This window comes from Sinohyriopsis cumingii, chromosome 11 (assembly GCF_028554795.1).
Source record: "Sinohyriopsis cumingii isolate HCF-2022 chromosome 11, ASM2855479v2, whole genome shotgun sequence".
In the NCBI taxonomy this organism is placed as follows: domain Eukaryota; kingdom Metazoa; phylum Mollusca; class Bivalvia; order Unionida; family Unionidae; genus Sinohyriopsis; species Sinohyriopsis cumingii.
Window position 1 is genome coordinate 15585615 of NC_142971.1, and position 144179 is coordinate 15729793.

General features: G+C 36.8%; 3 protein-coding genes across 5 annotated transcripts; 2 read left to right on the top strand and 1 right to left on the bottom strand.

Annotated features, from left to right (window-relative positions):
- Positions 1–5284: 5284 nt before the first annotated feature.
- On the bottom strand, positions 5285–60049 carry LOC149787652 (branched-chain-amino-acid aminotransferase, cytosolic-like). Of its 2 annotated transcripts, XR_016424082.1 has the most exons (12): positions 59933–60049; positions 53927–54013; positions 52230–52430; positions 37154–37264; positions 35474–35593; positions 33739–33899; positions 33169–33311; positions 28370–28455; positions 26078–26146; positions 21451–21597; positions 6159–16719; positions 5285–5891 (listed from the first exon to the last, which is right to left on the bottom strand). XR_016424082.1 is itself a non-coding variant. In XM_089973843.1 (11 exons), the coding sequence occupies exons 1-11, from the start codon at positions 59966–59968 to the stop codon at positions 16675–16677; spliced, it is 1206 nt and encodes a 401-aa protein (XP_089829969.1). In that variant the 5' UTR covers positions 59969–60049; the 3' UTR covers positions 5285–16674. The 2 variants fall into 2 exon arrangements, 1 of the variants encoding a protein (XP_089829969.1); XM_089973843.1 differs by having other exon boundaries at positions 5285–16719.
- Positions 60050–123598: 63549 nt separating this feature from the next.
- LOC149787653 (uncharacterized) lies at positions 123599–123973 on the top strand. Its single transcript, XM_089975583.1, has one exon. The coding sequence runs from the start codon at positions 123599–123601 to the stop codon at positions 123971–123973; it is 375 nt and encodes a 124-aa protein (XP_089831709.1).
- A 3804-nt stretch (positions 123974–127777) lies between these two features.
- Positions 127778–143683, top strand: LOC149787654 (uncharacterized). 2 transcript variants are annotated; one of them, XM_089973846.1, is made up of 2 exons: positions 127778–127857; positions 132271–143683. In XM_089973846.1, exon 2 carries the CDS (start codon positions 132394–132396, stop codon positions 135610–135612), a length of 3219 nt encoding a protein of 1072 aa, XP_089829972.1. In that variant the 5' UTR covers positions 127778–127857; positions 132271–132393; the 3' UTR covers positions 135613–143683. The 2 variants fall into 2 exon arrangements, with proteins under 2 accessions (XP_089829972.1, XP_089829971.1); XM_089973845.1 differs by having other exon boundaries at positions 127844–127929.
- The last annotated feature ends 496 nt before the right edge of the window (positions 143684–144179 follow it).

The window sequence follows — 144179 nt, forward strand, 5'->3', positions numbered from 1 at the left end:
TCAAGTTGGACATTATACTGTAATGGGATAAAGTCAGGATAGGATTGGATTTAGCAAAGACACTGTCAATTTGGACATACTGTAATGGGATAAAGTCAGGATAGGATTGGATTTAGTAAAGACATTGTCAAGTTGGACATTATACTGTAATGGGATAAAGTCAGGATGGGATTGGATTTAGCAAGGACATTGTCAAGTTAAAAGCATGGACATACTGTAATGGGATAAAGTCAGGATGGGATTGGATTTAGCAAAGACACTGTCAAGTTGGACATTATACTGTAATGGGATAAAGTCAGGATAGGATTGGATCTAGCAAAGACTCTGTCAAGTTGGACATACTGTAATGGGATAAAGTTAGGATAGGATTGGATTTAGCAAAGACACTGACAAGTTGGACATACTATAATGGGATAAAGTCAGGATGGGATTGGATTTAGCAAAGACACTGTCAAGTTAAAAGCATGGACATACTGTAACAGGATAAAGTCAGGATGGGATTGGATTTAGCAAAGACAGTCAAGTTGGACATACTGTAATGGGACAAAGTCAGGATGGGATTGGATTTAGCAAAGACATTGTGAAGTTAAAAGCATGGACATACTGTAACGGGATAAAGTCAGGATAGGATTGGATTTAGCAAAGACACTGTCAAGTTGGACATTATACTGTAATGGGATAAAGTCAGGATGGGATTGGATTTAGCAAAGACACTGTCAAGTTGGACATACTGTAATGGGATAAAGTCAGGTAGGGATTGGATTTAGCAAAGACACTGTCAAGTTGGACATACTGTAATGGGATAAAGTCAGGATAGGATTGGATTTAGCAAAGTCACTGTCAAGTTGGACATTATACTGTAATGGGATAAAGTCAGGATGGGATTGGATTTAGCAAGGACATTGTCAAGTTAAAAGCATGGACATACTGTACTGGGATAAAGTCAGGATAGGATTAGATTTAGCAAAGACACTGTCAAGTTGGACATTATACTGTAATGGGATAAAGTCAGGATAGGATTGGATTTAGCAAAGACACTGTCAATTTGGACATACTGTAATGGGATAAAGTCAGGATAGGATTGGATTTAGTAAAGACACTGTCAAGTTGGACATTATACTGTAATGGGATAAAGTCAGGATGGGATTGGATTTAGCAAGGACATTGTCAAGTTAAAAGCATGGACATACTGTAATGGGATAAAGTCAGGATGGGATTGGATTTAGCAAAGACACTGTCAAGTTGGACATTATACTGTAATGCGATAAAGTCAGGATAGGATTGGATTTAGCAAAGACACTGTCAAGTTGGACATACTGTAATGGGATAAAGTCAGGACGGGATTGGATTTAGCAAAGACATTGTCAAGTTAAAAGCATGGACATACTGTAACGGGATAAAGGCAGGATGGGATTGGATTTAGCAAAGACACTGTCAAGTTGGACATTATACTGTAATGGGATAAAGTCAGGATGCGATTGGATTTAGCAAAGACACTGTCAGGTTGGACATACTGTAATGGGATAAAGTCAGGATAGGAATGGATTTAGCAAAGACACTGTCAGGTTGGACATACTGTAATGGGATAAAGTCAGGATAGGAATGGATTTAGCAAAGACACTGTCAGGTTGGACATACTGTAATGGGATAAAGTCAGGATAGGAATGGATTTAGCAAAGACACTGTCAGGTTGGACATACTGTAATGGGATAAAGTCAGGATAGGAATGGATTTAGCAAAGACACTGTCAGGTTGGACATACTGTAATGGGATAAAGTCAGGATGGGATTGGATTTAGCAAAGACACTGTCAAGTTGAACATTATACTGTAATGGGATAAAGTCAGGATAGGAATGGATTTAGCAATGACACTGTCAAGTTGGACATTATACTGTAACGGGATAAAGTCAGGATAGGAATGGATTTAGCAAAGACAGTCAGGTTGGACATACTGTAATGGGATAAAGTCAGGATAGGATTGGATTTAGCAAAGACACTGTCAAGTTGGACATTATACTGTAATGAGATAAAGTCAGGATGTAATTGGATTTAGCAAAGACACTGTCAGGTTAAAAGCAATTCCATGAATGAGATATTTATTTGGAATGTAGTTGAAGGATGAATGAATCTGACACCACACTGATGGACATGAAGTCCAGCAATGTATTTAACATTGGAACATGCAACTTCAATGAATAATGTAAAAAAATTCAACATATGGAACATATAAACAAATATAATTGGTATGTGGTTCTATCACTGCTGATGATCAATGAATCAAATTTATACACAAATATGAATACTGTATGATTTTATCACCAAGGGTGATCCAAGTATGGTATAGAAGTTGTACAAAATATAAAATGTATATTTCATCCACAAGTAAGATGTATGTATTTTTTACTTTCACTTAAACAGTGATATTGAATTCTTGATTTCACTCATATATTGATATTGTTAATAAATTTAAAAAAATTGAACAATGTATCTGGTTGATGATCACAACATATTTCTGGTTCCACAAGTCTTTGAATTGTTGAGGAGCCACCTCCTCCAGGTCTGCCAAAGGATCATTCAATAGTCTCCTTATTCCCAGCAGACCTGCTGGCCCCGAACTCTTGGTCCCTCACTGTAAGTAAACCAATTCCATCCTCTGAGCCAACATCACCACTGACAGCAGGATATGGGTTACAAGAAACCCCCAGAGTTCTATGACTCCCAATCCCAAACAACAGCTCTACAGCTGAATATTGCTCCAGTATAGTGGACAGCTTCCTGACAAAACTTGTATTAAAATAACAGCAGTTGGCTGTTAGTAACCCTGTTTTCACTGAAAATCCAGACAGAAAACTTTTAAGGTAATTGGGTTTATCATTGCATGCACTGAATTGAAGTTGGTGTTTTGAAATAGCTAAAGAAAATAAACCATCCTCAGGTAATGCTATACATGGTAACCCCATCCAGTACATGTTGTTTATTTACATATAATGCAGACATTAAGAAGTATACTGTACACATATTGACTACATGTATAACAGTGTAATATGATGCTTAGTATATCAAAATTTCTTTTACAACTACATTAAATAAGTTTGTCATATTTTTTGAGCATTTACGTCCAGTTACAATATTTGATTACTATTGGTTTGTCCATTCTAAATAACATTTCCTCTTAAGATCTATTAAAATTTAAAACAAAATGTATTTTTGGGATGTCATAGTTATAAAAAGTCACAATGACACAAACTCTTCTATTCTTGGTCGGGGTCTCGAGTGGCCAAGTGGTCTAAAGCGCCCTCCATTACGGACCACTGCCATCTCACTTCTGTCTGCGTGGGTTCAAGTCTTGGATTTGGCCAATGTGGGTATGTGAGAAAGCTTGCCAGTAGCTTCTCGTGGGTCAGTGGTTCTTTCTGGGGTTTTCCCAGGTTTTTCCTCCACCATTAATACTGGCCGCCATGTATAGCCTATCATGTGCTGAAAAATGGCATTAAACCCTACAATAACAACAACAATATTCTTGGTCAATTGTTCTAATCTGTTTCGTGGTTGATAATTTTTCTATTGCTGTTTGTAATTCAAGAACATTGAGTACAACAAAGTAAATATTATATGCTGTGGTAATTAGTATTATAATACTTCTTCTTTGCAAAACCCTCTTTTACTGGTAGAATGCTCATGTACAAAAAGATATGATACCCATTTATTGTATGAATCATATCACTGTCATTTACCTTGACCTTTGAACTTTTTACCTCAAAATCGATATGTGCTTTTCACATCTTAAAAGCAAGCTAACCAATCTGTGGTTATGGTCTGTGGCACAGACCTTAGTTAGTTGTTGAAACTGTCTTCCTTCTGGAGTCCTTATCACCATGAACTATGACCTTTTAACCCCCAAATCTGTGAAGTACAGTCCTTGTATCAAATACAAGCCATTAACAAAATTTAGTTAAAGCAGTCTGTAAAATCATTTTTCCTTTTTAAACCCCTGTGATCTTAACCATATCATCCAAAACATTTTTATCTTTTTGGAATCTGTGACCTTGATTTCAACCTTTTGACTCCAAAATCAGTACATCTTTCTTATCTGAAATGCAAACCATTTATACAACTTGGTCAAGAAACTTGCCATGCAAGTAAAGTTTGTGTGTACAAACTGTGTTATTTTACAATATCCATGACCTTTACCCTCAATAGATTTAAATAGCCTCAATAGATTTCTTCCTTGCCCAAAATGCAAGCATTTTTTGTAATGGTCATGATGGTGGGTATCTGAAGCTTCTGAACTAATGCAAAATTGGCAAGCTAATAGAGGAATGAATGGACATGATGGCAGGTACTTAAAAAACCATCTTTTAGCCTAACAAATTTAATTGAATTAATGCAATTTAAGATCCTAAGGAGTTAAGCAGATTTTACACCAGGCATGTGTTCAGTCCTTTTAATTTTTTGCTACTTTTGAAGAAGAAAAAGCAATTATGACATGGATGACCCAATTAATACAATCAAATTTAAGTGCAGAGTCAGAGGAGCGTAAATTCATACTTTTGTATGAAAATGATGAAAATATAACTGTGTCTTAATAAAAAGTCTGATTTCACTTTTGGTTTCAATCAATGCAGTTCCTCTATAGTCACTAAGCAGACACAGCTTTGCCACAGATGGGAAGGTACAGAATGGGACCAGACAGGACAAAACAGACAGTCACTGGCAACATATGTTCCCTCCATCAATATGGTAGGGTGATATAATTTCATACATTTTCCATCTTCTGATGTGTACATTTATAAATAATACTACTAATATGTATAACTACTAGCATTCTGATGTTATGATCTGTGTAACTATGAGTGGTCCCATGTTACTGATCTGTGTAAGTACTTGTGTTCTCATGTTAATGAGCTGTGTAACTATGAGTGGTCCCATGTTACTGATCTTTGTAAGTACTTGTGTTCTCATGTTATTGATCTGTGTAACTACTAGAGCTCTCATGTTAATGAGCTGTGTAACTGCTTCCATTATCCCAGTCTGCATATTTACATGTGTATTTGATTTCACAATTCATTTCTATTTAGGATTTAAACTAAGAAAAAGTATTAGAAAATAATAGAATAAAAATGTTTCTACTCCAAATATAACTGTGTTACTATAGTTAGTACACATGGGCAACTCCAAAAAATAAATGTAATGAACAGAATGCAGTTATAAAGTGAAATACAATGTATGCAAGTGTGTATTCACGTACTTCTGTAAAGGGTGGGGAAAAAAAATAGAAAACAGATTTTATCAGTAATGTTGCAAAATCAATTCATGTCTTTATTTCTGTCTCTAAAACACACTTATCACACAATTTAAACTGCTCATTATAAAACACACTTATCACACAATTTAAACTGCTCAATATTTGCACAACATTAACGAAGTAGATTTCTGCCTAAAGAACCACATGTAAAAAAAATATAACAAGCAAAACAAATTTGTGTTGCAGTGACCATTAATTCACACTGTGAAATGAATTGGTTGTTTAATTAATCCCTGTGCAAAGGATTGGTCTGGTTTGGGGCATTTGATGTCCCTTTTCAGCACATGATAGATTATACATGGCAGCAAGTATAAAGAATGTATGTTGAAAAAAGATCAGAAGAACCACTAACCCATGGAAAGTTATTGGCAAGCTTTGTCACATACCCATGTTGGCAAAGTCCAGACTCCAACCCATGTGGACAGAGATGATTGATATGTGAATGATCTGTAAAGGCAAGTGCCTTCGACCACTTGGCCACTCACTCAGGACTCCAACCTTTGCACAGAGGATTTGACCACTTGGTGACTCAGGACTCCAACCTTTGCACAGAGGCTTCAACCACTTGGCCATTCAGGACTCCAACCTTTGTTGTTGGTATTGTTGGTATAGGGTTTAACGCCATTTTTCAGCACAAGATAGGTTATACATGGCGGCCAGTTTTAATGGTGGAGGAAGAACTCGGGGAAAACCCCGGAAAGAACCACCGACCCACGAGAAGCTACCGGCAAGCTTTCTCACATATCCACATTGGCCGAGCCCGAGACTCGAACCCACGCAGACAGAGGTGAGATGGCAGTGATCCGTGACGGAGAGCGCTTTAGACCACTCGGCCACTCGGGGCCCCTCCAACCTTTGTAAAGAGTTGACTAAACTTGCTGCTATGTGTGAAATTACTTTCTAATATAAAAACTCACCTTTTTATAATGCAAAAGAGATGGAAATTTAAAGAAACAAAAATATCAATAATCATTTATTTCATAAAATAAAACAAGCAACTCTTCCATAGAAGGATATAGAGCACAAATTTGAGAAAATATCTAACTGTCAAAACAATTTAGATATGCTGGGTTATAAGTTCTCTTTAATTTAAAAGTTTTTTTCCAATTAATGTGTGTTAAAATGAAATTATATTGAACAATAGTGCCAAATACAATTACACTGAGAACATACGCAATAGAAATCATACACCACATTTTATCTTTTAAATGATTTTGTCAGAAACAACTGTAATTTGCAAAGTTTTCTTACCCATGTAGTTTTTGGCAAAGAAAATGGCATTCTGAAAATATTTGTAATGGTGAAAACTATTTTGTCAGGCTTAGTAAAGATTTCATTAATAAATCCTGCACTTTATAAATTTTTTAAATAGGATTTATAACACACCAATCAAAATGAAATCTACTACCTAAGAAGTCTAGAATGGCTCAATCCAAATTTCTACTCTATAATTCCAAGAACTAAATAATGTTTTCATGAAACATGGCTGAAGATGATGACAGTAAGAAATAAAAACTGATCAACAGTTTTGTTTAGCTGTGTTTATAGTTATGAATATAAACAAGTATTCAACTTTCAGAAGAAATTATGCTTCTTGTGCAAAAATTAAATAAGGAATCGGAGGTTATTAAATTATTCTTAAACAGTCACAAAATTCTCTTCTCAGTTACTGGTAAACAGATTACTAGTTAATACGACTGAAAAACAATTATTGTATAAAATGTAAACCCATCTTTGCCAGCCAAGGTTCCAATATATTAACCCTATCTACACCTTGGTAGATCCAGCAGGTATTTTAATGCTTCATCCTAGCAAAACATATTGGATTTCATGAGTTGCTTCCCTTGGTATGTAATGTCAACTAACCAAAAGCATTTAACAGTGGTGCATTGTACATTGGCTGAAAATGGTGCAGGCAATTGACTTAAAAAGGATACTTTGTAGGTTTGACATTGAAAGTATGACTACATACCAGATGGAAGTGATTACAGGTGTATTTGAGTGAACAGTATTTGTACAAACATGGACCAGCAGTGGAAGTTTGCTTATTTAAAAGTCCTTTAAAGTTATGTGCTCCCCTTGTCTCAATCATGTAGGAACCATGTTCAAATTTGAACTTAAGTTTAATTGGATGTGGTGGCTAGCCATCACAGCCTATTAAATTCACAAAGCACAGGAATATCTGCTCGATCCAACAAAGTGTAGATAGGGTTAACATATCATAACCTTGGCTAGCGAACATGTGGCAAACTATGCAAACCCAGAACTCTGAGAAATGAATGCCTTAGTTTTATACTTGAAATTTTCAGGTGGGCGAACATTATCTACCCTAGATGCTGTCTTGCATATAATGGCATGTACACTGGATCTGTACTGTCTGGATGATGTATAAAATCAAACACAGCACCACTGAAAAATGTATATCTATCTCAAAGCAACACATAGTTTCATTTCATTTCAAGGCAAATCTATTCCAGTTTACAATGAACAAAACTTTATATGCTCTATCTAATGAGATAAAAACAAACCCATATCAAAAATTCTATTATTTCCACAGTATTCAAATGAAATTTTTCTATGCAACAGAGATTTATGCACATTTGAAATTTTTCACTTCAAGAAAAGAATGGGAAACAATAAACGATTGAGATTTTTTGACGAATGAATAAAACATACAAGCATATCGCATACAAATATTGGATACTTTAAAAAAGTTACCATTATATATTATTCCAAAACAAACTTTGTGCAAGTTTTAAAAGATATACAGTAACAAACTGGACATATTTTAAAAGATATATAATATTTTTATGACACCCTGAAAATGAGACATGCCAGTATGTCCGATTCTGTCCAGTTTTCAAATCATAGGGAAGATCAAAGAAAGAATTTAGCATTTAGAATAAACGAACCCGAAGAAAAAAAGTATTCTAGAAACAAAGAGATTCTTGAGAGAGAGATCTTTCTAAAGGAAACATCAACAAAAAGCAGACTTGGAGGGTAACTAGATCTAATTCAAGTATACAGTGGGGGGCACCAGATACAAAACTTCAAATCATCATAGCTATCCTTATAAAGAAAGATTACAAATTATTTCAACAATGGAAAACACTCTTATGAATGTAAATTCAAAAACAATTTTCCTCTTAGCAAATAAAAATGTAAAATTTTTATATAAAGATTAGGTAAATAAAATAAAAACTATGGAAAAGACAAAGACTTGGTCCAGAAAATTAAGATGCCATAAAAGCTATCAAAACTGGAGAAAAAAAAAATCAATTCTTGGTCAAGAAGTGCACCAAAGATACAAATTTAACAGCCTTTCATGGTCAATTAATTCACCAAATTATTGTAATAAATAAATTTTTGAAAACATAAATTTGCTCAAAGATGATACTTGTAAACAAGCAGTCTAAAGCATAAAATGCTTATTATATAAATATAAACATATATATATATATATATATATATATATATATATATATATATATATATATATATATATATATATATATATATATATATATACTTAAGATTTCTGGAAACCGTGTGTATTAAGATTTATATACCAAAAGTTGGGCAATACAATTAAATTCTTTATTTTGATTGCAAAACATGAAATACAGAGCTCATGCTATGCTTAGAAAACACCAAGTTTTAAAAGCATATTTTTATACTGCAAAATACTTTCAGAAAAATATTTAACATAGTTGCATAATAAAATATTTACCTTCAAGAAAGGTCGACTCATTTTTAAAACTTTAACAGCTAAACATGTATCTACTACCACATATCACTTCCCAATATAACACAAAATTTTTCTTGATGCATGTATATTCTTCTTTTGCGTGCTTGAGTGTTAGTGAGTTTGCATGTGAAGTCTATTTGTATATTTATATTAATACAGACTATGCAAATGATTTAAGTTGGTGATCAGATAAGCACATCATAGATCAATGTACTTTCAAAAAAATTAGTACAAATTATGAATGGTTTGCTTTTGCAACCAAATGCATGGCTTTATTACTTCTCTCTACTAATCTATTGGAAATGGAACAATCTATGATCTCTGACACTATATGACTTTGGTTTTAGTCTCCAACATGCATCTTTATTCTTGTTGGTAATATTAACACCTGATCAGAGATTCTGCCAGGATTTTATCTAAAGGGAAGAGCCACCCTCATAAAAAAAATAATGGTGGGGGGGGTAGAACAAAAAGGAGGGGGAGGAAGAAACAATCATAGTTCAATATTTACATAATACTTCAATATACATCTCTCTTTCTTCCTGCTCTACTCTGTAAAAGCTCTATTAAAACAATTTTTTAAAAAAGATGTTGCCTTTAGCTGTATCAATATTAATCTGTTGATTGTTTCTGAGCTTAATTTTATTCCTAACCTAAATATGAATAATGTTCTGTGCTGAGAACCCCTTTTCAGTCTGCAGTCTGAACGGCAAATACACAGCTAGCTTAGCCAGGTGGAACAAGTTTGAAAACTTGTCTTTATGGTTGTTATGTACTATTTTCCACAGCTCACAGGTATTGGATACTTCTGCTCCCAAACAAAATGTTTCACTAACATAAGCTCTGCCAAAGATTCACTTTCTTTACTGACTACCATACTAAATTTACTATTCCATAATGCTGTATTAGGATTCAAAGCCCATTAATTCCATAGTGTACTTGTTCAGACAGAGGTATTTTGATCAAGTAAATGTTTACTTCTTAATTTCATTTTTAGATTCTTATTTATTAAATTTATCTCAACCCTTTCACTAGGGCTATATGATTTTGTAGTACACGATCTCACACGGCTAAAATGTGATGAGAACAGAAATGAAAACTGCACTCTACTTTAAAATGTCTGTATTTTCATTCAGCTTGTCAGTCTGCCTTTCTACATTTAATTCTGAAATACTTGTTGACCAGCCTGCCATCTGTTTTGGTCTAACTGGCATGTACATTAGACCAGTATTTAACACCATTTTGGTGTTCAACATCACTACAAGGTTATTTCCATTAATACTTTCTCATCTCCAATAACTGATATACTTCTAAGTTTAAAAATAAATTGCCTTCATCACTCTCATACACCAGTATTTGCCAAACAAAAATGTCCTCTGAAGATAAACCACACCTGGAATTATCCGTTGGAAGTTTTTGGGTAGCCTGTATTACAAATGTGCATTTGTAAAACTTTCTTGATGCAATGTTCAAACTATGACAGATAACTTCTTCCAGGGCCCAAAATGCCAATCAAATTTAGTTTAACAACCATTCATATCAAGCTGAAGAAACCATAATGTAAACAGTTACAAAAAGAGACGTGTCACATCAAGCACTTTTTAGGGTAAAAGCTGAATAAAAAGTTTTTACTACACAGAGTATATTTTCATATGTGGGACTTTAAACACTCAGCACTTGTCTCCAAGTGTGAAATTCGTGCAAATTTTGCATAATTCATGCAACAGCGTGCCCCGGCAGCATCTCTGCTTGATTCACTATTAAAAAAACACAGCAATCAGAACAAAATATCTTGTGCTTTTCAATATTTCTCAGATAAACCAATCTTCTTCTAATAGGGTCCCTCAAATAAGAACACAAAACAGTATGTGATGTTCAAGCAAGCAAAATCTTGTCTTGGCTTTCTAACAAATCTTTCTTATAAGAAATTAATTCAACAGACTAGGACACTTTACATTAATTTATTCCACATGATGTATTAGGCATGGTTTTATTTATATCAAATGCCCAAAACTTTTATAGTATCAGTGACACAAGTTCGCATAATGTGAACTTTTCTCCGTACTTGGCAGTAAATGCAAACAAATTTTTATCTTCTACACACAATACTACCTCAATCACTTTTTCATATGAAAAAGTAAGCAAATTTTTTTATCAGTACATTTCCTGTGCAGAGCAATGCAGTGAACATTGTTGAATGGGCGGCAGCATAATCACAGAGTGGTCAGATTCAAGAGCCGTCAAAGCATAATATCTATATATAAAAGCGTTTAATGATTTGAGTTTACATATTAAGATTTTGCTTATTTACTTATTTTTACTTCTGCAGTCATACATGAATTCTGTTGCCACTGGCAAGCTTGTAGTTATGTCCAATAACAGGTATCTACTCTCAAATTTCAATCAACTCTTTAATTTTGGTCTGCAATAACAACTTCCAATTTCTTTATTGTTTGCAAATATAGTTATGAGTTTAACAGGAGTTATAATTGCTAAGAAAACAATTTTTAGTATTATATTTAGTCCTGAGGCCTGCCCTAAAACCGATACTTAATGTCATAGCAAGGAGCATGTATGGGTGACACTGAACATAAAATAGAAACTTTCTAAGTTCAGTTAAGTTGAAGACAATTTGGAAAACTTTAAAATAACTTACTTCTGGTTGTTAGTAATTTGTTTTTAGATATTGTATGCATCCCTGAATGCCTATTTAATGTACAGTATTGGCAGATCTGTTCACTCGGATAAAAAGAGTGAGAAAGTGTACCAAAAAAAAAAAAATTAAGCTTAAACATTTAAGTATCACATTAACAGCAGATATATTTCCTAACTGACCAAAGACAAAACATTAGTTGCTGAGGTGATGTCACCACTGGCATTACAATTTTCATCACCATTTTGATGATATGATTTTTTCCCCCACAATGATACATTTCAATACCTATAGTATTTGCCTAAATCACAAGCAGTTTGTATCTAGTATTGATCTCGACTCTTTAATCACTCCAGACTACATTCAGTGTCACTGGCCTTGCCAAGGTCAAAGTATGCTTATACTGTACAAGACAACTGGTGATGGGAGTGGAGCTGTACCTTAACTACCAAAACCTGAAGTTTGAGTTTAGTTTTTAAGCTCCATGTCCAAAGTTATTCTGAATTAACCAATTTAAAGTGTTTTTATCAAAGGAAAATGTTAGCAGTCCATAATAAAAAGCATGCATATATTTCACAGCTTAATTCAGTATACAAATATTTCACAGTAAACTATAATACCATGAAAACATTAACCACAGCCAACACTTAACCACTAAAAACAAGTTTTTATGAATGCTTCATTACTCAAATACACTCGTTTCACTTTAAATCAACAAATGTGACTTTCAAACACCTGAAGCAAAACTTTGTTATTGTTGACGCTGTTTTCAGTGGCAGAAAAGTGATTCTCTATACCACAATGCTTAAAAAATGAAGACAAAAAAAAGGATTCAACCCAATAAATGGAATCCATTACCTGACTATATGAGGAAGCACTGTAAGTTAAGGATGTTGGCACAATTGTTGTCATAAAAATGGAAATAAATGAACTTGTTACTTTATGTCATTGAATTAGTGCTGTTCTATTTTAAATATACATTGTACACAGGGAAGGCCCTTTTAAAAAAATATGTGTTAGGGTATTCTGGTTACGCACATAAGAAACCCATACAAAATTGTAAAGTGCGTCTACAGGTGATTACTCCATATATAAAGTGCTCTCCCTGGGTCCCAATTACATATTACAGGAATGGCCAGAGGCATTAAAACTTCTGGATATCATGAAATTCAATTATCTGTGTTGTGGATTTTGATAAATTTTATTCAGGTACAAAATCTCAGTAGACAGTATCATGGCATAAGTATTTCATTTTGTTTTTGTTGTTTTTACTTATTACCATAATTGCTGTGAACATCTGTTAGCTGTAACAAAATGCATTAAGTTTTATCATTCTATAAATTTACACAGAAAAATATTCATATTGTATAGTAATCACATTTTTATTCTGACAGGTGCAAACTAAATACAAATTTTTATCTCCTACACATGATAATACCTCTATCACTTTTCATAGGAAAAATTAAGCAAACGTTTTATCACTGCATTTCATGTGCAGAGCAATGCAGAGGACATTGTTGAAAAGGTTGTGGCATAATCACAGAGTGACATAAGCTTGTGACATAAGTTTGATAAAACATGTGGAACTCTAACGAGTGCAAAATTGAACATAAATAGTATATCATAATAATGCCAACTGATATAATAAAATTATGAAAAAAAATTGACAAAATTTGGCAGCAAATAAATAAAACCACTCTACAGTCCCAAACATATTAATATACAGCAACATATATGCTTCCATATAATGATTACCACATATAATCACTTTATGTTCGATCCAATTGCAAACTGCACAGACCCAGATCTGTCATCCAATAATGCACTGGCAGATATGGATATATGTAGCTTGTTAGGACTAATCAGTAAAACAAACAACACAGACCTTGATATGCCAGCAAATTATGCATTGGCAGATCTGAATCTATGCAGCTTGTTACAACTAATCAGTAAAACTAACAACATAGACCTTGATATGCCAGTACATTATGCAATGGCAGATCTGGCTCCATGCAGCTTGCAGTAGGATCGAACTTATAAGCAAGTATACTTGCTAACCTGCTGCTGAAAAGTTACATGACCCTCAGGTCAGATCTATATTATCAGTTAGAAATGTAAATGCTGTAAAAAGGCTCTTAAAAGTTGAAAATTCTAAAAGAACTAGATTCATTTTTTGTAAAACACATCCCCACAACTCCACTGCAAACACCAAAGAGTCAAAGCAAATGAAATTCCTAAATTTAAAAAGATACGTCTCCACAGTCCCACTGTACATCAAGAAGTCAAATAATTTAACATGAATGTGAAAATATTACTGCAAAGGCATGAAAATCTATCCAGGTCATCAGTATATGTATAAAAAAATGCCTACCTAATTTAATTGATCTTTGGTGGTTTAGCCTATTGCTAACAAGGTTTAGTTAAAAGGTGTCTATGACTGGGTCATCAACATATGAATTAAAATAACCCCATTATCTACTTTAGGTGGGATTTGCATAATTGTGTGAACAGGGTTTCTGTCAAGTCCAGGTCCAGTTTTAAAAATAACAAACAAGTGTACAAATTCAAATACTTCTTTAAAAACCTAAAAATCTAAAGAGGTCAGATCCATATGAATACAAATAACCCTATACAATTCATCTGCACGTCGTGTATCTTTTTCACAATATTGCTAACAAGCATCTCTTGATGGCTGGACATGAATAAATAAAGATGCCTCTCAGTGAAAATTGCAACTAAGTGATCTTAATAACTACCCAAGTTATAGAAGCCATGGTAGCTCGGTGGTTAGTATGCCACACTCACGACTGAAAGGGTGCAGGTTTAAATCATGCCATTAGATCAGCCTGGGTCAGCTACAGTAGTGTGTCCATGAGTAAGCAATTTATTCCAATTGCCTCAACACTCAATAATTTAACTGGATTGCTGCTCTGTAAAATAGCACACCAAACCCTAGTTATATCCAGTCCTATTTGCAGATGATGGGAAAGCAGAGAGTTTACATCAAATAAAGAGTTTATTCTTTGGAAAGCAGGTGCTTTCAAATCCGACACAAAATATTACCATTACAGGCACCATAAATACAGTATTCACATTTCTGCTGTTGTACCTTTTAGTTGATTGGTTGTGGGGTGTGACTTATAGTTGATTGTCTGAGAGGTGTACAATAGAGCTGACTGGCTAAGAGGTGTATGTTAGAGGTGATTGGCTGAGAGGTGTGCCTTATACCTGACTGGCAGAGAGGTGTACATTAGAGCTGACTGGCTGAGAGGTGTACCTTATAGCTGATTGACTGAGAGGTGTACATTAGAGCTGACTGGCAGAGAGGTGTACCTTATACCCGACTGGCTGAGAGGTGTACCTTATATCTGACTGGCTGAGAGGTGTACATTACAGCTGACTGGCTGAGAGGTGTACCTTATAGCTGATTGGCTGAGAGGTGTACATTAGAGCTGACTGGCAGAGAGGTGTACCTTATACCCGACTGGCTGAGAGGTGTAGCTTATATCTGACTGGCTGAGAGGTGTAGCTTATACCTGACTGGCTGAGAGGTGTAGCTTATACCTGACTGGCTGAGAGGTGTAGCTTATATCTGACTGGCTGAGAGGTGTAGCTTATACCTGACTGGCTGAGAGGTGTAGCTTATATCTGACTGGCTGAGAGGTGTAGCTTATACCTGACTGGCTGAGAGGTGTAGCTTATACCTGACTGGCTGAGAAGCTTAAGAGGTAAAATGGTAGGTCAAACAGCTAATGGATATGGAGAAGTTTAAAACTACAAACCTTCCAATCCTATTGGTATTGACTAGTCCATGCATTGCAAACATGATTTAAATATAACTCTGAGACAATATTTACAGTTAGGTCTTTGGATTTCATCCAGTAAGATGGTGTAATTACAACAATTTAGTTCAGGCAATAAATGGACGACAAATGTCAAGAACCTGGTCACCTGAACTGAACTGGAATCTGCTGACCACAACTTAATCACCATCAATGTATGACATATATACTCACTTGTAAGTCAAGTTCAACTACAAACTGCAGAGACCCACATCTGTCAATGCATACTGCACTGGCAGATCAGGGTCTCTGCAGTTTTTCAAGAGTAATCAGTATAATAAAGACCCTAATCTGTCAGTACCTTATGCAACAGCAGATCTGGGTCTATGCTGTTTGTTAGGAGTAATCAGTTTATCAACAAAAGCCCTAATCTGCCAGTATCTTATGCAACAGTACATCTGGGTATATCCTGTTTGCAGTTGACCTTGACTTCATAGCAAGTACATGTGCAAAATTTTGAAGCAAACAATCAAGATTTTAATTATCAATACACAAAAATGTTTCATATCAGTTACATATACAATTATGTAGTATATACTTTTGGCACTTTCAAAAAACATTACCCCTGAAAAAATTCCCATTCAAAATAGCTGTGCTCCAATTCTAAAATTGTGAGAATTATTAACACTCTATAGATCTATATAGTCAGTCCACACATGAAATTTATTTCTAAAAAAAAAAAAAAAATCATTTAATCTATACCATCTGCAGAAGGAAAGGCAAAATGGTAGGGTTTCCCCTGTTTGTCTCTGTAATAATATTCTCCAATATTTCTTGGGCAAAAAAACAGTACACAGTTTCTTCTTTACACAAACTTCAATATATACTTCTAACATGGCATGTCAGTATATTTAAAATTTATAAATTTATAAAATAGTTTGAAAAACTTTTCAATATTGATATTTTAAAATGGTCCTGGAATACAGTGTATTATAAAAGTAATATTTCACAATACTAATATGAGCAATAGAAATGCTAAATCATCGTAATTAAATGCCAAGAAAGGAATGTCTAAATTCATTAGTGGATCAAGATCAAAATCAAGATCAATTTGACCTGCAATAGATCTATTGTCCTCAAAGTTTTACAATCTGCTATGTTGAACTAGCCATATTAGTTCCAGATTTCAGTCTTCCAACGTTTCTGTCCATTCATGAGGTACCTTCCCATACTGAAAAGAACAAAAAAAAAAAAAATTTTTTAATGTAAAGCAAGTCATTTTTACGAATTAGATGCTTATTTAGGACATAAGTAGCATTCAATTACATACTGGAAAATTTACAAAATACTTTTTTCAGTCCAATTACACAGTACTTTAAACATTACATATGGAATGTTTAAAAAAAAATAACAAGAGTCCAAGACGAGTTCTATTCATGACATTTACTCATCATCTGGATAAATTATGATCTGGCAAAAATCTAACCACGCCATTTACATATAAATAAAAATGCCCAATCTAACCCTAAGTCATCTAAGAAGTCTGGTAACTGTAGATGATGAAGGATTCAAATTATTGTGTAGAAAATATCCTCCTTCTAACAGTCACAATGACCATGATATTTGACCCCAACATTGAACAGGTTCTTCTTAACACAAAATGCAAGCCATGCAGACAGATTGTTATATTTATGTAATGTCAAACTAGCATTACTGTGTGAAAACCATTTTAATTCTTTCAGACACAGACCTGGGCCTTTGATCGTTTCACCCCCATATCAACTGGGTTCTTTCTTACATAAGGTGCAGACCACTGACAAAGTTTGGTAACTAGTGGACAACTCTAATTATCATGCAGAAATTAAACAGGCAAATGATGGCAAGCTGGACAGCATTAGAACATACTACACACTACCTTGTGGTAAAAAAAATTTTAAAAATTAGACATGAAGGGACTAATACTATACTCTAAGAATTTCTAGAAATTCAAGATAAAAAAATTTCTTCATTTTAACTGGTAAATGCTGAAACCATGTATGATTTCTCTGACCAGTAAGATTTTCAAGCCACTGTGGCATGGCACCATACTGGATGCAAGGTCAGCATCATTTTCATTTAGGATCAAGTCAATGCTCTAAGAAGTCTTCTGGTGAATAAACACATGTTGGTAATATTTACCAATTTTAGGATGAGTAGCAACAACACGATTTTGGCCAGACTGGTAATTATATCAGCATGATTTTAATCTGGACCAAACAGAAATCATAAGAATCTTTTAGTGAAAACCCATGTCAGTATGACTTTCCATTTAGGAGTAGCGGTAACAAGATTTTCAAGATGGCAGGCAAAATAGTCCTACTGGATGCCAGATTGGCATCATTTTCATTTAGAACCAACGGGACATCACATGATGTCTTTCTGTGAAAAAAGAGAATTGGGTGTAGCAATAAATTAGATTTTCAAGATGGCCACTGTGGTGGTTATACTGGAGGTCAGATTGGTAAGAATTCTCATTTGGGACCATCCAGACATCATGCAAAATCATCGGGTGAAAAGCACATGTGGATATGACTTCAATGCAATTTATTAATTGTAGCTGGTATAAAAAACAGACAATAGCCTAGGAATGAACTACCACTGCTGCAGGAAGTGAATATGTCAGTGCAGCTTTGGCAAATGCTACAGTCAGTCCCAATGAACAGTATTATCAAATTAGAAGACAAATTACAATCTTGACTTGTCCATCTGACTCAGTTTTATTGAACCTTTCTTCAACATAATCAGTGGGATTGATTTTATATTCTCTCATTACTTTAAGCAGGGAATCTAAGCTTGTGAATCCTGGATACAACATTAATCATGGTCTAATTAAAACAGATATTAATGTGACTCAAAGAGTGCTAGACTAAGTTACAGTCTGATCAGAAACTGAATTATTCTTCGTAACACTAAAAAAAATCTCTTTTGAAATATTTAGAACAAGGGTTCTGGAGATCGTGTCTTTGAAATGAATGGCATCATGATTTGCCAGTTTTTGCTTAAGCAGATGACACATGAAACCCTAGCATATCTGGTACAAACTTAAGGTATACTGTAACAATATACTAGAGTTTCAGTTATATACAGTGTTTGATATCGAAGATAAATGACTTTAAACAAGTTTAAAAACAAAATCTTAACAATGACAATGTTGTTGCTGCCTCTGTCACCAACCAAAAAATGATACCAATGTCTCACCATTACCAGGATGAAATAAAAAACATTTTGGCCATGGTCCAAGATTGTTATGGTCAAGGCCCATGAACATTACAGCTAAGGCCCATGATCATTATGGCCAAGACCCATGAACATTACAGCCAAGGCCCATGATCAGTATGGCCAAGGCCCATGAACATTACAGCCATGGTCCATGAACATTACAGCCAAGGCCCATAAACATTACAGCTAAGGCCCATGATTATTATGGCCAAGGCCCATGAACATTATGGCCATGGTCTATGAACATTACAGCCAAGGCCCATTATCATTATGGCCAAGGCCAACATATCAAGCCTATGATCAGAGGATTAATGAAAGACTGAAACAAAACCTTAACAAACTATGGCCGCTACAATCCCTATCGCAATTTCCACTAATATTGGCTTAACAAGTATTACAGTTTCATTAGCTAATGTCAACAAGCTGACAAACTTCTGTCACAAATATGAGATCTTACATGAGAAAATAAACTGTATTGGCTAATATTCAAATGATACCATCTTAAGTAATAAATTAATTTCTGCCTATATCGGTAACTTAGATCAATGAAGCATTTAATATAACACTTGCTGGAGTCTGGACCAAGGATACAGAACAAGAATCCCTTGAAGGGACTGATGTTCTACTGGGCAAACAAAATTTTATGAATTCAAGACCATTTCTTTGTCAAGTGTTGATACCATCTTTTATATTCTTTGGTGAAACACGATTTTATTAATAGCTGCTGTGGTACATGTCAGCTGGGCATTTTGTTCATTTAGGTATATGCCATCTGAAGTCCCCATAACATAAATGATCATCGATTCATGGACAAGATTTTTAAGACACTAGTTATAGCAACCATACCAGATGTATGACTGGCAACATTTCAATTTATGACCAACTAGGTATCATAAGAAGCTGAATGGTGAAACACCATGTTGATGTAGCCATTTGGGGTGGAACTGAGATAACCATATTTTCAAAATACGACTTTCCATTCATGAGGAATAGCAATAACAAAATCATCAAGAGATGGTTGCTGTGATGGCCATATTGGACATCAGATCAATAATATTTGCATTTAAGACCAACTGGACAACATAAGATGCCATCTGGTGAAATCCCCACATTAAAATGACTGTTCAATTATAGCTGCAACAGCTGTTAAATTATAGCTGTGATAACAAGATTTTTGGTAAGATGGCTGCCATGGTGGCCATACTTGATGTCAGATCGTTGCCATTTTTGAAAAAGTTAGACATGATCAGAAGTCTTTTAGTGAAAACCCTATGATACAAGCATCCATTTAAGAGATGCATGATTTTCAATATGGCCAAATGGATAACAGATTGGCACTATTTTTACCTGGAACCACCTTGACACCATAAAAATTCTTCGAGTTAAAACCCCATGTTGATATGAGCATCCATTCAGGAAGAGCAGCTATAAAAAGATTTTCAAGATGGCCACTGTGGGAGTCATATTGGATGCCAGATCAGAACCATTTTCATTAGATCCAACTAGACATCAAATAAAGTTTTTGTGTGTGTGAAAACCCCATGAAAAAATGAACATCCATTCAGAAGAAGTAGCAACAACAAGATTTTGGTTATCAGATCAGCACCATTTTCACTTAGATCCATCTATAAATCATTAGTCTTTTAGTTAAAACCCTAGACATTTATGCTGATATGAAGAATCAAACAAAAGATTCCCAAATGCTGCTGCAAGGAGATAAGAAAAATGAAATAACTTATTCAGTTGAGACAACAAGATTAAAACCAAGCATAGTACTGGAAGTATGTAACATGCCCATTGCCCATCATCTTGTGTGATTTGTATTTTTAACATAGTTTTAACAATTTTTCAGTCATATTGCTACAATGTCTGCAGTGTGGCAGTTTACAGTGATGTCTAACACTGGGGCATCATGCCGCAGACATGTAGCATGATGTCCCACTGAGTCACATTATCCTGACACTAGGCCGACCAGTCCTAACACTAACCTCTTAATGCTGAATGCCAAGCGAGGCAGCTGTTAGTAACATTTTTGTAAGTCCCTGGTATGACTCGGCCAGGGATCAAACCCACAACCTCCCCCATCTGAGGCAGATGCTCCACTAGGCCACCGGAGCAGTTTTTGATCATTGTAATCATCAAGGTTCTTTCTATCAAGGGCAAGCCAACTCTGAAGTATACTCAACAGAAACATATTTTCCTTTGTCATATTGCATCACCTTGACGTTCGACTTCTTGAAGCCAAAACTGATAAATTTCTTTTATACTATGACAGGCAACCTCTCTTTAAGTTTCAGGAAAGTACATTCACTTGAACTGAAAAAATCTGTTTATATTAAATAAAAATGTCCTCACTCTTAGCATCCCTGGCATATGACCTTTGGCCTCTTAATCAATAGGCTTCTATCTAACAGTGCAACCCATCTGCAGTTTGGTGTAGGTGTGTGAAGCAAAACTCAAGGTTTCACACAGGAAAAAGTATGCAACGGTTAGTCACAGTGACCTAGACCTTGACCTTTAATCTCCAAATCTAGTGGCATCTTCCTATAGCAATAAAAATGGTTAAGTCATGTGAAGCTGAGCTGAATTTGCTGAAACCAAATTATTCACTGATGGATGGGCAAAACGATAACATAATACTGCTTCCTTATGGAGGGCATGTACTAATATCTGGCACAGTTATTTATGAACCAAACTAACATACCTGAATATCTGTGAGTTCCTCGAGGAAGCGCTTCGTGAGGCTCTTCTTATCTTTCACTTCAGGAATCTTAAGCCATTCTTCATTGTACAAGATCTTCTCTACAGGACACACTACACAGGCAGTGCCTGATCCAAACATCTCCAACAACTACAAATACATAGAAAAAACTCAGACAACAATCTCTTATTAATGTTTACTGCATATCTGGGTTATAGATATTCCAAGATTCTGAATTTGTTATTTGCGGAATCTCTGATATAAAATAAGAATAAAGATTCAACAGACCCCTTGGAGAAATCGAGGCTATGATTGTATATTTCTATAAAATTAGTGTTTAACATTTTGAAAATACTTTAAAGTTTTGATGTACGAGATCCACGTTATACAGTAAATCCTCTCCATTTACTTGACTCTTCTCTGGCAACCTGGCATGTAAATATTAAACAGTAAATTCTCTCGATCTGCCCACCTCAAATGGGCAATCTTTTCATCAACCACCTGATTTGTACATGTTATATAGTAAATCCTATTTCCCCTACACAGTAAGGCAATCTTTTCTCTGGTCACCAGATTTGTACATGTTGTACAGCATGTCCTCTCTATTTCCCCTACACAGTAAGGCAAGCTTTTCTCCAACAAAATGATACAGAAATGTTCTACAGTAAATCCTCTATCTTCTCTATACTAAGCTGAACATGTTTTTAGCTGGCCACCTATGTATTTATTTAAATTTATGTCAGATATCCTTTGCAGGGGACAAAGATAGTCACTGCTCCATTGGAATCTCTGTTATATAGGTCAGTTGGACATCCTGTTTTGTCAAAGTAAAATTCTGAACACAGGACCAAGTTCAATAAGTGGCAATTTTGATCCTTGAAATTAGAGGTAAACTGAAGTGGCTGTAAGAGTATTTGTTATGGTTTGCCATACCCACTATATACTGACTGCAACATATGCTATACATGACAGTTAATTTTATTTATAAATAGGCATGTGCTCAACCAAATCAAAAGCTCAATTTTTACCTGATGTTTGTGTTTTCAAAGTCTTCAAAACCTAAAGTGCAGTCAAGAATATGATTGATCTTTGGCCAAAGACACTTTTTCATTCCATCTAACTCATATTCAAATTTCATACATGTTCTTGCTTGAGCTCATTCTTAATGAACAGAAAATTAAGGAAACATTGTTCCTTGGATGACTCATTACAAAGTCCAGCACCATGTGGGCTCCATAACAATATCATAAAATGGCATTTTTTGTTTCATTCAACAAAACTTATATTCAAATTTTGCCTGCTATTTTGCATGGAAGATTGTTTTTTTTTCTTCTTCCAGGTCACATTTTAGGGGTCATCTTCATAATCAATCAGCATACTTGGATAAGAGTAGCTCAATATAGAACAGGTAAATCACAGTACGAGATCCATAGCAACAACAAAAACAAGAAGCAGGCAAATTACGTAATTTTTTTATTATTATAATGGTCTAAAAATATGGAATGATGGGAAGAAATAAAAATTCTTGTCTATTTTTGTCATTACCTTGGTCACTGAAGTTGCTTTTTTCTATTTATATTCTACCCCAATATATATATATATATATATATAGGAACTCAGGCAAACAGAATCAAACTAAGAATGTGAATCACATCCAATTTAATTTAATGAATTACCAGCCTCGAATATGGCATAAATGTAAATTACTTTTGTCCACGAATAAGTTTCTCCTTCAAAAAAGTCAAGATGTTCAACAGCTTGGTGTGTGCCTAGGCATGAGCATGTATAAATATGAATGGATTCCCAATAAATGCACAAGAAAAGCATTTATCAAAATTGTTCAGACCTAACATGCAGATTTCATAATTAATCTGAATACCATACAGTTAGGTTACTAGTACTAGTGTTTGGTACCATGTTCATATGTTAAAGTGGCAGTCAATTTAATTTCCTGGGAGGGGAGTGAGCTTTGATTATCTTTTGCACCTGCATATTTTTTTCATAACCTAAACAATTTTTTTCAACCATCATAATAGATGTCTTTTTAAAAAAATAAATCATAGATTTTGTTCAGAAAGCATGTGAGAACCAGAATCACCCCTCCACAATTAAATGTTCTTTCCCTAAATGAGGACAGATGCTATCATGTCAATTGTTTTTAAAAATTCAGCACCATTAGACCAAGTTGTTCATCTAAGATGCAGGGTTATGGCAATATATAATATAAACTGCAAAAATAAATGACCAAGGTGTATATCTTCATTTCATAAATGTATCCGCTTTAAATTTCCTAGTGATTTAATATAAATTAATATAAAGTTGTTTCTTTCTACTAATTTAATGTAAAATTAATATAAAGTAATAAAATTGGGGAAATAAATATACCAGTAAATACAGCAAGAACTTTGGGAAAACCAAAATTATGTGACAGTTAATGATTATAGATATTAGTGGATTCAGAAATATTAGGGGTGGGTGGGGTGTAGTAAACAAATAGGCAAAGAGTATGTTTGGACAGAAGCCCCCCCTCCCATAATCCAACACTGATATTAACCACTGAGTATAAAGGATCTTTTGCAGTAAATGCCCCGATTTAATGCTGGCTGCTAAAATGGTCAAGTCACAGTAATGATGTTGATAATATAATGGTAGGATTAGGGGAAATGCATACTGGAATAAATACCTCTGGATTTATCTATCTCTGTTTTGTTTTTATTTTCCTTCCCTTCATTCTCGAGACTCATTTAATATAAAATAATAGTGCCTGTTCACGCATTGTTTCTACAATGCTTATATCCTAACTGATATTTTTTTTTATCTGTACAGTAAGAAAACAAAACTATACAGAGTGTACAAGTGACTTGTGTGATGCAAGCTTTACAAAAATGACATTCAAATGTGCAATGTTCTTGGAGTACACTGATGACAATCTGATGGAAAATTCTCCCTTTAGAGAACTAAAGTCATTTCAGATCTGTTAAAGCGAGACAGGCTCTGCCATACAACAAGAAGGTGTGACTTTTATCATGCACAAAGCACTTTCCTTCTGATGGAAGAAGCCAAGGATATCTCCCTAACAGGACCTGATAGCAACAGTTTGATTGTCAGTGATCCAAAGCCTTTAGACAGTTTCTGAACCATGGAAAGTGCTCCTGATCCTTCCCTCACTGGGAATGTTGACTTCACTAAGGAGGAGAAATATACCATTTCTGGATTGAATCTGGGTGGGTTATCTCAAGTTGAAGAGATAGTATGACCTTTTTTCCCTCTTCAGCAAATTTGGCAACTTTCTTCCAAGTCCCATATTGCATCTTTGCACACACAACAAATAGGACAAATAGCAATATATGTACGCTTAGTACAGGACGAACAGACAGAATGAATTTTTCATGTGGTCATATTATGTCTGCTATTACCTGCACTTTATAAGCTAATTGAGAACAAAATTCCTTGAAGGGACTGACACTCCGAACATCAAATCAGCACCATTTTCAATTAGACAATGGGATGACCGATTAGACCAATGGATGGATGGAGCACCATTCTTATTTATGACCTTTAAGACAATGGGATGACCTATCAGACCAATGGATGGACAGAGCACCATTCTTATTTATGACCTATTAGACAATGGAATGACCTACTAGAGCAATGGATGAACAGAGCACCATTCTTATTTATGACCTATTAGAGCAATGGATGGAGCACCATTCTTATTTATGACCTATTAGACAACGGGATGACCTACTAGAGCAATGGATGGATGGAGCACCATTCTTATTTATGACCTATTAGACAATGGGATGACCTATTAGAGCAATGGATGGATGGAGCACCATTCTTATTTATGACCTATTAGACAATGGGACGACCTATTAGAGCAATGGATAGATGGAGCACCATTCTTATTTATGACCTTTTAGACAATGGGATGACCTATTAGACCAATGGATGGATGGAGCACCATTCTTATTTAATACCTATTAGACAATGGGATCAATGTGTGTGTAAAGTTTCAATGCAATCTGCTAAGTAGTTTTGGAGGAGTAATCATAACAAACCTACACCAATGGATGGATGGATGGATGACAGGCTATCCCATACACCATTCTGGTCTGGTAAAAAATGTGCTGAAGTACCACTTCATCTAAGCAAGGTGCAAAAACCTTTCAAAATGAAACACAGATAAAGCTAGGACTGGAGAAAATATAACTAAAACAAAATCAAAGTGATATGTTTGTCTGAAAAGCCTAGATACAGCAACAAAGGTGAATTTTGTTGAGCATCTAAACTTATATGTCATGAGCACAAAAGGCCTTGGAGAAAGAAAAGATATTCCGGGGATATGACAAACAATGACTAACATCATGTACTTTTCTTTCCTTGCCCTGATTGGAGGAAGGTATCTGACTTAGACTGGGGACAGATCATTCTGAAAAAGGGTAGCAATGCATGTGTAACAGATAATGTATTACTGCAATTAAAAGGGCAGTAACTCTTGCAATGATGAAGTAGACAGGACCTACAACTATCACTTTATCTGTAGCATTTTTATATATGATCTAAAGCGGAAGCCGACAAATGACTACTAAAAACAAATAACTATAATTAAATCAGCAACAGTACTTACCCTGTTTTCAGTGAGTGCCTTCTGAACTTCAGCCATTGTGTAATTCCTCTCAGTCACCTTGAATTCACGCTTAAGTATACAATAAATTTCATAAATAAAATCTTGGTAAATAAGAAAATTTAATCAATAATTCTAAAATATTTTCTTATAAAAATGTATGTTGTAGTTGGTTCATTTTTAATGGCATCTTCAGCACATTATTTTTTTATAGTATGCTGAGGAAAAGAGATATATGTGCCTTTCTGAAGGACACAATGAGTAAGTCAATGGGACTAGCCTGGGCAGGTATCAAATCCATGACCTTGGATTACAGGTCTGATAACGTACCAATTGAGCTACTTTGGCTCCCGTTTCAAGAAAAGTACAACTTATATAAAAGAAAATTATTAACTTTATAATCATGTTAAAAGTTCCAATAAAATTGTGATTCACTTATTTTGGTAGGCATACAATTTTGTGACTTTTGCAAACAAATTACATTTTTATCTGGACTTAAATTTGTGGATTTAAGAAGAAATCAAACTGTTGCCACAAATGATGCTTTATACATTGGGTCTTTCAAATATGTGGACCATGAAATCAATGAAAATTGGTACACCACTAAATAATAGTTCACTGCATTCTGAATCAATTTTTCTACAAATCAGATAAATATTTGTAAAAAGCATTCTCCCAGAGACATCCAAAAAGCTGAAAAATTTTGAATAAAAAAAACTTTCTAAAGCATGAAAATCTAATCAGGTCATTTACTATATGTATAACAAACATGCAGAGCAAATTTCATTTGTTAACCTCAAGTGGTTTTTGCTTGCTTATGTTAACAAGGTTTGATTTAAAACAAAAAACAAAAATGTCACAAATATAGGTTGCTTATATTTAAACCAAAAAAAGAAGCCAACAAACTTAATTTGTCTACCTCAAATAATTTTTCCTTAATCCTGCAAATAAGGTCTTTGAGAAAAACAAATATCTCAAGTCCTAAAAGTTTTATTAGTCTTTAATGAGTGATTCTGTGCCATCTTCCTAACAAACCTCTAGGGATGGAAGGATAAACATAGTGGAATGAATGAAGATTCAAGCAGTGGTGGCATAAATATTAATATCTGCCTTCTCTTAATGGTTTAAAGTAACTGGCTAACTTTAACAATGCATGGCTAGGTCAATGTAACCATGCAACTACAATGTAGGCAATTTGTTTTGTGAAAGCTTGGAAAGAAAAATTCACACATGTAATAATACTATTCAGATGTGGAAAAACAACTTTGGAGTACTTCGTTACTTAGTTGCCACACACTTATTCATGGAGTATTCATTTTCATAGATTTCATTGTTATTATGAACCAGAAATTTATAGATATAAAGAAAGGGATTAACCAATGAAAAACAAGACTCCACATAAACCCACAGTAAGTACCAAGAAAAATGACATATTTTGCAAAACAATGAAAAATGACACCAATGAAACCAAAACCAAGGTTTCAAAGAATATAGTAGAGTAGTAACAGGGTTGACTGCGATGTCAACACAAAACTGAGGTTCCACAAAAAAGACTATTCATTTCAATAGAAATATAATAAAATGAATTGAAACATCTGTAACTTTCATTGCATCAGTACAACAACCAACATAAACAAAAAGATTTGCAAACAAACTCGTTGAGAACTCATGCTCTTGTTTTAAAAAACATTGTCCAGACTACCATTGTTAAATGTTTCTTGTACGTCTTGTATCTAGAGGTAACTTGAGAATTTCTTGTACATCTTGTATCTAGAGTTAACTTGAGAATTTCTTGTACCTCTTGTATCTAGAGGTAACTTGAGAATTTCTTGTACCTCTTGTATCTAGAGGTAACTTGAGAATTTCTTGTACCTCTTGTATCTAGAGGTAACTTGAGAATTTCTTGTACCTCTTGTATCTAAAGGTAACTTGAGAATTTCTTGTACCTCTTGTATCTAGAGGTAACTTGAGAATTTCTTATACATCTTGTATCTAAAGGTAACTTGAGAATTTCTTGTACATCTTGTATCTAAAGGTAACTTGAGAATTTCTTGTACCTCTTGTATCTAGAGGTAACTCGAGAATTTCTTGTACCTCTTGTAACTAGAGGTAACTTGAGAATTTCTTGTACATCTTGTATCTAAAGGTAACTTGAGAATTTCTTGTACCTCTTGTATCTAGAGGTAACTCGAGAATTTCTTGTACATCTTGTATCTAGAGGTAACCTGAGAATTTTTGCAACTATTCTATTGACTGACTTGGTTACAAGCATTCAAAATCTCAAACAACACTTACCCATTTTCTGGCCAACTCCAGCAAACTCTTTCGGGTTATTCCAGGGAGAATCAGGCCATTCAAAGGTGCAGTTACAAGCTCCTTTTCTGAAATTTGGACAATTCATACCCAGTGACTAACTCAAACATACAAAAAATATCAATAATTACACTTTGCAATCATTGAATAATTTCTTTCAAATGCTTTATATGACAATTTCAGAAAATGCTATTCATGGACCCAAACTGCAAATGCATTTATGTTCACACAAGTCTAAATATGAAGAGATAAGCCAGCATTAATTTTCAGGATTGTTTACATGACAAGTGCATAGTGCCATACAGTCAACTCTGCTTATATGCACAGCCTTGGGACTGAAGTATGCATTTAAGTCGAATTCATGTATATTTACAATGTATGTGTACTTGTAAAATGGTAAATCATACAAACAGATCTCGCCGAGTGGTCTAAAGCGCTCTTCGTTACGGATCACTGCCATCTCACCTCTGTCTGCAGCGGTTCGAGTCTAAGATTCAGCCAATGTGGGCATGTGAGAAAGCTTGCCAGTAGCTTCTCGTGGGTCGGTGGTTCTTTCCGGGGTTTTCCGGGTTTCCTCCACCATTAATACTGGCCGCCATGTATAGCCTATCGTGCTGAAAAATGGCGTTAAACCCCACAACAACAACAACAACAAAACAGATCTCATATGCTATATAAATGTGTTTCAGTGTATTAAACATCTACATATAGATTTCATTTCACAATACATGTAAATTCAGATAACACTATAAACTGTTATTGCCGAAATTATTATTGACAGTGAGTATCGCTCTTTAGTAGTAACGTCTTACATGTGTGCTTACTAATTTTAGATTTGGTCAATGGGTTGAATTTACATTGCTTTCTTCAGGAGTTGTATAAGAAACTTGATCCAATGTGGGGTTAGGACTAGGCTGCCAGCCAACTAGGAATTTGTGCTAATCACTGAGATTACTGTGACTAATGACTCATCAGGTTGTCATCTGGCCGCTGCCAGCTGGCAATAATTTCTAGCTCTAGAGCCAGTGCACTGGCATTAATAACGCCTTAGCTGATGAGCGCAGAGGTTGGCTGGGGCACCAGTCTACAATTTTCTATGATCTTTGGGATTGCAGTCTACATGTATACAACCCTGACCTCCACTTTAGCTGTCTGGACCAAGTTTATACAATTAAGCGGTGTCAAATACGCATAAAGTCAATGGTTGAGACCAGCAAATTGTATGCACTTAGACAATTTATGCATTTAACCAATATGCATTTATCCGATATTGATTACTATGCATAATAATGAAGGAAAAACAGGACCATACTTTCGCTATGCACTTAAGCGATCTATGCAATTAAGTGATAGGCATCTAAGTGGAGCCGACTGTACAAAAGTTGGGTCCAACTGTAAAGTGCATAGACTGAGATCTGCCACTGCAACATGCACTGGCAGATCTGTCTATACAATTTGTAGGGACTAATCTGTAGAACAAACAGCACTGACCCTAATCTGCTGACACACTGTGCAACAGCAAATCAGGGTCTATGTTGTCTGCAGCCGGATCCCACTTACTGGTGAATATATACGGTAGCTTTTTATATATTTTTTTAAGATGCTCATTCATCAGACAAGCGGTTTTAAAAACTCATATCAGCCATTTCAAGGTATGTCCAATGAAAGATACGGTCTTGAACTCTAGAAGCCCTCAACATACACATCTCTCTCAATAACTTGTGCACAACAGAGTTCACAAACATAGACTGCACTATAAGCGAGGCGCCAGTTACAGAGGGACCTCCAAAAATTGAAGGAAAAATATGCTTTAACAATGAGAAAATTGGGGGGGGAGCTTTAGGGAACTGGGCTGTTTAATGACCGAATCCTCATTTTACAATCACGTTGATAATAATTTTTAATAACGTGCTTTTACTAATGAAGTTGTTCGTTATTCTGGTTAAATAACATTTATTTTCAAAATATCCAACACATGAAAGATCGTTCCAACTGGTTTGAACAACCATCACATGTATGTGAAAAATCTGTGTATTATGTCACTGGTTTTTGTTTTCTTGATGAGTCTGGTTCCTGTAGTGTTGTTTAGTAGTATCCTGCCAAATTGGGAGTCCACAAGCAGGGAACTAGACTAACTGTTAATACACCATCAAACAAGATTCCTTTTTTTTTCAAAAACATGCGATATTTATTGCATGACACGTCTATGTCAAAACTCAATTTTTTTTAATTGTTCAATTAGTACAATATTGATGTCGTGATTTCATTGAAGTAATAATGAAATTTCTTATCATCCCTGAGGATATCTCTAAGTGCCAGTTCAAGAATTATCTGAAACTCGCTTGCCCACAATGGTACGTATCTGTGATATCAAGCTCTTTATTTTACGAAGTATTCATTTTGCTTGGCTGCCTTGTTATCTTTGATCAAGTTATAAATGAGTCGGTTAATTTAAGTTAGTTTATGTTACATCCACAATAACGTTTATAACAGTGTTTGACTGATCAAATGAAATGAATTCACCCAACATATGTCTGAGGCCGCTAGATTTTAAGTTAGTAGGATTTTTGTGTCTTTTAACTTTTCTTTTATTCCACCTCCTTTTTTTTATATTCAAAAGACATAATTAACATGATAATACAAAGGAGGCCAGCTTTTAATTCAGTGCAACAATACAACAAATACTTCTGGAAGTCAGTTATCAAAACACTGTCGGCACTTAATGAGGTTCTCAGAGAAACGCTAGCAGACACATCAGTTACGGTAGATAGGCGCATTTTACATTTAATTACAAGAGGATACATTGCACTTATGACGATTACACTTAAAAGGAGCTAAAAGATAGAACTAGAACACAAATTTCAAATGATAAAAAAAATTATTTAATTTATATTTCTTTATTAAAGTACTGCCTCCACTCGGCGTAAGTGACATTTTCATTGATCAAAATTTCTTTACATATTGTTGCAGTGTACAGGGAATGTCATTTGGAAAGAAAATGTAAAAAATTGTATGACCTATTTTTTAATTTGATATTTCATAGTGTTGATTAAAATTTCCTGGTCATATCTACCGTTTTTGACGATAAAACGAGCGATACATCAAAGTTTCCGTTACCAATTTTGATCACGACTTTCTTCAAATTCAACAAATAGGGATCAATTTTTGGGGTATTTCTGGGTTTAAAAAAATGGATCCATGCCTTACTCCGCGTTATAAGCAGGTTCGCGAATTATTGAGTAGTGGTGTATTTGGTTACAACTTAGAAAACAACAGTAAACATAATGTAAGCAAAACCTTTAAAAGTGGTTGCTGAATGAGACAAGTACATTTAAAAACTACAAACATAAAATGTGAAATCTTGAAAATAATGTAAGATCAATATGAAATTAACTTTAAAAATGAATCTGAGCACTTTTAACTTTTAAAATAGTGAGCAACACAATATAATAAAACACCAATTGTCTGCACCCACCATTTCTTCTGAAAATGTTGATTCCCCACTGACTGAAATATATGGCCAGTATCTAGTCAATCCTGGTCTCCTGATTGGTTATAGACCAGTAACTAGTCAATCTTAGTCTCCTGATTATGGGCCAGTAACTAGTCAATCTTGGTCTTCTGATTGGTTATAGGCCAGTAACTTGTCAAACTTGGTCTCCTGATTGGTTATAGGCCAGTAACTTGTCAATCTTGGTCTCCTGATTGATTATAGGCCAGTAATTTGTCAATCTTGGTCCCCTGATTTGTTAGTCCATTACATCATTCACACTGACAGCTAGGCTAAATTAAATATGGAAAGTCCCCCTGTAACTGCAGTGATTAGTTCATTGTTCTTGTTGTATTTTTAATGCCATTTTTCAGCACATGATAGGCTATATAAAGCCATTATATCAGATGAAGGAAGAACCCAGGAAAACCCAGGGAAATCCCACCGACCCATCAAAAGCTACTGGCAAGCTTTGGTTGGTAGCTTCACATTGAGATTTTCTTTGAACTACAAAGATCATGACCTTTCACTTTTTAACCCAAAAATCAGCTTGCCTCTTCAATACCTTAAATGCAAACCTTTCACCAAGTTTGGTCAAAAACTATTAATTTATTATGCAAAAAAAGTTTTTCCTCAGCATATAATTTTGACTTTTGACCTTTTAACTCCAAAATTCAGATGGTATTCTCATCCAATCTGAAATACATCTACAATCTGTGAAGGTATATGGGTAGTAATTTCAATATTTGTATAAAAACACATTTTTCTTCTTTCAGGAACCTAGATATTTGACTTTTTGACCCCCCACCCCTAAATCAACAGACTTCTTCCTTACCCAAAGTACAAGTCATACACAAAGTTTAGTCTTGGGATGTAGGTTGAACTAATGTCATTGTGCAGAAACCATTTCTTTTCAGTCACTATGATCTGGCCTTTTGACCATGACATCGATAGGACCTTCTCTCTTACTCCAAGTGCAAGCCAACCGATGTGTGGTAACTGTAGATAGTTAAGAACTTAAGTTAATGTGCAGAAACCATTTTTCTTTTTTCATCGGATGACATTAAAATTTCAGCTTTTATGACTCCAAAATCAAATGGACTCTTCCTTAACCAAATTTCAAGCCATATGATGGAATGCAGACACTACTTAAATATTATATCCTGGCTATTTGCTGGACTAAGATAGAGGAACAATGGTCTAATGCCCTAAAAGAGGTGGAAATTCTCTAAGTCCAAGAAACAGCACTCCAACTGACTAGACCACCAAAATACCTTGTGCTGATACTTACCTCCCTGCTCATTAACCCAGAATGTGAAGAGATTCATGGTCCCTACTTCGGTTAGTTGGTGATCATTTCCAAAAAGCCAGAGAACCTGCTGACAGCCCTTCTGTGTTGCATAGTTGCTCACATACACTGTTGGACCATAGTTACTGAAAATTACATGTTACTGGCAGCTTAGTATACAAAGGGGCAAATCATATTGTCATACACCCCATAGACCATATATCACATAGTGTCTAGTCAATTGGCCGTCCAGTCCCAAAACTGTTTTACAGGACAACAGTCATACAAAGGGTGTAAATTAATTTTTTTAAAGAGATGCTGTACAAAAATGTAACCATGCAAATGGGGCAGCAACAACAATGCTAGTGTTTCTTTAAATAGTTGAACATAATAAAAATAATCACTTGAAGTAAATGTTCGAAAAATTTTCTACATATAAATGTGTCTGAACACTTTATGCTCTTTAATGTGTATATCCTGGAACTTTCACGCAATGTTTCCTTCCTTTAGTATATACTTCATAGAGATAGAAATTTATCCAATATCAATCTTCACACATATACACACCCTCACCTGGCTGTCTTGTAGCCTCCTACACCACCTGGCCATGCCCTTACAAACTGAGGATCAGCTAGCAGGGACACAGGCTTGAACCCTGTTTTAAAATATGGTCCAACAGGTCCAATTAAGACATACAAGAGGGATGAGTTGGATTTGCTCACTCCTAATGTTGGCTGAAAAATAACATGAACACGGAACTATATAAATTTACATGTAAGAGGACTAACTTAGAAAAGTCATTCAACTAAAAAAAATTATATTACTTCTGAAGTACAGTAAAGCTTCCTGAAACCATCCCCTTTGTGACCCTGGTTTCCTCTGCTGGCAGGCACAATAAAGCTTCCTGAAACCATCCCCTTTGTGACCCTGGTTTCCTCTGCTGGCAGGCACAATAAAGCTTCCTGAAACAATCTCCTCTGTGACCCTGGCTTCCTCTGCTGGCAGCACAATAAAGCTTCTTGAAACCATCCCCTCTGTGACCCTGGTTTCCTCTGCTGGCAGGCACAATAAAGCTTCCTGAAACCAACCCCTCTGTGACCCTAGTTTCCTATGCTGGCAGGCACAATAAAACTTCCTGAAACCATCCTTCTGTGACCCTGGTTACCTATGCTGGCAGGCACAATAACACTTCCTGAAACCATCTCCTCTGTGACCCTGGTTTCCTCTGCTGGCAGGCACAATAAAGCTTCCTGAAACCATCTCCTCTGTGACCCTAGTTTCCTCTGCTGATGGACCACAATGAAGCTATTCCATAGCAAATAATCAATTCACTACTAAACAAGATTTGTGTTTGCTCCCACTACATACCAAACAAAATAATAAAAAAATATATCATGAAAATCAAAATTATGTCATCCACATATAACAAATAATTATTTCAGTTGTTTACCTCACGTTTCATTTGTCCAAAACTGATTTTTTTAAAAATCATGCTGACTGCTGAGAATGAGATTAAAACATTAAAATATTTACAAAAGATTTAACTTCTATGACGCCTTACATTTTAGTTTTGGTATCTGGATATGAAAATAAATATGTGTACCAAATTCCATTTGTCTACCCTCAAGAAGAGTTTCCCTAATTGAGCTAAGATGGTTATTGTTGAAAAAAATGTTCATGTCCTGAAGTTTAAAAAAATGTGCTTTTGTCACAAAAGTTTGTCTGAAAAATATGCTTCGAACAATGAAAATCTGCTGTTAGTAACTGAAAATCTGAGCAGTTCATCTATATCAAATACAAATAAGTGTAAATGCTTTCATTTGTCTACCTCAAATCATTTATACTTCAATGTGCTAAAAGATCTTTTGTCAAAACATTCCAAGTCCAAAAGGTTCAAAAATGTGCAAAATGAACAACAACGAACAACAATAATGAAAACTGCCATCATGGTTGGAAAATCTATGCAGGTTATTTAATTATAACCATGGCAAAGAATGTCAAATTTCAGTTAAATAGTTTGTATGATATTGTTTTAAAACAGATTCAGTATGTACAAATTCAAAACTATGCTACTGCTATTGCAGTAGGGACTTAAATCCATTGAACAGATTGATTTGGAAATGTATAGAGATTTGATGGGCTCTTGGTTACTAGTTTTAAATGGATGCTGATCCTCTGAATGGGTAATCCTCATCATTTCTAGATGAAATTTGTCATCTCCAACTCTTACTGAAATAATCAATTTGATCAAAACAGGAAAATGAATCAAAGTAAAATTATATGCGTATGAATAAATAGGAACAAATACCTCTGTGCCTATAAAGGTGGGACGAATATAGAGTGAGCTTTCTAAAGAACGTGGCACCCATTCACTGTCAACGCTGACCAGCTTCTTAATACATTTGAGGAATTCTCTGCCGTCAAATGTCTGAAGAGAAATAATTTGTTATTATTTTATTATTGCCTTCTCTCTTGGAAACTGTTAGGTGAGATGAAGGCAAAGGCTGGCTTAGAAAATCAAAACCCATTTTAAGACTCTCCCATAACATCTCAATTAGATAAATGACCATGTTCTAAACCACAGGATATTAACTCTACAAGTATTCCTACTGATATTCACTAAATTTTCAATAACTCATTTTAATTTACAGAATAAAAAAATGCTAACTTTACTCTGCTTAACTGCATATGTTGGAATGAAGAAGTGTTTTTTAAATAAATGACTGTTTTAAACTGTGACAAGAAACTCTTCAAAATTATATACCTTAATATAAAAAGAAGGACTGAATTCTTTCTTAAAATCTACTTACGCAGATCTCAGGTAATTTTTTTCTCCATGCATTCCCCGCAACAAGCAAGTTACAACAGAAATTACTTAGCTTATCACATCATTACTTACGCTCTTAATAAAAAAAATCACTGGCACCCAGTGCAAGTTTCATGCTAAGAGGCCATCTTCACTCTTAAAACTTTCACGATTTGAACCCATTTTTGCATGAAGTTTTTGCATCAGGTGCTTGTGTAAAAAGCAATACGTCTTAATTTGCAACATCTTCTGGACTCCATTTAGAGAAAACAGACAAAGGCCATTGATAGTTGGTACATACTTGATGCTAAGCAATGTTGAGCTTCATAGCTACCATGGGTAGAAAATGCACGCATATTGAGTAAGAACTCAAGTTTTCCTTGACACAACCAAATTTTATGCAGTCAGGATGAGGATGAATGGTTCCTGAGCCCTGATTATGTATAGTTTATACCCTAAGATCAACTTTCAATGTAACCTAACTAATGACTGTATATTTAATGCAGTCATTATCAAGGATACCCAGAACATGCGATTCTACACTGAAAATTATTCCAACAGTCAGTAGATTTCCATGTATTTAGCAAGGTTTGACGGCAAAATTCGCTGCAAAAAGGAGTTGGTGTTGTAAAATGTTACTACTGATCATAATGCTAGCACAATGTTCCTAAGGTGAACTATCAAATAATAAAGAAAGATTTATCACAACACATTTTCATTCAAGGTACATATCAAAAAGGAGAAATGGGGAATATTTTTTAATTTTACTCTCTAGTTTGGAACAAACTGCATTTCTAATAAATCTGACTGGTTATTTTGGTAACACCCCCCAAAAATAATAAAAAAACAACCCAAAAAAACAATGCAGGACCAAATCTAACTCAAGAAATTCATGCCTTTGACAAGGACATCAAAACGACTTAGTAACCAAAGCTTTTTCATGCTGAATTCAGCTGCATGACTTTGTCTGAGTGAGTCCTGTGTAACATGCTGACAACATATGACTCAATGCTTAAAATTAGATTGTTTTACATAATTTGAATCCATAAAAATTCCATTATGTGTTGTTAGCAAATTTGTTTTATGTAAAACACAAATATGTTTGCTTACCTAGAGCTCTGATTATAAAACATCAAAATGAATCTATTCAAATCAAATGTATGTCATCTCTGCCATACTTACTGGAAGACAGAGTCTCTCTGCTGTACTCAGCAACCTTTTCATGTTTTCCATTGGCCTGAAGAGACGTATCTTATTATCTACACAATGGTATGCTTTCAGGCCTTCAAACAACTGAAGAAAAAAATATAAAAATGTGAAAAGTGAATAAAATTTCAACCTTACAAGGTGCAAGTGCCGGTGGTAGGGTGGGGTGGTGTTGCTGATTTTTATAAAATATTTTGCTAAGCCATATTGAACAAGTCTAACTGAGCAAGGTTGCTCATTTGCGCATTAGCCAAATGCAAGAGCAGTTGGCCAAGAAATCTGGGACAGTAGGGTGATTTACGAAAGAAATTTCTTCCAATACTTTGGATTGCTTATGCTAGGAACACAACTGTTTCTGGGTTTCTCAAGTTTTTGAACTTTCATCCAAATCTGATTGCACATCACAATAATTTGTCCAATACTGTATGGCCCCATTTTCAGGAAACTTTGTGTCAAAGCTGGCCAAATTCTGTATTGCAGCTTTTTATATAAAACTATGCAAATGTTTTTATTATTTTTGTAACAGCAATCATGTATAATGGCAGAATCATATAATGTGTGTAAGCCAGGACATTGTCAAATTCTGTTAAGCAATTATTTATAAGGAATGGTGGCCGTATCTGATGTGGAATCGACATTGTCAGTATCAATTTGAAAGTCCTCCACAGCAGAATGCTTTCTGTTGAAATTCTGAAAAGATGTTTAAATATTTTTTCTGATTTTAGTCATGGGGCCCATATTCAATGGTAGATTGGCATCAACTTGTAAAAGTTTGAAAGCCCTTTATGCCATGATGCTTTCTGCAAAGTTTGGACTAATTCTGATGAGCACATTTTCAGAGTTGCCTAAACATTTTTTATTTTTTATTAATGATGGTCGTATTTTGACAGTGCACTGATATCATTTGTATAAATCTGAAAGCATTCTATACCAGGATGCTTTCTGTTAAATTGGGTCAAATTCTGTCTAGCAGTTTCTGTGAAGTCGTTGAAGCTTCTGCTGTTGTTAATAATAGTTGAGATTTGATGGTAGATGGCATCATTTTACAAAAGTGAAAGCCCTCTATACCAGAACGCTTTCTATCCCACTTGGTCAATTATGTTGAGGGGTGTTTGAGAAGGAAATAGTTCAAAAGGTTTTCCTATTTTTAGCAATGATGGCCATATATGATGGCAAATTATCATTATTTACAAAACCATTCAATTTTTTATTCCAGGATGGATTTTATCAAGTTTTGTCAAATTCTATTTAACAATTTTTGTAATGACTGCCATATTTGAAGATGGATTGGCATAAATTTTAAAAACTGGAAAGGTATTCATGCTAGGATGTTTATTCTGTCAAATCTGATCCAAATCTTTCAGCAATTTTGGAGAACAAGTGCTTTAAGATTTTTCTATTTCTTGTAATGACACCCATGTTTAATGGCAGACTGGTATCAGTTAAGTTATTTTAAAGATCTTTATTGACAGGATACTTTGTGCCAAGTCTGGGATAGGTTTTGTTATTTTTAGTAATGGCAGCTATATCTGATTGTGCATTAGTATCATTTGTATAAATTTTAAACTACTTCATGCCAGACTGATTTCTACAAATTTGGTAAAATTCTGATGAAGCATCTTTTTTAAAGTATTTTTATGCATGCATTTTAGTAACAGTGACCATGTTCAATGACAAATTGGCAACAACTGGTGCAGCGGTTTTTGAACAGTTCAAAGTAGCAACTGATGATGGACACATGACAAACACACATGTATACAGGGCCATACCACAAGCTTGACTGGTGCTTGTGCCGGTAGAGCTAAAAATTGAGTTTCAAGATGAAGCAAGGCCACGACTTGAAGATTAAAGTGATATTGTAAAACATGTTACCCTTACCCAGAGGTCTGTCTGTTTTGTGCGCATTTCACTGAATGAAAAGTCTATACTTTACTAATGCTTCATCCCAGGTATCAACAAAATACCTTAAGTGCTTTTGTTAATATTATATTAAATGAAGAAAATGTTAGATGACTGTGACAATGACCACATTGTCAAAGAGGTGAGTAGGCATGTTGCTGAATGAATTGTCTTGACTTCATAATGACTGATTCCAAGTACGAAGAAAGTTCAAGTTCAAACAAATGAAAAAAAACTTTAAACCAAAAACATTAATGCAATTTTACTGTAACTGTAAATATGACACCATAGTACAAGGGGTGTACAAATGTTGCCACCTCTAGAGAACTGATCTTAACACTACTCAAAAATGTATTGCCAGTATGTATGACCTGTTTTCTTAGATCCATATTTCCATCTTGCCTCTTTGCAGGCAGCATCAAGAAACAGTTTCATTCCTATTTTTGAGGCATTCATATACATATGGATCTGTGACAGACTGTATATTATGATTTTGATGTCCATACTGACAGTCTGTATATTATGATTTTGATGTCCATAATGACAGACTGGATATTATGATTTTGATGTCCATACTGACAGACTGGATATTATGATTTTGATGTCCATAATGACAGACTGTATATTGGTGGCGCTATACAGTTTCGCATTTTGCATAGGGTTAGGAATTTAAAGAAAAAGAATGTCCCCGGCTTTCCTCACTGGTTATACTGGCTATTTAAAAAAGACCTTGTATATCTTAGGTATAATGCAAAGAACCTTTAATTCCCTTTAATTTGGTGTATGATTGATGGGTGTACTATGGGTTATAGAGTATACAGCTTGGCCTTACTTCAAATGTGCACCTTTCAAAAAAGTGCTAGCTCTACTTGGTCATTTTCACTTCCTGAACTTCAGAGGTCAATTGTATAAAAAAGAGCCGATAACTTTTTTTTACATTTTATATATTTGGTAATTCATTCATTGCACTTTCAGAAGCTGGTATTGTCTAGTCTGGCAAAATTCATTTTCCCTATTTTAATAGCTGCTATGTATAATGTACTTTAGACTAATTCAGACTGATTTTTTAACACAAGGGAGCAGTCATTTTAGTTAGCAGTGTGCTTAAATCATGTAAAATTTCCAAAAGTACAATATCCAAAAGAAATATCATCCACATTACATTAATGTAGCATAGAGATATGCAAACATTCTCTCCACTGTGCATGTTTTAAATGCGAACTACTTCACCTTACATACGTCACTCTCTCAAAAGTACATATTATCTGGTGAGCGCCACCATTATGATTTTGATGTCCATAATGAGACTATATTATGATTTTGATGTCCATACTGACAGACTGGATATTATGATTTTGATGTGCATAATGACAGACTGTATATTATGATTTTGATGTCCATACTGACAGACTGGATATTATGATTTTGATGTCCATACTGACAGACTGTATATTATGATTTTGATGTCCATAATGAGACTGGATATTATGATTTTGATGTCCATACTGACAGACTGTATATTATGATTTTGATGTGCATAATGACAGACTGTATATTATGATTTTGATGTCCATACTGACAGACTGGATATTATGATTTTGATGTCCATACTGACAGACTGTATATTATGATTTTGATGTCCATAATGAGACTGGATATTATGATTTTGATGTCCATACTGACAGACTGTATATTATGATTTTGATGTCCATAATGACAGACTGTATATTATGATTTTGATGTCCATAATGAGACTGTATATTATGATTTTGATGTCCATACTGACAGACTGGATATTATGATTTTGATGTCCATACTGACAGAAGGACTCTCATCTACAAGTTTAGTCTTATTTCAGAGGGAATATATATTAGACCAAAAAACAGAATGGGTTTGTTTCCTATTGCCCTGGTTTTAAAATTAGGGTAGGTAGGTATTTTTTTTATAAACATTACAGATATTATAAATATTAATAAATATAATGTACTAAGCACTTCAAACACTGGGCTAAACTGGCATAAATCAATTTTAGGTATTTTTTTCTACTTTAATCCAAAGGGGGGTGGGGAGTGCAAAGGTCAGCAATGAGAAACATTTTTTTGTTGCATAATAAATTGATGTTGATATTGACAGGGGATATTTATTTATCTTATTTGAGAGGACTCTATCTTCAAAGTACTTCTGTACTTCAGTTTCCCTTTAACCTCATATGTACATCAGAGACCCCCACTGTTGAATCTGACCCACATTTCTGACAGCAAGGTGATTTTCTACTCTCAATCTTGCACCCTTAGAAGAAGCACTGTTCAAAGGAGGTTCTTCTTGCTTGGATATATTCTCACTATGGCAGTTTCACAAAAAATCTGAGAATCTGTTCACAAATTATATGCAGACCATCCTTTACTTTATCCATTATGTACTTTATTTCTGCACTAAAATTCTAATATACAGTCAAACATGTCAGTAGCAGTCAAATGTTGGAAAAAGGCCAAACTGGCCTTTGTACACTGGCTACATCTGTTTGCTGGTTCACCTTTCAAATGAATTCCATGAACTGAATACCATTAACATTATTACTGTTGTTGTTGTTATAGGGTTTAATGCCATTTTCAGCATAATACAGGCTTTATATATTCAGAATGCCATTTTCACTGCCAAAAACTACATGGGTAAGAAAACTTTGCAAATTACCGTTGTTTGTTACAAAATCATTTAAAAGATAAAATGTATATGATTTCTACTGCATATGTTCACAGTGTAATTGTATTTGGCACTATTGTTCAATATAATTTCATTTTAACACATATATTAATTGGAAAAAACTCTTAAAACTAAAGAGAACTTATAATCCAGCATATCTAAATTGTTTCGACAATTAGATATTTTCTCAAATTTGTGCTCTATATCCTTCTATGGAAGAGTTGCTTGTTTTATTTAATGAAATAAATGATTATTGATATTGGTGTTCCTTTAAATTTCCATCTCTTTTGCATTATAAAAACAACTTACATATAAATGTGAAAAAGAAGGGGGACTCTTTGTTTGGCCAGCTTTTATACTTAGAAAGGAAAACAGCTGCCCACACTTTATAAAGTATCTCAGCTAACCAGTTGCTCAGCTCACCATGATCAAAAGACAGTTGGTTTATGCATGATGCCTGTGATGAATATGGAATGGAAAGAAACCTTCAGTGGCTACTGTTAGAGTAACATGAATTGAAACTTTGTTGTCTTTTATACACATATGATTTTTAAATAATGAATGACCCCTGATCCTAATGCAACAGGATTAACTTGTATCTTTCCTCTTAGATTAAACTGTATGATCAGACATAGCTTTAAGTCACTGGCAAATAAGTTAAGATATCAAACTATACATGTCACACTGGAACAAAGGTAACTCCCATTTCTGCTGTGACAACACAACTGCTTTTCGCACAATCCAGCCAACAAATTGCTTTGACCCTGTCCACTAATGATACAAACCAGCTCGATGTGTGAATCTGATATATAGACATCTTTGTACACAATGACAATGTAACTGGAGTACAGTGAGTACATGCGAGATAAGAAATGTTTACACATCAACTCACGTTGTAATGCTTACCTTTCAGTATTGCATAGTTTTGCTATTCTGGGATGGTATTACCCTCATCTACACAGTAAGAAACCTCCCAAATCCAACCCTCATTCTCATTGCAGGAGGAGGAAATTGACAGAGGGATTGCTGGGTTTGGGTGATGTGTGTGTGTGATTTGGATTTTTAACGAATCTTTCACAATTTTTCAGTCATATTTCTACGACGTCTGCAGTGTGGCAGTTTATAGTGATGCCTAGCACTGGGACATCATGTTGCAGACATGTAGCATGATGTCCCACCAAGTCACATTATCCTGACACCAGGCCAACCAGTCCTAACACTAACCTCTTAATGCTGAGTGCCAAGCGAGGTATCTGTTAGTACCATTTTTGTAAGTCTTTGGTATGACTCAGCCAGGGATCAAACCCACGACTTCCCACATCTGAGGCAGATGCTCTAACCACTAGGCCACCAGAGCAGACTCGGGTTTGGGTGAAGTATGATGTCAAGCCATTATGGTAACCATGAAGGCATACTCAGATCCACCCAAATATGCCTTCGCAACATCCTCCAATAATGAATTAGTAAAAAAGGCCCATGAGGTTGCAATGGCTCAGACCTCATGGACTTTAATACTCATGAAAAAAAGATGGCCAAAGACGGATAAGTTCTCTTCATGGTTTGATAATCCATCTAGAAACAGCAGATATTGAAATGTCAACAGAGCCCTTTGATGAAGAGGAAAAGACATTCCCTACCTTCTCCTTACTTTAAGAAGCAGCCAAATGGAACCTTACTGCCCTAATTCTGCATAAAAGATGATCTTAATCATCCCCAACACAGTTCTTACTGAATGAGGGTCTCTTCTAAACGTAGCTGACTTTTGTTCAGAAGTGTCATTCGAGACTGATGTAATGATGGTAAATATGTTCAACTAAAAAATTTTAAAGTACAGTAGTCCCCCTCTTATAAGGCCACCCCTACTGCAGCAGGGAAGTGGCCTTATAATGAGGGTGGCCTTTCTAGATGGGGATGACAAATGCGAATAGTAAATACATATAAAGAAAGTCACAAGTACATTTAATTCTAAAACATTTAATATTTTCATTAAAAAATCACATGCATGTTGTGAAATAAATGTAAAACAAACTGTTTCATCATTTTCAAAAGAATCTTATGAATAGCCATTGATATAGTTTTAAAACTGTCTTTATAATTATGTTACAGATCACATCATGTTACTTTTGGTTGGTAACAGTCTAAAAAACAAACCAGTCTCATCACAATAAAAAATATCCTTGCTGTCACATCCTCTGCATATATTGTTTAGTCTTTTGTTCCAATCTTCGACAACTTCAATATTAACATCAGCTGATTCTCCACTAAGGACAGAACATTTAATATTGTGTTGCACTTGAAATCTGTGTAACCATCCGTTACTTGCGGTAAAGTTGTCATATCCTAATTCAACTGACAAAATTGTTGCTTTTTCTTATCAGTCAAATCTGGAAACAAACATCTCCTGGCTCAAATAATCTTCCTTTCTTTATCCAATTCACCTTCCCACTTTTGCAGAATTGTTTCCTTATCTTTCACGATATTATTTATCTGAGTCTTTCTGACAATAGTTTTCTGCAAGGATCAAGAGGGGGACTACGGTACACTTAAAACTCAATTGCCTCCAGTACAGTTTCATACACTACAGTCCCAAACCCTATGGAACTCATTGACTTCTTGCCATCTCTAAATATGACCTAATCAATGGCTTTTTTTAATTGCACATGGCAACAACAATTATCTCTCCTGCCAGAAGACATATTCAATCAACACATTATGTTCAATATCTGCTGCCCTTCCTGCTTCCCCCCCCCCAAGAATCTGACTATTCCATGTTATTTGTCTGTACTATTAAACTTTTTCAAGAGTTTTTATTGTTCCTTTTCTCTTGAACATATCGAATGCTGGACACCATTGTCAGAAACTTCTATAAGCCTGATCATGCAGACATTTTGCATTTAAAGATATGTGCAGTTTACAGCATCTGAGGTACTCCTGTAAAGTTAGTCTGGTTCACTGATAACTCTATTATATCTAATATGAAACTCAGATCTGAATCATACATGGACAATCCAGTATCTTGATCATACTGCAATAATCATATTCCCATAATTTATGTTTTTATTCCATAAGGAAAATTTCTGTAAGACTTATAGTCAAATCATAAGGGTTGGCAGGTCTGCTAATGTACCATTTGCAAAAGATTTTCCACTTGGAATCATAGACTATGGACATGGAGTATCTCCTGGCCTGAAGGATGTACTCAGCAACTTGCTTGAAAACTTGTCCTTACGGATGGATTACTTGAGATAATCCAAGCCTGAAGATGGAGAAACTGGCACCGTTGTGCAGGGGTGGAGTCCCTGTGCTTAGACAGAAGGTCTTTTTTGGTATGGTCTATCAGCAAGTGGAGAAGATCATTAAACCAAGTGCCATCAGAAAAGAGCTTTTAAGATGAGCTGAGCAGTGGCAGCCCACATTTTTTGGGATATATCAAGTACATGGTTATTTCCTGACAATCCATATTGGTGTAACTGTATGAAATTAAAGATAAAAAAGTGCCCTGACCATTTTATTTGTGTCATTGAATATCTTTTCTTTGTGGGACATGGTGTCTATTTTGTGTGAATCTCATAAATTAAGGGCAAGTCCTGGCTGAAACAATGAACATGCATATCTTCTGGTAATGACCATAATATGTACTGTTTCAAAAGGAATTCACTCAAAACTCTAACGGTAGTTTCACTCACAAACTACACAAAGCTCCAAGTAATAACTCTTAAACATTGCAGGAGCTAAAAAATTTGTCGACATCTTCTGGTGATGGTCATAATATTGGATGTATGGTCATAATATTGGATGTATGGTCATAGCCATATAACCATGTTTCCAATGCTTTTCTAAAGACAAATTTCCAGGTTTGTTTTCCAGGATGAAATTATTTTTTTTACTTCAAGGTTCACGAATGACCATTACTGAATGGAATTAAAATACATTTTAGATTATAAAATATGCATTTTCTAAATCTAACGATGTTTATCTTTCAAGCTCTCCAAAACATCTAAGTCAAAATTAATGACCATGTATAAAACCAAAAAATATATCACACGATACAAATCTGACTATTATCCTATAATTTGGCATGAAAGTCAATGTGCTGCATAAAACTTTTAAAATAAATTTGCTGCCATACTTTATGTTGCTATGTGGAAACATAATGAACATAAATTAGTTTTGTTTCCTTTCAAAATCTTTAAGTCAAAAGAATTCTATGGCAATATATATGTGTGTGTGTGTGTGTGTGTGTGTTAATACGAATTAAACATTTACTATCACAGTATGAAAATAAGAAAGAAAGCAAAGTATTATTATCTTATCTTGTAATGAAGAAGTTTAACCCTGAATTTGTCTGTGCCAATAAAATCCCAAACAATATTTTTCGAACAAACTCCTTAAGACGATTTGATCAAAAATTATTCATTTAAAAAACATTTACAAAAGGGTTGATTTAAATTTTGACAAAAGACCTTCAAAATTATATATTGTATATATTGTATTGTTGCATAAACAAGGACTGAATTGTCTTTAAAATCAACCTGTCTTCTTGTAATTCGATAAGCCAGTCCCCAAACCTGTATTGATACAGGGGCTAGTATTGTTTTTAATATATAATACAAGGAACAACAATTTCCCATTTCTTCTGTGTTCTATTTAAGATCTGAAACCAATGTTTCAAGCTACATGCCACTATGTAATAGTTTCGCACCAAAGTTCATCTCAGAGATTTAACATTTTGGACAAAATATTTGGCTTACAATGAACAGAAGTCCATTTTCTACTTTGGGTTTCCTCCAAATATTCTACCCCATTTTTCACATTTGGACATTTAGGTTGGGGTGTGAGGTCAGAGCAATTGCATACGGTAGTAGCTTACCAGTAGGCCAAGAAACTTTAAATGATGTTATAACGACTTATACCTGCATGAAATCAACAGGAAAATGATTTATTTTCTCAGAAATGGCAAGCATTTTAATCGATATGTCATTAATCCATTGACAAACCAAACAAAACTACAGCATAGATGAAACCTGACCTTGTAGTCGCCATTTGCATTACTAGTCACATGACTTCACAAATCTCAAACAACTACATGTACATTGGAAGTCCAATAGTTTTATGATATCAACAAAAAACTCCACTTTAATGTTGTTGTATAAAAAATCAATGATATTAAATGAAAGTCTGAAATTTTGTAAAAACCAGAAAGAACATAAAATTCTCAACGTATTTGTTTCGAGAACGACGACAAGAAACCGGCCGCTGTTGCAGCAATCTGGCCAGTCAGATTCATTAAGCTAAGAGCACATCAACGTGGTAGTTGACAGAATATACAAAGAGAATTTTGTGTTATCTTTCATTTTTGTATTTTTATTACAATCAGTATACAACTTTCATTTAATGTTTCATTTTTTCTACAACATTTGAAAATTCGAGCACTAGGTCAAATTTCATAAACGCCATAGTTCTATCTTGTCTTGCAGGAGATTAACGACTTAAAGATTTTAATACTCTCAATTTCTGGGAAAATAATTTTCATATTGATTTCATGCAGATATGACTTGATTTAACAAAGAATTTAACAACGGCCATCTGGTAAGCTTTGCCGCCACCATGTTGGCCTCTTCTGATGCTAGACTGGTTTTCATACCTTCCATGTAAGGAAAAATATGGATATTCGAGCTATCTGTGGAAACAAAATGCTAGACGAATCTAATACAATGAGTGTTTGGAGTGACTCAACAAATTTGTTTATGGCAAGCACCCAAACGATCCATTCTGGTCAGACCTCAACAAATTTAACTCATATTCAGTTCAATTACAATGCAATTAAGTAATTGTTTTGGGCATCAAGTGGTGGTAAAAAATTCCCGTTTTTTTTTCAACTGTCTTCAATATTTTCAAATATCAAAGACTTTTCATGGTCAGGAAGAAAAATAATAATTTCTCCGACTTTTTCCAGATAGCGTGGGAACCCTGCATATGATCATAATGACTTTGGTCAAAGGTATCAGTCATATGTAATAATAAATAAGGATTTAACCATCCTACTAGAAGAAGAAACTATTATTTACAGTAAACAATATCAAGCATAATAATTCTCAAAATATAAACTATAATAATAAAAATTACTAGATATGTATGTAGCTAGCATAGTCAATTTTATGCATTATAGTTTCTAACAAGAATATGCACTTGAATTGATAGTCCAAAGTATGCTACAAATATGCAACTACATGCAAGTATGCCATGAAATCCCTTTGGTTGTATGGCTCTGATGAGAGCAAGTTGTTCAGCTCCAGAAACCCCTTGCAGTAAAGTGGTTTTCTGCTTCATGCAGTCATTTCTCAACCCATCAAGAAATCTCCACATAGTTGGGGGACTACACAAACCATGCTAGCCCTTCAGCTGCAGAGTACCAATGATTCCAGACACTGATAGGAAACAGTGCCAGACAAATACTGGTGATCTCTACCACACGGACATTAACCCCACATACACATATGCTCTAATTAGCTCAATAGATCATGTGTTCAACAGCAGGCATGTTATGTACCATAATATCAAAAGCATCAACCAAGTCAATCTGCCAGAATATCAAAAGCCTCAACCAAGTCAATCTACCAGAATATCAAAAGCCTCAACCAAGTCAATCTACCATAACATCAAAAGCCTCAACCAAGTCAATCTGCTAGAATATCAAAAGCCTCAACCAAGTCAATCTACCATAACATCAAAAGCCTCAACCAAGTCAATCTGCCTAAATATCAAAAGCCTCAACCAAGTCAATCTACCAGAATATCAAAAGCATCAATCAAGTCAATCTGCCAGAATATCAAAAGCCTCAACCAAGTCAATTTACCAGAATATCAAAAGCCTCAACCAAGTCAATCTGCCTAAATATCAAAAGCCTCAACCAAGTCAATCTACCAGAATATCAAAAGCATCAATCAAGTCAATCTGCCAGAATATCAAAAGCCTCAACCAAGTCAATCTGCCTAAATATCAAAAGCCTTAACCATATCAAAATGGAACATGGGCAAACAATCTAAATATCTATGTGAGTCAAGAAGTTTATCAATCCTGAACTACAGTACTACAATAATGTAATGTAAAATGTGTTTGAATGCATTTTCATTAATCCCAAAGAAGTGTTTTAGACCAAAAAATTCAATAAGCACTTTATAATTCCAATGAATAATTTAAATAGTTCCTCTAGAATTATATCTGAACACAACTTTAAACTAAGATCATAGTTTCTCAAGGACTCTTATTAAACGGTATGAATACATGTTTACAAATATATATTTATCTCACTACTGAAATGCGACAATATTTTCAATGGAAAAACCATGGTCTTGATTCCCTGTTCAAGAAAATATAATTTCCTTCTTAGAACCATGACAAATATCAGTTAGGCAAAACATGACATAAGTCAGGTTGCCAAAAGTCTACTCACAACGACAAACAACGGTAAACCACACAATATAAATAACAAATACATATTTCCAATTTTGTTAACTTTGTGGAGAACACTTTGTTATAGAAGGAAGTAACATCCTGTTACTCTAGCATTTGGAAATGCACATCTGAAAGTCAACATTGCGCTTATTTCAAATCAGTCAAGGTGACATTCGGTGCAGCATCTGTAATTAACAATTTCACCCCTTCCAGTACATGGTTGTAGGTTTCATGAATTTTATTCATTAGAAAGCAATACACAGCAGCAGGGCCGACATAGGTAGAAAACTGAAAGTGAATACTACGTAATTGGAAGAAGAGGCCAGTTGCAACATTTAACATCCCGTCTGCCAACCCCTTTGGTGCTCTAGTCAAACTGTTCAATGGTTCTCAACTTCCTAGAAGCAGAATTCAATCCCATTGTTTCCTCTGTCATGATGTACAAGGTTTGTGAATCAAGGTGGAATGTCAAATTCCAAATCTGTACAGGTCTTAAAACTGTAACAAAGCCACTACTTGTTTTGAATGATTTTTCAGAAAATCCATCCCACTAAACCAGTATAATAATAGTTTTACTATGAGTAAGACAGAAACCAGTAAACAAAACCAAAACCTGTTTTTAATTAACTCAAGCAGAGTCAATATTGTATAGTGACAGTGCTATTTACCCTCATTTGTGCATCATCAGAGACTCCCAAATTTGTAATTTCACCCTCAGGTTTTTTTGTTGTTGCTCACTCTGACCCCCCAGTTCTGAAAACAAGGGGACTTTAGGCTCTCAATCTTGCATCCCTAGAGGATACAGTGAGTGATTTAGACAGAAAACAAAACATATAACTGTATTTATTGGTCTTGCAGAAAACCCGACACATGAAACCAATTTAACAAGTTTATGTATTTGGGATTCTATGACCAACAGTAACATGACCAACTGTCATTATAACCAAAATTATGACCAGAAGTCCTTATGACCTTGTAGCTATGACCATACACCCTATAACCACTAGTCCCATCACCATAATATTTATTAAGATTCATGGCAATCCACTGAAAACCACAGGACTAGTTGTGAGAATGAGATTCTGTCACAGACAAATGCATACATGCCAACCCCTGACGAGGAAAAAGTGTAATCCAAGTGGACAAAAAGAGGAATCCAAGCAGAAAAAGAGGAATCCACACATAACATGCTAAAAATTCAATAAACAATGATTTATTTGCCCTCTCGTCTTTTAACATCCTTTATTGCTTCAAGTTTTCATATGTAGCACTTTTAGCTTTTGAAAGCAACAGATTTTCATGTTGCATTTTAAAACACTTTGTACCAGCTGAGACTATGAATGTTTTGCACACCAGTAGAGCACAAAGTATTCCTTTCATAACCCGACAAAGAGGAAATTTATATCTTCAAGTGATTGTGTCTTTTAGCTGGGAAATAAGGTGCCACTGCACATCAACTCTATCTGCATTAAGTATATTGTCAGGTAGAATCCCAACTTTATACTTCAGGAATTCTCCTTCCAGATGATCCAAGATAGATAAGGATGGTAACATAAAGGGATATCTCTTGACAAAGAATCTAACACTTTTGAAGCTTTTTGACTGTCTCTCATTTACATCAGCAACTGAAGCATTTAAAAGCACTTCATCTCCATAGGGGAATTTCTGGAGCATGTAATCACAGGCTGTAGCATAATAATCTCTAACATTATCATAAAACACCTTCACAGCTAGAGTAGAATTGTGTTCTATGAATTCTCTTGCTTCTGCACCAATAGCAAGATCTTCATTATCTTTCTATTAAGAACTTGGTAAATAACACCTCTGCATTTATAAATTTCATGTCTGCACTTTAGTTCTGCTGTAGATAAGTTACCATAGTATTGGAGTTCGTAAGACGAGCTAATTCGATGTGTTTCTTTGTTTTCAAGTGCTTCTCCACATAAAATTTACCATCATGCTTAACCTATATAGTACATGTATGACAGGTCAATTTTAAGCAACGACACGAGCCCCTGTGCCTGAGAATGGAGTGCTGTATTATGCCATTCATATATTCTTCTTTGAAGGATTCATTTTTTGTTTTTTTTTGTCTTTTTCTGATCCACCTGTGAAATTCTTTGAAAAAATATAAGTGCTCTAAGTCTAACACAAACATCGACTAGAATACATTTGACTTTTAGCACCAAATAGTAAAATTATTTCCAAACGGCCTGCAATAGACGTCACATGATATTGCCCTCGTGTCCTCATCTTTAAAGGATTCTGTTATTTTTGGCCTTTTTCTAATCCATCTGTGAAATTATTTGAAAGGAGATTTTTTGCTCTCATACATACATCGACTAAAATAAATTATACTTTTTAGCGCCAAATACCTATAGACTGGTTCTGTACTAAATAAAGATTAAAAATTAGAAAACCAGTCTGTTCTGTCCTCATTAACTCGTACAGCTGCTATAAATAGAATACGAGGTCGAAAGTTGAAAGCAGAACTAGCATGTTTCTGGGTAACAGGATAGTTGCTATAAATAGAACATAATACTGTTATGAAAGTGCACGGACAAGTGTACTCTTATATTGTAGTTATAGACGCTGTCTTTTCTAAAATACGGTCTGTGGGATTAATGATATGTTAATAAAAACGAGAAAACAAACAATTTAATTTTTTGGAAGGTGGATATACCGAAAAAGCATAATCCATATACGTTTACGCGTAAGGCATAATTTAGTGAAAAAAAGCATAATGATTACGCCAAAAGCGTAATGGTTGGCATGTATGCAAATGACAAAAAACTATAATACCCCCACCTCTTGGGAATAAGCAGAAACAACTGTTTAGAGAAGTAATTTATCAATGGAACACTGATATTCCCCACTGCAGTGCATGAAAACTGATCAAAATGCAAACTTAAAGTGCTAGATAGCCAAGTGTAACACTAGATGCCCGTATGACTGTCATGTTGGGACATAAATTCTAAATGTTTTAAGAAGGGCTCACCTCAACAGCATAATGAAGTGCTTTGACCCCTGGATGAATGGAGAGGTTGTGAAAAGGGGAGATAACTGGCTTTCCCCATCCCTTGTCAGCTGTGTACTCGATCTCCAGCATATGGTCACTGTAGTTTGCCCCAAAAACTAGGTCTTCTACCCTGGGTTTAGGTTTGGACTTTTCTGCACGTTTGATTTGTAAGTCTGAAGCCTGAAAGAGAAGTTTAGCACATATCATACTGTGCACAAATTCAAAAAGGATGAAGTGCTTCTTTGCTAGTTTAATCCTGAAAATCTAAATATCTGTATTTTTTATAATTATCTTTTATAAATTTTATAAATGTTTTTGTAATTATGTTGAAAAAATGATGTTCAAAGACCAGAAATTAAAAAATAGTCATCCTGATAAATGTGTAAAAATAATATCGATCAATATTGCTGGTATCTCAAATTCTGGAGTGTATGAGACAATGTAATTCTAGCACTAGCAGTACTTCACTCACAAAGCCAGGGTATGTGACTATATTACATTCAATTTCACAACTATATTTTGTGGTCTATCAAGCTAATTCATGGATTACCGCATATATCTGTCATCGTCAAACAATACACACGGAATAAGTTAACTCTGCCTGTCATACCTTTAACTTTTAAAATCTACAACATACATTAGCATCCTACTTCATGGGTCTGACAACAACTAAAAGATTTGGATACAACACAGCATAGAAGGGTCTTTAATCAATGACAGCCATACAAGCATGAGTAAAAACTAATCAGTCCACCCATTATCAGACACTTTATACTGTTACATTTAGGCTCTTTCAAACAGTAACAAGAAAAGAGTAAAGACAATAAGCTTTGTAAAATTTAATAAATAAATTATTTCCCTAGAAAAACAAGGTAAAAATGAGAAAATGAACTAATGGTTTTACAAATCAAATCCAAAAATAATCAAAGAATTAAAAAAATGGAAGTCCAAGCAATAAGATGTCCTAATGAAACTGAGTTCGAATCCAAATGAAATCTAAAATGGAAGGTGATAACATATGCTGTGGTCAGCATCATACTGATGTGTCAATAGTTCTTTGTTGAATCACAGAAAATAATATTCCAGTGTTTGAATTCTGTGTAAATTTTGATAACTGTCCTTGTCCAAGAATTAATTTTGGGCACAAGTATTTCCAAGGAAAATAATCTCTTGGAATCCAAATAATTTGAAGAAAAATTAAAAAATTCAACTCAAACTGGTCACAACAAAACACTTTTAAGTGTCAATGGCTTAAAGCCAGACTGCCCAAATTCTCTATAGATAACAGTTAAACACTAATTTAAGATGCAAAACAGATTCCCATATGAGGGTCACATGATCATGTTTCTAGAATAACATATAAGCTTTTTTTACATCATGTACTCCAAGTATGGCCCTGACTAAAACCAATGATTTTTACGCTGGGAAAGAAAATTTTTTTTATAACAAAGTTGACCTCAACTCTTACTGATTCTGAATCAAGGTCAGAAACTAGGTCAGCATTAGATACAAAGTTTCTATTATTAGGTGTTTATGAAAAACAGATCAAACTGAATGTCTGGAAAATGTCAAATCCAGTAAATAAAGTTAAATTACAACAGCATGTAACGGAATATAAAAAAAATTAAAACTAACAAACAAACAATTCAATTAAATCAAATATACATAATACATACCTTGAATGATGCTGGAGCAGCTGTGGAAGCTAGTCGTGATGAAGTGGAACAAATCTGAATCCATCTTGGCTGGAGAGTGGATACAGCCTGTCAAGGTGTATAAAAAGAAAGAATAATACACATGTTCATTTTAAATCATGATCCACCCTCATGTACTAATCACATTCACTAAAAAGCTACCTCTCAAACCCAGTCAAGTTTTTGTTTTCCACCCAATCTTCATTGCCACAACTAACTGATCGCCCCTTTCCAATTAAATCCCCTAAAAAAGCATGTCACTAAATAGAGACAGCACAGACAGAAACATGTTTATTTTGTGACCAGTATTGGTGAACAAACAACAGTTAATTTATTCAGCATGTTGAATACCTTTGAGATGGCTATTTGGAGATGATACCCCATTCAAGGCAGTACTTCTTAACATGGGGCACAACTCAAAACTGGGTTGCCATGTTCTGAGTGAGTTGCTGCGAGATCAACCGTAATAATTTGAAATCTCCTACCCAAGTGGTTTTTTTTATCATTTGATGGGTGGCTGGCTAACACCACAAACCTAATCAGTATTGCCACCGAAAAAGTTTATGAACTGCTGAACTAAGGTGAAAACTCAGTCCATACCCTTACAGCAGTCACTGATCGGACAAATTTTACTCACTGTTATCATTTACTTAATAAACGTAAGCTCCCTCTTAAAAAAATTAAATGCCATACAGAGTTGTGTGGGTCAGTGCCGAGAGTCTTTCACCCAAATTTATAGTAAGCACAGCAGACAAGACACTCTTGGACCTTATAAAATATGGCATTCCTTGGAGACAAAGAAAACAGATCATCCACCAAGAGCATGCAAAATCTGTACAATCTGTAACTGGATTGTTAAATCCAGCACAGCAAGGAGTTATTTTTTCATTGCAAGCTTTATGACTGAACAGTTTTTGCAATGAAATACCAAAGCACCTGTATGATGTTAGCATTAATTCACTCACTTTTGGTTTACTCAGAAATTGGAACAATTTTGAAAATAACACAAAATTTCTTCAAATCATTACAGAGCAATTATTTAATTTAAAAAGAATCAAATTTCTTTTACTTTTGCTAATTTTGACCTTGTGCAGAAAGGGAATTAAATCTGTGTACAAGTTTACTTATTTCTGCAAATTCAGTCAAATTCCATATTTTTTAAATTAAGAACATTAACTTCATAAGTTGTAAATCTTAATTATTTTATTTTTAAAATGTTTAATTTAGTATCATTAAATGAATTTATATATATATATATATATATATATATATATATATATATATATATATATATATATATATATATATATATATATATATATAGATAGATAGACCTATCCCATTATGCAACCATTCTATAAAGAACTATGCTACATGAAGTTTGCTTTAAAAATTACTGCATAATAAAGTAGGTAAGATGAAATGTTATGTGCAGTTATTTCTCTTATTTACAGTCTAGAGACAGGTTTACTGACCACGAAATATGCATATATCTCAGGTACTAAAGATAGAACTGCAGCAGTCTATATATATATATATATATATATATATATATATATATATATATATATATATATACACATACACACACATATTGCTTTGATAGAATTATACACAAAATTTCTATTTTAATAATGCCAGGTAAATAAATTTTACCTTATCTCTTGATGTTTTCCAGAGTTACTCATCTTGATGGCACATTTGGTACATTATTTTCAATAGGTGAATGGTAAAATGTTTCACAGAATTATGTTTTCTAATATTAACTCACTAACAAAAAGTCAGCAACACAACAAGAGACCCATGTGGACCAAAAGTGGCTCATCTGGCTGACATTTGTGTAATAGCTAAATGCAATCTGGGTCAGTAGGATCCTTCCTCTACCAATATTCTTGCACTGTTGACTGCACATGTAGTTTCCACTGATTTTTCATTTATGGACGTTATGGACTTCCACTGTTGGCAATGTTTTAAATTCCATACCTCAAGCCTGCAAATCATATCACTGAACTTGCCCCAGAACAAAGACATTTATTTTTTAAAATTCTGTTATTTTGTGTGTTATGTATATTTAATTTGTCTGTTAGTTTTATTTTTTATTTATTTCATTATGTTATTTTAATGTAACATTGTTTGCTGGACTTGACCTTGTCCAAAATTGAGTTAATTTCTGCTTGACCTGCTCGACTTTTTTTTTTTAAATTTCATTTATGTAAACAACTAATAATAGCTTCATTATTCCATATGTGTATGAGCTTATTCAGGTAAACATGTTGATTTGGGTCAGGCTTGTTGCCTTCACTCTGTTATGTTAATTATTTTATGAGCATAGACTCATAACAATGACCTTTAGAGATCCAGAAAAGCTGTTAAGTCATTTGATAGCTATGGAATTGCAATGTAAACCTCCAATTCAATTGCTTAGATGTCCATGTGCCACTTGACACTGTACTGATATGACAACTAGATCATAACACATGCATTTAACAAGTCACTGACTGGTACATAACCATTTACATTACTGGGGTGGAACAGTTGGCATTTTCAAGCAAAATTTATGCTACTTGATTTGTCCTATACCAAAAGGCCTTCAATACATGGTGTATACTAGGAAAATTGATTGCAGAATTCACAATGACTGCAAATTCTGCCAAAAAATCCATTGAATACACTGAAATCATGCATTTTAGAAATTTCTCTGAGCTTAGAACATTGACCCATCCTTTTCAAATGATAAAAATAAATTTCACCTCCTAAGATTTTAGTTCTACAAGAGACATTACTTTCATGTTTCTTTTAATTCTAGTACAGTGGTACCCCTCTTATAAGGCATTCCTTTCTTTACAAGGAAAGTGGCCCTTCTAAATGGGTATCACACAGATGTGAATAACAACTACATATAAGGTAGGAAAGGTGCAATTAAGTTTTCCATTATTATTTTCATTTAAAAATCACAGGAGTGTTATAGAATCAAAGAGAAAAACTTAACATCAGTGTTTTTTAATTTAATTGTGAATAACCATCAATCATGGTGCAAAGTAACCATGTCAATAAAATCTGGGCATAAACATCTATCCCTCTCCATGGATTTCATTTTCTTTTTGCATTGCAGTATAAATGTATACTGATGTTTTGAATCTTTCTGACATGAAATATCTCAGTAGCAATAAAATTACTTTTTGTTCTAAACTAACTTTCTTGAATGACATTTTGTACTTCTTGTAAACAAATTATCTATTCAATAATAATTTGTTTTATTAGAAATGATGCTAAGTGTGTACAAAGAATGAGAGCTTTTCATGTGACTGACTCATTTCAGCCGGGTACCTTTCAAAGTATATTTTGTAATCTATAAGGCATAAAAAATGTGTTTCCTACCGCACTGGTTTTAAAATTAAGGTAGGCAGGGAGGGATTTTAACTTCTTCTTTTTTTTAAACAATATATATATGATAATGATTAGTATATATCATGTCCTAAGCGTATCAAGTACTGGGCTAAATTAAATGCATAAATTAATTTCGGGAATTTTCTTTTTCATAATTTGGTCTTTTTTTTATCAAGGGGAGTGTTGGAGCCAGCAAAGAAAAACAGGGACAACTTAAAACACACATTTTTTCTTTTTTGGCCAAAGAGAGATGCTACAATAGCATTATGTAAAAAAAAAAATCTTTTTTGCAACCAAATGACACCGGCTTGAAATGGACAGTGTACTACTCTACTTAGCTTTTGTCGTTTTGATAATTATCAGTAGTACTAATTGCCATTAATTATCTAACATAACCCAAAATCTAAAGAACACACGGCTCAAATGAACAATAAAAAAAAACGAGCATTAAGAATTAAGTAATTTTCAGTAGTTTATTCAGTGCATACAAGAAAATATATACCGGTCCTTTCTGCTCTTTCATACAGTTATTGCATACTTCAAAGACAAAGAAAAATGCCCACATTATATCTTATGTGGCCACTCATGAGGGGTAAATTCGACAGTTTTTGCATCAATATGCAAACCACTAGCCACTTTAGAGGAGTGAGCATCCAAGAGGGGTACTTTTGAACACAAACTTGTCCTGCCATGGAATTCTGGCCACATAAAGCATGTGGCCACTGGTCAAAGGGGTGGCCACTAGTCAAAGGGGCAGTTCAAGAGGGGGACCACAATATAAATTTCAATGCAATTTTAACAGTTCTTACAAGTAGTGCTTGAGTATAAAAATATGTAGCAAGAAGGTTCATATACATAATTTGCTTAAAATCATACTGAGTTGCAGCAGATGGTAAAAATAACCCCCAAGGGGTCATGAATGACTTTCTTGAGATTACTCTAAAAAAAATTCTGGACCACTCTTCCAGCCAGCCGGAACATACACAATTATTTGAAAATGTTCAGTTCATTACACTGATGAATTTAACATGTTTTGGAAAACATTCCGCTTCACTATTTGCTAATAGGCTAAACACACATGACATCACACAATCTAGGGGGATTTTTTACACTCTCTCATCACATTTTGTCACAAAACTCAGGTCATGCCCCTTATATATGATGTCACAAAGCCTTGACCCCCCCTAAATATTTTCAAAAATAAAACTGTTCTGAAATCACTCGGTATAGAAAAAATATCTTGATCAATCTGGGTCTACACTAAAAAAGATAAAATTATGGATAGGAAAAAGATGTAAAATCTATGGAATAATGTTGTCGATATTTCATCTCATTAATTTATTTCTCAATGTTCCCTTCCTCACACATTAATACCGTGATGCTAAGTAGTCTACATTTTCTCTGGTAGATGGCACTGCTGTTGTTTCTGTGACATCACATTTTTCAAACCCTCCTACCCCCAATCAAACAACTCTGACCCTCCTGCTTCCCTTGGTGCTTGAAGTCATACATGGACTGCTCCTTATGAAGAAATTCCGCTGTCTATACCATCCCTGCTATCATAAAGAAATGTATAGTTTGCGGATATATCATCACTAAGGAGCTACTTAGTCCTGTTTCTGCTGGCTATCGAAAGAATTCTGAGTATGATTTTCTTTCTCCATTGCTAGGATATCAGTTTGTAAAGTGGGTTTTCGTTACATTAACAGCAAATTTTTATTCTTGTCAGCCTAATTTGATGCTGTAAATGGTTCAGTTGTTACAAACAGCAGAGTTTGGTCGCCATGTTGAAATGTTAACAGAATATCTTTAAAATACCTTTGCAATATTATTTGAGCATATAATACAGCTGAACTGCAAAACCAGCTCCTAAACTTCATGACCCATTAACGTAATGAGACAAGGTTGTCACTGCAGATAAACGAGAAATCACTATGAAGTACAAGGATGTAAAACTCAACAATTGCAAGTTCACTTGTACTGAGAAAGCATTGTATCATCACAATTCATCAACAACATAATGCAAACATGACACGCACTCTTATATGCATTCACAGGAGTCTTACGTTTTATCAACAAAACACGACGAAACTGTGACAAAACAAAAAATACTTATAATTATCTGTACCTTAAATAGTATATTTATAGTACAGATAAAGTAAGGTAATTTCGTGTGTCAGAACGTTCGACGTATTTTATTGATAAAAGGTCCGGTGGTGTATCTGACATTTGTCATCAAATATAAAATTTGTATTGAATAATTCATTGCATATCTGCTTCTAAAATAAAGATAATCACAAAAGGTTGGAAAATTACAAAGTAAAGTTAAAACCTTGATTATATATATTTTTGTTATGTCAAGGGCTAGGCCTACAACATAAGACACGTCACCCAATATTTTTGTTCTTGGGGGTGATGGCACTAAAACAAAAACAACATTTGATATGTCTTACATTGTAGGACTAGTCAAGGGCATTCATTGTTTGAAATACTGTCGATCTACAGTACTGCCCTGCGCATTATTAAGCATTAATAAACAAATTTAGGTTAAGCATTGAAAACCAGAATGTAAAACGCTCTTAAACAACTTTTTTCACTAACTTTCACACTCCAAACACCGATTATTCTTCTTGCCATCGTTCCACGGTACTGCGTTTCCTTATCTGAATCTGAACAACGTGCTATCAGTTCAATGTTCTAGTAAGCACTATCCTCCAGAACCTTGCTCGTGAACCGTCACCACCACAAACGCCAAAGTGAACAAGCAGCAGAGAGGGCGAACGGACCTTTTACTGGAATGTCATTTTTGAAAAAATGAAGCTTCCTACGAAAACGAAAAAAAAAAAAAAATAAGGCCAATAACGTCAAACCGAGGCCTCTAACTTAATTTTAGTTTCTCTAATTGGGTTATTTTTTTTTTGTCGTTTGTGTTTTTCAAAATTTGTGTTTACCTGTCTGGATACTTTTATTTGTTGTCGCACACCCTCTGCGGCTATAATGCATGAGTAATTAATTCATTAATATATCAATAACGAAATCTTACACTAGTAGATTAGCTCGAGAAAGATTACAAGCAATTAGAAAATATATTCCTGCTCGTGACACTCTTAAACAAAAACTGCAAGAACGTCAATAAGCACAAGTTGAATATGCAGAAGAAAAAGAACAATCTCTTAAACCTGTTACAAAGGCTACTGAGAAAGTTGCGGAAGTTACTGAGAGTCTTCTTCCAACGACAAAACAAACTGCTGAGCAAAATGAAAAGATAGCAAGAAGAACTAGACAGACAAAAAATATTTTAAGAGATCTTCCAGCTGCAATAGCTGCTGCTCAACCACATCGTGCCCCTCATTGACAACCAGAACTTGAAGATGAAGAAATACTTGAAGGTGCTGTTGGTGAAGAATCAGAATCTAAACCCAAAAATTATATAACTAATATAAATGAAAAATTTAATCCAGTCATTACTGATAAATAAATAAACGTAATGACATTGAATTAGTTAAATTTAGATTATATTCTTATAATTACAGAAAAAAAAAATACTTAAAACCCGCGTATGAAAATATAGATACAAAAAGATGGGGAAATGGGTATATCGAGCATATAAAGGTACTAGCCAGGCTAGAAATATTGATCCTGAATTTATAAAATATATAACTAATATAGATGAACTTGAAAGAAATATGCGAGGATATTCAACGCAGAAACAAGCTCAGATGGCATCAGAGTTTTTAAGAAAATTTGATGGTCAACCAGATCATTTTAGGAAGATGTTTAAACCTGAAATTATAGAAGAACTTTAAGACCCCAATAAATTAATTGATATCGCTGCATATGGATATGATGAAAAAGAAAAATATATAAATGCCTCAATTTCTTCAAAACCGACTTCCAGAAAAATGGTTCGCTGAGGTATATGGAGCTTTAGGTGATTTAGATAAAATTAACTGGAATGACTCAAAACTAATGCAATTTCAAAGAGCAGTGTATATATATATATATATATATATATATATATATATATATATATATATATATATATATATATATATATATATATATATATATATATATATATATATATATAAGAGAGAAGAACAAGGACGACAACAAAGGAAAATGAAAATGAATATGTTCTTACTGACCTGTTTGGAAAACCTGAGCCAAAAATGGAAGTGGATTAGGCATTTGTCCTTGTGTTCTTGCCGATGTTGATCTCTTAGAAGTTCTGATCGGAGGAAAACACGCAGGACATAATTTCCCAGAAATTATTAATGAAATATCAGATATTTGTAGAAGATTATTTACAGGCGGTGTTATGGATCATAATGTTTATCATTCTCTTATTAATGAAACTGTCGATAATTATTACAGCCACTGAAAATAATTCATTAATCAACATGCAATTTAAAAATGATTATGCATCATGCTCTACGTGGGCCCGTAATAGGGTAGTAAACTCACGATTGCCAACGTACAGTGCGATTTATGGAGATGGACAGCTCCAAACGCAATACCGATTGCAAAACAATTAGGAATGAAAGCTATTGAAGCCATTCGTGATAAAGGTATTGGTGTTGTTGGTAATGTTGCCGGTAAAGCATTTTTATCACTCAAAGAAAGATTAGCTCGATTAGTACGAAGAAAACCACAGCCAGTTAAATTACCCAGCACTGAAGTAATGCCTGCAAATATAAGTAAAATAATAAATCAAGCTGCAAATAAAAAAATAACAGGGTTGGCTAATATACCCCAGTCAGAAAAAGGAACAAAATATAACAGCAAGTTTAATAGCAGAAAGTAGTCGTCGTATTGGACGATAATAATTATAATAAAAATATTCAAACGAGTATCCGATCCAGCGTTTGATATAGACGCAACAGTTCTCAAAGATGAATGTATACGCGATTATCAGTGTTATTCTTACGACGCACGTATACCAAATCAGCGTGGTCGAATCTAATTACAAGTTCAAGAGGGGCCCCGAGTGGCCGAGTGGTCTAAAGCGCTCTCCGTTACGGATCACAGCCATCTGACCTCCGTCTGCGTGGGTTCGAGTCTCGGATTCAGCCAATGTGGGTATGTGAGAAAGCTTGCCAGTAGATTCTCGTGGGTCGGTGGTTCTTTCCGGGGTTTTCCCGGGTTCTTCCTCCACCATTAATACTGGCCGCCATGTATAGCCTATTGTGTGCTGAAAAATGGCGTTAAACCCTAAAACAACAACAACAAGTTCAAGATACAAGCAGATATTTCTTACCTGTTGAAGCATTTATTGAAGTAGAAGGTGAAATTATAAAAACAGTTGATACTGAATATGCAGCTGATGGTAGAGTTGGTTTTGTTAATAATGTTATTATGTCGTTGTTTGACAGCGCTACGTATATTATCGACAGAAGAAATATTGAAACAATTCAAAACGACGTTGATGTTGCTACAACGATATTGGGTCTAGCAAGATATTCAGATGATTATTCAAGATCAGCTGATCCGTCAATAATATTTGCCAAGGACACTTCTGACTACCTTGATAATAGACAGTATAATGTAAATCGGCCGAGAAACTTTGCCAACAACAATGACGCTGATGAGTGGCAGGTGGTTCATGGTGCTAATACAAAATTTTCATGCGTAATTCCACTATCAAATATTTTTGGATTTTGTAGAGATGTCAGAAAAGTTATTTTTAGGGCGAAACATTCTGAGAAAAGCAACTGATGATGATGCACTCTGGCGTCCCGTCGGTGATGCTGGTAAAGTACTATAACAAAACTTTCGTTGTGAATACCTTGTTGTTGTTGTTGTTGTTGTAGGGTTTAACGCCATTTTTCAGTACACTGGCAAGCTTTCTCACATATCAACATTAGCCGAATCCGAGACTCGAACCCACGCAGACAGAGGTGAGATGGCAGTGATCCGTAACGGAGAGCGCTTTAGACCACTCGGCCACTCGGGGCCCCCTCGTTGTGGATACCAGTTATGGCCCTATCGCTTGCTAAAGAAGAACAAATAATTACTTTTATGAATTCAGGTGGAAAATCATTGTTATCATGGTTGACGATAACAACATATAGTGCTCAAAGTAATGTTAATGGTTTATTTACATGGCATATATCATCACAGCAAGGAGTTTCTGCACCACGACATATATTTATTGCTTTACAAGATGCTGCGCGAGGAAACTCACAAACATATAGCCATATGATATTTGATAAATTTAATGTTAGTGAAGTTTCTTTAAGGATACACGGATATCAAGAACCATCAGAAAATATATTGTTAAATTGTGATTGGAATCATGTAGCTCGTGCATATCATAGTTTAATGACGTTTATGGGACGTGATAAAAAAATATAGATACTGGTTTGCAAATATCAGTTAGATTTTACAACACTGTATCCGATCTATTATGTTTCGCTGGAGCATATATAATTATTTAAACAATCTGTCGTTGATATTCATTTTAAAGCTCGTGTAAACCCTGCTGGTGTTAATTACAGAGCAATTGCAGTTATACTCAGCAATAAGGCAATGATACTTGAAGGTGTTGGTGGACCAATGAGATTATAGATGCTTCAGTAGAAACTATGTAATTAAATCGCTCACGATATTTATAATGTCAAATAATCATGTTAGTGTCAGTCTCACTCCTGGTTAGATTAAGATTAAAAAGCTTCAATCAAGTTCAGCAAACAACTGCGGAATAAAAATATCACTAAAAAAAGATCAGATCACAGGTGGTCTGAATAAACAATCATTGTGAGCACGTCAACTCAGTCATTTCGAACAATCAAAAACAAGCGTTAAACTCAATCTTTCTGTTGCGCGGTTAAAGACTGAATTAAAACAGGCGGTATATTTCCACTTCTTGCAGTTATGCCAGCGTTAATAGCCGATGCAGCCCCAGCTGTTGCAAAAGCAAGTGCACTTGGTGCTGTTGGAATAGCATTAAAGAAAGCAACAGGACAAGGATGTTTAAAAAAGGGAAGGGGTCTAAAATTACCAGGAACTTCTTATCGATATGGAAAATACCTGAGACTTCCAGGAACACTTCGTTAATCTTTCCAATTGCAAATATTGATTTACTTGATGCTGCTAAAAAATTAAATATAAAAAATTTCAGGGGTGTTTTTATAAATGATCAATTGCCAAAACAACCAAGCAATATTGAAACCGGTATCATTAATCACGATAATAGTTCTAGTCCTGGCACTCATTGGGTGGTATACGCAATTGATCCACGTGGAATTATGTTTTTGATTCGTATTGGTTGGCTCCACCAGAAGAATTTTTAAATTACGTAAACACCATAAAAACTCCAGTCTGGTATTCAATATTACCAACACAGACAATAACAGATCCGCCAATACGTGGGCGTGAAGTAATTGCTGTACCGGAAGCTGTGTCATCATCAACATTTTCACCACATAAAGTCGTACACTAGTATAGAAGTATCCGCTAATCGTTTTAAACAGATCTTAAAGTATAATGGTAGATATTTGCGGAAGATCTTCTCTGAGTAAGACTCAAGGCAAACTTCAAAGCAACTTATCTAAATATGCAATCCCTGACGAGGTAAAGGATGAACTCGTTATCTTTTGAGTCTTGCAAATGTGGACCAAAATGAAGTCGTTGTTTTTAAGGATAAACAAGGACGATTAAAGACCAGTAATATCCCGATGACATATTATTCTGCGGGTTCCAGATGCAACAGAAGATAACTTAGTGGTGTTTACTAAAAACGGTAAAATTAAAAAATCAGATGAATCAATTCTATCTATCATGGGTGAAATTGCTGGACGTATCAGAATAACTAGAGATATTATGTACGGCGATTTCAATACAATTATTAATGTGAGAGAACCCAAATGAGATGATGATGTGGTAACAAAAATATATGTAGACAGCAACAACAACACGATCAGAACTGAGATCAATGATCGTTTATTAACCACAGGCGATACAATGACTGGTTCTCTCAATATGACTAATAATAAAATTATTGGTCTCGGAGAACCAGTATCAAACCATGACGCTGCAACGAAGAAATGTGTAGATGATAGCAACATTTCGACGATGAACTCGTTAATGACAATCAATGATGGAATGACCACATTTAGATCTGAATACTCTAATCATGTACAAACGTTTTTAAATTTTCATAGAAATATAAATACAGCCATTAACGAATTTTTGGGAATTCCACCTGACATCGACATTAAACTCTCTGACATGAAAACAATTACCGATCGTGTAGTATATACGATAACATCTGAATCAGCATTATGGCCACCATACAATAAATCCATTAAACATCGCGCTGAGATTCCAAGTAAATATAGATTTTCAATACCCGGCGCTACAATATATACAATATCTACTACAATTTCAGGGCGTTTTCCACTAAACGGATCTTCTGGATGTATGCTAGTGATGTTAGATCAAAACGATGAGGGAATATTCGTGGTGGAACCTGAAGAAAAGGGCAACCCCGAGTTGTATTATTGGTGTCATGAATTATTTACTAATCTACCGCCTACTTAAAATAGAATGAGCTCCCCAATCAAGTTCAAAATTTGAGATACAATCAACACGTGAATGGCAAACAAAACTAAAAAATATCATTAACGAATATACAGTAAAAGTAATAAAAAAAATAATATACGTTTAGTTGTTGTTGGTATGTATGTAAATTAGGCATCTGCTGTTATTGCTGGAACCGGCGTATTATTATCAACAACAACAATGACATCGCCAGCAGTTGTAACAATTTGTGTTTCAGCTGCAACAACAATTGCTGGTATTCTTAATATCGTCGCAAAAAATATGAACGTGTACAAACATAAAATTACATGATTATAGAATTAAATTACACACAGCGACGCTAGCATACTCAAGTTATCCTCGTTATTATCAACAAGTCTCAGTGACGGACAAATATATTTTGAGTTCACGGAGATGATTAAAATCTACAAAGAAGTAATGCCTTTTGATAGAGTCCACGCCTGATTTAGAAAATCAGGATTTAAATAATAATCTGAACTCCGAACGAGCTACTTCAGCAGATTGTCGTTAATACAGTTCCGTCAAAAAGAACGATGATATCAGTGAGCTCAGCTAATCCAGAATTTAGTGTTAATTTTCCAACTGCAATTCCAGCGAAAGAAATAGAGCTAGCACAATTACGAGTATATTACAGATGGCCAAATATCAGATCAAATTCATTTGGTGGATAACCAGAAAATAATTCGCTTTTATTTGCAAATTAAAATAAAGATGATGGAACTCCTGATTGGCAAGTTGTTAGATATCCCACAAGTAGTTATCAAATGGAACAAATCAAGGATGACTTCCAGCGCATAATTAAATATATAATACAAAAGAATCAAAAATAGCTATCACCGTTAACGAAAAAACGTTATCATCTGCGATAGAAATAAGTTCCCAAGATTACGTCGATGATATATATTCTTCATCTATCAGAAGTGTGTTAGGGTCGCCTGAAATAACACCGGAGTATAAAGGATTGCCATAACCTTAACGAGATGAATTCGCTATTAGCGAATTTGTTTTATAGAAATCCTCCAGAATATCGAAAAGAATATCCATGGCATCCCAATCCTCATTTACCTGCTCGTCTGCACAAACGCGATCCAATAAACTTTGATAAAATTGTTGTTAATGAAGAAGAATTTAGATCAGTTGCTAATAAAATTAAAGATGAACATATAATTATGTCCAATATATTGGTACAATTATTAAAAATTATATTTTGGAGTATCCTGATAACAATCTAAAAAGGAAAATCATTGATACAATACAACATTTAAATCAAATTGTATTAGACCTTGAGTATGCTAATCGAATTATTGTTGAGAGAGTAAATGTTAGTATTCTGTATACAGAGGGAACAATAACATAATATATTTTAAGAACTATTTACTAATCATTACAAAATAACCGAAGCAGATCTCGCAATATTTATAATACCAGGATTTAATACGGAAGAACTAAAAAATACGGGTAGATGATATTATCAATGAACTTTTACTACAAATCGTTGATATATGGAGAAAAATAACCCCGTCATCAAATAGTCTCAAACATAACAATGATCCGTACGGTGGCGGCAGACATATTTCACCAGGATTTGTAAATATCACATCAACAATCGCAGTAAATCTTGAATGTAATGCTATTGATGACAGCTATCAAATCGATCTTGAAAAATCTAGTCAGGCCCAGCAAGGATATATTCTTTATACATTTACGCCTCAAGCACTTCCTGGATATTTGATCGTACAAGAACCGATTAATCCTGTTTATCTACGTTGTCATAATTCGTTATTATCAAGAATACATTTAAAACTTCCTGACCAGACTGGACGGTTGCTTGATTTAAGAAATACAATTATGAATATAAATCTCTACGCAAATCTTAACGATTTCAGGGTGTATTCAAATTATCGAAAAAAATATGAACAAGTCAATTTTTTCAAAAATTATTTCTCAGGTAGAATAAAGTCAAACGATAATTAACCACAACCCCAGTTGGCATAATTTTTATTTTCACTACTTTCACTCTCAAAATTCCCTTTACTATTTTCACTGTCATTAATATATTTGTAATTGTTTTCATTTTCACAATCTGATATAAACTTTTTCAATTGCCTCACACGATTGTTAAAATTCTTCTCATACTCGTCAGCCAATTCTGATCTAATTTCTCAATCACGCTTGCCTGAGATACGAAATTTTCAACTTCTGTATTTTTAATCATAGCAAAAGATTGGAACATAGACTGTTAGATGAGCAAAATAAATATGTACTCTGCTGATGGTGTATTCTATTCTCAAATTTACGTGCCTGTAATAATTCAAAATCACAAATAATTTTTTTCTGGCTCAAGTTGAATTTTTATTTCGTCTTTTTTGATTTTTTAATTGCAGAAATACTATCATTTATATTTTGTAATTCATAATATAATGTACATATTGAAATTGTATTCCTCAATCAAGACGATATAACACAATATTTTAATACAGCACAATCACAACCTTTAGATTACTAAATAAGTATTTCACTTACTTCTGTTCACTCCAGAACGCGCTTCCAGACTGGCTGAGAGATTGCGATCCTATGCCTTTTATAGTCCACGCAGAGCAATTCTGGAATGACGGGGAATTTACAGAATAACTCGCTACTACATATTGCTGTTTTAGGATTTCCAAAACTAACTTAAAAACGTGATTTTCTATAATATTTTGGAATGAATGGGCATTTACAGAATCGTTCTGCGTGGACTATAAAAGGCGCAGAATCGCTATATCTCAGTCAGTCTGAAAGCACATTCTGGAGTGAACAGAGGTAAGAGAAATATTTTCTTAAACTATGTTGTTTTAACTATCACGCAGATAGTTAAGGTATGGTATATTTGTATAATTAGTTTACGATAACACAAAAAAATCGATGAGGTCAATAACGCAGTAGCTAGCGATATAACTATTTAATTACTCTATTACTCTACTGAGAGAACTCAGTTTGACAGAGTTATCTAACTTCAATGATAATGAAAAGTTATAGCAATTTATATTTTGTCGCATCAAAGATAAAAGCTTCAGATTGATAAAAAAAAGTTCTATCGTGATTATTTTGTGACTGGCGAAAGTATCATAATTACATATATTATATAGTGACTGCATACTTTCGCCATCGACGATAAAAGCTTCATATTGATCAAATAACATCTCTATCATGATTATAATGCGACTAAGGAAACTTCCTTAATTATTATATAGTATATGAATTATAAAAGTTTCCACATCAACGACAGAGACCTCAGAATAACAAAATAAATATTGTATTTAACAATGTGGGATATGATTATCCCATCATATTTTGTTAATCAAGCATACTGAACCATTTGTTGACACTCCATATATGAAACATCACCGAATGTTCCTTTGTTACCAAAATATCATCTCTATTTACTGATACTACTTACCATGTAGATGATTAAATTATTGTATATAATTACTTACTGAATGATGATACAAAAAGTTTTTAAATAAATAATTAACAATATAATTTTAGAAACAACAACCAAGGTAACTGCCTAATAACTCTATCGGAGAGAGCTTATCTTGACATAGTTATCCCCCATCAACAATAATAATAAAAATAATAATGAGGACTTTGTGTAGCGCCTAATCTTTAGAAGCTCTAAGAGCTTTACAACATTAGACAACCCCTATAAGACAAAAACATATATAATGATATGATTACACAAACAAACACCATGAAATTAGAAAACATTAAAAAACATGCTGAGAATATTTAAGGTAGGAAACATTATTGGGTCTTTAAGTTTGTTCTTGCAGTCGAAATAAGCGAGTTTTGAGTTTTGAGATAGGTATGTTGGACTAGAGTCCGTCAGTAAAATGTAGCACAGAGAACACATTTTGTGTTTGATTCTGGATCGAATGGACAGCCACTGTATGGTACAGAGCAGCGTTCAGGTGTGCTCTAATCGTGGTACTCTAAGTATGATCCGAGCAGCTGTGTTTTGAACTTTTTGATGTTTCTGGAGTAGATATTGAGATGAACCAGACAGAATTGAGTTACACTAGTCCAGTCTTGAAAGTATTAATGAACACACGTGTTTTAGTGGCATCAACTGAAAGATATTTGCGAATGGAGCTGATGCGTTTCATCTCAAGATATGCAGCCTTGTTGGTGCAATGTGAGAGTACTGTCCAGAGTAACACCTAGGTTTCGTACTGATTGTGTGAATTTAATGTTGGTGTTGCTCATATTTATTGTTTGAGGTAAAGGATGTGAATGAGAAAGTCTTTCTGTGTTGTGATCAGAATGGCCTCAGTTTTATCATCATTCATCAGCAGCTTGTTACATGTCATCCATGATTTCACATCAGAAATGCACCTCTCTACACCTTGGATGGTAGCATCAACTTCAGTTGGGTGGCTAGATTTGTATATTTGGGTGTCATCAGCGTACAATTGGTGAGACACTGGATCATATCTATGACAATTGAGAGCGGCTGAGTGTATAGAATGAAGAGAATAGGTCCAAGAACAGACCCATGTGGAACACCACAACATAGATCAACTGGGCTGAAGTGTATTTCATTTGCAGACACAGTTTGTGTCCTGTTGACCAAGTAGGACTTGAACCACAGTAAGGCTGTAGCATGAATGCCAAATACATGCATAGATGCTTTGATCTTGATAGAAGAACCCCTGACCCACGAAGACGAGCTCTGGTTGATCAGACGGAAACTCTGATTAAAAGTATTCGTGATGCTAAGAAAGAATTTCATATAGATGGCGCAACTCATGCATGGTCAACGCTCAAAAGCATACGCAACACCGATGTTATCGATGCTACAATGAACGACCAAAGAGCAGCGACGATTATTAATTATTTTTTCAGAGTGAAGTTCATTAAGGAAGTAGACGATATGTTAATTATCAGTGACAAACGTGACCCTGTCGTTCATAATGAAAATTTCGCCGTATTAAGTAACAATTCCAAACCAGGAATGTTGTCTGATATTGACAAACGGTATTATGGAAGTGCGTTTCCTGTAACCGCAGCTATTTATGGAATTTAACGGTTGAATGATAAACCCAGCGTTTATGATATAAAATCGATGAAATTGTCAAGGCTAAATTGTGTAGCCGAACGAGTAATGGAACATTTTACAAACGCGATACGTGGAAATGGTTTATCAGATCAGCGACGTTAAAATATAAACAAATGGGATGAATTACTCAAGGATAAAGGAGCTACAATAAACGATGTTGCCGAATTAGGAAAGAAATAAAACATCCGCATAACAGTAAGAAAAATAACCGGAAAGATTTTGTACAAATCAAAGTATAAATCGAAAGGAGCTTGAAATTATTGATCATAATGCGCATGCGTGGACTAATGCAGTAACAATAATTCCACGAAATCGAGTTGTTAAATTTTATAACGGTGACATATTTAATGTTATTAATCAGATTAGTAAAAGTGATCCTGAATCCTTGTGGCTCTTTCAAGCTGTGAAGATGATGGTGATTTGATAAGGCCTGATGGAAGTATATGCATCGAAACAAAAAAGCAGATTTGATCAGTTTGTAAGACCTAATGGTGAGATTTATCGAAAGGAATTTCTTCAGACGAAAATCGAAAATCTTGCGTCAAAATATACCCATGACGATGTGATACATGAAACGTTATTGAGTAATTGTCTTACGATTCCATGAGTCGCAGCTCATTTTGCTGGACAGAAAAATTCGTGGAAGCCTACAAGGTTTGATTTTTTAAATGATATAATTTCGAGTTGTGTCGAATACGAACACGGTGGATTATGGAACACCAGATATGAGTATAAAGATGTTATTTCAGTTGATATGGTTCCATGTTATCCCGGAAGTTTTCTTGGAATGGGATAGTTTTCTAAGTATTTTGAGCGATTTCGACATCCAACACACAAGATGACCAGAATATCGATAAATGGACCATTATCGGATTTTAACCTGACTGGATTCGCTTGTATTGAGTCATTTAAGTTCGCCGAAAATCTTCATCCGATTTCTTATGTCTGGTTTGGCAAACATTTTTCAGAAAAAAATGTGGGCTCCAACAGTATTATTACGATATATGCTTGATGCAAAAAAAAAAAATTTATTAACAGTAAGTGAAGCAATTACATCGTATCGTCCGCAGAAAGAAATTAATTTGGTTACCACACCAAAAGAAAGTCTAATGATGAAAATCCTAATATAACCGATTTTGAGAATAAAATAACAAAAGATCTTGTCAGAAACATAATCGGTAAATTCACACAAGGAGGATCATATGATCATAAACGACGTTGTACAAGATTGATTATTGATGATGCTGAACTAGATGTTATAATTGCTGATACCACGAACAGACATACGTTTGTAAGTCGAGAAACAGTTTTCTTGCCAAATGGATCTAAATTTGGTACACTTGTGAGTTATATTGATGGTGATTCACCGCAGTTTACTCATTTAAGATCTTCAATGCTTGCGGACGTTTCGATAAATCTATTATCGATGATAATAGAGTTTATGAGTTTGCTGTTAGAGTAGCTACGGATTCATTTTATATCAATAAAAAAATACAGGATTGCTAGAACAACTACATATCGGCACTTATGCAACATGGAGTGAATGGAGAATAAAACAAGAAAATATACTCAATTATTCTGAATCCGCCGACGTTGAAATTAAGGCTATCTATTACCAAATTAATCAATTATCAAAATTGTCATCTGCACCATCTGCATTTGATCCTGTAGCTAGACATAAAACATTATATTTCATTGGGCCATGAGGTTCAGGTAAAACAACTCGTGTGATCGAATTATTTCGGAATTTTGATACAGTTGTATTAACACCTACACACAGACTCGAACGAGAAATGAAAGAAAGAAATATTAAATCATGCACTTATCATAAATTCTTTCGATGGAACGGATATAAATGGACTCCTGAATGAATGGGAGAGAAATATATTCCAAGGACTATTGTTTGGGATGAAATATGCACTATTTCATTAGAAACGTTAAAAATATTTCTTGATTGGTTATTGACAAAAAATACTGCTGTAATAATGTGCGGCGATCATAGTCAACCACCACCTTTTGTTGGATTATCTCCCCATAAATGGCTGAGGAATTATGTGGATTATTATTAAAAAATAACTAATGATCATAAAGCGCTTGATCAAGAATTAGAAAAGTTTAAGAAATTAATCAGACTAAAACCGAATAAAATTCAATGTGAAATAATGAATGAAATAATATCAGAAACTCCTATTAACAATTTTTGGAATTTGTGGAGACCAAATGATTTGATAGTTGCAAGTAGAAAGATAGTTCGTGATACACTTCAACAACAATTATTTATGTTGCATAAAGAAACATTTTGAAACCTACGTACCATTGTGTTATCGAACAGCAGATAAGCGACGACAGAATATCGACGTCGATATACCAGGATCGTCAGAGAAACAAAATCTTGTATTAAATGAAATTGTTTTAGTTCCTGTCAGTGTTGTTGAGAGCGCGTTAACTATAGACAAAACTCCGTGGACGCTAGGTTACGCAGTGACAATTCATTCATCACAAGGATTAACCATCTCTGATATAAAGGTTTGAATCGTCGATGATCGTATCGGCTGGTCAAACTTAGTTTATCTCGCAATGTCTCGAGTCAGAAGAATATCTCAGCTGTGGAAAATTGTCATAGACTTCACATAATATTCAAATTCAGGAAACTATCGTTGGCAATGGCGATGATATAGTAAGAAAAAAATTAGTTAATTATAAACAGTGTGACAAAAAATATGGGCGACTTTGATCTCGAATGTAATGACATTGAGGTGCTAGTTTACAAAAGTGAATGCGGTGGTAATTGTGTGTCTTCAGAAACTATTTGTAATTGCTCGCGTACAAATCCACGTTGAGGAACAGTTGAAATATGATCTGTAGATTGCAGGTCTACCTTTGGATCTTACCACGCTAAATAAATTATGTGTCGTAATACTCCAAATAGGATCAGTCTCTTTTTTTACCGCCTTCAAGTTCACCAAGTTCATATAAATATCTTAAAGTCATACTACCTAATATTGGTTGTTTTGAAAATTCATGTTGTAGTATTGATATGCGTTTTTTTTTGTAACTGCATTAATGGGTTTCACGGCAGTTGTTCGAGTCATTTCATTATTTAACGCAGCTATCGCACTTGGTAATCTTGCAACCCATTCGCAAGACCTCATATTTTTCTGAATTATTTTCGTTGCATATTGATATCCCAATAACCGCTCAGCAAGTGTTCGATTAAATCGTTCAACAATTTCCTGATCACGATGAAATGCCGTATGTGCTCGTCTAATTTTGACGTTACGTGTTTTCATTAGAGATGATACTACACCAATAAATTCCTTGCCAGGATCAATCTGTAACAACTGTGGCCATCGCAAAGGTCCTCGTTTATAAATTCGTTCAAAAGCAGAAGAAACTTCAGGTACTGTTTTAGCTGATAACGGCTCTGCTTCCTTATATCTACTTGCAACGTCAACGACAGTCAATGCGTATTTAAACGTACGTGATTGACGTCTACCAGTTTTAATAGCATCGTGTGGTAAAAATAAAATATCTGCTTGATGAACTTCATTAAGAGTGCTGACATCAAAATGTGCATGCTGAAATTTTTAGGTGGTGGCATATAAATTTGCCATATTGCCTGTTGTGCTAACCAATTTGCAACAACAGAACGTGTAACATTTGCTTCATCAGCAAGTTTACTAATCGCTGCTCTACCTCTCCAATATCCTCTTGCGCTATAATAAATCGATTCCATTATTTTATAATAATCGGTTGATTAATTACCAGCTCCGAATTATAATTTACCTTTCATCGCAGATCTTATCAACCAATTAGATAATGATTCTCTAAAAGATTTATTTTTTATGGAATTTAACGAGTGAATCAACTTCACATCAGCCATATGTTGTTGTTGCAGATCTGGATTTTTATAAGCTACATCATGCTCATGACATGCTTGATCAACAGCATTTATTGGATACTCTCCAGGTCTTGGTTGATCTCGCTCGTCAAGTCGGATATCAAGTCGGGTTCCAGGACCACGCTAATTACATCCAGGGAGATGTTTTTCTCCTGGGTATTTAGCCCATGGAGTTCCTGGTAATTTTCCTAATGAAGCAGCGAGATCACCACCTGTTTTCATACGAGAGGAAATAAATTTATATTTATTTGTACCACATTTCACACATTTGCCTGTAAGTGCACGCTTTGTATTTTTTTTTTTTTTTTTTGTTATTACTGTTGTTAATCCACTGGTGGGGGTGGACCCTCTACATCGAACACAGGATAGATTCATGTTATTTATTATATTTGTATAACATGGATGTCATTGATTTCTCAGCGATACGTAAGCAAGAGCCAGTAAAACATCATCCAGAGCTACCAAATTCTATCAGAGCAATTATCATAGGTCCATCTGGGTCTGGTAAAACTCAATTATTACTTAATCTGATAATGAGATGGTTAAAATGGGATTAGTTGTATTTAGTAGCTCAGTCATTTTATGCTCAGAGATGTTACGATGTACTTAAATATTTTAATGAAAATGCAAAATTGTTGGACGAAGATGGTAATGTTGTTATTGATTTTATCACCGATATTGATGAAGCCCCATCTGTATATGACCTCGATGGATTTATTAATAATTTAGTCTTATATGACGAAGTAATGCCGGACAAAAAATTAAATGCAGCTAGAATATTTTCTCGAGGCAGACATAAAAATACTAATGTGATTTATGTTACTCAGCGATATAGACAAATACATAAAGTGATCAGAGATAACTGGAATATTTTAGTTATGTTTAATGGAGCTGATACACATATTCATCTGACTTGGTGAAGTGGGGATGCGGACATGATTAGGTTAAAAAAACCTCTTTTCAAAAGCACAATCTACTCCACACGGATTTATAGCAGTAAATTTACATGATCCTTGATCGCGATATCGTATAGGTCTTGATAAAATCTTTGGATAAAAAAAAACAACAAAACACAGCAACAGGGAGGGTGCGACAACAAATACGTGTCCCGACAGGTAAACACAAATTTTGAAAAACACAAACGACAAAAAAAAACTAACCCAATTAGAGAAACTAACAGTTAGTTAGAGGCCTCGATGTTTTACCTTTTTTTTGTTTTCGTAGGAAGCTTTATTTTTTCCAAAATGACGTTCCAACAAAAAGTCTGTTCACTCTCTCTGCTGCTAAACAACAACAAAGGCTTTAGAACGTGCCAAATATTGATGTACGCTGCTATTGTTCCTAGAACAGTTCTTTGTAGTCCGAGTTTCCTCTGATCCTTGCCACCCCATTTTTGATATTTGGACACTTATGTTTGTGGTGTAGGGTCAGAGTCCATTCTCTATCGAAAAGTTGGAATTCGCCGACACCACTTGGTAAAACTCAATTATTACTTAATCTGATAATGAGATGGCTAAAATGGGATTAGTTGTATTTAGTAGCTCAGTCATTTTATGCTCGGAGATGTTACGATGTACTTAACATTTGGTGTCGGCATGGGTAGCCGCTTACTAGCCGGCCCAGCAAACTTGAACGACCTTTAATTGAGATATACCTGCATGAAATCGATGGAAATATGATTTATTTTCTAAGAAATTGCGATCATAGCATTCATTCTGTCTTTAATCCGCTGACAGACGAGACGAAAGTAGCGCCCTACACCGTTGCTGAAATTTGACCTGGACCTGGTCATTTGCATTCCTAGTCACGTGAGTACACAACTCACGCAACTTACATGTCAAATACATCAGAGGTCATAAAGTCACGTGATATCAACAATAAACAATTTCTAGTGTTTCTGTAGAAAACAAATCATATAAATGAAAGTCACGTATTTTTTAAATAGAAAAATGAAAAAAAATCAGAAATTTCTTTAAATATTTATTGTGAAAACAACGACCGAAAATCTGTAAATGTTGAGCGATATAAAGAAAATCAGATTCACTAAGCAGAGAGCACATGTCAATGTGGTAACCACGTGACACCAAGAAAATATCGCTGACACGTGCTCGGTACTTCTTGAAAATGGTTTTCTCCACCCTGCTGCGATACCGACAGGTTTCTAGTCGTTGTTCTCAGACTAAATATATTGAGAATTAAATGTGCATTATATTTATTTGCAAACATTAAGTGACTTCTATATAATAGGCCCAAATTATATGTACAACATACAAAAATTATCGATCGCTATAAAAGTTTACAATGGTTACCAGGTAAGGATCTAGCAAAAAGCATGTCTTGTCCATCGTAACAAATACAGGGAAGCAGTGCCGGATTTAGACATAGGGAGGCCCTAACCTATTTGAAGCTGTAGAGGACCTATTTGGTATAAAATAAATTTGAGAGGCACCTTCAATCTGTGAGTTCAGAGTGTGAGGCCCTAAGCTGTAGCTTGTTTAGCTTATGACTAAATCCGGCACTGCAGCGAAGTCATCTTCGCTAACCATGGTTTCGATATGATAACTATATCTATACCGTGGCGGTTCGAGAAGATATTACTCTGCTTCGAGACTGTGAATTTCACTGGATGCAAGCCACCTCATCCAATCAAAATTAAATTGTTCAAATTTGAACACTCTTCCTGTATAATTGAGACAATGGGAGCACACAACTTGAATGCACTGAAAAATAAGCAATTTTGCTGTGCCGGTCTGTGATTATAGAATTACATAGAACTCATATACACCTATAATGGTTTTTCTCTGGTACGTATCATATTTTCGATATTAAACTTACAAAGTATCCTTTTTAAGTCAACTACCTCCGCCATTTTAAGCCGATGTACAATGCACCGCTAATACACGCTATTGGTTACTTGGCATTAAACTAAGACTGAAAACTCATGAAATCCAATAGATGTCGGTAGGACGAAGCACTAAAATATATGTTTCGTCCGCCAAGGTGTAGATGGAGTTATCGTATCTGAGCCTTGTCTAGCGAAGCTTCAGGGAAGTACGAGTTTTTTCCCCCTTCAAAATACGTGTAGCTCTCATTATGACATCTGGAGAGCGACATTCAGTCCAATTAGCACAGAATCACACCTTATCGGTATCTTTTCTGCATAGTGCCACCTGTCCTGTATTAATCTTATAAAAACTACTGGGGTCCCGAGTGGCCGAGTGGTCTAAAGCGCTCACCGTTACGGATCACTGCAATCTCACCTCATTAGTTTCACGTGGGTCGGTGGTTCGTTCCGCGGTATTCACTGGTTCTTCCTCCACTATTTATACTGGTCGCCATGTATAGCCTATATTGTCCTGAAAAATGGCGTTAAATCCTACAACAACATGTAAACTACATTAACGTAAGTTACTAATTGTGTAGCATCAGTAGATTTCATGAAAATCTTTGGATTGCTGACGAATAAACTATTTTAAAAATACACCTATTAATGCAACTGTTTCAAAATAATTTCAATTAGATTTCTCTAATTGGGTTAGCTCATTTTGTTACTTTATTTTTGACGTTTGTGTTTTTAAAATTATTGTTCTTGTTTGTTTACTTACCCGGACACTCAATGTTTGTCGTAACCCTCTTTGCTGCTTCAGTGAGGTATAATTAAATCAATATTATATCAATAGTGGAATCTCACACAGCTAGACTAGCTCAAGAGCAATTAAGTATTATATTTCAGTCCGTGATTCTGTCAAAGAAAACTTACAAGCGCGTCAGGAGTTACATGTTGAATTTGCAGAAGGTGCAGAACAATTATTTAAACCGGTTACGAAGGCTACCGATGGAGTTACAAAGGCTACCAAAGATCTTCTTCCCACGATGAAGCAAGCCGCTAAAGCAACTGGAAAAATGGCAGAAAGAACTAAAGAAGAAAGATTCTACCAGAACTTCCAGGTGAAATAACTGTTGTTCAGCCACAACTACAAGATGAAATACAACAAGTACTTGAAAGTACTGACGAAGTTCATGAGGAGGTCGGCGATGTAAGGGATCTTGTTACGCCAAAACCAAAACTACCAGCCCGATTTACCGAAGCAGGTCGTAGACTACTTCGAGAAAATGATGTAATGGTTTCCGCAACAGGATATCTAGATCCTGATAGATTATTAGATCTAAATACCACCAGTGTTTTAGGGATGATTTGGGTTCCTTTTGTACTTCGAATGTCTCATGGTATATTTAGAATCAATGGTAAATATAAGGATAAAATTTCAGAATTTGAGAGACAAGTCAATGAAGCAAGAAGAGCGTCTTTAGCCGAAGTTTTGCTATTCAGCCCACCTCGTACTGAGGAAGAAGAAGCAACTGGAAGTGGTCTTGGTACAGGTACCAGGGGAAGTGGTCTTATTGGTCTATGTCCAAATAACGTCCTTGCCGTTGGTGAAAGACTAGACATTTTGATTGGCGGAAAACGAGCCGGTAATAATTCCCCAGAAATTATTAATAAAGCAGCTCCTATTTGTCAAAACTTATTTACAGGCGGTATCATGGACATTAATGTTTATCGGTCCCTCATTGATGAAATTGTTGATGATTACCACAGTGATTGAGGTATGCAATTAGATACAACGACTAAAATAAGATGATCATACATAATGCTCAACGTGGACCTGTACTGGTCAGGGTGATAAATTCGCGATTACCAACATACAAAGCGATCTACGGTGATGGACTCGGTGATGTTGTTCAGGGTCTATTTAGAAGGAGAGCCACAAAAGCAATACCAGTTGCACAGCAACTGGGAATGAAAGATACTGACGTTGTTCGTAATAAAGGTATTGGTGCTGTTGCTAGTAAATCATTCTCGGCAGTAGTGAAAGGGGATACCCTAGCGTCAATGGGACTTAGCATTAAAAAAACCCTTGGGACAATCTAGCGTCAATGGAAAATTAACATGGAGAAAAATCGTGGGACAATCTAGCGTCAAGGGGAATTTAACATGGGAATAAATCGTGGGACAATCTAGCGTCAAGGGGAATTGAACATGGGATTTTTTTTTTTTTTAAAAATTTAAATTTTAAAGAAAGGGGTAGGCAATTCAAAGGCTATCTCTTTTCGAGAAATATGGGGGCCCTGAAAAGAGCCTTTGGGTTTTCTTCTTCTTCTAATTTCTTCTTTTTCTCCACCAAGTTCTTATTTTATCTCCTACACTCTTCTTCCCTTTCTTTTTTTTCTTCTCCTCCTCTTCTTTCTTCTTCTCTTCCTCCTCTTCTTTCTTCCTCTTTTCATTTTCTTCTTCTTTTTCAATTTTTTCGTTCCATTTGCGTATTCTTATTCTTTCCTCTTCATCCTCCTTCTCCTCCTTTATCTCTTTCATAACGCAACTAATCTTGTCCTTTGCTTTTCTTAAGTTATTAATTTCCATCTTTACACGATGGGGACTATAGGAATAATGGTCTTCAACCAGTTTTATTAGCATCTGTTCCATTATTCCTAAGTTGTCTAAAACGTCTTGCAAGGTTTGTATTTTGTCCATTTGGTTTGACGCCATCTTCTTTTTATTCTTTGCAGAATGGTTTGAACGACGAACACTGTGGATTCTTATAGTGAAAGCGCGTACGTGAAGGAAAACATCCCCCTAAAACATAAAATGGATCTTACCTAGATCATGACCCAACAACGCGCGGACGTGAAGGAAAACATCCCCCTACTTTCTCATTTCATATAATATAACCCTAACTATACTCTCTACATACACAAAGAATCAATAAATAAACCCTTAATCTACTATTCACACAAACTTACTTCAGCATTTACAAACACACAAACTTACTTCAGCATTTACAAACACAAACACACAAACACACACACTTCCACTATTCATAAAGAGTTAGTGTTTATATTCACACTACTCTACCTACACACATTGGCAAATCGATAGTTATTTCTTTTCTAGAGTATTGGGTAGCCCTTAAAAGGGCTGTTTTTTTGAACTCCTGATGCACCTATCTAATGGTTGCACCTTCCTGGCCTGGCGCCACACACGCATCTTCTTCCCCAGTCTTCTTTCACCTTTCTTCTGGGGAGCGCAGAGGGAGGATGATTCGCTTCAACACCCCAATCCTCTGTCTCGTGAATATTGAACGACATCCTCTCTTCTCTTTTCTTTTCCTCTTCTTCCCTCTCTCTTCTCTCCTCCTCTTCTTTTTTCATTCTTGCTTCTTCTATGATAGCCTCCGCTGATAGTTCGTTTACTATGCACCTGGCATATTCCAGGTGCATCTGGAGTTCTAACAGTTTCACTATTCTGCTATTCATTCTTCTGGCTGTGTTGATCAATCAACAAGGGTAGCTAGACTGCCCAGCGAGTTTCAATTTATAGTGAAAGCGCGGACGTGATGGAAAACATCCCCTAATAACATAAAATTGATCTTACCTAGATCATGACCCAAAACAACGCGCGGACCTAAAAGAAACATTCACTCACTTTTTTATGCTACCCATCACTATTGTAAAATTTTTATAAATCACTTCAATAGACTATCCACATACGCAAAGCAATCCATCTAACCCCGAAATATACACCTCTAACAGCCAAAAAAACAAACATCATTTTAATCTACTATCCATACCAACTTACTTAATCACTTACTAACACAAACACACAAACACATACACTTCCACTGTTAATAAAGAGTTAGTGTTTATTTTCACACTACTCTACCTAAACACATTGGCAAATTGATCGTTATTTCTTTTCTAGAGTATTGGGTAGCCCTGAAAAGGGCTGTTTTTTTTGTTTGCTATGGCATTCTTTTTTTAGTTTCTAAGAATGCGATGTCCTCTGAGGATAGACTTTCTGGCGATAGGTCTGCTTCTTCGGAAAGAGAAGAAGAACTCTTTGGTGTCGATACGGCAATCGACAAAGCCTCTGTCAGCTTCAGGTTGCTGCTGCTGTTGTTGTTGTTGCTGTTGTTGCTGCTGTCTCTGAATTCTGTACTTCTCTGTCCATTCTTCTTTCTCCCTGTTCATTTCTTCTCTGAAGAGCTCTTCTATCAGGTCTTCAGTGATTTTTAACATTCTCACATTCTCTATTTCTTCTGGCTTCGGTATCAGACTGTGTCTGACCCTATGCAAATTCACGTAGGCTTCGTTGAGCTTAGCTAGTTTGGAGCACATCTTCGTAGGAGGATGAGTCGACAATGGATGGTTAGACTGGGAACAAACCGGTTCTTAAAGTCAAAGCGCGGACGTGAAGGAAAACATCCCCCACACGGTTTTTCGAGCCGCAACGTTCATGAGAGGGATAGTAAGAAATGAAAGAGCATCAATCCAACATTCTTATAGCTAAACAAAAGACAAAAGCATTTTTTCAAAACACAACATTTTTTATTCAAAAATCACTTAACACTAAACAACAACTCTAACATTTTTAACAATAATCCAACACTATAACATCAAACAATTTTTTTCAAATCACAAACATTTTTTCTCAATGCACAATCTACTTTAAACAGGGCTGACAACGTTGTGAATGAAATTGTGATTTCCACTGTTGGAAATCATTAGGCCATTGGACACTACGTTTCCTAGCTTGAGACAAAAGATAAGCATAATGGTCACAAAACCATCGATCTACTTTCACATCGTTTCTAGCAGAAGAACGAGGATCGAAATGAGTCACTAAATGTTCTAAGGAATAGCCCAGGCTGCGATGATGCAGAAAATACACACAGTACTGTCCACACACCAAGGAATCTGTGCCTTGTAATTTCACATTATTGAATCGGGTGGTTTGAGCATTTCTTCTCATAAAGTCGATGATATCGTCTTCCAAAGGGGGCAATCCGTACGAATCGAAATATTCCACACATCCTTCTTGAGGAAAGTAGACGGCTACCCAGTGGGTTCCTGGGAGATGACTTTCGTCCGTGTTGATCACGTAAGCTTGATGGTCTTTAGGTTTGCGATGAGGGAGTTCATCTTTAGCACAGACGACAGGATTCCAAGAAGCCGTATACGAACTGTGGTTCAAAAGGTAATAAAGTTCCCAGGTATCCATTGATTTGTTTTCTTCTTCACAGGTAATAATAAGTCGTCAATTCGATCCTGACTTTTTGCTTGAAAATGTCTGACGAATAAACGGTTATTCGTTCTGTTTCCTCACTCTGATTCAGGAGAGCTTCGATACGATGGATCTCTTGAGTGGTTAATGGTGGACAAGAATGTTCACGCAAGTCTTTATACCACTGGTGCAACACGTCTTTGTTCGAGATGAGGCTCCAAGCTTCGTCCAGAAACTCGTCCAATTTTTCTTCTTGACGTAACATCAGGCATTTATCGTGTTGAATTTGACTGGGATGATCGTTTTGACATCCATAGCAATTTTTCTTGATCAATTCCGTCATTTTGTCGACCAAGTGTTTGGTAAAACAGGAGACTAAATGGGCTTCTTGTTCTGGCCATCTTGACTTCATCATGATCACTTCTTCTTTTGCCAGTTTCCTCACATTCTATCTCCAAAGTTTCTCCACTTTGTAAAGAGGGATAACAGTCTTCCATGGCTTCTAGTAATCTAGAATGACTTCTCTCAAACTGTTGATTTCTATGGTATTATCGAATTCTGCATACAGGATGACGTTCACCGTGTCTGGTAGACCACTCGCAAACTGAAGTTCCACACGAATCTGGCCGGATTTTATAGGATGGAAATGTCCCTCGTCGCTGCCCTGGTCAGGAGTGAAATCAAAAGCCCACAAAGCATAGCCTCCGTCATAATCGTCGTACGTAATGCCGTGACTGGTGTTGGTTCCTAATTGTCCGGTGGCTTCGTACAGGGACAAGTACGATCTCAAGTAATTCGACTTAGTCCTATCGGCGGTATTAAAGACAGGTTCGAAAGGTCGGGTACACAAGGTCTTGCCGTCGCGACTGACTTCGATCTTGGACACTTTGTAATGTTGAAACTCAAAAGGATTTTCGTTATAGACACCATTGAAAGCTGAATTCTTGACGATACCAACAATCAAACGTTTGGGTAACTGTCCTTGGAAAAGATGATCTTCGATCTTGGATCGGAGTCCAGAGGCAATGGTGAACATTTTCACTTCCACGCGTCGTATGGGATACTTGGCGGTTGTTCTGCTCAATGTCTGACTGATGTCGTTACCTACTTTAGGTAACACTTCCACACGACGCACGTAGAGTCTGGCTTCTTCGATGATGGTTTTGTAAGTGGTATCAGCACCAGCCATCAAATGGAAAGCAGCACTACTGCGATTCAGTCTCAGGCGGACATCCACGCCGTTCAGCAAATTCTTCTCTTGTAACCACATGTCCAAATGCAAGCGATCCATCAGTTCTAAACTACGACTTAGATGAGTTCTCGCTCGTCGTTCTACAAATCCCGTTGGATTTGAAGTATCCCCAGCAAGTACAATGCCGTTGAACTTAGTCGCTTTGTCAGGTTTCCATACCACGCAAGCATCCAGATGAGTGTTCTTGGCTTCTTTTCCGTACGTCAAGAGATTTTCCAGGTACGCTCGGTAAGGGTAAGTATCCATGCTGCTGCTGACCAGTTTGTTATTCAAGTACAAGTCCACTTCGCTAAACAAGGAATGCATGAAATTATTGACGGGAGCTACTACATCATCATTGTCTATGGAACTGTTGTTCGCTTCGGTTACTTTGACTTTCAAGTACAGGTAACTGCTATTCAGATCGATGTAATCTTCGGGTTGTCCTTTGATTTCGAACTCGATGGGAGTGGAATCGGTCAATGAGGAGACGGGATGAAATTCCACCCACTGGGATTCTTGCATGGTCATCATCGTGGGGGGCATGGCAAACAGATCCAGTTCCGTCTTGGAACAAGCGCAAGACTCTCGGTGCATCATTTTTTCTCTTTCTCAATAATCGAAAACGTCTAAGTCTCGAACGGTTCTTCTTTTCTTGGCCTTTCTCGCTTGAAGTCTGGTGAAAGGGTGTTTTCTTCGTCGTCTCTTTCTACCTTGTCCTTGCTGAATGCCAGACTCGGTAGCGTGCAGGGCATTTATAGGTGTGTCTCGTCGGCCCAAAATGTCTTTTCCCGTTTGCAGCAAAACATTTTTGCCTGCCCTTATGAAGGCTTCTTTAGGGTTTTGTTTGTCGATGATGACATTTTGGAGAAATTCTTTGCCTTGCGTCAGTGCCGCATCTTTCAAGGCGTGCAATCCGCGTGTCACCATCGGTTTCAACACCGGGGCCACCGAACGAAAGGCCGATTTTAACATGTCTCCTAAACCGTGTCCTCGCTGTCGTGCAACCCCTCGGTACACTGGATACATGACTTACTTATGAATCGTGAGAGAACCGTTTTCGAAAATGGAGTTTCACCGTGACTTTTCCTTTGGTGAATGAAATATTTTGTCCCAAATCTCCTTTTATAGTAATGTTGACCGTGTCCAAATACGACTTGCTGACCGGCAAATAGTGAGGATGGACAAATTCGCGGTGGACGTGGTAAGTGTTTCCACCTTCCTCGTCAGCGTTTGCGGCAGAATCCACTTTGAAAGGAATGACACGCAGTAACGGTACGGAGGTGTGTCCCACCACGTTGTATTCCACCACATCGGAATACACAAACATAAAATTCAGTCCTTGGTTCAGTTCTACCGGGGTACGAAAATACTTGGCAAAAGTATCGTTGTCGTAAATGACGGTTTTTTCGATTAGTGTTTGTTCTGTTTTCTTCCTCATCTTCATGTCACCACCCAGCATGTCAAACAATTCATCACAAAAATGGAAACCCATGATTTTATCCCCCTCAGGAAATTTCATCAGGAAGCGACGAGCTGTTTTGTGGTATTCCAGGGTGACAGTTTTGTTCTTGAAAGTCTTAAAAGCTTCCCCAAACACGCCATTAAACTTGGTGGCTATGGTGTTGACCAAATGTTGACCACTAAAATAATAGCCTGGGAGAACCAACAAGTGATAGTCGGTCCACTTTGGATTGTCTTTGTTAGGTTTTTTCTTGTCATATTTGCTATTGTCAATCATCCACTTTTGCAATGTATCGTCATAAACTTCCACCGTAAAAGTATTTTGATTGTTAAGGACATTGAGGACTTGGGTCGGGTGAATCATTTCTACTAAAGCCACTTCCCAATGGGCTTCGTGATCTAAGGGGATGGCTTGAGGTAATTTGGCCGTGTAACAGCACAACGTGTTATTGGGAAACACCTCCATGGAACTGTCACTGGGTAAGGTTAAGTAAAATTGGTTTTGGTGACTCATAATTCCAGAGTTCTGTGGCTGTCCGAGGGGTTAGTGGATGTCAGAGGCGTGTCGCCGCCCAAAATGGGGTTCTGGTTGTGGTTGTTGTTGGAGTGGTGACTGGCACTGGCACTGGACACAACGTTCCCGTTCGAGGAGAATTTCAGGGAGGGATTGGGAAGCAGGTAACCGATGCAACTGCTCAATAAAATGGTCCACAATTGTTTGTCTCCTTGTTGCAAACTCAAATTGGCAATGGCTGCCCCGATGACACAATACACCACGAAGATTTGGCAGAAAAAGACGATTTGCGCTTTAGGCACACGTTCTCCACACCACACCCACAAGGGTTGTTTTTGTAAATCTTGCACAGAAGAACTAGGTGAAGGAGGAGTGGTCGACGTAGCTGCGTCTGTGTGAAAGGGCATGATGGTCACTTCTTTTTATAGTCGATGACTTGCGAAGCGTCGATCCAAGAATCAAAACTGGGTGGATATCCTTTCCAACGTACTTTGACTTCTTTGACACGTCGTTTGCCCACTTTACGGGTTCTGCGTTCGAGAATGCTTTCGATGTCGTACACGTCGTCTTCTTTGTTGTAACTCGGGCAAATAAAACGTTCCTTTGAGTACTTCTCCGTTCATGTCTTCCAATTTATAGACGGCAGGATGACGGCCATGCACTCGTCCAGTGACACGAAACAATTCGGTCGTCCAGTTAGGTAAGTAACCTTTGTCGAAAGTGCGTTTGATTTTGCCAATGCGCACCCAATCTCCTACGGTCAACTCTCCACTTTTCTTGGGGACAGCCCTCGTCGGGGACGTACCGAACAGGCGCTCGAACACCAGCACTTCGTTGTCGGGAGTCACGTCTTGCGGGGCACGTCCGATGCTTCGATGGTAAGATTGGTTGTACGCTTGCACCAGGTGCGGTAAGATGTCGATGTACTTCAGAGTGTGGTGATGCGTAAAATATTTCCACATGCGTTCTTTCAAAGTGCGTTGAAAACGTTCCACGATGCTGGCTTTGGTTTCGGGATTCTCGGTGGTAAAAAAATGAATGTCACCTTTCTTTAATTCTTTTTGGAAAGCTTGGTTCAGAAATTCGGTGCCTTTGTCCGTTTGCCATCGAAGAGGGTGCCGACCGCTTTGTTTCAACACCCGTTGCAGGGCTCGCACTAACTCGCTGCTCGATTTGGAAGTCAAGGGCACGACCCAGGCAAATTTGGAAAAGACGTCGATGACACAAAACAAATATTTGTAGCCGCGATTGTAGCTGGCCAAATGAGAGACATCGGCTAAATCGGCTTGCCATTGATGATCAATGCCTTCCACTCGGGTGCGACTTCTGGCAAACTTGCGTCGAATGGGTTTGTGTAAAGTGTAGGTAGCTTGTTCTTGTAACCATCGTTGTACTTGAGGTAAACGGAGAATTTTCAGTCGTGTTTTGGCAGCACGATACAATTTTTGAACTCCTGCGTAACCTGCAGGATGCGAGGGATCGTAGTAAATGCTGGCTAAGACTTTTTCCATTTTTTGTGTTGGTGTGTTAATAAGTCACCCACTCTTCGGTGATGCTACTTTGGGTGCGTCGAAAGGGTGGTTTGGAAACGGATTTACGTGTCCGATGGGCTACGGGAGTAGAAGTCGAAGGTAGTGATGGTGGCGGTGGTGGAGGTGGCAATGGAATGGCTTTGGTTTTCTTTTCTTTTTTCGCTTCTGGTTTCCCTTCTTTCTTTTTCACTTCTGTCGAAGGAGGCGTGGACATCATCTTTTTAACCCAAGCTTTCATTTCTTCTCGTTGGGGTGTGGGGGACGGGGTCAACAAGGATGCTGCAATCTTACTCGAAATGGGAGCTGCTGACGGTGTTTGAAACACTTCGCGCATCTCTTCTTCCTCAGGTCTTTGTTGGGTAGCATCTCTGGTGACCCTTGGGGATGGAAGTGGTGGTGGTGGTGGTGGTAATGATGATGATGGTGCTGGACTTTTCATCAAGGTCTTAAAATCTTTCAGAGTGGGTAGAGCTGTTTCGTCTAAAGCTTTCTGGTGAAAGAGCTGCAGTCGTTGCAAGAGTTGACCGTACTTTTGCGATTTTTCTGTTTCGGACAAATCTTGGCGATCCATCAAGGACTGCAATTCGTGTTGTAACTGGGACATCTCGCTCAAATTGGGATTGGGAGGTAAATGCGGGGTGCGTTGTTCTTGCCACCGATGGTATTCCATCCATCGTTTGTAAGGCACTAAAGCTAGTTTTCGTCCTTCCATGGGGTTGTCAGGGGTGGATTCTGAGATCTTGGGACTTCCGAGGGCCTTTTTATCTTGCTCCCACCAGTCCTCCCAACATGGTTCCCAAGACTCCTTTCAGTATGGGGCCTAACAAGAGAGGTAAAATGCCTCCACGTTGGACCAACATCTTCTTTTTTTGACGAATGGGAATTTTCTTTTGAACCATTTTCCGAAGAACGTGACGATGTTTGCCTAAGCATTGTTTCTGGTGTTTGGACAAAGGGATCGTGCCTTTCAAAACGTTCAAACAGCATTCGCACACGGTATCGATGACCTCTTTGGAGGCCGTTTGAATGAGTTTTTTTCGTAGGGGTGGAGAAGCTTTGGACAGGACAGATAACATGTCCCCATGTTTGGCTAAACGTGGTGGCAGTCCTTTCCTTTTCTTTCCTTGGGGTTTTCTGGACGGTGACATTTTTTGCTTGTGGGTTCCGGGACATTCACCGAACAGACACTAACGTCGATGACTTAACGCACACCCTTTTATCTTTTTTTTGGGACTATCGCTTTGTCATAAAGGTGACAATGTTTTTCCCAAAATCGCCCAGGAATCCTCCCCTTTGTTGACGCCTCTTTTTCTTGGAACGACTGTGTCTTTTCTTAGGGTAACGTCGATGCTTGGCTAAGCGCTTTGTCGGATGACGCGTCTGCCTTTGTCTCTTTCTTTTGTGGCTTCCTGGAGGTGACATCTTTTACAAGTTCACTGATACCCCGACTTGGTCACAGGCCTTTTTTATACTGGAACGCGTCGCCACTGATTGTCTTTACGTCGTATCAGTTTGAGGACAGGCATGACACGTCGTGCAGGGGTACGCAACGGACTAAATCGAGCCAGTTCTTGCTTGGACAAATCCAGTAAACTTTGTAACATACCCGATCTTTCATGGACTTTGATTTTGGGAGAAGGTACTTTGTGAGCAGCAGCCACTGCCGCTAAATTGGAAGGTCCTGCCACTGGGGAAGTTCTTTTGGGGGTCATCAACGGAGAAGTTCTTGGTGTGATCAACGTCTCCAAGTACTCTTCAGTTCCTGGTGACATCAACGGAGAAGTGGACAAACGTGAGGCTGCAGGAGACGCAGTCACCGCTGTGCCAGGTCGTGGTTTGCGAGTGTAATGTTGCGTCCTGGCCGAAGTGCCTCTCTTGCGACTAGTTTTCTTCTGTGGACTTTTCTTTTTCTGGGGACTTATTTTCTGTTTCTTTTTCTGGGGGCTTCTTTTCTTTTTCCGGGGTGGTGTCTGGTAAGAGGAGGGTCCTGCCACTGGAGAAGTTCTTTTTGGGGACCTGGTCTTTTTCTTTTTCTTTTTCTTCTTGGGGCTTCGTTGGACTTTTGTCTTGGGGATAACTTTGGGGGCATTAGGATCCCATCTTAAGAGTGAGCGAATGATGACCCCTCCTAGAGTACCGCTCCCTCCAGGTTTCAAAATGATTTGTTTTTTGGTTTGAGTGTCGATGCGGGGATCGGCCAGTTGGACCAAAGCGACTTTGTTTCGATCGAAAAAGCGTTAGGTTTGATGAGGAATCTGAATGATTCCTTGGAGTAATTGACGTGCCGTCACCGTGAACCATCGTAAGACTTCTTTGAGACTAGCTTCTAAGACACGAGCTCGTGTTTGTGGATCATTTTCTCGACTGATGCCATACAAGGCACGAATCAATTTGACGGGAAGATGCGACTGAAGGGACGTCATGTTCACACTGTGTGAGACAGACGAGAAAGGGTCTGAGGTTTTTATAGATTTTTTCATGGGGAGTGAAATGAAGTCGAGGACGGAGACGTGTACAGGACAGGCCCTCCGTCTTGGCACCAGTGGTGAAACAAGTGGGTACGAAATCGCAAATCCTCGGGAGTCGTAGGTTTCAAATCGACGAGTAAATAGGCGTGTGGCATTTGAGTGGCATCGTCGTACGCCTGAGTCAGCCAAGGCGTTCCTAACTGTTTGGCTAAGACTTGCACTTGCGATTTATCTCGAGGGCTTTTAAACAAGACCACATAATGCGCATTGAGACTGATGGTGCGATGGGCTTTACTTTGTTGAAACAAATTTTGGGTGATGTAAACGACACTGGCATTACGGTGATGCCCTTTGCGCGTAGACCACAATTTAATTTCTTCTTCGTCTTCTCCTAACATGTCGTCGAAAATGACCAAATGGGTTTGACGGGAGTCAGAGACGATGCCGTCGTCTTCTTTAGGAATGCCTTCCACAAACACGATGGAATCGCCTTGACTTTCTCGCAAGAGGCTGTACGCCGATTGCCACTCTTTGTAACACCACACGATCCGTTGAGGGGGTCGATCGATCAAATGATGTTTATGTTCGATCAAACGTTTGACGAATTCGGTTTTGCCTGAACCACTAGGTCCAGCAATGAGCATGTTAAAGGGATGGCGAAGATACAAAGCCTCCCAACTGGCACGATCTAAGTGTTCGTCGATGACTTTGACAGTAGAGGAAGAGGGAGCAGAGACAGCAGAGGTAGCCATGGTGTGAGAAATGTCACTTGTGACACGAAAAACAAACAAGACAAGAGTTTATATACTTTTTCAGAACACGTTTATTGAATGTTTTTTTTTTCAAACATGAATACGAAAGACAAAAATACATAAAAGCCAAAGGCTTAAGTACAAGGATAAAAGGCACATGATAACGATGAACGTGGAATAAACACAAGTGTCTGTACAACAACCACATGTTTTGGGTAATGTTCTAACCAGTTCTATAGTAGGGGGTAAGGTCACACAAGTGTCCTCCCGAAAGGGTCTTTCAGGTCTGTCCACGACAGTCCTGTCCTGGGTGACGGGTTCTTCTGGCACCGTCACTAACACGGGTTGAAAAGTAACTTTTTTCCTTGAACAACTCTCGTGCATACTGGGCCACTTCTTGGGTCCAAGCCTCAAAACCCCATTCTTTCCAGGCACGGACATCTGTCCAATGGGGATGTAAGTCACAAGCTACACACACATCGTCATACACGTCTTGGGTAGCTAAAAGTTGACGAATCTTTTTTTCCTGTTGAGGTCGAGAAGTATCCAGATGAAAACGCAAGGCTTTGAGCAAAAGGAGTTTTTCGTGACCATTTAAGGCCATTGAGGTGGTAAGTACTGATCGTAAAGAGTCCACAAAGAATCGGCTGGTAAACGAAATCCCAAGAAACAAGTCACTAAGACACACACCACTTGTCGTCCCAAATTGAATGGATACAGTTCTTGTAATAATCGATGGTAATGATCCACGGTTTGAATATGGTCATTGAGTTCCTTCCACGGAATCTGTTGGATGACATGTGACATAAACCGTGGCATGGCAGCCTGTTTTTATATTCTCTTTTTTTTGGATGCAATACACGTACTTTCTAGCCAGAGATCTTCGTTCTCCAGTAGGGAATCTAAATCTTGCATACTGTAACCGAAACGTCAGAGTTCGTTTAGAAGTTTCCTCTTCCGCTAAGTAGATTCCACGTAACAAATGTTGGTAATCCTTTACCTTGTCTTCCTCAATGTATTGCTGTAGGTGAATCTCGAAGTAACCATAATTATGAACATGTCGATCATTAGCGACCTCAAAGTGTTGAACAATGTCTGACCATTGAAAGAATTTCTGCCGAATCAGTTCTCTTATACCATTCAGGTACCAGTGGTTAAAGATCTGATGACGTAACGGATGCAATTGTTCTTTACGTTTCACTTGTATTTTCACCAGCTCTCAGTAAATCCTTTCTCTCAACTCCACAGGCAAAGCACGAATGTTCTCTAGCAAAGTATCCATGAATAGGTCATACTAAATCCTCTTTGGTCTGACACAAGAAATGTACTGTTTGCACAAACATGGTTTTACTTCAGTGTCGAATTTAAATCGTTGAGTCACTAATCTACACATTACAATTCGTTCAGAAGTTTCCTCTTTCACCAAGTTGACATTGTGTTCAAGATGTTGGTAATTCGTTAACTCTTCCTCTGGAATTCGATGCAGTACGTTTACAATGATGTAGGTAGAATCGTCCATACCAAACCAATCCTTTTTAAAACTAGACGATCGTTCATCAATGTCTGTCCGATGAAACACTTTCAACTGAATCAATCCTTGTATAGCCTTCAGGTACCAGTGGTTCAAACACCGGTGACGTAACGGATGCAATTGTTCTTTACGTTTCACTTGTATTTTGACCAGCTCTCGATAAATGCGTTCTCTCAACTCCACAGGCAAAGCACGCATGTTCTCTTGTAAAGTATCCATGAACAGATTATTATGGTAAAAAGTTACTTCAATGTCTCGGTCCCACTAAAGGTAAGTAATGACAATTCGGTGACCATCGAGCATGTTCAACGTAGGCCGAATCTTGCGGTTCCCAGTGGTGAAGTGACACACCGCAACTGAAGCACTTGACTTTATCTCCTTCGCCCAAGTAGAAAAATCCGGCTCTGGCTAATTCTTCGGGGGTCGGTCCTCCCAGATACTTTGGCCATTTTCCTTTGAACGATTGAAGACGATTTTCAAAGTCGCAGTATTCCGACGAACGCACAGGAAACGAATATTCGTCTTTCACAGGTTCGTTTCGATGAGGGTTGAGTGACATGGGTAAGAGTTTGCTCAAGGCTGGATGACATCCGTAGGGGGGTAGACGTGAAGGTGAACATTCCCCTTTAAAACGAAACCCAGTAAAATGTCCAAGAGGACGAGCAGCATCGCTTTCGCATCCCACAGGTTTGACACGCACAGCATCACTTTCCATGATAGGGGTAGGGGCACTAAAGTTCCCATGATGCTTTACGGCATCGCTCAGGTCACAACGTACAGCATCGGTCCCATCGCAAGGCTCACAATCGCACTCGTCTGCAAACTCCGCTACGCAATTACAATGGTAACCACATGGACAATCGCAGTTTCCTTCCGGACATTTTCCGTCGCAATGCCTGGGTCTTATCCATCCAGTATTAGTCACACTAGAGAAAGATACAACTTTTTTACAATCCCCAAACGGGAACGATGTCTCTTTCAAAGTATTCATCTTGTTCGCTCGGTCTTGGTAGTCACAATGAACTATCGATCTTGACCATAGCCCCTTTTTATACTAGTCGCAATGCAGTCTCCAGCTTGTACATCTTTCCTTTTTTACGTTTTTTATGTCTTGTTTCGGAAGGTACCGTCTCTAAGGTACCGTCAACATTGTACCGTAGTGTGATGGGTGGAAAGGCCATAGAAAGGTAAGGGCAGTGCGGAGACCATCGAGTATGTTCCAGAATGGCTGAATCTTTATAGATACATAGATCCATTCGTAACTTCAGTCCGCAAGCGAAACACTGTAAATCGTATCCCAATCCTGACTCAGGTCCCAAGTAGACAAATCCTGTTCTAGCTAAAACATGCGAAGACGGTAATCCTTCCCTATCCGTAGGCCATTTCTGAAACGTGTCCAATCGACGGGCACAATCACAATAGTCAGGTAAGAAGACTGGAAAATGGTAGGGTTTGAACTTGGAGTTCTCATCGGGTTTCTCACTCGATTCTTGCTGTGACGAAGTCATCTTTCTGGTGAGTGGCTATCCTCTTACAACCAATATTTTATACCAACGTGTCCATACGGTAAGGTGAAATGACTGGGAAGTCGAACTCGCTTCTGGTACACGATTTGATAAACTTTTTCCAAAGGTCGACTGACGATGTGGTGAGTGGGTAAACGTACAATCTTGTTCGGTTGGTAAGTGGTCACTTTAAAGTTTCTATCCTCTCCCGATTGCAAGGCTTCTTTCAATACCCCAAAGTTGACCACTCGACTGGTACGATAATTCAGAGTCAGTCCTTTCACTTTGCACGTCGTGTGCACTTCTCCTTGTTTGTCCCGGTATTCGTAGCCGTAATTTTTGGGACCGCCACTGACGAAACTTAGAATCTTGTCGTCGGGATGCTCGTCTGTCCAGGCTCCTAAACGGTCTCCTTCGATGTTAGGGTGATGTTGAATCGGGTGATGGATGTAAATGCAACTGTCCGTGTCAAAGTACAGGACGCGTTCTTCTAACAGTTCTAAAGCTTCGTACAATTTTAAGCGAGCATGGGCTGTCACGTAAGCCGCAATGATGACATTTCCAAAAGGGTCGTCTTGTACAAAGTCCAGATCTTCTTCGTAATTGACCAAGATCAAATTCTCTCGAACGACGTCCACGTGTTTCATGTATTTGGTTTTGTCGTGAATCATCTGGAAGTAGCGGGAAGGTTCTGTCAAATATTCCGTCTTGGGTAAACACGGTCGTTGTGCCATTTTACCCCACAAGCAATTTAACATCACTTTGGCAAACGATCGCCTGCCTTCGTTTTTCTCGATGTGGTCTAAAGTGATGCCTTCTTGTTCGTAGTATTTCTCTTTGAATTTTATTTGGTCTTCGGGAGTGTGACACCAGGAAGGATAGCCGCTGGCTTCTTGCTTCAGTTTCAAAAAGGCATCCACGTAGTCGGCGAAAATGCCTTTCTGAGTAGGGTCACCCTTGTGGTATTGTTGTGTCTTGGGAAAGTGGCAAATTTCGTACACTTCTAACAGTTGGTATCCCATGTCCAAAGCCTTGAACAATTCTACGCTGACCCAGGTTCCCGTCAAGGTCCGTTCTTCCTGGGTGTGCTGACAAGGCTGGTCTTGGTTGCACGTTTCGGCACAAGTACGGCACAAGGGAAACATCAGTTTACCTTGACAATGGTGAGGTAAGACGGGATGGTATAGGTTCGTGGGAGGCAAAACTTTACACTTGATCAAGCCTTCGTATTGTCGAATGTTTTTCAGGTCGATGTGTTCCGTTAACAATTGCGGGTGCCCTACAGGAAAGCGACAATATTTGCACACGTAGGGATACAGCGAACACACGTCCAAGTATTTGATTTCTTCTCCTTTCTCTTCGTCGGCTTGGTACAGCAAACAGGTGGCATTGGTCCTTCCTCCGTACAAACTATCCCTCGGGTTCAGCGGGTCCATGAACTGGTAACTTTCCACGAGGCGTTTAAACTCGGGATCGGTTTTCATACGGTGATCGTACTCGTGTTCCCACATTTCCACCACTTGGTATCCTTGCTGTTCTAACTTTAGGCGTCGCTGACAAGTGTCCTGGTACAAGTCTTCCATGGTTCGTTGCAAAAACTGATTTTTAGTGCCACGGTCAGGGTAACAAACAGGACATCCGTGAAATAAGCAACCGTTAAACTCGTACACGATCTTGGGGTTTTCTAAGTCGCAACCATCGACCGAATACGTTCCGATGGTCTTTTCGCCCCCTCCGTTGCGGGCATGCTGAATCCACTTGTCTTCCTTGTCGCACAAGTAATGTAACCAACGTAGGGCTTTGACCGAGTATTGACGTTTGACAAAGTGGGTCGTTTGAGGGCTGATGACAGCCACGGTGTTTTCAGGCATGAATCGTTGTCGATACACTAGGGAACACGCTTTGGCAATGGTGCAAGCTTCTTTCAAAGGATCGACCCCTCCGTGTTCCATGAACAGTTCTCGAAATTTTCCACAGCAACGCCGTAAAATGTCCACGTCGGAACGACAATACTTTAGCATTTCTTCCTGAAAGTCGAAAGGGTCCGAGGCGTGAATCTGGTACCAAGCGTAGAAAGCTTCTCGTTGTTCGGTACGCATGCTGTCGGGGTCGTAATAGTGAGCCTCAGGCAAATGGGGTAGAACGGCATGTTGATTGGCTTCCGTATTGAAAAAGTGTGGAAAGTACCCTTTAGCCATTTCTGTCATTCCAAACGTTTTAGGCATTCGACTCAAAGGCATGGCCAAGTAACTCATCGAATCTTTAAACTGCACTTGTCCCACTTGCATGAAAATGATTTTGGCTCCGTTCAAAGTCACTTTAGGACGTTCGGTGCCTTGTTCCGTATAGTATCTGAGAAGAAACTGTCCATCGTATCCGGAAAAATTGTGAGCCATCACTGTGGCATGACGATGACAATCTCCGTAACGTTCGATGTCCTCTTGGCTCCACGTCTTGTCGATGGGGTGTAAGACCCATCGGGCAAAATCGACTAACGTGTTTGGTCCCCGAAAGATTTTTTCACGTCCTCCAGGAATCTTGCTGCAGTGAGGGCAGTGACTGAAGATAGGTTCTTGAATGCACTTCTCGCACGCTCGATGAGCCACGCAGAAATTAGGGATGTGAATGCCAGTCTCTTGCATGCATTCGAAATCGAAAAAGATGAAATTGCCTTTCTTCTTGTGACCGTCCTCTTTCCCTGGTGGGGGTTGGTATTTTTGCACGTAACATTCGTGTTCCAAGTCCACGATGTGGTGACAAATGTGACATTTTTTCTTTCCTGAACATGCGTGTGCCTTGGTATTATTGGTACGTATGACTTGTTCACACGTAGGGCACAATCTCAGGAGTTGACAAGCGCATTTCTTCTGTGAATCTTGCGTCTTCAGATCTTGTTGGTAACAGGTAGGGCTGACAAACGTGCGCAGACAAGTTGAACAAGGCACTGGTTCTTCGCTCAGACAGGGTGAAGAGGCCAAACATCCTGGGCATTTCGATCCACAGTGCTTGTGTTGCTCTCGATTGTTATAACCATAATCACATTTCTCACAATAATAACCGTATCCTAGGAATCCAGTGATACTGGTAATGGTATCGAAATGGCCATCGTGATGATAAACATGAATGTATTTTCCGTCCTTAAAGTCTTGGCCTCGAAACAACAGAGGTCCGCGCACTTCTTGAGGGTGCACTTTCAAGGTGTATCGTGGAGCTAGGGCATCTTGCAATTTTTGCATCTCAGGAATGCCACAGGGTGTGTCTTTGGACAGGCCAGCTTGTTGTAACAGGAGTTCTGCTTCCTTTCGTTGTTTGGCTCGGTCGGATTGTTGAATAGTTTTCCAGGTTCTTTTCCATTCTACCGTGTCGTTCTTGTTGGCATAGGTTCGTCCCACCACGATGGCACGGGCTAAACACATCTGGTCATGAGGGTTGTTAATTCGGACGAGACTTGTTTTGGTGTTGCGAAGGTCGTCCACCAATAACATCTTTTTGCGTCCTGTCCCTTGAGGAGGAGAGACGTGGGTCATGTCCAGTGTGGCTTTACCATCGGTGATGTCAAACTGGTCATTAGATTGTTGTACGTGTTGAATCTTGTCCATGACTTTGGAAGCGGTCAATTCTGCAGGGGTGCTAAACTCGATCCAAACGGGATTTCAAACCGTCGTGTTGTATGGAAAGTCTCAAGCGATCGTCTTCTTTGGGTTGACATTGTTGCTTGAGTGCAGTGAGCAAAGAATCCCACACCTCGGTGATGAACACTTCTGCTTTCTCTAACAGCACTTCAGCCTTGAAATCTTTAAACTTCACCGTGTATTTGTAAGCCGTGGTTCTAAATTTTCTAGAGGAGCGCTTTTCCGTCTCTCGAATGGAATAGTACTTTTCAGGGTTGACTAAGGGTGGTGAACTTGGTTTAGAGGGTTCGTATTCTGGTTCACTCATGTCCTCTTCAAAATCACTGGCATGAATTTGTGCCAAGATTTCAGCCCTGGTACATAGATCACGTTTCTGCCTCTTACTTTCTTCTTCTTCTTTCTTCTCAAATGAATTAGATCGTTTCATCTTGAAAGCAAAAAGTCAAATGACTCAAGTTCAAACACCATGAGCTACTTTATAGTCATAGCAGACCAGCGTATATAAAAGGGTGTGTGTCTTGTCCTTTCACTATTCATTTCACTCTCAAACCGAGCACAACGATGGAAGAGACTAACCAAATCGAACGTTTCGTCAGAGCTTTGCGAGGGGTCATTAGAAAATTCTCTTCAGACCAGCCTACGGACTACTCTCCTTCCTTTAGAGATAAAAGTCAAGATACTTGCTATATCTGTCAGAAGAAAGGGCATTGGTCTTCAGAGTGTCCAGACCGTCAAAAAAGAACAAAAACAGGGACTAAAAAAGACAAAAGTCAAGATACCAGTTATTATTGTAAAGAAAAAGGACATTGGTCTCCAGATTGCCCAAAAAAGAAACAAGAGGAGTCAGAAGAAAAGAGGGATTCTTCAGAAGAAGAGAGGGATTCTTCGGAAGAAGAGAGGGATTCTTCAGAGGAAGAAGAGGAAGAAAAAAGACAATTCTATTTACAAGAGGCAAAGAAACAGGAGAAGAAGAAAAGAAGAAGGGAAGAAAATGAGGAAAAGACGGTGAAGAAATTCAAAAAACAGAGAGACTAAACAAGGAGAAAGAAGAAGTCAATGAACTTTTTATTAAAGTGTTGTGTTGTGTTGTGAATTGTGAATTGGATTGTAAAAAATGGATAAAAGAATAAATTAATGATATAAGGTAAGAGTCTTTTAGTTTTGATTTTAAAATAAGAACGTACACTCACGCACTCATACACAGACACGTACTATAAGGGTAAAATGGGTGGGGTTTTTTTTGAGTTATTGGCAAATTGAAATTGTATTTCTTTTCGAGAAATGTGGGTGGCCCTGAAAAGGGCCTTTTTTTCTCTTTATGGTGTAGGGATGAGTTTAAGCAATCAACTTTAACTGCCTTATGCCTTTGCCACGGCCAAGGCCTACTTCTGGACTGCGTAATGTTGATGATGATTGGGTTGAAATCACTAAGGGTGGTACGGTAGGCTTAGTCACAGGGTTGACGTGTTTAGCTCGGGAAGGTCGTATTCTCTTCGGTCGTGATAAAGAAGTCTGATACATTTGTTTCAGACTTCTTAACTCCGCTAAAATGTCCAACAGTACCGTGACCGTTTGATTTTCACCCTCTTGTTTCTTTGCTGCTACTTCTTCTTGCTGTTGTTGCTGTTGTTTTTTTCTTACCTCTTCTTCTTGTTGCTGTTGCTGTAGGAGAAAAGCCTGTTCCGCTTCCTTTTGTCGTTGTATAAATTTCTCCAATTCTTTTTTCTGTCTCTGTCTAAAATTCTCCACTTGCGGTAATGAAGAAGGTAAAGAAGGTTCCGGAACAAATTCTTGCGAGGAGAGAAAATCCACAAAATCCCAATTCACCTCTTCTGAAAGTAAGTCCGGGTTCCCTTGGGCGGTCTCCCCTGCTGGTGCACCCCATTGGATCGTTTTCTGAGTTTCCGTCATGTTGAATCACTGTCGCATAGATTGACTTCACACAAGCGCTAGCGAATCTATATAGACTACGTGACGTCACAGACTGCTCTCTTCGGATTGGATGCGGGCTGACTGAATTTTGTAACGCGTGTTCGGATTGGTGAATGAACTCAATCCGTTTCAATCCTACCTCTGCCTATAAATAAGCGCATTTCAGTGCATTGATTCACCTGTTCTCGTCGCTTCAAGATGTGGACCACAGTTGAGTCATCCACCCTTGTGTCTTCCATGATGTTTCGGACAGACTTGCTCATGTATGTCCGATCCAAGTGGACCGTTGTCCACAGAACAAACACCAGCCTGTGGATACGTAGGATTTACGTGGAGAGGCAAGGATGCCTGAAAAGAGTGCTGGTTTACGGGCCAACAGTGAGACGCAGCCTAAGGACAAGAAGAAGACCAATGCGGTGTCCTTTATGTTAATGAATACATTAACATAAACCCAAAGGCCCTTTTCAGGGCCAGCCATATTTCTCGAAAAGAGATAGCCTTTGAATTGCCTACCCCTTTCTTTAAAATTTAAATTTAAAAAAAAAAAAAAATCCCATGTTCAATTCCCCTTGACGCTAGATTGTCCCACGACTTATTCCCATGTTAAATTCCCCTTGACGCTAGATTGTCCCACGATTTTTCTCCATGTTAATTTTCCATTGACGCTAGATTGTCCCAAGGGTTTTTTTAATGCTAAGTCCCATTGACGCTAGGGTATCCCCTTTCACTACTCTCGGCAATCAAATACAGACTAGCACGATTAAATCGACGAAAACCCCCAATCAATAAAATTGCCCAGCACCGAAGTTATTCCTGCAAATGTTAGCAAAATAATAAATCAAGCTGCAAATAAAAAACTAGCAGAGTTGTATGGTGTACGCATGTCACAAAAAGAAAAAAAAATGTAACTGCTAGTTTATAGCAGGAAGTGGTCTTCGTGTTAGACGACAACACATATAATAATGTTTAAACGTATATCTGATCCCGCATTTGACATGGATGCGCCAGTTCTCAAAGATGAATCTGTGCGTGATTATCAGTCTTATTATTATGATGCACGCGTACCTAACGCACGAGGCAGAACTGAGTTGTAAGTTCAGGATACAAGTAGATGTTTCTTACCCGCTGAGACATTCACTGAGATCAAAGGTAGACTTTTGAAGGCAGATGATAAAGCGTACGGACTTTTAGATCGACCTGGATTTATTAATTATTTAATTAACAGTGCCACATACTTGATTCACGGGGAGAATATTAAATTGTGTCTTGAAAATGTTGATGTTGCCACGACGATACTGGGTCTGGCAAGATATTCCGATGATTACTCAAGGTCAACTGGTCCGTCAATGATGTTTGCAAAGGATACCACTGATCACCCCGAAAGCTGGGGACGCAGTTGCATTAATGAATGACGATTTCAGCTTAGGCTTTGCCGCACGAAGATCAGTGTTAAATGAGGAAGAAAATTTGTCATGTGCGTTTCCACTGTCACATATATTTGTTTTCTGTAGAAATGATAGAAACACCTTGGTACTTGTAAGAAAAGCCACCGATAATGATGAAATCTGGCGACCCAACGCATTTGATGTAGGTAAAGTGATACTAACAAAACTTTCGCTCGAATGCTAGTAATGACTCCATCGATTGACGAAGAACAACAGTTATTTTCTGTTATGAGTCAGGGCGATAAATCAACGTTATCATGGTTAACGGTGACCACATACAGTATTCAAAGTAATGCTGATGGGTTATTCACATGGAAGATAGCATCAGAGCAGGAAATGGCAGCACCACGACATATATTCATTGCATTTCTGGAAAATGCTAGAATAGAATCGCAGATACGAAATCCAATGGTATTTGACACACTTGGGGTTAGTGAAGTTGCTTTGAGGTTAAATGGACATCAAGAACCTTCTGAAGAAGTTTTGTTAATTTGGATCAAAGTCATGTTGCACATGCAGAGAGGGCGTGATCAGAATGTGGATTCTGGTTTGCAGATATCTCAGAGGGATTTCTCAAAGCTGTATCCAATATATTCATTTTCGTTGGAACATTTAGAATTATTCAGCCAATCTGTCCTGGATATATACTTCCGAGCTCGTGTAGCTCGACTGCCCCCTGGCGGTTATAGAGCAATCGCTACTATACTCTCAGATAAAACAATGCTACTTGAAATATAAAAAAGATTCAGAGATATTTGTATGCGTGATCAATTACCAAAACAACCAAATATCCAGGAAACCGGTATCATCAATCTCGATAACAACTCTGGAAAAGGTACGTATTGGTTTGCATACGTGATTGATCCACGTGGAAATGTTTATTTCGATTCGTATGGACTGGCACCACCAAAAGAGTTTTTCAAATATGTGAGCACTGGAATACTTAGTATTCCTGCAATCTGGTATTCAACATTACCAACACAGACAATAACAGATCCGCCAATATGTGGCCGTGAAGTAGTTGCTGTACTCGATGCTGTGTCAAAGTCCCTAATATCACCTCATAAAGTCGTGCACGAGTATACCACGTTGTTCAACATTTTAAACGGGTCTTAATTAATATATAATGGTATATATTTACGGAAGATCTTCTCGCCTGAGTAAAACTCAGCAAGGCGACTTTACCAAATATTCAACTCACAGAGAGGTCAAAAATGAACTCGCTGATCTTTTGAGTCTCGCAAATATGGACCAAAATGAAGTCGTTTTTCAGGATAAACAAGGACGATTAAAGACATGCAGTATCCCGTCGGCAGATATTATTCTGCGGGTTTCAGGTGCGACCGAAGATAACTTATCCGCATTTACTAAAAATGGTAAAATTGAAAACTCGGAGGAATCAGTTTTATCACTCATGGGAGAGATTACTGGATGCATCAGAAAAACTGGGGATATTATGTATGGCGTTCTCAGCATTAGTAAAAATACCATTATTATTGTGAGAGAACCAAACTCAGATGATGATGTGGCAACAAAAACATACGTAGACAGCGACAACAATACAACCAGTACTGAGATCAATGATCGTTTACTGACCGGTGATACAATGACTGGTTCTCTCAATATGGCTAGATTAAGATTACTGGTCTTAGAGAAGCAGAATCAAACGATGACGCTGCAACGAATAAATACTTTCGACGATAGCAACACTCCGATGATGATATCGTTGATAACAATCAATGATGATATCGTTGATAACAATCAATGATGGAATGTCCACATTTAGATCTGAATATTCTGAATCATATAAACGCGTTTAAATATTTTCGCAAACAAAAATGGAATCATTGGTTATTTCTTTGGAAAGCCAACATTTATCGGTATTAAACTATCCGGAAAAAAAATCACCGACAGTGTAGTATATATAGTAGTGTCTGGATCAGCATTATGAACACCACTCAATAAATCCTTTAAACATCGCGCTGAGGTTATCGGTATTTACAGGTTCTCAGTACTCGGAGTTACAAGATTTACGATATCTACAACAATTTCACAGCATTATCCCCTAAATGGATCTTCTGTACTGTACGTAGTACTAGATCAAAACAATGAGGAAACATTTGTGGTGGAACTTGAAGAAAAAAGCATTCTAGTGTTATACTATTGGTGTCTTGAATTAATCGCTAAACTACCACCTACTTAAAATATAATGAATCGAAACACAATCGACATTCAACATTTCAGATACGAGCAAGTGTGTTCATGGCATATCCAACTAAAAATATGAAGGACAAGTATACAGTAAAACAAACAAAAAGAAAATACCGCAGACGTGTCGTTGTTACTGATATAATTGTATACTCTGCATCTGTGATATCGCTGGAACAGGAACGGTCATCGGCTCATTATCAGCGTCATACGTAATAGCACTAGCATTCTAGCAACAATAGGAATTGGTGTCACCGCTGTAACTGGTGTTGCTGGTATTCTTAATATTACTGAAGAAAAAAATATCCACCTGCGTTGTTGATAAATTACACGAGTATACAATAAAGTTGTAGATAGCGACGCTAGCATACTCCAAAATTATCTAGGTTGATATCATCAAGTCTCAACGATGGAATAATATTAGATCAAGAGTTCACAGAAATAATTAAGATTTACCATGAGGCAATGACTGTGCCAGGATCTACGAGAAACGTTATTAGATCTCCGATTTAAAAAAAATAATAATAATGTCGTCAAGCGATCAAAGATCGTCACAATTACTACAACAGATCGTCGCTAATACAACACCGTTGAAAACCACGATGATATCAGCAAGCTCAACCAATCCTGAGTTCAACGTGGTTTTTCCAACTGCGATTCCAGCCAAAGAAATTGCACTAGCACAACTGCGAGTATATCATAGTTGGCCAAATATTAGATCATAGTCATTTGACGGATTACAAGCAAACAATTCACTGGTATTTGCGTATAAAAAATAAACCTGATGAAACCCCCGATTGGCAAGTTGTGAGCATACCTACGGGCTGTTATGAAATCGAACAGGTAAATGAATTGCAGCGCAGAAGAAATTTATGAAAATAATCCAAAATAGCTATCACTGTTTTTGAAACAACGTTATCGTCCGCGATAGAAATATTAACTCCAGATTATGCCGTCGATATATATTCTTCATCGATCCGACCTGTTTTAGGATGGCTAGAAGTACAATCACCAGTACCTGCAGCAATATCACAGCCAAAACGATCGGATTATGTTTCAGATAAACGCTCGTAATGGGGAAATACTCAAAATTATACGAATAATCCTCTGTGGAGAGTAACAGAAGGTAAACCCAACAGTAGTGAATTACTTGTACTCAACATTAATACCATTCCGGATGGTAAATTTAACCCGATACAATGTGGTGAATGTATGGAACGCCCAGAAGACCACATATCGTCGATGATACCAAATTTACTTTTGATGATATTAATCGTGAACACAAAAGATATCGCCACAAATTGCGCCAGTTATTCACGGAGTATCTTTCTGATGTGACGTTCACAAGAACAAAGGATGAAATTATCAAACAAATATAACTCTTTAACCAGGTGGCTACATCTAACCTCGAAATTGTTTATCAAATTATTATGTGGACTGTGATCGAGTCTAGAGGGAACTGTATTACGGGTGGCACTGTTTACTCATATCAACAATTATTCCTCAACAAATATTCGACCGCAACAAATCCGCTGTCAGAGGCAGATGAACCAACACTTAAATTTCCGGGATTTAACGCAGACGAGCTAAAAAGGTCAGTCAAAGATATCATCGATGAATAATTTCCACTATTCGTTACAGCATGGAGAAAAATTGTCCCACCGGCAAATATCTGAAGGCACAACAATGATCCTTATGGCAGAGGTCGTCATATTTCGGCAGGTGTTGTCACGATCACATCAACGATCGCAGTCAATCTTGTGTGTGATGCAACTGATGGCAGCTATCAAGTAGATCTTGAAAAATCCAGTCAGGCCTAGCAAGGATATATTTTGCATACATTCACACCTCAAGCACCCCCTGGATATTTGATTGTGCTAGAACCCGTTAATGTAGTTTATATGCTATGTCATAATCCGCTTTTACTGATCAACGCAGATACTTGCTTAATTAAAGAAATGCAGTTTTAAATATAATTCTGTAAGTGCGTTCGCAGAGGATTTTATATAATCTGTTTCTGAGTCTACGAACTCACGAACAATTATTTATGTGGTATTATAGATGTACCAACACGCGAGAGTTTTTGTATAGAAACAAGGAGGTACTCGAAAGTGCCGTCAGAACAGTATTGACACTATCCACCCTTGACAAAGTCAAGGCAGAAACATTTAGTGCTAATATAATTATTGACGAATACGGCGATTAAGAATTTTTGATAATGCAGGAACAGTTGAATGAGCTGCAGCGAGAACATATTATTACGATTATGTGCGATAGAGATTCAATTCTGAATGATGCACATTCTTGCATTGAATTAGATCAGCTTAAAAAATACTATAATCTGATTTTGGTAATAATATTTATTCCCAAAAAAAAATTATTATAATCTGATTCAGAATTTAAAAAAATAAAGGCTAATTTCTTCAGATTGATGGGTATATTACCCAAATTAAATTAGATTATCAATCAATTTCATCTAATTGATGGGGTAAATGATACCCAAAATAATAAAAAATCTCATCCTTGACAAAGAAAAGGCATAAAAAAATTAAAAATTACATACAATAATAATTTCAAAAATAACAAAAAATATATTATAACAGATTGTTTCTCATAATTTGCTGGCGTAATTGTTACTTAAAATAATTAAAATAATTCATCCTATACAATGTCAAGGCAGAAAAAAAATAAAACAATTACAAGAATAATTTCACAAATAACAAATAAATATTCTAATCTAATTCAGAATAAATATTACACGCGTTATTATTCGGTGTTAACAATTTCACTTTCACAATCACGAAACGACGTTGTCACCGTTTTTACAATGGATCGTTTAACGATTGGACATAATCAACTGCCTTATGCGCGTACAAACAAAGACTGCTGATTCAACTTAATGAATCGGTACTCTGCTGGTAATATATATATATATATATATATATATATATATATATATATATATATATATATATATATATATATATATATATATATATATATATATATATATATATATATATATATATATATATATATATATATATATATATATCTTCGACCGATCTGGTGGCCTAGTGGTTCGAACGTACTCCCCGGTTGCGGGAGGTCGTGGGTTCGAAACCCGGCCGAGTTATGCCAAATACTTATAAAATGGTACTAACAGTTGCCTCACTTGGCGCTTAGCATTAAGAGGTTAGTGTTAGGAAAGGTCAGTCTGGTGTCAGGATAATGTGACTGGGTGGGACATCATGCTACATGTTTGCGGCATGATGCTCCAGTACTAAACATCACTTTAAACTGCCACACTACAGACATCGTAGCAATATGACTGGAAAATTGTTTAAGCTACGTTAAAAATCTAAATCACACACACACACACACACACACACACATATATTATCTTAAAATTTTCGTTGTTGCAATGATTCAAAATCACAAATAATTTTTTCAGGATCAAGTTAATCAGAAATTTGTATACCGTCAAGTTGTTCTTTGTGAATTGCCAAAAAATAGCATTAATATTTTCGAAATTCATTATATAATAAATATGTCTAAAATAAAACATATGTACACGAACACATATTTACAGTATATATAATCTTAGCTCTAAAGACGACACAACACACAATCTTAACTATAGAGAGCGTATTTACAGCATTATATATAATCTTAGATCTGAGGACGGCACAAACCAATGTGGAACCCTAGATTGCCAAACGATATTCTAGCAGGTCTAGAGGTTAATTCGAAATATTTACACAGCACATATTTACAATATTTATAATCTTAGCTCTAAGGACGACACAACATACAATCTTAACTACAGTAGCATATTTACAGCATTATATAAAATCTTAGCTCTAAGGACGGCACAACATACACAAGCGGGGGCCTTCTCTATGTTCAATAAATTTCTGCCCACCCTCCCCCATAATCACCCCCGGGGAGTTCAAAAGAGCACCCACCACGTAGTTATATGGTGGCAGGGTTTACATTTTTTCTGTTGAGCTTCGAGCAAATAGGGCGGTCCCCCACTTTTTAGTCACGGGATTGGAACACCAGACCTCGAGTATGAGAATCCGCCACGCTAACACTGCACCACAGACCTCCTTACGGATATTTGTTTCAGAAATTATTATGAAGTTACCTATACTGGATTCCTATAAGTGATCATTATGCTGAATAAATCATAATTATTGTAAACTGCAGCGTGGATTTATTTAAATTTTCAAAACACACCATATAAACTATCTGCATTTAATAATCACACATACATTTCTGCCGGATGTCATTGGGAATTAAAGTATATATATATATATATATATATATATATATATATATATATATATATATATATATATATATAGGTCTGTACAGCTATATTAGCAAGCGATCTAAAAAATAACTTAGCTGTATTGCACGTATTTGAGGCATGCTTCTTGTTTTTCTGAATTTATCAGGGACGAAGTTAAAAGGTGTAAATATCCTTATGCTAATTTACACTGTTACAAATTCAGTAACTTAAATGTCTGTGTGGCAATTAGCTGTCAGTGGAGCACACTGACAGCTAATTGCCACACAGACATTTAAGTTACTGAATATAACAGTTACGATTACACCAAAACATTAATCGCAGCAGTCTTATCTCTGACCATATCACGTTGCACAATTATTACCAAAATATTTTTATGTGCACCACTTGCTCGGTAAACGTAATATTATTTGAGCTAGTAGTTTTTATACGAACTATTTCTCAAAAAGTGACAGCAAGAAACTCGTATTCAAGCTCAAAACCAGCAAAAGAGGATGTACTATATATTATGACTATACGTAAATAATTGAAATGTGGCAAGCTAGCAGGACAGAGACAAAGCTGTTGATAATTCAGTGATATTAACTTTACCTTCCTGCAAGTTAAATGTTTTGAGCTTGAGAGTTTGAATTCCCAACGTGATAGTACAATTGACGCCCCAAACTCAATCGGATTATCCTCAGCCTTTTCCGTCAAGACCAGAGGGAAATGGCTCAGTGATGTTCCGATGAGCTCATACTGATTCATCTACTTCTCTGTCCGCAGAAGCTTGTTCGCTCTGAGTGTCATTTCAATTACAAAAACATCTTCCCGACTGTGTTTTCCGATTGTGCAATCGTCTCTCTCAGTGGGAGAAAATGTCGCCACAGTGGCGATATCACTTTTGGAACTACTTTATATTTCCATTTAGTGTGTTATTCATATCCGCATCTCCGTATTAAGGCCTATTTCATTTCTTTTTTTTCCTTCTGTTTCTTCTTCTCCTTCTTCTTTTTCTTCTCCTCTCTCTCTCTCTCTCTCTCTCTCTCTCCACATCAGAATGTACATATCTTAATTATATTTTTACGAAATATATCCAGTATTCACTCGTTTAAAGCAAATATCCTCACTGTAATACTGTAACTTGGCTGAGTTATTTTAATGGTGTGCTGGTTCGGAGAATTTTGAGTTGCAATTTGGAAACGTTTCCCGTTGTTTTTTTTTTAAAGGTAAAACTCAACCGCCAATTAGTACTACTTCTATATCCGTAACCATGCATTTTTCACGATACCCTGCCGTGGCTTCCGGCGCTGGTTTCATTCGCAGATTTTGCCCATATCCTGGCATGACTTGCCTTGCCTACTGTATTAGAAGGATTTTAATTGAACCCTGCCATGACTTGACTTGTCTGTTGCATTCGAAAGACTTTGATCATACATGCCACGACCTGTCTTGCCTATTGTATTCGAAGGATTTTAACAAAACGCTGCAATGACTTGACTTTGCTGTTGTATTCGAATGATTTTAACTAAACCGTGCCATGACTTGCTTTGGCTTTTGTACTGAAAAATGTTACCACTGGCATGACTTACCTATTGTATTCGAAAAATTTTGACCATATTCTGGTATGACTTGCCTTGCATATTGTATTCAAAAGATTTTGTCTACATCCTGCCATGACTTGCCTCGGCTTTTGTACTGAAATATCCTTACCATACCTGAACTTGTTTTGACTGTTTTATTATATTCTGAAGATTTGGACAATACCCTGGCAGACTTGCCTTGCCTATAGTATTCCAAGGATTTTGACCATATCCTGGCATGACTTGATTTTTCTATTGTATTCGAAGGATTTTGACTATACCCTGTCATGTCTTGCCAAGCCCATTGTATTGAAAGACTTTGACAGTACCCAGTCATGACATGCCTTGTCTATTGTATTCGAAATAGTTTGACTATACCCTGGCATGACTTTCCACGACTTGATTTGCCTATTGTATTCAGAAGATGGCTATCTTAAAGTCCGAGCTGTGTTAACCAGGCAAAAGATTAATATATTTCGTGTTATAAGATCAAGTAATATGGTGACAAAAAGTTATTGAAAATTATTACGTTTCAGAAATTCATACTTAAAAGAATAAGATCATCGTTCGAACCTCGTTGCTAGCAAGTTCGTATATCGTAGCAACCATGCTGATGTCGTTCGAAGGGCGAAGAATTGTATATAAATTCTGCAATTTGTTTAATTAATTTAAGTTTTTAAGATAGGATAAGGTGAAGACCTTATACGTTTCATCGGAACCTTTAACAAATTTCAGCCTTACATATTTAAACAAAATGATTCTGGACACCTCTGATAATCAGCTTTCTGTGCTATTTTACTAGTCTTGGGGGGAAAAAAATTGCGTTCAGTGTCACTTTGTGTAACAAAGTTAATGTAAGATGACAAAGTTGAAGCGTTTCAAGCTACAGTTTGAAGAAAAATAACTACTCACCCATTTTGATGATCTGAAGTTGAATGTTCGATATCCGTAACAAAATGTGGAGTAGAAATCATTCAAAATTAATTTGAGACGATGCGTCTCCACGACAATGGAATTTGGATAATATTTTCATTTAGTGATATTTAATCCTCTGCGGTGTGCAGACCTGATTATGGTGAAAATCACAGGGTACAGAGATAGTGGTAACCTTATATACCCGCATACACATATAGTCAAATGCAGAAAAAGTCTACGTTATTCGCTGGAAATCATGATTTAAACAAAAGTGTTCTTCAAGATATGCCGGCACATTATTTATATTTTTCGCAGCTAAGTGATTGTTATGACTGGACTACCTTTTTAAAAGGACATTTATAAAATATTCTAGGTTATGTCTATTTGGTTTGGGGTTGGTTTTGGCGTTTTATGTCAAAGCAATACAAACACAGACAAATGATGTCAAGTGGATTCAGGTCACAGTGATTACTCGAGGTCAGTACCTCAGTATATATTTAGAGCATTTCTTTCTTTCTTTCTCATTTTCGTGTGATACAAAAATTAAATATTAGATTTGGGTATTCGTTGTTTTGATTTAAAGGTATTTGTTTATTCTTCAGTATATGAGCATTATGATGTGGTAGTTTGTATACATTTTGGCGACAGAGTACTGTTAGTAATACAGCATTGATGCTGATCCGGAGGTGAAATATGTGCACGTTACTTTGTTCGCAATCCAGCCTCTCAACAACAACAACAACAACAATAATAATAATAAGAAGAAGAAGAAGAAGAAGAAGAAGAATATGGACTTATTGTAGCGCCTAATCTTTAGAAGCTCAAAACGCTTACAATATGACATAACACATAAAACGTATATATCGATAAGATTACAAAAACCAAAACCATGAAATTACAAAACAAAAACATGCTGACAATAATCAAGGAAGTAAACAGTTGTTAAGCCTGTTCTTGTGGTCGAAATAAGTGAGTTTTAAGAGCACTTTTGATTGAGATCACAGCGTCCTTGTGTCTTAGGCTGATTAATCAGCCACTCACCCGTGATGATATTTATTGGCGGTTTTGGGGATGATATTGCCAATTAATTGAACCTGAAAAATATGCAGACAATCTTGATTGCACACATCTGTGTACATCTGATACATTTACCGGTATTTCTCACGGCAATGGAGCTACCGTCGGCTAAAGTGTTCTTTTGGTGACATGTACATTATATTTCTGGAACAAATCCTATGTTTGGTGACTTGTATATCCACGTGGAATAGTAGAACTCTCTGTCCTGTGGCCATTTTGAATTTCGCGGTAGATATGGCTGTTGCCAATTACCGGTATGTGTCTAAAGGGCATACAAGATTGTTCAGGAAAGATTTGCGTGAAGCAAAATTGTATATTTTAGAAAGCAGGTGACATCAGATCCACATATCTTTCATCAGTATCAACACAAATTTGGGTGGTTGATTTATCGAACTACTTATGTCTAAGATCTACGGGCCTAGATAGCATGGTGAATAGTTTTTGTCTTTGATTCTGGACAGAACGGGTAGCAACCAGTGATCGATACGAACAGGAGATGAGTTCAGTTGCTCGTACTCTAAGGATGATCCAAGGAGCCATGTTTTGAACTTTTTATAGTTTCTGTAGAAGATACTGAGACGAACCCGATAGCAGTGAGTTACAATAGTCCAGTCTTGAAAGTACTAAGGAACACACAAGTGCTTAGTGCCATCAATCGACAGAATAGAGAATGTGGTACTGAATGGGGTATAGAAGGAGGCAATCTCTGTTAGTAAACAATAAAACCGCCATTATCTCACTACTATATTACACATCTTTTTAGGATTGTGACTGTATATATTACATGAAATTACTCGACTGTTACTGTCTGTATATTCGCTACCCCACCATTCGCTATCTGTGCTCGGAGTTGTCGGTGATTTACCATTTCAGCCAGTACATACTCAAACTCGGCTGTGATAATTAATACATTTTCAGTAGCCACCGAACACGTTTTACTAATCTTATTGAGACTACTTTGTTCTGCCGCAAGAAGTATCGAATAAACATGTATTCGTTAATGCAATCGAGTCGAAATTATTTTTCTAGCCACACATAATTCCGATTGGTTCACCGTTGCCAATTTTCATGACTGTGATTCCAGCCACACGCAGGCAACAATTGTTGACGCAGCAAGCCCAAACATGTCACTACACACACACACGCGCGCGCGCGTTTGTATTTCGTGATCAACATGGTTTTCTTGGTGATTTCATCCTGCAGTTGTTGCTCCGCTTCGATTATTTTTTCTTGTCGGTAACATTGAGGATCTATCACATTTCTTCTATTAACAACCTGACTGAGTAGTATAGTTGCTCGACAGGCAGACAGGTACAACACGCCCACGCACTTCAAACCAGTTACCATCTACATAGGGAAATATTTAAAATTCCGGTTTTGTGAGCTCTGGGGACCTAGCAGTACATTCATATAAAACTATACAGATTTTACACAAATGAAAAATATCTGAAACGATTGTTATCGTTTTTAACCAAAACGGTTACACATACACCTGCGTCCTTGATATGGTCGAGATAATTTTTTCTTAGTTGAGTCAGTGTTAGTGGGACATAAAAAAAGGGAAAAGCAAGGGTTTTTCATCGGTGTATACCACTTCATCGTTGTAGAAACAATCCCTGAGTGCTTTTAGACCTGACTGTACAATCAACAATGGGGTGTTTTCATGTGCCATGACAATGATTCCAAGATATCTTAGAGTCGGTAGTGTACATTATTGCTGTTCAAACGGTCTAATTCTATTTGGCTATTATATTTGAGTGCGTACGAGGGTTGATAACACCGTTTTGAAACAAATATTCCTCGACAAGTCGAACAGAATTACTATCAATGTTAGGATCTGAAAACTCATCACCACGGTCAGAATCCATTACTTATATGTAATGATCAATCTAATCTTAAACAGAAATGACAAAACGTTTAAGTACCAGTCTTGGCAGATGCTATGTTCTTCGAACAGAAAGTCATTGCAGGTCACCAACGACGACGACGATACTGTATATGCGAACGATACTGGAATACTGTCTGTGACTGCGCGCGATAATGTAAAACCATTACCCTGCTCATTATTGATTGGCATTCTCATTGTACTCCAGGCGCGTCCTGTTCCAGTTACGATGACCAAGTACGATCCGGTCTCACGCACCTATGGGATATAAGGTTTAGATTATCAAAGTCATGACTTAAAGGATTGAAAACAAGTCGGCCATTTACTAAGGTGAACGAGTCAGGTTTGTCCTCTCATTCGCTCGTTAATATATATCCGACCATAGTCCATAAAGGTATTACTCCTGGTGGTGGGGGCACACTTGCAATCTGCTCAGCCACATGGTGTTTCATCCCACCATTATCATCATCGACGTACCAGATTCTCTGATTCCCCCCGTTTCCAGTAATTTCAGCCCGGTCCTTGCGAAAGCTCCTAGCGACAATATCTTTAATGTTAATGTTAGATGTTTCTAATTTCCCGATAATTATTGAAAAGTTACCCTGGTTGACACAAACAACAACCCGACTGGTAAACTCAGTTAAATCCGCTTCGGTGACAAACCTGTTCCGATCCACATGAGCTCCGCATAAGATTGAGTAGCGTTCTTAAATATTAATAGAAATTGTATTACTGTTAAACGTATTTTAATGTACAATCAACAAGTGGTTGAATGCTTGATGAACACTCAAATGCATGCAACGCTTTAACAACAAGATGACCACGTACTGCCCTTGCAACCAAGTTTGCAATTTGCAACAACATAGTTGAATAAAGATAATGAATAAAGACTTTGGCCGCCATGCGTGCAAGCACCCCTGGTTAAAATAATCAAGAATTTCAAGTGGCGGTGCAAGTCTATATGATTCGAAATATAATGATTCGGTGTTATCTCTTATGCCCCCACTGAGAGCCAAGTCATGTTGGCAAATCCAGGTTAACAATGCATGTTTCAGGTGTGCGAGTCACCCTCGGTGCTTGAACATTTCGCATAAAGACACCACAAAACTTTTTCACTATCGCTACGATCCAAGTAAATATGACTGGTTACTGGACGCATGGCCTTTTGCGAGTTGTACAGGGCAGTTAAACTCCTCTGCCTGATGGTAACTTCCATTTTGTTGAAAACCATCATATATGTTGTTTCCACAGCCGCAAACACCGCCACGTATGCAACCGCTTAGACTGCTGTTGCTAACAAGGCAGGAATGACCACGAGGAATGGAAATATTCAACCATTTCTTTTTGCAATTGCATCATCTCTGATTTGGATTATTTTAATGTCGTTATGGAAGTTGTGTTTGGGTTAACCACACGGGGACAACTTCAGTTAACTTTGTTGGAAAAGCATGAATGCTATACTCAAAATAGATTATTTTTGCGTTTTTATTTTCACAAGCTTGTTTTCGCAAAGGCAGACATTCACATCATGATAGAACATTATTATCTGAAATGATTCAGGTTCCGTTACTCAGATCAATTTTACACAGCTGCGTCGAAGACCCCGTTCTATCAACAGCGCTCTCCAACAACAGAAAATTATCTGAGAGAATTACAGCGATGCATATGTAACCACGGTCAATGGTTGTATTGACGCCAGAATTGTAGGCATGAACAGGCCCACCTATAGACTGTCTAAATTATTCCAGGTGTTCCAACGAAAATAAATAAATCGGATACACGGAAACATCAGACATTCCTATTTTGTTAAATATCATGACACTATTGTGTTGGTTATTTTTATCTGTCCATATTTTGAAACGCTACAAGCACATGTTTTGATGTGTTGAGGCCACTTTGGGTACTAATTTGCCATGCATACTACCCCTGAATATCGCTTCTTGGTTGCGCGTTTGCGGTAGGCGCGAGAAACGAGTTCCAGCCTGCATGAACGACACCAAAGCAGCTGTTGTATATGGCCTATGAGCCGCATGATTGGACACGTCCTTGTGATTCATCACGGACTGTCCAGCATGAGTCGTGTAATCGTCGCTGTATCTGGCGAATTCGATAATCGTCGTGGCAATGTCAACGTCGTCAATAATTACTTTGATCTCCTTATGTCGATAGAATAACGTACGCAGCTTAACTACACCATGAATCCATTGATAACAAATCCAAGCCTAGCTATGGCATCATATTTGTTACCGTTGTCGGCCGTGGACACGTACAAGGTTTCCGTCTATTTTTAAAGGACCTTACACGCAAGAAAAACGAAGACGTGTCCTAAACTTATAACCCTCTTTTTTGTTGGATGGGGTAGTATGCCGGGTACTCATAATATTGAAAATGTGTTGAACTTTAGTCATTAATTGTCGTAGTCGGAATTCGAGTCGATTTATGCGCTTACAATCCCAAATTCCTTAACCGATCCGTAGCAACGCTTTTGATGCTATCAACGACTAGCATTACTACTTGTTTAGCTATTGGTACAGAGCTCGATGACAAAGTCGCGAATACCTTTGGTGCCTCTGCGAACAATCCTTGAACAACATAACCACGACCAGTTCCGTAATATTTCATATAAATAGGGTTTCTCGGTTCGACAACATACACTGGTATCACATTTCCACGTACAACTGATATTATGTTTAAATGTCGGGTCAATCTCTAAATATAGCTGTATCGCCAATGTTTCACCGCGGAAATCCATAATGTCTCCTCTCTATCTACATGGGCAAAATCGAATATGTTTCAACCGACTATTATGAATTGGAAGAAAAACTAACGACGCGAGAGTACTCATTCTCAAATCAATTGGTTCCACAGGTGGTGAAAAACAAAGCTGCATGTAACCCTGCGACGCTACTCCGTCTTATCAGATCCGTTTTTATAACTGGCACAAATGGCATCACAGATTAAACTGATCTCTGATAATATGTGGTTAAAACAAAATGGCATCCAGATCCTCCAGATATATTCGAAACATTTATTTTGGCCAGCTGAGAACTGTTCTCAATGACAACTGTCTAATGTTAACCATATATTGTGGAAATTCAGTTGAGATTGCGAAGTTGAGTGTGAGCTTATGTTCATGTATGACACGTTTATGGTCTTTACCAAACAGCAACGAAATTCTTCGTCGATCCTTACTATTGATGGAAGTAATATCATACGGGCCTGTGGGAAGTTTTACCATACCCCAAGTTGATCCACCATCTGGTAAAAACGTAACAGCAAGTTACGCGCGTTAAGACCACTAAATGGTTGTGATCGGATATTAGGCCACCTGTAAAAAAAAAACATAATGACACCAATGCAATCTCGAATGTACACGATTCCTCAGCGGCAGTTGGTGCAGGAAAAAGGCATATTGGTTCTATATTCGTTGATGTGACTATGATCATCCAAATAACTATCTGGGCTGTAAATTTCAAAAACACAGCATATCAGTCGCATCAAAACTCACCATCAGCACCGTACTATACAACATCGATATATTCAACAACTTCTTGCATTAACTCACGAAGTGTTCTTCGGTCCATGATGTTGTTGGTAAGCAATCGCTGAGAAATAGATACGGCATCATCAATAACTTCTCGTGCATTGTTACCGGCACGAACGGACCCCACGAGAGTTTCCAACAGTTCCGTAAATTAGGGTTGCACGGTCCACTAAGGCCGCTTCCTTCTTTTGGTTGTTTCCATAGTCATAGCAAATTCCTCGAGTTCGGGATCGGATTCGTACGAAGGTTCGGCTTGTATTTGTATTCTCTGTGTAGGTGCATGCATTTCTTCCGACAGAGATATCAGTACATCTTTGAGTGTGGGTGTTGATGTTCGTTGATCTCTCAAACATTGAATTGTTTCGGGTGTCGTTCAGAAAGTCTTTGTTTCGATGATACCTGTTTTTGGTTCATCTGCAAGCATCTGTTCTAACTCATATACACGTTGTTTATTGGATCACATGCAAATTGTTGTTGTTGTTGTTGTTGTTCCATATGTACCTGGCCCTTGTTTTCCTGTGCATATACACGTTCGGGTGTGGCTGCCGCTTAAACCTGTTTTGATATGTGCACCAGTCTATAAAGTCTTTCATCGGTTCCCTGGATTCGATACCTTCTCCCGCTCCAGACATATTAACCATTTGATTATTAAAAAAATCAAACAAATGACCAGAGGTTTGTTTAATCCCAGTAAGTTCCCGTATACCCACTTGATTCATACCTTTTTTATACCCTTTATTTGCTCTTCCGTCACTAAATTTATCTAGCAGGCATGTAAATCAAAACAAGAATATATAGGTCTGTCAAAGATCCACATGCGATCGCATTCGTTAAAATGCTGTTTGGTGTTTGTAGAATTGACTGATACAAGGAAGGTGATGGTCGTGGAAGCTTGTGAAGTAATTCTTTAATGGTTTTACCTTCTGTGATTTTCTTGCTCAACTTTCCGTTGTCTTCTTTGTCTTTCGCAATCGCCTCTGGCAAGCGTTCATTAGTTTCCATGGTGACCTTTGGTGTTATGTGTACTTGATTTAATATATTTCTGATTTAAATGTTTGGAAGTTTTAAAAACTTTTTTTAATTTTTTTTTATTATATGTCAAATAATATAATATCGTTGAGTAGGAACTCGATATTTTTCCAGAAAATAGCTTAACCTTGATTGATTCATTTGTAAACACATAAAGCTGACCTAGTTCCCGACCTTAATTCAAAATTAGTAACAGTCACGTGAACAAGTTCTTAATTTATTTTTATAGTGGGAATAATAAGGGTGAAATCAAGGCTGTGTTGCATAAGTTACGCTCGACTTGTAAATAGTTTTTAATCAAGTAAACAACTTTTTTTATTCTCGGAGTAAAATGATTGTTTTTTATCAAGGTCATAATGGGGCAACGTGATTTTTATATGTAAACATAATCATCTGACCCTCATACGGGCACCCATTCTGCGCCTAAAAAATTACTGTATAACCATTGTTTGAGAGAAATAATCTCAGCCTGGGCAAAAAAACACTTGCTGCAAAGGTGTTCTTTTGTTGTGTCAGTTTGGAGTTATTTTAATGTTTATTCGAATTATTTGGATTCAAAAGGATTAATTATTTTTTTTCTTCCTGTAAATATATGTGTGCTCATACAGAATTCTTGAACGGAGACATTTCTCAAAACTTTTTTACGGATTTCCAACACCGGAGTGTTATTTCTACAAGGAACTGTAGACAACCACACTATGCAGGATACAGCATACGTCATCGTCTTCCATCTTGGATTCTTCGTAGGGACTCGAACTTGAATTCATTAGAATATTTCATCATTAGTACTTATAAAAAAAATAATCGTGGATTATTCTTGGATTATTTTTGGATTTTATTCTTATTTTGTTTTTCATTTTTACAGTATTTTTGCAGGGAAATAAATAATTTATTAAATTTATCAAAGCCTGTTCTTTTCACTCTTTCTTGCGTTACTATTTATTCGAGACTAAACGCGTAACATAATAAAATTTGCGCTCGTTCTCAGTTAATTTTTAATTTTTGCTAGAATATTTCAGAAAACTATGTTTTTGGAAATTTGAATTCACCATGGTTTTTTTTAAATCTTTGGTCAAATCGGCAACTTCTTTCTAAAATGTCATCAAAAGTGGAAATCTTTCTTTCAAATCCGACCTAGGAACAATTATATCTTTTCAAAAAAGATGAGTTGATTCAACTTGCCAGAAAATACGATCTTTAGGAGGTAAAGGCTTCCTTAACGAAACAAGAAATAAGAAATATTTTAGTTCAGTATTTGGTAGACAAGAATGTTTTGGATGAAAGTGATTTGGTTTCGATCAGTAAGTCTGTATCAAACTCTGACACAAAAATGAAGGATAAAGAATTAAAATACAAGATGGAACTGGAGTTGAGGACGCTGGAGCTTCAGAAAGATAAAGAAAACCAAATGCAAATGCAGTTGAAATTGGAGAAATAAAAAGAAAAAATGTTATTACAAACAGAACAAATACAAAGTTACAATTTGAGAAAGAGGAGAGAGAGAAAGGAAGGAGAGAAAGAAAAACAGATGCAGTTATAAAAAGAACAAATACAGTTACAGAAAGAGCAAATGCATTTACAGTTGGAGAAAGAGAAGCAATAATGAGAATATCAATGTAGAATAAAAGAAATTGATCTTGCAAGTAAAATGCGTATTCATACTTCATTTATAAATTTAAGTTTTGATCTTGAAAAGAATATTAGGTTAGTGCCACCTTTCAGACAAAAAGAAGTAGACAAATATTTTACTCGTTTTGAGAAAGTTGCTGAAAATTGAAAATGGCCAAGGGAGCATTAGACTAAATTATCACAATATGTAGTCACTAGAAAGGTTATTGATATTTACAATTCACTGTCAGTTCACCAAAGTGGTAACTATAATGTGGTTAAGAAATGCATCCTAAGGGGTTATGCGTTGGTCCCTGAAGCTTATCGGAACAATTCTGAAACTACAGAAAAGAAGCTGGACAAACTGATGTCGAATTTGCTAGAGATAAAGAGCAGTTATTTGATAGATGGTGCCTAGCCAAGAAAGATGAACGAGATTATGAAAGTCTCAAACAACTTGTTTTACTTGTTTTCAAAAACTGTGTCCATAGTGACCTTAAGTCTTATCTCGACGAGCATCAGACTGAAACCTTGGACAATGCTGCTCGTGCTGCTGATGAGTATTCTTTAACTCATAAAGTTCCTTTTGTAAATAATACTTCCACTCGACAGTTTGCTTCCAGAATAGCATTTCAGCCTAATACAAGCCCTTCTTAAACTCAGGCTGGCACAACTTCTAATAATCAAGCTTCTGATAAGCTTGATTCAAGATCCTTTTCTCTTCTTACGCGTACTTATGGCAAGAAAAACTACATGTTATTTCTGATTGCTACATATTGAAAAATAGGGATCAGAATCAAGACAGGCCTATTCCAAATGCTCTTATTTCTAAGAGGTCACGGTCATGTGTTGAAAGCAATACATTTGTTGGGTCTAACAAACCCCAGTCTGATTTGATTATGGAGAATTATGAACCATTCATATCGAAGGGTTCTATATCACTTTTGGGTGATTCGGCCAATCCTATCCCTATTAAATTTTAAAGTAGACATGAGCTTCTCAGAGTCTTTTATTGTCACGTATTTTGCCTTTTTCTGGGAAATCTTCTTCAAATGAGAGTGTTCTTATTCAGGGAGTAGATTGCAGCCTTGTTAATGTTCCTCTCCATTGTGTAAATTTGTCCTCAGACTTAGTCTCAGGACCAGTGACAGTCGAAACAGTCTCTGTTTTACCCGTTGAGGGCATTCATTTATTACTAGGCAACGACCTAACTGGAGACAAGGTTGTGTTTAATCAACTTGTAACTGCCAAACCTTGCTTGGATCAGAAAGTCGATCCAATCGAAAAAGAATTCCCCGATTTATTTCTGGCTTGTGCAGCTACCAGAGCTATGGCAAAGAAAGCTCTTGAGAATGATGTAGGTAAAGAAAGCATTCTTATAACTGACACATGTATTGGTCAGGTTCTTGATGAGGTCACTTTCACTCCTTGTTTGGATCAATCATAAAGTACTGATCACAGTGATCCTCTTTCAACGATTCATTCTCTTTATTCTAATCAGGGTGATAAACGACAAATCACTTGTCGTCGAACAGGAAAAAGATCCTGAGATCTGTTTGTTTCAAAGCCTGAACGGGCCACTAGTGAAACTGAAGCTTCTGAAGTTCCTGTCTGTTATTTCAGTAAGAAGAGTGAAAAAGACTCTGAAAGGCCAACTTTAAGATTAAATGCTGTTGCTAAAACCTGTTGGTTTGTGTCTGTCGACGTGTGTCAAACGTCTGTGAAATTTTTAGTAGATTCTGGGTCCGCTGTAACACTTATTTCTAAACAAGTTTTTGAAGGACTTTTCTCGGGAAAACCAGATTTAAAACCAGCATGCTTTCAACTATCTGCTGCAGACGGAGGTTTATTAAACATTTATGGGCAAGCAGTCTTCAAATTTAAGATAGGTGGTAGAGCTTTTGAAAGGAACACAATAGTTGCTAATCTAGACGGGTTACCTGGAATAAGTGGTTTGGATTTTCTAGAGAAAAATAATGCCAACTTAAATTTGAAGAAGGGCATTCTGAATATTAGAAAGCTGAGAATCAGATTGAAAAGGGAAAATAGTTTTTCCTGTGCAAGAATACGTGTCACGGACTCGATCGCTATCCCTCCAAAATCAAGTATGTTTGTTAAAGGAAACATACAGGCACAATGAGAAATAACCGGAGAAGGCATCGTCGAACCTCTCAAACAATTTTCAGAAGAAACTGGTTTGATTTTGCCGACGTCTTTAGTAAAACCAGAGAATTCGGAAGTGGTTTTTTCCTTAGTGAATTTTACCTCTGAACAGATCACACTGAAGAAAGGGGTACCAATAGCTCAAATCCATCCTGTGCAGAGTGTTTGCTCTGGGACTGTTTCAAAACTCGAGACACCTTGCAATTCAGATAAACCAGTACCAGATCATCTTAAACCTTTGATAGACGGAGTATCTGAAAAGGTTTCAGTCGAACAAAAGAGTTCGTTGCAGAAACTCATAGCCGAGTATGCCGATGATATGTTAGGCAGAACCGATAAAGTAAAACATGTAATAGACACTGGTGACAGTAAACCTATAACATTGCCTCCTCGTAGATATCATTATCTCAGAAAGTAGTTGTGGAAAAAGAGATTGGCCGCATGCTTGCTGAAGACGTAATAGAACCAAATGATAGCCCTTGAGCTACGCCTATCGTTTTGGTAACTAAGAAAGCTGGAACGCCTAGATTTTGCGTAGGTTACAGGAAATTGAACGCTGTAACTCGTAAAGACGCGTATCCGCTTCCTAGAATGGACGATTCCCTAGATGCACTCTCCGGGCCAAAATGGTTTTCCACGTTAGATCTTGCTAGTAGATACTGGAAGGTAGCGTTAGATGAAAACGATAGGGAGAAAACAGCCTTTGCTGGTTACAAAGGACTATTTCTGTTTAAGGTGTTGCCGTTTGGTCTATCTAACTCGCCCGCTTCTTTCATGCGTTTTTGGTCCAAGTCGTGCTACACGGAATGACTTTCGAGCAGTTTTAGCTGATGTGGATGACATTATCGTGATTGGCAGTAATTTTGAGTCGGCTCTGGAAAATTTGAAATTAGTCTTCGAGCGCTTCCGTGAGGCCAACTTAAAATTTAAACCATCAAAATGTAGTTTGTTTCAAAAGCACGTCTCTTGGACACGTATCCGAAGACGGTATAAAATAAGATCCAAAGGAGGTAGAGAGTGTTAAGAATTGGCCAACAATGTGTCGGAAGTAGGAAGCTTCCTTGGTACAGCTTCCTATTATATGAGGTTTATTAAAAGCTTCTCCTCAATAGCACAACCTTTATCTCAGTTGACTCAGAAAAACGCAAACCCTTTACTTGGTCACAAACCCATCATGAGGCTTTTGATAAGCTGAAAACACTTTTTACAACAGTACCTATTCTGACATATCCCAGCAGGGATGGAACATTTATTATAGACACAGATGCAAGTTCGTATGGTATTGGAGCGGTTTTATCGCAGCTCCAAGATGATAACGAGAGAGTTATTGCTTACGCTAGTGAGACTGAATAAACAACAGAGGCACTATTGAACTACATATAGGGAATTATTAGCTGTAGTTACATTTGTCAAAGAATTCAAACACTATTTGTTTGGAAGAAAATTAATTGTCAAGACAGACCATAGTTCGCTGAAATGGTTTAAAATTGCTGTAGAGAAGGAGTAAAATACCTCACTTGGGATGTATGGCTCCAGCGGTATTGACGAAAGCGAGTCGAATTGGTTAGGCATTTGGAGTGTACAACAACTAAGAGAGTTTCAACAGAATGACCCTTGTATAGGGTAAGTGTTGAAATTAAAGGAAGAAGGTGCTGAAAAACCTCTTCCCTCTCAATTAGTTGGGAAGAGACAGGAAGCGAAGTCCCTGCTGAGACAGTGGACTAGTTTGGAGGTCCAAGACGGCCTGTTATATAAACGTTGGGAGACCACTCATAGTAAGCAGTCAGTGTTGCTACTGGTGGCCCCTCCTGAGATAAGGTGTCACATTTTAAAGAACATATATGAGTGTAGGACTGGTGGACACCTTGGTAGAAAGAAGACTCTGAATGCAATTAGGCAGAGGTTTTATTGGCCTGGTCAAGCGGATGAGGTGGCAAGATGGTGCCAGATGTGTGATCTGTGTGCACGTGCCAAATCCGGACCATGTTGCAAGCGAGCTCCTTTACAGCGACAGAGAACTGGTTATCCGTTGGAACGAATTGCTCTGGATATTCGTGGCCCACTACCATAAACTAGTGTAGGAAATGCGTACATCGTGGTAGCTGGCGACTATTTTACGAAATGGAAAGAAGCATACACCATATCTGATCACACTGCGCAGACGATCGCTGATAAATTGGTCACTGAATGTATTTGTCGTTTTGAGTGTCAGCGATATATTTACACTGACCAAGGACGAGAATTTGAATCAAATTTATTTACTTCTATGTGTGAAAAACTAGAAATATGCAAAACTCGAATGGAACCGTATAGACCGCAATCAGACGGGATGGTAGAAAGGTTCAACAGAACTTTGCAACAAATGCTTTCAATGTTCGTTGATGAGCACCAACGAGATTGGGATGACCAATTGCCCTATGTAATGATGGTGTATCGTACGTCTGTTCACGAAAGTAGCGGCTGCACTCCTAATCTCTTGATGTTCGGGCAAGAAATAGCCCTTCCGATAGATATTATGGTTGGTTTACCTCCACAACAGGATGAGGATATGTGTCCTGTCGAATATGTTCAATGGGCTCAAAACACCCTCAGGCAGGCATATGATTTCGCTTATGAAAATCTGAATAGTAGTTTCTCTAGACAAAAGTTTTACCATGACAGAAAAACTGAATTAGGTCATTTTGAAGTTGGAAAATGGGCTTGAAGGTGGTATCCACCTAAAAGCAAAGAAACCTTAGGACTAGGATGGGTTGGTCCGTACAGAATCTTACAACAGATTTCAGATGTAGCCTATAAATACAAAGAACCCCTGATTCTACTCCCATCATCGTGCATATAGATCATTTAAAACCATATCAAAGTGATAAGATCCCCGATTGTTTGAATCTTCCTCTGAATGCTCAAAAAGACTCTAGTGATAATATCGAAGACACTGACTCTGATTGCACAGAGGAGCTATACACGTCAACAGAATCTGACATCCATGATACTTACTTTGGTATGAATTTTAGTTGGGAAAATGCACCGTTGGAGGTGGAAGCTCCTCCAGTAATGTTCTCCAGAACAGGGATAAATATAAAGCCCCCCGCTAGATATTCCCCCTGAATATATATCAGAATGCTTTCTTTGACTGTATTGACTAATACATAGTCAGTTGAATATGCATGTTGCAAATTGGCAATTTTTATTAATTAATATGAATTGTGTGAAATATACATGTTCGTAACAATTGTTTTTGTTGTATAAAGATTTTTTTTTTAAATTAAAGAAAGTTTTACACATGTATTGTCTCTAAATGGTAATGATTGTATAGCTAAAGGTAATTTACCAAGTAGATTACAATCAGTAAAAATTTTTGTAGATATGTTAGCTTCTTCATGAAAGCTATTCCCCAAGAAGTCAAATATTCTGACTGTAGTAAAAGTATTCTTAAGATGTCTGCGAGAGACTTTTCAGTTAGTTGTGGTTGTTTCTCTTGTATAGGCTGACCACATTGAATTACATGTAGATGAAAAAGAAATGATGGACTTCCTGGCTCAAAAAGGCATTCAAGAAGACGAAAGAGGGTTCCGTATCCTAGTAACAAAGGATGGCATTTCTTGTCCCATTGAAGGATACCATCACTGCATGTACCGGGATGTCCGTAAATATTTACGCCACTGGGAGGAAATTCATCGCCCAATGTTTACTAACAGATTATGTCCAATCTGCCGACAAACATTCAAGAGACCCAGCAACCTGCGTCGGCATCGTCGACAGATACACAATTTGGATCAGGATATGACTGAAAAATTGGTCGCAAAAGCAAGGACAGAAAAGCGGGGCAATAAGCGCTACATTGACCCAGGATTTTTCCTTCCGCCGAGAGTGAAAGACAAGCCTAGTGGACGAATTGCTTCCAGTTCATCTTCGACTCTCTCTTCTTCTACAAGCATTCCTGTGCATCTATCCTCATTCTCTAGAGGGAGGCTCTGCTTCCTGTAACAGCACCGCCACAACAAAACTCTTGACTCATCCTATTTCTTTCCCTTCTTGTGAAGGAAGTGCAACTTCCTGTTTATCTTCAACTCTTTCTTCTATATCCCATATTCCTGTCCCTCCATCATCCTCCGTTAGAGGAAACACTGCTTTCTCTAGCAACCAGACAATACTATCTGCTCCAGAGAGGTGTATCGTTATTGCCGAAGGACCATGTAGCAGACCCCAGTACCATCGACTAAAGACGAGCTTCACAAATATATCGACTGGATTAAGAAAGGTCAAGAGAAGTTAACAGATGCTTTGCAAACGGCCATAACGCGTTTAGCGAACATAGAGGGAGTGAACAGAGTCGCAAAGGAAAGAGACGCCCGAAGGTTGCTAGAGCTGGACAACAGACGCATGCGAGCTGCACTATCCCAGAAAGACTTCCATGACTATTCCCGGCTGAATGTCTATGTCCCCAGAGATGAAGTAGTCGAGTTTGAGGAAAGACCAGATGGAACCATCGAAGCCGTCAAGCGATTGAAGACGGGGCGCTACCATTTACAGGCCAACCGCCACGGTATCCTGTGGAACCATACACCGCTGTCCAGGAGGAATGAACTAGCGACCAGATCAAAGCTTAAATCCAAATATTGTCAAGATTCTCCTGCCGATGAATTTTACAAGTTATCGTTATTTTTACTTTTTAAAATTGGCTATAAAGTTTTACATAGATATTAATTATTTTAACGTCTCAAACCAACCTGCAGTTATTTACTATTGTTGAAAATCGTGCTGTTATTTTAGCAGATTTTTTGAAAAATAGTACTGTATTGAAATTAGTCATGATGTAATATTTTTAAATGAATTTTTAACAAAAATGTGTTTTGTAACTGCTTATTTAACTAATTATTTACTTTAAATAAAACTTATTATTTTCTATGGAATTTCCTCTTTGCTTCTTGATTTGAGTAAGTAATAATTTCACTTTAATGAAATGAGCTATCATTCTTCTATCTGTCGTTCTAATTTTAGAACTCTCTCTCTCTCTCTCTCTCTCTCTCTCCAATAACTAAATTATAGCACCGAATACCCTTTTATTAGAAACGAACCTGGGTTAGAATAAATGAATTAAGTGGGGACTATTTCAAGGCTTCACTCCGTCCGTTCCTCCACTAACTTCGCTGGTGTACATCAGCCCCCTCCCCTTTTCCCATCAAGCGGAGAAAGCCCTATTAGGTTTTGTAAAATTAGTAAAGGAATTCGTTGCAACTAGACGTAACAATTATCAAGTAATCGATAGCAAATGGAATATCGTACATGATGCAGTGTGAAATGTGCAATATTTGCAAAAACAATCGTTACCCTCACCCCTGGTAAAATGGGGAAGATATTTTCGTCTTAAACTTTGGCAAAATTAAAGCTGCCGTACATAACCTCATATCAATTTCGACGTAAAGTTTATCAAGGAATCGATTGGAAATGGAATTTTTGAGATGACATTGTGGGAAACGTGCACTATTAACAAAATATTGGTGTGTGTATCCCTCTTCGCCAAATTGTATAAATATTTGTAAAAAATACCTACATCGCCGATTTGCTGGTTAAGTTTGAACACAAGATAACGGCTGCTATAGTTCAAATCGAAAGTATTAGTAAAGTTCGCATTGTGTCACTAACAAGCAGAATATTAAAGGAATAAATGTGCCACGGTTTCCTACCTTAAATATTCTCAGCATGTTTTTTTTAATGTTTTCTAATTTCATGGTGTTTGTTTTTGTAATCATATCATTATTAGCTACGATGTCGTAGCCTCAACTTGAGTTGTTGTGGTTGTCCACGAGGTACGAGTAAGGGTACTAATATTAGTACTATATCATTATATGTTTTTTATCTTATAGGTGTTGTCTAATGTTGTAAAGCGCTTAGAGCTTCTAAAGATTAGGCGCTATACAAAGTCTTCATTATTATTTTTATTATTATTATTATTATTATTAGATTAACGAGATCACTCCATACGAGGCCATTTGTTTTGATCACGTGACAATATGGACTTTGCGTCCACGTGGACTTAGAACACAATTAATTGTACTATATGTTCTCTACATTTGTTTCTCAGTACTGACCTTTCCACTGTGTGGCAATCAACGCAAATCATATGTTAATCTAAAATACCTTTAAAGATGACTTCACGGTGAAGTTCTTGTCAAAGGTTGACCTGCTCTTTTTTGAGATGCTTGACTGTCACCATAGGAGCATGTAAACAGAACACAGATTTCACTTCCGGATCATCACCAAGGCCTTATTACTCACTGTGCACTGTCGCCGAAATACACACAGACAACAACACCCTGAGCTCACATTATCAAGAATAAACAATTACCTTTAAATCCCTACCAAAAATGCATAAATAAAACTCTTCTATCACTACCAAAATGAGAGGAAAAAATGTTCTAAAAATAGACTAGAACTACATTCTACTGAACTGGAAGTATTAATTGTAACCCGATTGCACCTGACTTAGTATAGCGGAGTGCATCGCAGTGAGCATACTAAGCAGGGAACCAGACTACAACTGAGTACTCTTTTACGTAAAGAATAAAAACAGCCCCAAAGACGCACAAGGTTAGAAAACACAATCTCCTCCAAAGACTAAGCAGAGACCTCGGACCTATTAACATATTTTATTCAGTTCTGGTAATTACTAAGCGGAAATGCAGTAAAAAAAGAATCAAAATATGTTGAATCTATTTTTCATATCACACATTTTTGAAAGGTATACTTTAGAACATTTTTTTCATCACTAAGAGGGCTCCTCAAATCGAAAGTATAACTCCCAGTCTGTACTCTTGTTCTTGAGTGTCACCATTAGGTTAGGTCGGATCATAGAGGCTGGTATCATTGCTCACAATTTACCTAAATCATGCCTGTAATAATACTGTACGATAGGAAGCCTCAGTTCATTGGACCTAGGGATAGCACTTTCCGCTCGGACTGGTGTATATTTATAAGGGTCTCACTAAACACCACACGACACCCCATTACACCCCAAGACTCTCCAAGAACACATCAAGACTTTATAAAATACCTACTCTAAATTTCAACAACAACACAAAGAAACAAAAAGTATGAATATTTAGTGCGTGTTGTGTAACGGGAAAAGTAGCGAGGTCAAACAGTTGCCTGGGGAAATAACTCCAATTTAGCCGAAGAGTGTTCGCATGCAGTAACGTGAATATTTATCAACATTTATAAATAAGTAGCAATACCACATGGGAGCAAGACATTTCAACTCCAAGACACTTCAATTCCAGTCAAGGGACAATTTGCCCCCAATTCATGCATATTTAAAACGATAATTAGCACTAATATTAATTTCCATTAATAATAATAATAATAATGAGGACTTTGTATAGTGCCTAATCTTTAGAAGCTCTAAGCGCTTTACAACATTAGACAACACCTATAAGATGAAAAACATATATAATGATATGATTACAAACACAAACACCATGAAATTAGAAAACATTTAAAAAAAACATGCTGAGAATATTTAAGGTAGGAAACATTATTAGGTCTTTAAGTTTGTTCTTGCAGTCAAAATAAGTGAGTTTTGAGAGCACTCTTGAATGTGATTACTGTGTCTTTGTGTCTAAGTTAGTGGGCAATTCATTCCACGTTGCTGGGCCATGGTATGCAAAAGAACGCTGTCCATATGACGTTGTTTTCATAGTGGGAATAATGAGTATACGATTGTCAGAAGAGGAGCTTAAGTATCTTGCTGGTGTGTACACATGGGTGAGGTCAGATAGGTATGTTGGATTAGAGTCCATCAGTGAAACATAGCACAGAGAACAAATTTTATGTTTGATTCTGGATCGAATGGATAGCCAGTGTAGGTACAGAGCAGCAGGGAGGTGTGCTCTGATCGTGGTACTCTAAGTATGATCCGAGCAGTTGTGTTTTGAAGTTTTTGGAGTAGATATTGAGATGAACCAGACAGAATTGAGTTACAATAGTCCAGTCTTGAAAGTACTAAAGAACACACAAGTGTTTTAGTAGCATCAACTGAAAGATATTTGCGAAATGGAGCTGATGCGTCTCGACTCAAGATATGCAGCCTTGCATATGTTCATGACATGCTGGTGCACAGTGTGAGAGTACTGTCCAGAGTAATACCTAGGTTTCATACTGATTGTGTGAATTTAATGTTGGTGTTGCTGATATTTATTGTTTGAGGTAAAGGATGTGAATGAGAAAGTTTTTGTGTTGTAATCAGAATGGCCTCAGTTTTATCATCATTCATCTGCAGCTTGTTACATGTCATCCATGATTTCACATCAGAAATGCACCTCTCTACACCTTGGATGGTAGCGTCAACTTCAGTTGGGTGGCTAGATTTGTATATTTGGGTGTCATCACCGTACAATTGGTGAGACACTGGATGATGATCTATGACACTTGAGAGCGACTGAGTGTACAGAATGAAGAGAACAGGTCCAAGAACAGACCCCTGTGGAACACCCAACATAGATCAACTGGGCTGGAGTGTATTCCATTTGCAGGTACAACTTGTGTCCTGTTGACCAAGTAGGACTTGAACCACAGTAAGGATGTATCATGAATGCCAAATACATGCTGGAGACATTGAAGTAATATATCATGGTCTAATGTGTCAAATGCTCAAGGAGGGTGAGGACTGTAATCTTTCCGCTATCCAACGCAGAGAGAATGTCATTAACTACTTTTAGAAGAGTAGTTTCAGTACTGTGGCAAGGGCGATATGCAGATTGTACATTGCTAAAAAGACTGTTTGAATTTAGATGAGATACAAGCTGGGATAGAACAACCTTTCTAAGATTTATGATATGAATGGGAGATTAGAAACTGGGTGATAGTTCTTTAAATCGTTATGGTCTAGTGTTGGTTTCTTCAGCAGAGGCTTTACAGTGGCAGTTTTGAAAAATGATGGGAATTTCCCAGATGAGAGAGAGGTATTAATAACATCAGTTAGTGAAGGCAATACTGGATCTAAGCACTCAAACAGCAATGTAAATGCGACAGCTCATATCTTTTTTTCTGATTTCAGCTAGAAACTTGCTATATTAAATAAATTTAAAACGATGAAAATCTACCTTTTATAATCTATTACTATGCTTGCGAAAACATTGTAACATAAACCAGTTATGTGTGTGTTTCATCGTTTGTATTTCTTCTTTTAATCAGTCTGTAAATTGGGTCATATTTTTGGCATGTCCTGTCACCTCGCTATTGAGACAGAGTATTTCATACATTGACAGAAAGAATGTAACATGTAGAACACCACTAATTGTATTTATTTCAGTAAATACTTATTAGTATAAGGAATAAATTTTATTTTTCAATATACAGCATAAAAAGAGCAACAATTTGGCGAAGAGTTGATCTCTCTCTCTCTATATATATCTAAGTTAATCCATTATCTGGCTTCATATCACCCCATCCACCCGACTAAAGGTGTTAAAGCACGAATGACTAATTTCTCATGTTAACAAGGTCACAACTAGCATTTTCTGGAAACAATACGACTCAGTGGAATTTTCCATTCAAGAACATTCAGGGCTCTTATCAAGATAACATCTGTAATAAAATTATAATACAAATTAAAGTGTAAGCAAAATGGTCTTTTTTTTGTCTGAAATGAAAGTGGGGCGATCTAATTTCATTTTGAAAATATTGCTACCCATACTCCTGGAACGGAAAGTCATAATTACTTGGGTTTTCACCAGAAGACTTGTAATGATGTCTAGTTGGTCCTAAATGAAATGGTGCAAATCTAATTTGAAGTATGGCCACCACAGTGGCCATCTTGAAAATCTGAATCCATGTCTATTTCTGAGTCTGAAAAATCTCCTTAAGGAGTAGCGGGGCCACCTTTTCTTTTAGCCGTATTGGTTACAGACCAAAAGAGCCTATGAGATAGCCTGTTATCCATTGTCTTTTGTTTTGTCTGTTAGCACAAGTTATCACAACTCCTCCTAAACTTCTAGGAGGTTTGACATCAAACTTCACACACATTCATCCCTTGGTCTAATTGGGCCTAAATGAAAAGAGTGCTGCTCAGACATCCAGTACGGTTGCCATAGTGGCTATTTTGAAAATCTTGTTATTGCAACTCCTTCAGTTTGATTGTCCTAACAGCTTGGATATTTTACTAAGACTTCTTATGATACCTTGTTGGTCTGCATTGAAATTGGTGCTATTCTGGTGTAGAACACATTCGCAATGACAGCCATCTTGAAATGCTTACTGTTACTACTTCTCCTGAATGGAAGGTCTTATGAACATTGGCTTTCTTACCAAAGACTTCTTATGATATCTAGTTGGCCATTTATGAAAGTGGTGCTGATACTGTATTACATTTAATATGGCCATCTTGATGTGCTGATTCTGTATTACATTTAATATGGCTACTGTGATAGCCATCTTGATGTGCTGATACTGTATTACATTTAATATGGCCACTGTGGTGGCCATCTTGATGTGCTGATACTGTATTACATTTAATATGGCCACTTTGATGTGCTGATACTGTATTACATTTAATATGGCTACTGTGATAGCCATCTTGATGTGCTGATACTGTATTACATTTAATATGGCCACTGTGGTGGCCATCTTGATGTGCTGATACTGTATTACATTTAATATGGCCACTGTGATAACCATCTTAATGTGCTGATACTATATTACATTTAATATGGCCACTGTGAAAGTGGATGAATATGATATTGATAGCAAAAAAGTAGAATCCCCTAATGTATTGAAATCAACTAATTTAGTTTACCAAGCACTATTCACTTGAAATCAACTTATTTAGTTTACCAAGCACTATTCACTTTCTATGATCCAGCATGCTTCACATAGCAAATTTTCCTGAATTTGATGAACTGCTGCGGTTTTAAAAATAAATTTATTCCTCCAATGTTTCTCCCTCAGATTGTTGAAGGTCAGTTGCAAAATATTAAATTATTTAACTGATTTTTGTTTAATTTGCAGACATTCAGCTTAAAAAGAACTGACTACACTAAATGGAGGAATAGGTGCAAAGCCCTGTAAATGTGAAATTCCTAGATGGCTCAAGTGAAGACATTCAGAAATTTTTGTTGTTGTTGTGAATGAATGGCAGAAGAAAAAGACAGCAAAATGGTAAAATATCCACAAGATGAAAGATCAAAATCAATCCTCCTTTTGCTTGATGGCAAACGAAAGGAGGGGGATCTCTGTGATGTCAAACTTATTCTGGGTGAAGGTATTACTGTTTATGCACACAAGGCACTTCTTGGTGCCGTTAGTCCATACTTTGAGAGCATGTTCATGAGCACATTTAGGGAGGCCACTAGTTCTGTGGTTGACCTAAGTTGCACAACATATAGAGCAAATATTCTAATGTCAGTGATCGACTCTTTTTATGGCAAATCTTTTGAAATTGATGCAAACAACGTGTGCGATGTGATGAATTTGGCAGCCATGTTTCTGTTGGATGACCTCAAAAAAGTTTGTGAGGATGTTATGGAAACTGTTATCTCCCTGAAAAATTGTGTGGAACTTTTCATCATGGCAATTAATTTTGAGCTAAAGACTCTTATGGAAAAGTTAATTCCAATAATTAAGGCTCGTTTTCATGACTATTTAATTTTCATGGATGATATGTGTGAACTTAATGTAAAGCATATGGCAATCTTCCTGTCTTATGTTGACATTGAGAAAGTTACCGATAAATATTTGTTCTTAGATTTGCTGCTAAACTGGTTTTCTTTTGACATGAGTAATGAAAGAGCACAGTTTCTGGTAGATACTTTGGAGAATTTGCCATTCAAGTGTACATGTCCCATGTATGAAAAACTGCATCACAAAATTTATAATATAGTGGCACAGCTCAAATCTGAGGCAGATGAAGACGATGTGGACATAAATTCTGAGGTTGAGTCAAGATTACAGTCATTGTTTGAATCCTTGAAACCTGGAGATTTTGATGTTTCTGTGGAAAAGAAGAAACAAAAGATTTCAGTGCCCCCATTGCAACCCACACCAGAATATTTAATTCCACTTCTGTCAGAGATAGAGCCACCTTTTGAACTTTCAGATCGTCTTAACGATATGGAAAAAGGTGATGATATTCAAATGAATTTGTCAGAGGGGGTTAGAGAGATGGATACAGGACCAAAGGGGAATGATGACAAGGAAGATAAAAGAGCAATGGCTAATTTGAATTTGAGCATGGATAAGAGTGATGAAGGAACCGATGGAAATGAAGGAAATGCAGATGATATTCCAGCGATGAAGAGAGTGTCAATGAAAGATGATACTGAAGGAGACAAAAGGGTGATAGTTAATTTAAGCTTGAAAATTGACAGAAGCAACCCTGAACAGCCCAAAGTGATTTGCTCAGGATTTAATGAAAAGGATGATAGAGAATTTGCATTCATACAGATGGAACAAGAAATGATGGGTGGCTCTGGAATGGTCAATTTTCATTTATGCCCACAATTTAAAGACATGGAGCAACAAAGGGTGTCCATTGATTCCAGTTCTTATAGTGATAATAGAGTTAGTTCCATAAAATCTTCAACTCTTAAAAGGGATACTGTATCTCCACAATCAAGTACAAGCAAAGACAGTGATGAAACAAGGGTCCCCTCCCCTGTGCCTTCAAAAGTAGAAGTGAATTCAGTCGAGATGGATAAAACTAATGTGAAGGAAAAGGTTGGAAAGAAAAAATGGAAGAAAGACCCAAGGAACAAAGGCAGAGGTTTTATGGCAAGAAATACCTTCAAAGTAGATACATCGTTGGGAACTGAAGAAGGTACAGTTATTGTATTTGCTCCCTCTGGTCATTATGTGAAGTCTGCAGTGCACCTTAATGGTGGAGGAATTTGGCATGGTCCAACAATTAAAGTAGAAGAAGAGGGCACATTGCAAATAAGTTGCTATATTCCTGGACGAAAGCTGTGGATGGATATGGGTTCCATTGATTTAAAAGATATGCCACAAAAAGCTATGACATCCAGCCACATGCGTTTCTTTGGTGCATGGGGAGAGATGCCAGATCTGGATGATGAATTTGATGAGTATGAGATGATGATGATGATGCCAAATCTTCCAAGACGGTTGCAACGAAGAATGCTTGAAATGTTCCCGCGGAACGTGCCTCCAAGTATGATTCGAAGGATGACGGAAGAATTTCATGATGAGGGCGATATGCCTTCACATGAACATATGAGAAGGATGCGAGATCATTTGATAAGGAGTCGCATGCATCACCGACCTTCACTCCATAATTCTCGTGTACCAAACCCACTTAATCCAGATCAAGTCAATAAGTGGAGATTTACCTATTTTCATAGAAGGATCTTTATGTTTCATCAGGATTTTTGCGAATCAGTCTTCTGTTATGATCTGGCGAGTAAAAAATGGTCCACATCTAGCATCGATATTAGGTATGAACGTCATGGTCATGATTTTGAAGTTGCTGATGGCATTGAGCCAGTAGTTCATGGTAGAGAACTATATGCAGTTGTTAGAATTGTATCTTACATTACTGTGGATCGCTATCGCATGGGTCGTGACAAGGATGAGGAACAGCGCGTGGACACATCATACAAGATATTTCAATACAAAGATGAACAACATTGGAACTTTTTCATGAAGACACAGACCTGCTGGACAACAGTGCCAAACATGGAAATGAAGAGTCCTGAGGACTTTATGATGTTGACAAAAGAGTCTGGTTTCTTTAAAACCATAATCCATAATCAAGATAGCCATTCCATTGTCATCTTTCAGTTTAGAGCAGAATCTTCTAAACAGAGAACAGTGCATGCCCTGAACAATGCAGATGTTGTATATATTGACAGAAAGCATACAGGCTCACGTAGTAATGTTCCTAGCCATTTTTCTTACATTCGCCTACCTACTCTAGTTTTGCAGCAACCACATAGTCCAGAGTATAAATTGTTATGTTTTATGGATGATGAATTTCAGACAAAGGTTTTGTATGACTGTGGAAATCAAAGGCATGAAAATGACAAATTTATTCGAATGTCTGATTCTGAGCATGAGGAGTCCAGTCCGATTCTAGAGGCACTGAGATCATATCCAAACTGTACAAAGCTGATTGTCTCAGATGGGGAATATTTCTGGTTGATCTCTGGGGAAAAAAATGATGCAAGTCGGCTACAACGGGGTTATGTTCAGATCAATCGGGAACAGAAAAAAAGAGAAGCTATTTTTCAAGACCATCCTCCACCACCTTTTAAAGTTTTCACAATGGCTGCAGCAGCAAAAGTGGACACAGTTTACCTGGATTCGTTGCAGACAGCAAGATATTTCCATGTCTAAAAATATACCTGTATTTATCAGCGGTACAGAAGAAAATAACTGCCTTACCCTAGAATAATTTTCCTGATGCATGGGTCAAATGGCTTTTGACGAATCACTTGCCTGATACAGAAGTCTACTCATCTGGGTATATTTATACACTATCTCAAAAAAATCCGTTGGCACCTTAGATAAGTAACTAGCAGAGGAAGAGATACCCATGCAAAATTTAGATGCCTCAGGCCTGACTGGACTGTTTTAGGAACACTTTCTTGCACATGTATATGATTTTATTATATGGTGTCCACTGTATTATGTATTTAGGAGATGGGCTTTAATTGAATTTTTTAAAATTAAGGTGTTGATTAGGCTTGCTTTATGGGGGTGTCATCAAAATATATAAGGACATTACATTTTGTTAGCTACCGCTTCACTGTCTTAAATAGCTAGAGTGTCTGCCTCGGATGCAGGAGATCGCAGGTTCGAAACCCCAGCTGAGGCATACCAGAGACTTATAAAAATGGTACTAGCAGCTGCCTTGCTTGGCGCATTGCATTTAGAGGTTAGTCAGAGGTCTCGGAAACGCTTAATCACATGTATTTGGATGCCAATGTTTTATCTTGGACGTCAAAAATTGTTTAGGCAGGAGTCCTCCGTACTCATGTAATAGGTGGGCAGCTAGATTCAAAGACTTGCCCATCCTGCTTCAGCCACCTGCTTAGTGGAAAAATGTGTTGATTAATTAGCTGTGCTGATATTTACAATGACATAATTTAGTGGCTGAAAGACCCATTGATGTACATGTTACCATTATAAGAGTACGTCAGAAGAACATGATGCAATAGTGGGTGGCAGGTTCAAAGGTTTTGACTGGCAGCTGGGTGGGACAATGTATTGATATTTACTGTGATTGAATTCAGAGGCACAAAAGGCCCAGAGATGTACATGTGGTCATTTATAAGAGTACAACAAATAAACAAATTTATATTTTGTTAATTTCTGAGCATAGCTGTATAAGCAGTGCACATGACCTTGGAATCAAGACATGTTGAGACTTAGACAAAATGCCATTCGCAAATTTGGATAAGTATTTTGGGGTTAAATGGCAAACTGACAAAGACTGTAACGAGATTCAGAAGAGTACTCAAGTTAATAGAACTGATAGTTTGGATGGGACAGTAGCTAAGTGTAAGAAAGTGTGTGATGCCTAGCTTAGTGCTTGCAATAAGACATTCTTTGGACTGACAAAATTTAGTCTCACTCTGATGGACAAACAAGAGCTATGTCGGTGTCATAAAGAATGTAGAAACTGAACTCAGTGGTAACCAATAGTTCTTCTAATTTGCTTAGTTTTTTGGGAGGGGACTGAAACTTTTGCTGGTGGGACTCCTATTTTTACCAAAATGGGAGTCCTGGACTCCTAGTTTTAAAATCCTAGCGAGACCTCTGTTGGTGTTAGGACTGGTCAGCCTGGTGTCGGGATAATGTGACTGGGTGGGACATCATGCTACGTGTTTCAGCATGATGCCCCAGTGCTAGACTTCACTATAACTCCAACACTGCAGACATTGTAGCGATAGACTGGAAAATTGTTAGAGCTACATTAAAAAGCCAAATATCACATACACACATTTTAATAGCGCAACGTTCAGATATTCTCTACTGTGACTGATATTTTGGTAATTTTTAAAGCCAGTCATACAAATCTAAAAAGATTTTAATTGCTTGTTGAGTGTTTCAAGACTATCTAAAGAGATTAATTTCTTTTCAGATTTATTTTGATCTAGAAATATAATGCAACACAAGGTTTTGAAGCTTTCAATTTGTATTAGTTGTTCATCTATTTTAGAAGAATTAGTGAATAATAGTGTATACTCCTTATTCCTCTGCCCTTGCTGCACCTAACCAGTCACACCAGGAGAGATGGCTCTCACAACATTTGCATTCATTAGAATAGAGATCTTGAAATATGATGTCATGATAACTGCTTTGAAAATCTGGATGTCCTGCAGATTTTCTGATTCTCCAGTGAATTTATGCAGTTGTACCCAAGATCGTTGTAATCTAAATATTAATACATTTTATCAAGAATATCTCATCCTTTGTATAAAAAAATTAACAAGCAGCCCTGATATCACTCACCTGACTTACTTAACAGTAAATCATTATACTTAGCAGGATTATGTAGTGGTACAAGATCACATCCTGTATATGGTAACTATCTCCCAGACATTTCTTCCAAAAATTAAGACAGTTAATATGCAGTCTCTTGCTCCTAATTGAAGTCATACAAGATCTTGATGATAAGAAACCTAGACGATACAAAATGTAGCTTCAAGAGTGGTAACAGGCCTAGTCCTTCACGTGCAAGATCATCTTATTCATATGCATTGAGCTCACTCATCATTAAATAGGTCCAGTATTTTATTATAAAAGCATATCTTCCAAGTTTGATCAAAATTAGATAGGAAACACTGTATGACATCCAGAGTGGCAACAAGCTCAGCCAATCACATGCAAGACTATCTCATTAATATGTGTGGATGTAGCTCATTATCAAACCCATCAAGAACTTGATGCTAATATTTCAAGTTTGATTGAAATAAGGTCAGAAATATGGCTTCCAGATTGGTAACAAATGCAGCATATCAGGCGCAAGATCAAGGATCATCTCAGTCGTTGTTAGAATTTATGCAAGATTTTGATCTTATATTCTAAGTTTGTGCAAAGTCAGATGAGAAATACAGCCTACAGAGTGGTCTCAGCTGATCAGATGAAAGATCATCAAATTAATATACATGGATCTCACTTATTATTAAACCCATTTGAGATTATGATGATATAAGCACATATTCTTAGTTGGATCAAATTTTGATCAGAATTCTGGCCGAGGGGAATGCTAACAAGTTCAGTCTGATGCAAGATTTTCTCATTAATATCTAAGAATCTCACTCATTATTGATCTAGCCCAAGATGTTGTTGAAATAAGCTTATTTTTCAAGTTTGATCAGTTCAGCGTGCAAGGATCATATTTTTTAATTTAATATCTTGACAATAAGTATATATTCCAAGTTTGATAAAAATTGGATCAGAAGAAAGGCCCTTAGAGTGGTAATAAACTCAGCCAATGGGATGCAAGATTATCTTATTAATATGTATGGATCTCATTATCTAACCCATCCAAGATCTTGACAGTATAAAAACACTGAATCAGAAATATAGTCTCCAAAGCAGCAACAAGCTCATCCAATCAAATGCAAGATTACCTAATATACACGAATCTCACATATTAATGATTTAAGCAGTAAACCCAAGTCTGATCAGAAATCTGGCCACCAGAGTGGTAGCAAAGTTAGCCTGTCCGTTACAAGATCATCTCATTAATACAAATGGCTCTTACAAATTATTGAATTTGTGTGAGGTTGTGGTATATATATGTAATGTTCATTAACTTTTATCTTTATCATTCCCTGGAATGATTCCTTGCAGAATTCAGTGCGTTTGAAAGAACCATTATTCACCATATGATTTGTATCCATTATATATATATAATATTATAGGGTAAAAGTAGTTTAATTTGTCCATGACCAGCATGTACATGTAACTAAAACACTTATGTAAGACCTCACACTACCACTCTGATGGTTTACATGATTGAAATATAATTTTTTCCTAGTGATTCATGCATTGATTATTCATCTGATAAGACCAAGTAAATAATGTCCATCACTTTTGTAGGATTATCACTGTAATACAGATAACAAAAATATTGGTACACCCATGTCTTGACATTGCAAACTCGTGCAACAATACTTAAGCTTCTGATTTTAAAAAGTTGAAACATTGGATTGCAACCTTGAAAGTAGAATGTTATCAATGCTGTCCATTATTTCATTGGGGAATAAAAGGCTTATCTGTCTGGGCATGCGCAATGTGAATTACATTTGCCTTCTGTGCTTTTCAATTTGTCATGGGCATCTGTTTATTTTTATATTCCAGCCCTTCAGGCTATGTAAAGGTTCATAACTTATAAGTTTAAGAGGAATTAATAAGACTTGAACTGTTTATTGTTGTAAATATAGATGGACTGTTGTGTAGTGCAGTGGTCCCCCTCTTATAAGGCCACCCCTTCTGTAGCAAGAAAGTGGAATTATAAGAGGGGTGGCTTTCTAGAATGGGATCAAACAGATGAGTAATAATTACTTATCAAGTATAAAAGGCATAACTAATTTTTAAATAATTAAAAATTAAATTTTAAAAAAATCACAAGAATGTTATAGAATTATTATGATAAAACTTTATAAGTGTTATTTAAAATAATAATGAATAATCATCAATCATGGTGCAATGCTACCTTGTCAATAAAATCAGGGCACAAACATCTGGCTGTAACTCACAGCCCATCAATTTACTTGTTCTCACTACATTATGCTCCGGTGGCCTAGTGGTTAGAGCATCTGCTTCGGATGCGGGAGGTCATGGGTTTGATCCCCAGCTGAATCATACCAAAGACTTATAAAAATGGTACTAACAGCTGCCTCGCTTGGCGCTCAGCATTAAAAGGTTAGTGTTAGGACTGGTCGCCCTGGTGCTAGAATAATGTGTCTGGGTGGGACATCATGCTACATGTCTGCAGCATGATGCCCCAGTACTAGACATCACTATAAACTGTCACACTGCAGACATCTTAGCGATATGACTGAAAAATTGTTAAAGCTGCATTAAAAATCCAAATCACACACACACACTGACTACATTAGATTGTATTACTGACTATATTTAATTGACTCTTTCAGAGATCAGTGTTTTCAGTAGCGATCTAAGGACCCTCCTTTGAAGAGTCAGATTGCTTCCACTTTCTTCTAAACAGACAACATCTCATGACGTTTTGTATTTATTACTTAATTGGCAATTTGTACCTGTTTACAATAGAAGTGAGCTGGTGACGTGATCAACTGGTTTCAGTTGGGTACCTTTCAAGGACATTTTGCACTTGCAGAATGATGCCACAACAACTGAGATGCCATTTTTACTTTTTGGGGATTGGACATCGCTTGGACTTGAGCTGAACAATATTGTACTCTCAGCAGTTAGTTTTTGTCATTTTGGTAATTTTCAGTAGGAAAAATAGACAATAATTAGCAGTGATAAAACCTAACAACAAAGAACACACTGCAGTAAGGATAATTTGATTTCTTGCCGCATTGTATGGTAACTAATTTCAGTGTTTTGAATCAACAAGTATTTTAGAGATTTCTGTCTGTAAACCAAATTATATGACCGTTTGCAATGGAAAAATTTGACAGTTTTTGCACTAAGGACAGCCGATGTATGTGCTAGAGGGTGGCCATCCTAGATGAGTAGGTTTGAACACACTTGTTGGTACTATGGGATTCTGGTCATATAAAGCAAGTGACCACTGGTCACAATAGCCATTAAGGAGGAAAAATGTCTTATAAACTATGCAGAATTGTTTTAGCAAAAAAAAGCTCAAATTTTGTTATAAAATTTTGATTGATTTTCTTTTTCTTCATCTCAGTTAAGACAAAGAGAATATTTGAAACATTTATAATTCAGATTGCCTGCATTTAGAAAGATACTGGAATTTCCTTATGATTATAAAATGGAACATGATCATCATAATGCACCATGTTATCAGTGTTCTTAATACTTTGATTTTAACTTTGGCTGTGCAGATATGCAGGAAATGCAACTATGGGGATATGAAGATTTTACAATAAATAAAAACAAAGGGATCTGTGAAAAATCTGAAATAGAAGAGGTACACAAACAAGTAGCATACACTGATATGGTATCTACTGTACATATATAGTTGGTGACAGTTGTTGAAAATTTCATTTTGTTAGAAATTAAAAGTGTTATGAAATATGAATATTTTTTGGAAATATATATTTGACTGTTCAGAGCAGCCTGTGGAAAATGTAAACCTAGAATATCTATAGGTCTCGTTGCTAGATTCCTCGATCATAGAAAGGTGTACAGTTTATAATCAGTGAACAGGTTCTTGTTATTCTTACTGTATGTACTTTCTTATAAGAGTATGAGTAATCAGTAGAACATAGCTATGTCCCTTTTATGATTGGGAACTTCATCACTTTTGACCACAGAATGGACATGGTAATAGTGGGAATACTTCTGAATAGAACAATATGATTCCATGTAAACAAGGTTTTAATTTGATCATTTGATCCTTTCGAATGATATTTATGATCTCCATTAAATAAATGTACATCACAACCACAAATAAGAGGTTCAAGTGACCTACTTTTGAAATGATTGTAAATACATTTGCAGTTGTACAAGAATGGGGAACATGGGTCATAGTGACATACTTTTATGTATTAATATAGTACTTATTGTTTGATCAAATTCCTCAGCTCTTCAACAAGCAGTAATGAAGAAATGAAGTTACAAAATAATTACTGACAAAAAGACACAATGGCCAAACTTTTGTGCCAGTGTTGTGAATAATAGTGGTCTTGTAGTAAAAACTGAAAATGAACAAGAATGGGTCTTTTTCAATATTATGGAAAGTTTGTTTGGAAATTAGACTGAAACAATGACAAACTCTGAATGTGTTCAGCATTCTAATTTTGGAGCTAAGATGTAGGATGACTTAAGTTGAGATTAGTTTGGTTTGGACTTTTTTGACTGTTGGACCTAGTATGCACACACAAGTATGTACATACATTGGTATTCGTTCGATGAACACAACATCCCAATAAGCTTAGAAAACCTAGAGGTAGCACTGTTGGTGTTGGTTTTTTTCAAAGAGTCCTGCTCATTTCAATGTACTCCATAGGGCCTTTAGGTACTGACTCGACTAAATGATGTGGAATGTTTGATATGGAACTCTCTCAAGCTCTCATCAACAAAAACAATATACCTTGTAGAGATATGTAAAGTTCATTGACAAGAACCATAACTCTTTCCAAAATGGAGTAGATAGGTAATTCTATGAAACAAAATCACATTGCATCCTTACATGTTGAATGGTTCTTGAGTTTTTCTAACTACAAGCAACATCCTATAAAGTTACAAAGCTGATGTGCAAATGACACAGAAACCTGTTAAACACATATCTAGGTTTAGGAGAATGTGTTCTTACCAAATTCGATGAAAATATGTTGAGTGAATCTTGAGCTATGCTGACTTAAAACAACATTCCAAGTTTTCATGTGAACATAGAAATATGCAGGACAATGAGCTAGATGATAAAACTCATAAAAGGCAAATGTACGAGGTGATGTTCATACCAAGTTGCATCAGAATATGATGAATCGTTCTTGAGCATGCATCATCATACGTGAAGATTTAAAGTTAACAGTCATGGGTCATAATACTGTCCAAAATGGAGTTTGACACAAAACCGATAAAAGGACAGTCTAGTTCATAGAGACACTGCACACACCAAACTACAGCTAAAGTTATTGAAAGAGCAATATCTCTTAAAATTGGACCCTAAAAGATGAAACCTTTAAAAGACACAACTGTGTTGTATGCAATTCACCTACCAAAAATGACGTCCAATCATTTGTAGGGTTCATAAGCATGAATGGATTGACAGAGGGGATGATGGACAGGCAGAAAAGGTGATTACTACTGGATTCTGACATGTCGATGCAGGGTCTTAAAAAACAAATTCAGTAAATTAAAGTTGGCTGCTTTATATCTATATAAGGAGCCCCAAGCTTCACCTTGAAATGACCCTGTAACAGCTTTCTACATCACATAATTATGGTAGAATTTCCTGATTAAAACAAATGCATGTGTGAAAGATTTTATGCAGCCAAATCGATTAGTGTAAAACGATATAGCTATTACTATTTTTTTTAAAAACTACAATAATTACTAATTCTTTCAAAATATGATTACTACAATTACTAATTCTGTGGAAATGCAAATGGTGATGATGTCAAAATGCTGCCACTGCAGACAATTCCCCCAACAAGCCAACAATTATTGTGGCATAATCATTATGCTTTTTTCCCCGCCTAATTATGTTTTGTGCTCATTTGTATATTACGCTTTTCTGGTCCATTAAAAATACAATAAAAAAAGCAAATAAAAAGTTGTGTTTGTCATTTTTCTTATCATCACTTGAATCTCACTCATTATATAAATTTCATAATATTCTAAAATGGAAAGCTGCATAAGAATAGCACAAGAGTAAATTAATTCATCCTAGACCAACTTGTGCTTTCCTTATTTCTACTTATAAGAACTGTATGACACATTTCCAAGAAAACATATGGGTTTCTTGAAGTTTGACTCGCAGATTGATTATATTAATAATAAAGTTAGTTAGTGGATCAGTCTGTACTTTGAAAGAAAATGTTGTTGGATGTTAAGCTAAACAGGCTTTTAGGGTGTGACTTAAGACACTATTTGACTGAAAATTATTAGAGCACATAGATCTATACAGACTTAAAAACATGTCAGATAAAAAAAATGACTAATCAACACCACATTAACATCTTCACTAGCCAAAGTTCCAATCTGTTAACCCCATCTATACCATGGCAGATTGAGCAAATATTTTAGTGCTTTGTCCTAGCAACATATAT

Coding starts and splice junctions, on each gene's coding strand:
- LOC149787653 (XM_089975583.1), top strand. CDS start 123,599: ATGGTAGAAAGGTTCAACAGAACTTTGCAACAAATGCTTTCAATGTTC.
- LOC149787652 (XM_089973843.1), bottom strand. CDS start 59,968: ATGGCAAGAAGAATAATCGGTGTTTGGAGTGTGAAA. Junction 26,147..28,369: donor TGGAGTTGGCCAGAAAATGG/GTAAGTGTTGTT, acceptor TGTATACTTAAG/CGTGAATTCAAGGTGACTGA. Junction 21,598..26,077: donor AGGCACTCACTGAAAACAGG/GTAAGTACTGTT, acceptor ATGTATTTGTAG/TTGTTGGAGATGTTTGGATC.
- LOC149787654 (XM_089973846.1), top strand. CDS start 132,394: ATGGCAGAAGAAAAAGACAGCAAAATGGTAAAATATCCACAAGATGAA.